At 51.7% G+C, this 119132-nt stretch overlaps 4 protein-coding genes across 13 annotated transcripts; 2 read left to right on the top strand and 2 right to left on the bottom strand.

Moving 5' to 3' along the window:
- The first annotated feature begins 3906 nt into the window (after positions 1–3906).
- On the top strand, positions 3907–15929 carry PLPBP (pyridoxal phosphate binding protein). 2 transcript variants are annotated; one of them, XM_082375066.1, is made up of 9 exons: positions 3907–4103; positions 4405–4554; positions 6085–6192; positions 6271–6306; positions 6892–6967; positions 10754–10888; positions 12551–12693; positions 13510–13608; positions 14472–15929. In XM_082375066.1, exons 1-9 carry the CDS (start codon positions 4005–4007, stop codon positions 14604–14606), a joined length of 981 nt encoding a protein of 326 aa, XP_082231192.1. In that variant the 5' UTR covers positions 3907–4004; the 3' UTR covers positions 14607–15929. The 2 variants fall into 2 exon arrangements, with proteins under 2 accessions (XP_082231192.1, XP_082231191.1); XM_082375065.1 differs by lacking the exon at positions 4405–4554 and having other exon boundaries at positions 3924–4103.
- Positions 15930–35894: 19965 nt separating this feature from the next.
- On the top strand, positions 35895–69939 carry ADGRA2 (adhesion G protein-coupled receptor A2). 5 transcript variants are annotated; one of them, XM_082374935.1, is made up of 19 exons: positions 35896–36587; positions 48821–48892; positions 58483–58554; positions 58824–58895; positions 59037–59108; positions 59420–59583; positions 59980–60193; positions 60820–60984; positions 61566–61764; positions 62217–62366; positions 62495–62656; positions 63380–63640; positions 63784–64000; positions 64621–64829; positions 65621–65748; positions 66026–66149; positions 66594–66739; positions 67384–67473; positions 67720–69939. In XM_082374935.1, exons 1-19 carry the CDS (start codon positions 36325–36327, stop codon positions 68987–68989), a joined length of 4050 nt encoding a protein of 1349 aa, XP_082231061.1. In that variant the 5' UTR covers positions 35896–36324; the 3' UTR covers positions 68990–69939. The 5 variants fall into 5 exon arrangements, with proteins under 5 accessions (XP_082231063.1, XP_082231061.1, XP_082231060.1 ...); XM_082374934.1 differs by having other exon boundaries at positions 61470–61764; positions 63380–63604; XM_082374933.1 differs by having other exon boundaries at positions 61470–61764.
- Positions 69940–70611: 672 nt separating this feature from the next.
- Positions 70612–75301, bottom strand: BRF2 (BRF2 general transcription factor IIIB subunit). Its single transcript, XM_082375022.1, has 4 exons — positions 75035–75301; positions 74259–74318; positions 72780–73101; positions 70612–71954 (listed from the first exon to the last, which is right to left on the bottom strand). Exons 1-4 carry the CDS (start codon positions 75186–75188, stop codon positions 71228–71230), a joined length of 1263 nt encoding a protein of 420 aa, XP_082231148.1. The 5' UTR covers positions 75189–75301; the 3' UTR covers positions 70612–71227.
- A 7177-nt stretch (positions 75302–82478) lies between these two features.
- RAB11FIP1 (RAB11 family interacting protein 1) lies at positions 82479–115760 on the bottom strand. Of its 5 annotated transcripts, none has more exons than XM_082374941.1 (7): positions 112837–115760; positions 97946–98391; positions 96277–97066; positions 93470–95263; positions 92591–92699; positions 85393–85641; positions 82479–84659 (listed from the first exon to the last, which is right to left on the bottom strand). In XM_082374941.1, exons 1-6 carry the CDS (start codon positions 113211–113213, stop codon positions 85423–85425), a joined length of 3735 nt encoding a protein of 1244 aa, XP_082231067.1. In that variant the 5' UTR covers positions 113214–115760; the 3' UTR covers positions 82479–84659; positions 85393–85422. The 5 variants fall into 5 exon arrangements, with proteins under 5 accessions (XP_082231067.1, XP_082231066.1, XP_082231065.1 ...); XM_082374940.1 differs by having other exon boundaries at positions 82479–84376; XM_082374939.1 differs by having other exon boundaries at positions 82479–85641.
- Positions 115761–119132: the final 3372 nt, after the last annotated feature.

Here is a 119132-nt window from a genome sequence, read left to right as displayed (position 1 = left end):
CAGTTTCTTCATCTATAAAATGGGTTGAGTGGATGAAATGAAAACGCATGTGAAGGGGTTAGCACAGTGCATAAGTGTTCAAAAATAACTTATTTTCAGTCATCTGGAAAAACAGGCTAGAAAACACAGGTAACTAAGTGGGAAATCAAACAGATGTGATAACATGGAATAAGATTACAGGTAGGATAGCACATAGAGGAAGAAGGGAACAACACTGCAATTCAGCAAACGCAGTATTGAGAATTCGTACTTCCAGCAATGCAGTAGATAGGTAGAAAATTAGCCAGTTTGGCCCTGTTGAAATGAATTGCCCAGTTCTGGGCTCCAATTTAAAAAAAAAAAAAAAAAGACTTGTAGAGGCTAGAAAGAAAACAAAATGTTAAAACCAAAAGAAAAAAAGTAGTTAAAAACTAAATCTCATGGGTTGACCCCAGAAAAGGCAGAAGGGGAGTTTAGCAACTTCACATTTATAAAACTTGCATCATTGTACAACACAGGGAATATAGCCAATATTTTAAAATAGCCATAAATGGAGCATAACCTTTAAAAACTGAATCACTATATTGTGCACCTGTAACGTATAATATTGTCCATCAACTATACTTCAATTTTTTTTAGAAAGTTGCAGGATTTCCCTGGTAGTCCAGTGGTTAAGACTCCACACTTCCACTGCAGGGGGCACGGGTTCGATCCCTGGTCAGGGAACTAAGATCCCGCCCGCCTCACGGCGCAGCCAAAAAAAAAAAAAGGTTGCATCATGGTCAGCTAGATATTCTAGCTCCTCAGAGACCAAAGAAGAGGAAATGGGCTCGCAGAATAGAGCATTTTGAAAGATTTTACTTTAAGACTGGCTAAAATTTGAAATAGGGAGAAGTGGTTATCTGCAAATAGAAAATAAATCCAGGGATTATCACAGATAACATTTTCTTCTCTGATGGTCTTGGGGAGATTCTGTGCTGTTTGGGATGGTTTAAATGTCATCCTCTCTATATGAAGGATCAAATGATCTCTAAAGGTCCTCCCCAGGTCTAGGGTTCTAGAATCTATATTGACATTTCAAAAGCCAAATGTGACAGCATGTTTGCTAAGGGATTGCTGTCATGGCTTCTCTACCTGAATTCATTTAAACCGGAACATGGGCATTATATTTCCATTTCTCTTCAGAGCCAAGTAACCAGGCAACAGTATTTTTTATTATTTTATCTTTTTTTTTTAATCCCCCTGAATCACAGTAAACTCAAAAGGAAACTTTTGTTTTGTTTTGTTTTTTTGGCCACACTGCGCAGCTTGTGGGATCTTAATTCCCTGACAGGGATGAAACCCAGGCCCTCAGCAGTGAAAGTGCAGAGTCCTAACCACTGGACCGCCAGGGGATTCCCTAAAGGAAATAATTTTAAAATCCATAAATATTTTTCTCATAATTCAGGGCCTTAGACTACAGAGGTGAATATTTTAAAAGTTTGATGGCATTTATGGTGAGTAAGTATACTAGATTTTTATTAAATTGTTTATGAAACCGGTTCCTCTGGGTATTTGGCTTTCTAATCTCTTTTTTTCTTTGTCCTTGCAAACTGTTGAAGCAATTTAAAGACAATTACTAGTGATGAGGTGATTTCAGACTTGCATTTTTCAAGGATTAAGTAGTATGGAAGGAAGAAAGGTTAAATTAGATGGTTGATGTCCCAGGAAGAGGAAGAAACTAAAAAAGAAAATAAGGAGGAAAAAGTGGAATAAAATTCATTCAAAAGCACAGCTAAGACGTTAAAAGAAAAAATTGGAAAATGGGAAATGATAATGAGACTGGGGTCCCCATGATCTTTTTGCCTTTATTTCCATTTTTATAAGGTCATAGAATGTTAGAGATGAATAGTATCTTAGAAGTGAATCCACAATAAATCCTGTCCTACTCATCTTGGTCTCCCCTGGTTCCTTTACAGAGAAAACATCTCAATAAATGTTGACTATTGGAGGGACTAGTGTTCATTGAACACTTGCTTTGGGGAGCATTCTGCTAAGGGTTTGTCACATGTTACCTTGATTGATCCTTACTGCAAGTCTGAAGGAGATATTGACTGACTCCATTTTATAAATGAAAAACTGAGAAGTTCAGTTACTTGTCCAAGATCACAGTTTAGTGATGAAACCAAGATTCAACTTGTGTCAGCCCTATGCCCACCACCACCCAATCTTGCCACCACTATCCTTATTAACCCGAAAGCTTAAATCACTCTTCTGATACTTTTTGGGGAGCCACTCTCACATACACCATTGGGGTGGGGAGGTTGACCTTGTAATTCAAAGAAATGACCTGACCTATTAAATGAAGGTACTTCTACTTATTGTCATAGCTATCACCTGGATTATACATCCCTTAGTTAAGTATTTATGGTTTTTAAAATGTTTTCTAAATAGCATATCCGTTTAAGTATGTCATGCTCACCCAATCCCTCCGCTATACAGCCCTTCACCATGACCCCCATCACTGTAATCCTTTTGTTCCTTCCACCACTGACTGCTGGCTGGCACCTTCCACCCTTGCACCTCTACCACAAGCATCTATTAGTATATTCACACCATGAAGGGCTAGTCTAAGTCAGTTTTTAATCTTTATCACTTTGGCAGGAGTAGAAATTATCAAGTCCAGAGACATTTTACTTGAACACAATTATTGCAACCCTAGTTTACAGATAACCCAGTTTTGTGTTCCTGGTAGATGGAAACTTCCCCAAAAGAAGTGCTTGATGACAAAGACCCTAGGTTCTGCTCAAAGTGATTTTCCCAGAGCAGACATGTGAAATTCTATCTCAGTTCCCAGGGTCTGGGAAGACGGTGAGAGAACAAAGTACGAACGTTGCCCTTTCTCTCCAGAAGGCTCGAAGTAAGCCCAGTCACCTCAAGACAACACGGAGAGCAAACTTTAGCCCTTTCTCCAACGTAATAGCATCTCATTCATGAAGCTGAATTAATGCTTGAGAGTCTTTTAACAGTACAGCAGTACAGCCAAGAATGTTTTCCGCAACAAAATCCATCTCTACTTGCCTCAGCACCTACCGTTTCACCATCCGACTATTAAACTTAGTATTTTACTGCGCTAATCTTTGTATCGTTTGGCTCCTCATCCTGTTTGTGATCTTCACATGGCCCAGAGCTGCACACATAGGAGACTCAAGAACTGGGCTGAATGTGTGCGGAGCCCAGGCTGGCCTGTCTAAAGCTGCCTGTGCTCTCCTCCCAGAAGGCGGCACCTGCCACCGGGGGGACTGCGGTGTGGACAGTCCGAGTTGAGGCTTGTCGTCCAAACTACACACCGGGTTTTGTAAATTAAGTATCAATACAGTAAGAATTCAAAGATCTCATTAAGTTTTTCTATTGGTTACATATTGAAACCTTACTCTGGATATATTGGGCTATATAAAATGTATTTTTTTTAATGTGCCTATTAGAAAACTTTAAATTACATATGTGTCTTACACTGGGCAGTACTGGGCTAAAGGAAGACCAGAGGAAAATAACGGTACATTTGAATCCTGCCACGTTCTTTGCTGTTTTCTTTTGTATCTCTTAACGGTTCCTCTCGAGAATCATCTGAGATAAAAGACATGTCTCCAGCCCCAGCAGCTTCTCCTGCTGATCCGCGAGCAAAGGACCCCGGGAAGAGGACCTCGGGAACAGGCCACGTCTTCTGCGTCCCTTCGGTTCCACGGGGGCGGCAGAGACGGCGGACGCGGAAGGCCCGCCCCGCGGCCCGGGAACGACGCCAGCAGCGCCTCCGCACCCAGGAGCCCCGCCGGGCTTCCGCGGCGACCTCCTCAAGATGGCGCCGCTGAGGGGTCGGGGCCGGGGCCGCCGGCCGCACCGTCCCCGTCCCGCCCCGTGCTGACGATTGGCTGAGACGACTCGGTGGTGAGCGGTGATTGGGCACACGGAGACGTGAGCTGGGCGGGACCGGAAGGGGTCTCAGCCCGGGGAGCTCGGGGTCCGGGCTCGACGTTAGTCCCTGGGGGATGTGGAGAGCTGTCAGCATGTCGGCGGAGATGGGGGTCGGCTTCGCCCTGAGGGCGGTGAACGAGCGCGTGCAGCAAGCGGTGACGCGGCGGCCGCGGGTGAGGAAGGGGACCGCGTGGTGACGGTGGGCGGCCGCTTTGAGGCGGGGTGGTGGGGGGGAACACCTGCGCGTGAATGGGTCGTCACAGTGACGCAGAGGGGTCTCCCGGAGGGGCGGGACCTGCCCGCCGCCTTGGCATAGGCGCGGGTTGCAGAGCCCCCAGAAGGCTAGCGAAGGGGTTCCTCAGCTTCCGTCAGGTTTTCTGGAGGTTGGCTTGGTCGGAGCAGAAGGGGTCGGTATCCCGGGAAAATGACCAGTCTCCAGGCAGCGCGATCGTTGTCCATCCCGCTTCGTGTTAGGGGTCAGCAGCCTTGGCGGATGGGAGAGGGGCCAGGCCTGAGCCCACAGGCTGCAGGAGAAGACGTCCACGACCAGAGCAGCCAAAGGAGGCCAGGTCTGCCGGAGGTCACGTGTGTGGCAGCGCCTCAGCTAGTAGATGCTCAGTAAATGTCAGTCCCCCCACCCCCCTCGCTGGCGCAGGGCAGGGTGGATTGGCGCGACTTGGGAGGGAGGCACCAGAGCTGCACTTGCGCGTTTGGGGCAGGAGGGAACTGACCTCCAATCCCAAGCAGTTTACGGGGAGATTTTTTTTTTTTTCGTTATCTATATTTCCTCTCTTGTTGGAAGTTCACTAAACCAAAGGTCAATATCTTCCCCCTCAGTGCAAGTTTAAGCTGAATGGTGTGGAGTGAGACAGGCTTGAATAGAGAGGTCAGAGTTTTCTCTGATCAAGCATTTATGGTGTTAGAGCTCAGAATGGTGGCCTGGAGACAGAAGACCTGTATTAGTGTAGCCTTTACTTGGCTGTTACTTAGACGTTACCTTGAACAAGTCACTTAACTAACTCCTCGGGCTGTCAGTTTCCTCATATGTACAGGCAATGGAAAGCTCTAAGCTCCCTTCCAGCATTAATTTTTTGTGATTCTCCAAGAAAAAGCTAGAGATTCCCCTAAGAAATAATCACACTAGGGGGTGCTCCCAGCATAACTCTCAGGCAGATGGGCTGCCTATTCCACTTTTTTCTCTAGAAACTGTCAATTCATCAACATAATCCTAGCAGTTATGACATGGTCTCATAAAAGGTTGGCAGTGCAGCCCCCAGAAGGAAGGGGAAACTCTTTGCTAATCAGTGTAACTTTTTAGGCCCTTTGAGAACTCTGTGATTCTGTAAAAATTCCAGAGGGTGATGGGGTACATGAAAACTGAGCCATATGGGGATAGGTGAATCTCTTCCCTGTGTGGATTTGGTTGCAGCAGAGTCCAGGGAAGCCGTGTTCTTTATGTAACGGCCATGACGGGGTCAGATAGGTCTAATCCTGAGTCCAGAGCCTTCTGTGCCCTTGCCTCAGTTCTGCCGCCGGTTCTTGATTAGATTGTACAATAAGTTACAGAGTTGCCCTAAGCAGGCAGCTTTTGAGAGTGCCTGTGGGCAATATGGATAATTACACCAGGACCCAGATGAGTTTCCAAAACTGTTGACCTCGGGGTTTCAGAAGCCACAAGTGGCCTCCCTTCTAGTCAGAGAGCAATGCCTTCTCTTGACAAAGTGATTCTTAAACCTCCAACCTTGGCATGCAAGAGGCTCATCCGGAGAGCTTGATTTAAAGGAGATTCTCAGACTCCAGACTGAGATTCAGATCCAGTGGGTCTGGACCAGGACCCAGGTGATGCTGATGCTTTCGGTCCAAGACCAGGCTTTACGGAAATCCTGCTCTTTCTTACCTGCCCAGCTCTCCTGAGAGAGAAAGGTCTCCTGCTAGGTGTTAAGGTAGCTAGCGTATTAGAGTCAGATGCCACGCGTACAAAAGACATTTGATCAGCATCATTTGATACTGATCTCCCTGCAGTATTGGAATAATGGATCCTACAGAATGCCAAGTTACAAGATCTCTGCCAGTCTCTTCTACAGGGTGTCCTACAGGGCTTATTGGGATAATATTCCCAACCATTGATTCATCTGGGTCTTTTCCTCTTGGCAGGAACTCCCAGCCATCCAGCCCCGGCTAGTAGCGGTCAGCAAAACCAAACCTGCAGACATGGTGATCGAGGCCTACAGTCACGGGCAGCGCACTTTCGGGGAGAACTATGTAAGAGCCCTTTTCCACACTGCCCTCGGAAGAGTCACGTATGCCAGGCTTCTGACTTGTTCTGTTTTTACCCTCTAGGTTCAGGAACTGCTTGAAAAAGCATCAAATCCTAAAGTAAGTGGAATCTGAATTCTTTAGTTTGTATCTCAATCTTGGCTGCTCAGTTGAAAATTAGACCCACTTCGGTGGTTGAGTTTTAGAGCAGGAGGTTGGGCTGGCGGTAGAAATGTCTGTGTTCACCCTGAGCCCTAAACATTTCTCATCTAGATTTTCTTTCTTTCTTAAGACCATAGTTTTCTCCTTTTTTAATTAATTAATTAATTTATTTATTTATGGTGGTGTTGGGTCTTCGTTTCTGCGCGAGGGCTTTCTCTACATAGTTTTCTCCTTTGTGGCTTTTTGAAAATGGTGATTTTTAGGAGCTTGCTGTGATCTTGGATCCTTTTGAGATTTGAAAGCTTTAATCAGTTCATTCTTAATGGGCAATATCTGAAAGAAGGAGAGAGTTGATAGGAACAAGGAAGAGAAACGGAACAGAAGCCTTCAGTTTTTCTCTAAGTATCCTTAGGAGCCTGACCAAAGATGACAGTAGTGGTTTATTGCATAAACGGGAAAGGTCAGAAGGCAGCGTGCAAGGTATGTGAGCAGGCAAGGCCTCCACACAGTCTAAGTCAAACATGGTCACTTCTTTCTCTTCAGATTCTGTCTTCGTGTCCTGAGATCAAATGGCACTTCATTGGCCATCTACAGAAACAAAATGTCAACAAATTGATGGGTAAGAGAAAACTCTAAATATGAAGACACAATTTTTTCATCATTGTATCACTTACAGTACCTTCTGTGGAACAGAGAAGATTTTAGAGTATTTCTGATTCACCATTTGTGCTTTGGAGTTTCTTTTGGGAAAGAAATCTTAGTTCTTTTTCAATTTTTTTTTTAATTGAAGTATAGTTGATTTACAGTGTTGTGCCCATCTCTGCTGTACAACAAAGTGACTCAGTTATACACATATATGCATTCTCTTTTTATATTCTTTTCCATTATGGTTTATTACAGGATATTGAATATAGTTCCCTGTGCTGTACAGTAGGACCTTGTTGTTTATCCATTCTACATGTAATAGTTTGCATCTACTAACCCCAGACTCCCAGTCCGTCCCTTTCCCTCCCCCCCTCCCCCTTGGCAACCACAAGTCTGTTCTCTATGTCTGTGAGTCTGTTTCTGTTTTGTAGATAGGTTCATTTGTGCCATATTTTAGATTCCACACATAAGTGATATCATATGATATTTGTCTTTCTCTTTCTGACTTACTCCACTTAGTATGATCATCTCTAGTTGCATCCATGTTGCCACAAATGGCATTAGGAAATCTTAGTTTTTTGTTTTTTTTTTTTAATTTTTATTTATTTATGGCTGTGTTGGGTCTTCATTTCTGTGCGAGGGCTTTCTCCAGTTGTGGCAAGCGGGGGCCACTCTTCATCGCGGTGCGCGGGCCTCTCACTATCACGGCCTCTCTTCCTGCAGAGCACAGGCTCCAGATGCGCAGGCTCAGTAATTGTGGCTCACGGGACCAGTTGCTCCGTGGCATGTGGGATCTTCCCAGACCAGGGCTCGAACCCGTGTCCCCTGCATTGGCAGGCAGATTCTCAACCACTGCGCCACCAGGGAAGCCCCTTAGTTCTTGATATAAGGGAAAACATCATGTAAGAAAAGAATGAACTCACAATTGACTGGATAATATATACTTGGAAACCTACCCTACCTCACATTAGGTATTTTTTGGTGGTCTTTGAAATAAATTACAAGGAATTGAAGCCCATAAAATTTTTCAGCTGGCAAAGGAGACACTTTCGTCCTTTTCCCTTTAAATAAAAGGCTACAGTAAATAAAATGCAATAATATACAATAATACAAGTACAACATACTATAAGTAAAGTATATAATAATAAAATACAATATACAGTAACATACAGTAAATAAAGTAAAATTAAGAATTAACTATAGAAAGACTTAACTGCGTGAAAATGACAGGTGGAGATCTTCCTGGATAACTGAATACTTACTTCTCTCAAGGTGTCAAAATTAAAGTAACCTGTATGTATTTATTTTTTAAAACAGCCTTATTGAAGTATAATTGACATACACAGCCTTATTGAAGTATAATTGACATACACATATTTAATTTGATAAGTTTTGACATATGTTTGCACTTATGAAACCATCACAACAATCATGGTCTTAAACATATTCAGAATGGCCATCATCAAAAAGTATACAAATAATAAATACTGAAGAGGGTGTGGAGAAAAGGGAACCCTCCTACACTGTTGATGGGAATGTAAATTGATACAGCCACTATGGAGAACAGGATGGAGGTTCCTTAAACTAAGAATAGAACTGACATATGATCCAGCAGTCCCACTCCTGTGCATATATCCAGAAAAGACGAACACCCTAATTCGAAAAGATACAAGCACCCCAGTATTCATAGCAGCACTGTTTACAACAGCCAAAACATGGAAGCAGCCTGAGTGTCCATCAGCAGATGAATGGATAAAGAAGATGTGGTACCTATATACAGTGGAATATTACTCAGCCATAAAAATGAATGAAATTCTGCCATTTGCAGCAACATAGATGGACCTAGAGATTATCATACTAAGTGAAGTAAGGCTGAGAAAGACAAATATATGCTATCACTCATATTTCGAATCTAAAAAAAAAAAAGGTACAAAATGAACTTGTTTACAAAACAGCATCAGACTCACAGACAGGAAACAAACTTATGGTTACCAAAGGGGAAAGGGGTGGGGGGAGGGATAAATCAGGAGTGTGGGATTAAGAGATACACACCACTATGTATAAAATAGATAAACAACATGATCCTACTGCATAGCACAGGGAACTATATTCAGTATCTTGTAATAACTTTTATGGGAAAAGAATCAGAATATATATAACTGAATCACTTTGCTCTATACCTGAAACTAACACAATATTGTAAATCAACTATACTTCAATTTAAAAAAAAGAATGCAAATAAAGTGATTAGCATATTACCTGGAGGAGTTCAATGTTTAATAAAAGTAAGCTGCTGATGTTGCTTCTGTCTTTTTTTTTTTTTTAAGAATTTCACTTTTTTAAATTAATTACTTAATTTATTTATTTATTTTGGCTGTGTTGGGTCTTCGTTTCTGTGCGAGGGCTTTCTCCAGTTGTGGCAAGCGGGGGCCACTCTTCATCGCGGTGCGCGGGCCTCTCACTATCGCGGCCTCTCTCGTTGCGGAGCACAGGCTCCAGACGCGCAGGCTCAGTAATTGTGGCTCACAGGCCTAGTTGCTCCGCGGCATGTGGGATCCTCCCAGACCAGGGCTCGAACCCGTGTCCCCTGCATTGGCAGGCAGATTCTCAACCACTGCGCCACCAGGGAAGTCCCTGTCTTGTTTTTTATCTGAGGCAAGACTAAATGCATCTTTGGGAAAGAAGTTGGTTTTGATGACAGCTAAGTGTCTCCCTTAGCTGTCAGTGGTCATTCTGATGTCCTTGTTGAATAAGAGCATCCCCATCCCAGGAAGTTTAAAGACATGGAGATATCAGGTCCGGGGAGCACTTTAGCTTTCACTGTTTAACCATTCCTTATTGTCACCTTGGCCTGTTTCTTTCAGTTTGAACTGAGATTTAATCAGATCAAGCCTGCCATTCAGAATCTCTACAATTATCAGCTTCTTTTTTTTTTTCACTGTTTATTGTTTTTTTAATTTTTATTTTTTTTATTGAAGTATAGTTGATTTTCTTTTTTTAAAATATTTATTTATTTATTTTTGGCTGCGTCGGGTCTTAGTTGCAGTGCGTGGGCTTCTCTCTAGTTGTGGCACGTGGGCTCTGTAGTTGCAGCACGTGGGCTCTCTAGTTGTGGCGCACGGGCTCAGTAGTTGCAGCGTGTGGGCTTAGTTGCCCCACGGCGTGTGGTATCTTAGTTTCCTAACCAGGGATCGAACTCGCGTCCCCTGCACTGGAAGGTGGATTCTTAACCACTGGACCACGAAGGAAGTCCCTAAGTATAGTTGATTTTCAATGTTGTGTTAGTTTCAGGTGTAAAGCAAAGTGATTCAGATAGATAGATAGATAGATAGATAGATTCTTTTTCAGATTCTTTTCCCATATAGGTTATTGCAAAATATTGAGTATAGTTCCCTGTGCTATACAGTAGGTCCTTGTTGGTTATCTGTTTTATATATAGTAGTGTGTATATGTTACTCCCACACTCCTAATTTATAAACTATTGGCTTCTTGAAGGTTATGGATGGATACGTGTGCTGCCTGATCGTAGCACGTCATCACCTCCCTTTCCTTATTCGTCTTTTCCGATTAGACAGCAATGGGCTGACATTCGAACTTAATATCTAGTAAACTGTCGCGTTAAGTCTTAGCAGAACTGAGACTTAACTGTCCTTTTCTTTTCCTGGGAAATTATTTTCCTGTGTACCAAGAAAAGCTTTGTGGTGTGTTGCTTGCTGCGGTCAGGTGAGTGAAGAATGACCTGGCCTCTTTCTCGTTACAGCTGTCCCCAATCTCTTCATGCTGGAAACAGTGGATTCTGTGAAGCTGGCAGACAAAGTGAACAGTGCGTGGCAGAAAAAAGGTTCTCCCGAAAGGTTAAAGGTTATGGTCCAGATTAACACCAGCGGAGAGGAGAGTAAGTGACCAGACCTGGACTGCAGACTTTTCTCCCCTTAGGATGGTTGGAGCTCAGGAAGAATGGCAGCCCTAAGCATCTGATACATAAGATTACAGAAAGAAATCACAGGCCTTTAAGGAATCTGTTGTATGTAGGGTCTCGGCACAGTGACATCCAAACTCGTCCACATGTAATTCTTTGATACATCATGGTTTGTTATTTCTTAACTTTTGAGGAGGTGGGCAAGGGGAATCGAGAAGGGCATTGTGACTTTGGTCCTGAAAATTCTCAGAGGTCACCATCCCTCCTGAAAGAGACTGCAGTTTTACATGTATAATACTTCTCAGGACCTAACAAAACTATTTAATGTTACATTAGGAGAAAATCGAAGAACTATCACTGTGAGTACCAGTCAGTGAATATGTTTATGGGGCTTGGGTTAACAATGTAAAATAGTAAACAGAGCCTGGGCTCTGAAATCAGACAGACCTGGGGTCTGAGCTCCACCACTTTGCAGCGTTGTAACCTTGAGTAACGTACCTAACCTCTCTGCACTTCACTGCCTTATCTGGCACTGCTAGCAGGGCAGTACTCCCAAGGGTGTTGTGAGGCTTGAATGTGGAAATGGAGGTAAAGCTGTTGCTATAGAGCCCTGAGCATCTTACCTGTTAGATGTTTGTTGAGAATAAGTGTTTACAGACCAGTCATCTGCCTCCAAAGCTTAGGCTGAAGGAACAAGCATGGGGCCTGGAGTCAGGCTACCTGGATCCACATCCCAGTTCCACACTTCCTGGTTGTGTGACCTTGGGAAAGGTACTTGGTCTCCCAGTGCCTCAGTCTCCCCCTCTTTAGAATGGAGAAAGTAAGAGTACTTACTTCATCCAGTTACTGCATTAAATGAAAAGCTCTAAGGACTTGGCACATGTGCCTGGCACAGAAGTGTTCAGTAAATTTTAACAATTATTGTTATATGTACATGCACCTAGATTCTTCATTACATTATCAATATAGGTAAATCTGAAATTGACTCCAGATCAAGTCTGTTACATCATTTCTCGATCAGTGGCTATCATTTGCCCTAATTAAAGATCGGTGGAGTGTTAGCATCTCCATTTGTTAAATTAGAGAAGGACAGTATCCACCCTTACAACTGTATAACAAATAATCATTTGCTGCAGATTCCTCCTCTGGTTGTTAATTAGCAAGTTCAGTTAAATTTTACAAGTTATAGTCAAAACTATGTAATATATACTTCATTTTTTTTTTTTTTTACAATTCTACTAATAAATTAATAAAACGGTAGAAATACCAGATTTGGAAAAATAATTCTCAGGTTAATCTGGCATTTTGGCGATGTGAATCTTCTTGGTGTCTCAAGAAAAGCAGTGTTCTTTCTTTTCCTCCTACTCTAGCTGTTCTCAGATGCTGAGATAGAATAAAGAGAATCCAGTTTAGAGCTCTTCCCTTGAGAAACTCAGAGCCAGGTCAGAAGGGGAGTAACACACACGGAGACCTCAATGTAAAGTCACTCTTTTGGTCTTGAGGGCAAGTTCTTCCAAGAAGTCCTCTTGTCTGAGAGCCACCTCCTCTGTCATAATGAAGGGATGAGACGGGGGCTCTCCTCTGGCTTCTTGGAACATCTTGGTATGTTCTACGTGTCTTCTGTTTCTTTTTGTGAAGGCAAACATGGCCTGCCGCCTGCAGAGATGGTGGCCATGGTGGAACACATAAACGCCAAGTGCCCCAGCCTGGAGTTCGTGGGGCTGATGACCATCGGGAGCTTGGGGCACGATCTTAGTCAAGGACCAAACCCAGATTTCCAGGTACTCGGGGCCCGGGACGGGGCGCTGCTCACGTGCTTGAGCAAGCATCCGGTGAGGTGCTGTTGCAGGGCTGGCTGCTGCCGTCAACTCCACAGACATCCCGGACGTTGCCTGTCGTGTTATATTATTACCCTCTTCTGGAACTCTCCTCATACGGGGCACAGAACAGGTCCCCAAACCTCCACAGACCCTTCTCGGCTCAGTTTGAACCTGCCTGACACAGTCTTTAGAGAAAATGAGCTCTGACTTCCTCCCCAACGACTGACGGCTTTCTTGAAAAGGAGGAGAATTTGCTAAAGAAAAAAAAAAAAAAACCCTTTCAGTAACTTCTGGCAATTTTTTTTAAAACATTTTTTTTCTATCTTTTTAAAAATATTTATTTTATTTATTTATTTTTGGCTGCGTTGGGCTTTCTCTAGTTGTGGCGAGCCGGGGCTACTGTTCGTTGCGGTGCGCGGGCTTCTCATTGCGGTGGCTTCTCTTATTGCGGAGCACGGGCTCTAGGTGCGCGGGCTTCAGTAGTTGTGGCTCGCGGGCTCTAGAGCGCAGGCTCAGTATCAGTAGTTGTGACGCACGGGCTTAGCTGCTCCGCGGCACGTGGGATCCTCCCGGACCAGGGCTCGAACCCGTGCCCCCTGCATTGGCAGGCGGATTCTTAACCACTGCGCCGCCAGGGAAGTCCACTTCCGGCAATGTTAACAGGCCTTGAAACCATGAGGAAGAAAGAATCTGTGTCAGAGATGGTGAGACTCGGCCGCTTTCGCGTGTCCTCGGAGAAGGCAGCGTAAGCGGATGTCACGCCCGTCTCTCTGGCAGGTGTTACTGGCCCTCCGGGAGGAGCTGCGCGGGAAGCTGAACATTCCCGCCGAGCAGGTGGAGCTGAGCATGGGCATGTCCGTGGACTTCCAGCACGCGGTGAGTGTCCTCCCCGGCGCCCGCGGGCGCCTCAAGTCCGGGTCCGAAGGGCCCCAGCAAGAATGTGTTTTTGCTACAGAAAATGCCTCATTGCAGCGTTAGGGCGCCCAGGAGTGCTGGTTCTCACCTACACTAACATCCCCAGCCCCTTCTGTTTTGAAATGAAGTGTACAGAAATTATAGCCCCACACATAATTTTTTAAATGAATTCCCTAAGTGGAATCTAAAGGAAAATAAGAAGAAATTAAACTACAACTTCTTAAAAAGGCATTTCACTGAGTTCAGGCTTGGGCGTGGTTACATGACAGTAAGTCATGACGAAGTAGTCGGACGCCTCATCGTGCGTGTAGAGTCACCATGATGGCAGCAGCTCTAAGTATGTTCTGACAGGTGTGCTGTATTAACAACTCACAGACGTGATCTTCTGGGGCAGTGAATAACTTGATAAAGTGTTCCGGAAATCACACTGTAAACTTCCCTCCAGGTATACAGTAGTAGCTCTTGTGGAAAACAGAATATACTAAAACAATGCAAAAATACTTGGTGTTTATAAGTAAAATGGAATTAGATCCTGTGCTCAGGAGGATCTAAGCCGCGCCACATAGCTTGCGACATCTTAGTCCCCTGAGCAGGGATCGAACCCGCGCCCCCTGCAGTGGACGTGCGGAGTCCTAACCGCTGCACCACCAGGGAAGTCCCCTCACTTATTTCTTAGACACCCGCTCCTGGTGAACCACTGCCCCACAGTCCCCTGCAGGTGCGTCATCGTTGTCCTTCTGAGAAGCCCCTCAAATGAGGCGCAGCTTCAGCGTCTGCTGCGTTTCGTTATTTTAAACTCAGCCCTCGGTACTCCTTTCCCACAGATTGAAGTGGGATCTACGAATGTCCGAATAGGAAGCACCATTTTTGGAGAGCGAGATTACTCCAAGAAAGCTGCCCCGGACAAGCCTGCAGCAGAGCTGAAGGCCCCGGCGGCGGAGGTGGCCCGGGCACATTGAGCAGCGGCCCAGCCCAAGGGCCGGGTCCAGGAAGACTAACTATGCACTACTCTGGGCTTTCGCTTCCACGTGCCCCACGTCACAGCACGACCACACCCTCCTCGGGACCTGGAGAGAGCATGCCGATGATTACGTGCGTCGATGGAAACCATCTGACTTAGTGTCTGACACAGGAAGCTCACTTCAGGCAGTGACTTTGGATTGGATTTGAGGAATCCAGACTTTTCTGCAGAACAGGTACCTGGGCACTAGCTGGGAGTTGAGTTCAGGCTTGAACATTGCCCAGGAGCACCAACCAACCCATGAATGCCTTTCCCAGGTTAAAACTTGGTGACTAATGCCTATAATCACCAAAGTCACAGGGATTCCCACTTGTCATCCACTTCAGTAGAAAGTTCCCCGTTACCAACTTCATACAAACCCCACTGACTAGTCATCTCTGCTGCTCTGGAGCAGCGTGGGTTCTGCCCCCAGTCTCCACCCACCCAGTAAACGTTGGTCTCCACTCTGCAATGGCAGTACAGGTAACTTCGGGACCTGCCTTGAGTTAGTCCTCCAGATCCACATTGTGGCTGATGAGAGCTGTGTCCTCGGCCACCGTGTGGTGCTGACCCTGAAAATTACAGGGCAACTAACGTAAGCGGTCCCTGGCCCTTTCTAACATCCTCCTCCAGAGACAGGACTTTGAGCTTTTGCCCTGGGCCCTACGGTGATGACCATCAAATGATACGATCTTTCCGCCACCATAGTCCCCGTTATGATTATTTATTATCTCATAGCTCCCCAGATATGAAAGATTCCCTCAAAGCCAGTTCAGGCTCACGGTTTCAACAAAGCCTGGCTTTGAGGTTCCTGTTCCTGGGAGCACTTTTTAGGCATATTTATAGCCTCCCCTCCCAACCATGTTTATAAGGCAGAATTTTGCAAGTCTTGACGTCAATAGAGTAGCTAGCTCTTCAAAACCCAGAAAGCACAATTCTCGGATAGTCACAACAGACAACTGTAGTCTGGGTCGTTGTTTGTTTTCTAGGTGGGTTTTTCTTACTTATTCAAGCCCCAGTCTTTTTTTTTTTTTTTTTTTTTTTTTTCCCTGGGTAACCAACTTTATTTATTTTTTTTTTTTCAAGCCCCAGTCTTTAATTTTATGAAACAACTTCCATTAAGCTCCTGCCGAAATGAAATTTTGTAAAACTTAAACCATTACGATTCCTGTACTGTTTCAATCAAAGCTATAGTGTGATATTTCAGTCTATTAAATAAAAATGTGAGTTTGAATTATGCCATCTATGCCAATTACAAAGCGATTAAAAGATTTATTTTCTACATCTGGTGTAGTGAGTGAGTATAACAGGAGGGGGGCATTGGACCCGATAGGAAGCCACTGTGCCCGTCACTGGCATCGTACAGCTTTGGAGAAGGGCTTCCCGTGGGTCACAGATAACAGCCAAAGCCAGACTGCGGATGAAAGAGGGATTCTGAACTTCTAAGAGCAAGAAAGTGAAATGTTGGCATTTCAGGAACTGCAAGAATAAAGAGGTTGCCTCTTTCTGTAAGAAACTCTTAAAACTGCCTCTAGGTGGCGACATTGGCTAACCTGAGGGGCAAGCTTTGGCGTGCCACTGTCCCCAGACTACTCTGGTAGAGGCTCTCACCCAAAGTCTCACCCCTTATTTTTTTTTCAAATTTGCCTGGGAGTGGGTACAGGGTAGGGGGCCCCGGAGCCCAGGAGTGTGCCCCACCCACTGCTCACAGCATCCGTCACCTCCTCCAGGCTTCCCTCCCGGTTCTCCAGTCGGACGCTGCCACCCGTCACCCCTTCTTTTAAGGCAGAAACAGAAGGCAGGGAGGACACGATTCTCCCAAGTGATATGGCCGACTCTTGCAGAGTCACAAGGTTCTTCCAGATACCGCATTTCTTTTCGAACTCAGCCGAGGGTCCTGAGGGTGACTGTGGAACCTTTGGGTGAGAAACGGGTCTGAGCAAGAGAGCCCTCTGGCTTGTGCCTGGAAATCAAGAACAACGAAGGAGGGGAGCCCGGAGAGACGGACTCAAACCCAGATCAGGAAAGGAAACCAAAGTATGTCTGTCCGGTGTGCCCACCACAGGCCGGGACCTTTTGCGGAGAGAAAACAGAGCAAAGTTGTGACTTTGTCTTTTGTTACACGGGCCGGGCATGAGTACTCACAGATTTGCATCAAAGCCGTGACAGTACCCACAGCAGGTTTCCTGAGTGACAACAGCACGCTGTCCTGGGTCGGACCCACCCAGGCAGCCTGTCTCTGTGACAATACTGTCAACCTCCTGGGCCCTGCTCTGCCGAGTGCCAGACGCTCAGAGGCTCCCAATAATCCATCAAGGCTCTGTCCTCTGGAAGTTCCTCACAGATTCATTGCATCTCTTAACAAAGCAACCTCTTAATAGTCAAACTGTACTCCTCTCTCCCCTTTTTTAATCATTCATGGCACATAAAGCACCATCCCCTACATCCGCTCGTTTTGCCCTCACGGCAGCTGGTAGGGTGATTTAGGCTGTTGGGCGGCATCCCTTCGCAGACGGCACGGAGGCCCAGAGAAGGTTCAGTGTGCTCCTTGCCTGAGGTCAGAGTGGGTTGGTGGCAGGACAAGAAATAAACTCAAGACCTTTGATTCCTGTTCCAGAGCTTGGTCACCACACCACACCACATTGGTCTCTTCTGTTGTCTCAGGCTTTAATAGTTAGTAAGCGGCACATTCTTAGATTTATAAGCTTCATTTAGTTTAGGGTTTTTTTGGGTTTGGGTTTTGGTTTTGGTTTTTTTTTTTTTGCTTTTTTTTCGGCAGTGCCACATAGCTTGCGGGATCTTAGTTCCCTGACCAGGGATCGAATCCGGGCCACCACTGGACCGCCAGGGAACTCCCTATAAGCTTCATTTAAGAGAACCTTCTTACCGTGATAGAAATGTATGTTTTCCAGCCTGCAGTCATTGTTGAGAACTGACACATCTTGATGCAGAACAAACTTTGAAACCACAAGTAGAGGGAATAAGAAGGAAGGAGAGAATTAAATGCAGCCTGAGTGGAATCAGCCTTACCCTTCTTTTACCCTATTTCCCCCCCAACAGATTCAAACTGTGCCACAGGCTGCAGGGCTCAGGGTGTGCCGGACTGTGTCCTCCTGCCCCCAGAGCTAGATGGGTGGTGAATTCTGTTCCCCAAGGCCGGGCCGGGCGGAAGGAGGTCAAATGGGACATTCTGAAAATCCAAGACATCCTAGTTCTTCAGACAAGAAATGGCCCTGGGCTTCCCACCAAAGCACTGGAGGAGGAAGGCCTCGCCCCCAGTCCCTGGAGGGCTTCTATGAGGATGGATGTGCAGTGGTGCAATTGAACTGATTTGCTCCGGGAACTGCGGCTGTCTTTACCATGAAATCAGTTGAATGCTATTACATCAGCCTCGTGACTAAGGGCGAAAGAATCCAGCCGTCCACGAGACGTTTTACTAATCTGCTCCCCCCTCAAGAAGCTTGTTTGAGGTAAAGAGAGGGTTCTTCTTTCCCACCCGCGTTGCTCCCACCACACCCAGCGGCACCCAACTTGCACCCAGTTAGTAGATACTCGGGCTGCATGTGGCTGAGCAGCTATTCACGAGGTAGAGTTCTCCTAGAAGCACTTCAAGGTCCCAGGGGACCTCAGAACTAACACTCTCTTTTTCTATCAACTGCAGCACAGTGAGCTGACATGGCACGCAGTGGGGACAGAGGTGAGGGGTGTTTTCGGCAACACTCTTGTATTTAAAATGAACACAAGCTCCGGCTCCTGATTTGAGACCACAAAGGAGCAAGAAGGCATCCTTGGAGTGCCGACAGCCTTCTCGAAGGTTCTTTCCGTGAGCTGGCTTCCTGCGCTCCTGCTGGTGCTCCCCTACCCCTGCGCCAGCAGAGGCACGCCGCTCCCCAGCTTCAGAGCTAAGCTTGACCCAGCTGCCAATCTCCAAAATAAAATCAATGTGTGACCTTATTCACCAGCTGTACCGAAGAAACTAACTCAAACTAGGGCCAACTTTGAAGCCAAAAAGGGAAGATGAGAAGTTGGGAGAGAGACAGAGAAAGGGGGGTGGCGGGGAGAGAAAACTTGGCTGGACATGAAAGGTGTCTTGTCTGTCTGTTCCCCATTAGGCGCAATTCTCTTGCAATCTGCAGCCTCGACATAATTCTCTTGACCAGAAACTCTCCGGAGAGATAGTGTCAGAAGGAAAAACAAACAGAATAGCATCTCTGACAGCAAAGTCACTTAAAAACCTATTTGGGGGTGGGCATAGGGGGAGAGATGTCAGCTCTTAGGAGAGGGCGCTCCTCACAGCAGGCCACATGCGGAGGACCACTCACCCTGGGACAGACGGGCAGGAGGGAGCGCCCAGGAGAGAGCTGGTGGGGAAGCAAAACCCCAAGTCCTCTGCCCTCCCAGCCCCTCTGATGCCACACGACCCACCTTGCGTGGATTTCTCAACTGTGCACTCAACACAAAACCCCACGGTGCTGGGCTTTGCACAGCCTGCGTTGCATTGAGGGGACTTCAGAAGGATTACCTTAGGAAAAAGTGGTCCCAATTTGTCCTAACTCCACTTCTTGTTTCTGACTGCCACTAGCAACCAAAGGCCGAGAACCCAGCTATTCCTATAAGCTGGCAGCCAGCTCCCCAGGCTGCAAGGCCTGTCCCCCCAACCCCCTTTGACCTGCCTTTGAGCAAAGCCTTCAACTGTTCAAAGCCCTACCCTTGCCTGCAGGAGCCTGGGGGTTAGGATTCTGGAGTTGGGGTGCAGAGCGGGAGAGGGCACAGTTCTGCACTCAAGTTTCTGGGGCAGGCATCCTGTTATAGGAGAGGGCTTTTTTTTTTTTTTTTTTTGTAAGGAAGAAAAACTAATCAGAAGAAAAAAATAAGAGCTTTCCCCTGCCTTTCGGACTTGTTTATTGCTGGGATATCTGATTTCAGCAGAGGAAGCCGGCACTGAAGCAAGGTTTTTATTGGCCGTGAGCAAGAGGCATTCAGGGTTTGCCTTTGATTTGGCTTCTCCTGAACTGGAGGTACAGAAGAGCCCTTGCTGCTTTGATGGAGCAGCTCCGTACTTCGGGGTCCCCCGAACTCCCTATTTCTGCAGTAGCAACAAAAATGCCCTTTGGAGGACGAGGGTGGAGCGAGGGCGGCCCAGAGTGGAAGGTGGCCTCGTGGACATTTGAGAAGAGAGAGCAAAATAGGGGACAAAGGTTTAAAAAGTTCTGAAACTGGCTCCAGGGCTGTGCTCTCTGCCCCCCTTCCCCCAAGTGGGGACCTGGAGGAGGGAAGGTCTGGTTTGGATGAAAGCTCAGTGTCTCTAGCTGACGGGGCTAGGCAGGCTGCTCGGAGGGCCAGGCCTGATGGTTTCAATGTGTGGGGAAGATACAGCCAGATCTGCAGAGGGGGCCCTGCCAACGGCACTCCTCAGCTGGGCTGGCAGGCTCTGGGGAGAGGCTGGCCAGCTGGGCCACAGGCCCTCGGGGCTGCTGTCGATCCCCCAGGGCTCTCCACTGACACCTTTGTGCCCAGACAGCAGCCGTTTGGTGTCTGGAGCTCCAGCCACATTGATCTACCCTCCGGCGCTGGCTTCCTGCCTCCTGCTGGCTTCCAAAGGGGACATCTCCTCCCTTGGAGAAAGAGGGGGTGTTCCTCCATTGGGGGGCCTCTGGGTGAGCCCAGCCAGCTCACTCTCTCCCTTTTTTCCTCCCTGCATCCTACATCTATCTTTCCCTCGGATCCCCCCGCCCACCTTTCCCCCACAAACCACTGGTGATGGCAAGGACCTCGAAACTGAGGACTCTTGAGCATCTTCGCTTTACTGCTTTAGCCATCCATGGGCAGGAGCTTGCTGCTGCGGGTGCCGGGACTTTGGGGCCCGCGCGGATGGTGGAGGGCAGCCCCTCTGGCGGGAAGAGGCTTCTGCCCGGGTATGGCCCGCTTCCCGTTCCAGATGTGCGACCAGAAGGTCCACAGGAGAGCCACGTTCTTCCCCTGCCCGGGCCTCACAGCATCTGTGTGTGCCTGTGTGACGGGTCGAGGGCCTGTCTCCATCACGGAGCACGCTGTCCGGCCGAGGTGGGCGCCGTCCCCGGCGTGCTCCGCTCACCTGTGAGGTCCAGGCCCGCTTTGGCAGCCACTGTGCCGTTTGGCGCCCTGAACTGAGGCCCAGAGCCTCCCTCTGGCGGGGTGGGGAAGCGGGAACAGGGCTCTCACTGTGTCCGCTGCAAGGAACCCGGGCATCAAAAGGATTTTATGCAGTAAGTTTGGGAACACACTCCCAGGGAGAGGAGCTGCGGGAAGATGGGCAGAGGAACCACGCTGGGGCCGCGGAGCTGTGGGCGCACACACATGCGCGTGCATGCAAGCACGCATACGCACGCACACATGCACACGCACGCATGCACACGCATGGCCACAAGGCTTGCTCCAAGACTGACACCCGTCTATCTGGGTCTGAATCCCAAATCTGGTCCTCGCCAGCCAAATTCCCGTGGGCCAAAGACTAACCCCCTTGGTGCCTTGGTTCCCTCATCTGTAAATAGGGCCTCATGGTGTCCTTGTGACCGAACCTGGCACATCGTAGGCGCTCAGGAAGCATCAGGGACCAGCACTGGACCCAGCCGGCTGGGCTTTGCAGTCTGTTGCAATCTCCACGGAGCATCGGGGCAGAGCGCTGATGGACGGAGCAGATAAGGACTGTCGGGAAAACTGCCGCCTTCCTTCAGAAATGAAACACGAGCCTCTGAGGCCGAGGAGGAAGGGGACCCTCCGAGAGGCAATCAAAGCTCGGAGTGCCCGGCAAGCTTCCCTCGTGGGTCTCTCACCAAGTCCTGCTGACATAAAGGGGCTGGATGGGAGCAGTGGAAGGGCCAGCTTCCCCTTCACAGGCTGGCCGAGCACGGACACCCAAGCCTCCCTTCCAGTCCCCCTAGCTCGAAAGGAAAGGCCCAGCTGGAGACTGGGGCACAAAAACAGCAAAATCAGTCCAGAGTGAAACCAAAACTAGACACCGGCTCACACACCCTGGGCATCGAGGCTCTAGCCACACACCCTGGCTCTCTGAGTGCAGCCCCTGGACAGGAGGCCCAGAGCGAGGGTCCCGCTACTGCATTTCTCCCCTCCACTCCCATGGGCCTTGCAGGGCCCCAAGGCAGCCTGACAGGTCTTAGGGAATAAAGCCCACCTCCCGCAAAGAAGCCTGACCTTGGCCTTCCAGAGAGAAAGAAAGAGAGATTGGATGTACTCTACAAAGAGGACAGGAGAGGAAAGGAGAAAGAAAAACACAGAGAGGGGGAAAGAAGCAGAGGGAGGTGACAAGACAAACGGCAAAGGGCCAGCTCCAGAACCCCCAGCCCCTGCCCCACCACGGGCCAGCCAGGCACCAAGAGGACAGCTGCCGCAGGGAACTGGGGTTCCACGCAAAGACTGACTTTTCCAGCAAACTGGAAATCCACTCTGCCAGGCTGTATGTGAGTAACGTTTCTCTGAGGCTCCCCTGTGACTGGAGGGGCTTCCCACGTGCTGCAAGCGGCGGGGAGTGACCCATGGGAAGGTGGCAGTAGTTTTGGGAGAGGGCAACAGTGGCCCAGAGCATCAGACGTGGGAATCTAAGGACAGCTCCTGAAAGCTGGATTTGCAAACCCACGGTCACGCAGGGATGCTCTCCCAGGTCCGAGGCCTCCTGCCCCAGCTGCTCTTACAAAGAGCAGAGAACTAAAAGCAGGACCGGGTAACAGCTGCCTCTGGCAGCAGGACTGGAAAGAGGCCCTTGCTTTCCATTATAAGCTCTTCCGTGCTATTTCATTTTTTCACCATATGCGTGTATCCCTTTGATAAAAATAATTTTTGTGAATAGTGGTGAGGGCTGGAAGCAGGCTCAGCTCTAGACAAATGCTTGAGGTTTGCCTTGACCTCAGGCTCCCTGCCTCACGCTTTGCAGAGGGAGAGGCTCCACCTGGCCTAGCACACCAGAGTGACCCCAAACACTCCAGGCTAGTCTGGGTCGTCCTCCACCTCTCCAGCCACCCAGAATAATGCCCGCGACCTCCTCCAGCAGCTTTTTGCTCCTCTTCTGTTTTCTTCAGTGCTGCTTCAGGCCTCCCTGGGGTGTGATGGGCACAGATGTGTGAACCTCGGTGCTGGGGCGGGGAGACCAGAGACTGACACCCATGCAACTCATCCAACACAGCGCACGGGGGCAGGTGCAGCAGGTGCAGTGAGTGAGAGGGTCGTCCGGAGAGCTGGGGCCCAGCCAGGCTGCTCCAGTGAGTGCCCCTGTTACAGCACAGAAAGGAAGAAGATCAGCGAGCCCCCCCGCCACACACACACACACACACACACACACACACACACACACACTCTTGGCCAGAGCTGCTTCTCCTCCCTCCAGGGCCTGAATACTCTGACCCCAGTGGGGCTCAGGGAGAGGGGTGCTGACCTGCAACTGGGCCCCATCCTCTTGGCTGCCTCTGGAAACAAAAGGCTATGGATGGAGCAGAGCAGAAGCAAGAATAACTACAATTCTGCAGCCTATGAAAGGAAAACCACATTCACAGAAAGATAGACAAAATGAAAAGGCAGAGGACTATGTACCAGATGAAGGAACAAGATAAAACCCCAGAAAAACAACTAAATGAAGTGGAGATAGGAAATCTTCCAGAAAAAGAATTCAGAATAATGATAATGAAGATGATCCAGGACCTCAGAAAAAGAATGGAGGCAAAGATCGAGAAGATGCAAGAAATGTTTAACAAACACCTAGAAGAATTAAAGAACAAACAAACAGATGAGCAATACAATAACTGAAATGAAAAATACACTAGAAGGAATCAATAGCAGAATAACTGAGGCAGAAGAACGGATAAGTGACCTGGAAGACAGAATGGTGGAATTCACTGCCGCAGAACAGAGTAAAGAAAAAAGAATGAAAAGAAATGAAGACAGCCTAAGAGACCTCTGGGACAACATTAAATGCAACAACATTTGCATTATAGGGGTCCCAGAAGGAGAAGAGAGAGAGAAAGGACCCAAGAAAATATTTGAAGAGATTATAATTGAAAACTTCCCTAACATGGGAAAGGAAATAGCCACCCAAGTCCAGGAATTGCAGAGTCCCAGGCATGATAAACCCAAGGAGATACACACCGAGACACATAGTAATCAAATTGACAACAATTAAAGACAAAGAAAAATTATGGAAAGCCACAAGGGAAAAACAACAAATAACATACAAGAGAACTCCCATAAGGTTAACAGCTGATTTCTCAGCAGAAACTCTACAAGCCAGAAGGGAGTGGCATGATATACTTAAAGTGATGAAAGGGAAGAACCTACAACCAAGATTACTCTACCCAACAAGGATCTCATTCAGATTTGATGGACAAATCAAAAGCTTTACAGACAAGCAAAAGCTAAGAGAATTCAGCACCACCAAACCAGCTCTACAACAAATGCTAAAGGAACTTCTCTAAGTGGGAAACACAAGAGAAGAAAAGGACCTACAAAAACAAACCCATAACAATTAAGAAAATGGTAATAGGAACACACATATTGATAATTACCTTAAACGTGAATGGATTAAATGCTCCAACCAAAAGACACAGGCTCGCTGAATGGATACAAAAACAAGACCCATATATATTCTGTCTACAAGAGACCCACTTCAGACCTAGGGACACATGCAGACTGAAAGTGAAGGGATGGAAAAAGATATCCCATGCAAATGGAAATCAAAAGAAAGCTGGACTAGCAATACTCATATCAGATAAAATAGATTTTAAAATAAAGAATGTTACAAGAGATAAGGAAGAACACTACATAATGATCAAGGGATCAATCCAAGAAGAAGATAAAACAATTATAAATATATATGCACCCAACATAGGAGCACCTGAGTACATAAGGCAACTGCTAACAGCTATAAAAAAGGAAATCCACAGTAACACAATAATAGTGGGGGACTTTAACACCTCACTTACACCAACGGACAGATCATCCAAACAGAAAATTAATAGGAAACACAAGCTTTAAATGACACAATAGACCAGATAGATTTAATTGATATTTATGGGATATTCCATCCAAAAACAACAAATTACACTTTCTTCTCAAGTGCACATGGAACATTCTCCAGGATAGATCACATCTTGGGTCGCAAATCAAGCCTCAGTAAATTTAAGAAAATTGAAATCATATCAAGCATCTTTTCCGACCATGACGCTATGAGATAAGATATCAATTACAGGGGCTTCCCTGATGCGCAGTGGTTGGGAGTCTGCCTGCCGATGCAGGGGACACGGGTTCGAGCCCTGGTCTGGGAGGATCCCACATACCGCGGAGTGACTGGGCCCGTGAGCCACAATTGCTGAGCCTGCGCGTCTGGAGCCTGTGCTCCGCAACAAGAGAGGCCACGACAGTGAGAGGCTCGTGCACCGCGATGAAGAGTGGCCCCCACTTGCCGCAACTAGAGAAAGCCCTCGCACAGAAATGAAAACCCAACACAGCCATAAATGAATAAATAAGTAAATAATTTTTCTAAAAAATCAATTACAGGGAAAAAAATGTAAAAAATACAAACACATGGAGGCTAGACAATACATTACTAAATAACCAAGAGATCACTGAAGAAATCAAAGAGGAAATCAAAAAATACCTAGAGACAAATGACAACAAAAACACGACGATCCAAAACCTATGGGATGCAGCAGAAGCAGTTCTAAGAGGGAAGTGTATATCAATACAAGCCTACCTCAAGAAACAAGAAAAATCTCAAGTAAACAATCTAACCTTACACCTAAAGGAACTAGAGAAAGAAGAAGAAACAAAACCCAAAGTTAGTAGAAGGAAAGAAATCATAAAGATCAGAGCAGAAATAAATGAAATAGAAACAAAGAAAACAATAGCATAGATCAATAAAACTAAAAGCTGCTTCTTTGAGAAGATAAACAAAATTGAGAAACCTTTAGCCAGACTCATCAAGAAAAAGAGGGAGAGGAATCAAATCAATAAAATTAGAAATGAAAAAGGAGAAGTTATAACAGACACCGCAAAAATACAAAGCATCCTAAGAGACTACTACAAGCAACTCTATGCCAATAAAATGGACAACCTGGAAGAAATGGACAAATTCTAAAAAAGGTATAACCTTCCAAGACTGAACCAGGAAGAAACAGAAAATATGAACAGACCAATCACAAGTAATGAAATTGAAACTGTAATTAAAAATCTTCCAACAAAGAAGAGTCCAGGACCAGATGGCTTCACAGGTGAATTCTATCAAACATTTAGAGAAGAGCTAACATCCATCCTTCTCAAACTCTTCCAAAAAATTGTGGAGGAAGGAACACTCCCAAACTCATTCTGTGAGGCCACCATCACCCTGATACCAAAACCAGACAAAGATACTACAAAAAAAGAAAATTACAGGCCAGTATCACTGATGAATATAGATGCAAAAATCCTCAACAAAATACTAGCAAACAGAATCCAACAACACAGTAAAAGGATCATACACCATGATCAAGTGGGATTTATCCCAGGGATGCAAGGATTCTTCAATATATGCAAATCAATCAGTGATACACCATATTAACAAACTGAAAAATAAAAATCATATGATCATCTCAATAGATGCAGAAAAAGCTTTTGACAAAATTCAACACCCATTTATGATAAAAAAACTCTATAGAAAGTGGGCATAGAGGGAACCTACCTCAATATAATAAAGGCCATGTACGACAAACCCACAGCAAACATCATTCTCAATGGTGAAAAACTGAAAGCATTTCCTCTAAGATCAGGAACAAGACAAGGGTGTCCACTCTCGCCACTCTTATTCAACATAGTTTTGGAAGTCCTAGCCACGGCAATCAGAAGAAAAAGAAATAAAAGGAATCCAAATTGGAAAAGAAGAAGTAAAACTGTCACTGTTTGCAGATGACATGATACTATACATAGAGAATCCTAAAGATGCCACCAGAAAACTACTAGAGCTAATCAATGAATTTGGTAAAGTTGCAGGATACAAAATTAATGCACAGAAATCTCTTGCATTCCTATACACTAACACCAAAAATCAGAAAGAGAAATTAAGGAAACAATCCCATTCACAGTTGCAACAAAAAGAATAAAATACCTAGGAATAAACTTACCTAGGGAGACAAAAGACCTGTACTCAGAAAACTATAAGACACTGATGAAAGAAATCAAAGATGACACAAACAGATGGAGAGATATACCATGTTCTTCGATTGGAAGAATCAGTATTGTGAAAATTACTATACTACCCAAAGCAATCTGCATTTTCAGTGCAATCCCTATCAAATTACCAGTGGCATCTTTTACAGAACTAGAACAAAAAATCTTAAAATTTGTATGGAGACACAAAAGACCCCGAATAGCCAAAGCAGTCTTGAGGGGAAAAAACGGAGCTGGAGGAATAAGACCCGCTAACTTCAGACTATACTACGAAGCTACATTAATCAAGACAATATGGTGGTGCTGGCACAAAAACAGAAATACAGATCAATGGAACAGGATAGAAACCCCAGAGATAAACCCACGCACCTATGGTCAACTAATCTATGACAAAGGAGGCAAGGATGTACAATGGAGAAAAGACAGCCTCTTCAATAAGTGGTGCTGGGAAAACTGGACAGCTACATGTAAAAGAATGAAATTAGAACACTCCCTAAATTGGGCAATTGGGATTGACATGTATACACTGATGTGTATAAAATTGATGACTAATAAGAACCTGCTGCATAAAAAAATTAATAAAATAAAATTTAAATAAAAAATTCCCTAATACCATACACAAAAATAAACTCAAAATGGATTAGAGATCTAAATGTAAGATTGGACACTATAAAACTCTTAGAGGAAAACATAGGAAGAACACTCTTCGACATAAATCACAGCAAGATCTTTTTTGATCCACCTCCTAGAGTAATGGAAATAAAAACAAAAATTAAAAAATGGGACCTAATGAAACTTAAAAGCTTTTGCAAAGCAAAGGAAACTACAAACAAGATGAAAAGACAACCCTCAGAATGGGAGAAAATATTTGCAAATGAATCAACAGACAAAAGATTAATCTCCAAAATATATAAACAGCTCATGCAGCTCAATATTAAAAAAACAAACAACCCAATCCAAAAATGGGCAGAAGACCTAAATAGACATTTCTCCAAAGAAGACATACAGATGGCCAAGAAGCACATGAAAAGCTGTTCAACATCACTAATTATTAGAGAAATACAAATCAAAACTACAATGAGGTATCACCTCACACCAGTTAGAATGGGCATCATCAGAAAATCTACAAACAACAAATGCTGGAGAGGGTGTGGAGAAAAGGGAACCCTCTTGCACTGTTGGTGGGAATGTAAATTGATACAGCCACTATGGAGAACAGTATGGAGGTTCCTTAAAAAACTAAAAATAGAATTACCATATGATCCAGCAATCCCACTACTGGGCATGTACCCTGAGAAAACCATAATTCAAATAGAGTCATGTACTACAATGTTCACTGAAGCTCTATTTACAATAGCCAGGACATGGAAGCAACCTAAGTGTCCATTGACAGATGAATGGATAAAGAAGATGTGGCACATATATAATGGAATATTAGTCAGCCATAAAAAGGAATGAAATTGGGGCATTTGTAGAGACATGGATGGATCTAGAGACTGTCATACAGAGTGAAGTAAGTCAGAAAGATAAAAAGAAATATCGTATATTAACGCATATATGTGGAACCTAGAAAAATGGTACAGATGAACCGGTTTGCAGGGCAGAAATAGAGACACCGATGTAGAGAACAAACATATGGACACCAAGGGGGGAAAGTGGAGAAGAGGTTGGTGGTGGTAGGATGAATTGGGAGATTGGGATTGACATGTATACACTGATATGTATATAATAGATAACTGGTAAGAACCTGCTGTATAAAAAAATAAATAAAATAAAATTCAAAGCAAAAAAAAATTGCTTAGAGATAATGGAGATAAATCTAAAATACAGTCAGCTAAAAGAGTTGAAAATAGATGCCTCTGTGAAAGCGGAAATGGGGGAAAAGGTAGTGGACTGCCTTCTGTTTTCATAGAAAACCTTATAATACTTGTTATTTCTTTAAACCATGCATATGTATAACTTCTGTTTTTAAAAGAATATAAGTTTCCTGATGGCAGGGACAAAAAAAAGAAAAAAAGAAAAAAGGATGGAGCAGCCCCTGGGTCACGGGGGGAGGTCCTAGAAGAACAGATCACAGACCCCAAGGAGCCCCGGAACCAGATGGGAAGCCAGGCCATGATGGGCACGGCCACCCCAGCCCACCAGAAAAGCCCCTCCCCCCGTGACCTGACGAGAGGCCTCCCGGGTCCTGATCCACCTGGGAGACCCGGAGCAAGAGAGATGCAACCGTCCTGAGCTCTGAGGAGCCACGCAGCTCACCGCGCGGCTTCAGGGGCTGGCCAGGGAGAGGCGGGGGCAGGAGGTGCGCCCCCACCCCTCCCACCCTCCCCCTACTCCCTCGAGTGACAGAGGTCTGTCCTATCCCGGCCTCCCTCCTGACCTGGCCAAGGCCTGATTATCCTCTGGGCAGCTTAGCCATTACCTCCTCAGAGGCCTGTCCTGATCGCCAGTGGAAACTAAGGGCCTTCCACCCCCATTATTCCCCCTAACGGCCCCCTTCCCTTCCCAGCACTCATCACGGTGTGTCATTATAGACTCATTTATGTCCTACTTTGTTCCATCCCGGCCTCTCCTGCTGGACTATCAACTCCATGACGCAGCAAGCTGGACCCCGAGCTCCGAGCACAGTGATGGGCCAAACTCTTGATTCTTTCCCCAGATCTGATCCTTCCTGAGTCTTCTCCAGCTTCGTAAGTGGGGATTCCATTCTCACAGCCTAAGCCAGACACCTAGGGGTCATTCTGGACAAATCTTTCTCACCCCACTCTCTGTGTCAGGGATCCCGCTGGACTCACTTTCCACCCACATCCAGGATCCAGCCTCCCCTCCACCTCCTTCACCACCTCCTCATCCACTGGACTGTCGCACTGGCCTCGGAGGTGGTCTCCCACTCCCCGTGCTCCTCCCGCCAGAATCATCCTCCGCCCAGGAGGCAGAGAGGAGATGTAGAAGTCCAATTCAGATCAGACCACTTCTCTTTTCAAACCCTCTAGGCTTCTCTTCTCATTCAGAATAAAATCCACATCCTTCCTGTGGTCTTCAATACCCAACATGATCTGGACACAAGGTCAAGGGTACTGTGAGGACACCGCCCTCTTTCTCTCCCTCTCCCTCCCTGTGCTGCAGGGAGCGCTCTCCCACGGTGCTGCCATTTGCCATGGCCTCGGCATGGAGTGCTCTGTCCCCCAAAATCCATGGACCTGTTCCCTCATTCCTTCAGAATTCTTCTCGAAGAGCCCTTGCTCAGAGAGGTCTTCCCCATCATTCTTTTGTTTTGTTTTTTATTGAAGTATAATTGATGTACAATATTATATAAGTTACAGGTGTACAATATAGTGATTCACAATTTTTAAAGATTATACTCCATTTATAGTTATTATAAAATAGTGGCTATATTCCCTATGTTGTACAATATATCCTTGTAGGTTATTTTACACATAATTGTACCTTTTACTCCCTTACCCCTATATTGTCCCTCCCCCCTTCCCTCTCCCCACTGGTAACCACTAGTTTGTTCTTTGTATCTGTGAGTCTGCGTCTTTTTTGTTATATTCACTAGTTTGTTTAATTTATTAGATTCCACATATAAGTGATATCACACAGTATTTGTCTTTCTCTGACTTATTTCACTTAGTGTACTACCCTCCAAGTCCATCTACGCTGTTGCAAATGGCAAAACTTTATTCTTTTTTATGGCTGAGTAGTATTCCATTGTGTGTGTGTGTGTGTGTACACAACAGCTTCTTTATCCATTCATCTGTTGATGGACATTTAGGTTGCTTCCATCCTCCCATCATTCTTTGTTCCCTTACCCTGTTTAATTTTGCTTCATTGGTCTTATCCCCACCCACTAGATTATACATATTTATTGATTTATTTACATATTATCTGGTTCCCTCTGCTATAACATTAGCTCTATGAGACCACAAACTTTACCTTCTGTGCACTGACTGCTGTATCTTCAGTGCCCGAAACAGTATTGGGCACATAGTAGATGCCCAATAAATGTTGTTTAAATAAGTAAGATCTCAGGAACACTTTGTTGAACAAGTTAATTAAATGTCTCTTCTATTTGTTGGGCACTAAAACTGGCTGGGAATCATAGAAATAAGGAAAATAATAGCCTCTTCTGGGATCTTCCATCCTAGTGGAAGACTCAAATGTGTAAACAGTGAACTATAACACAGGACAAAACTAAGCAGGTATCAATAACAAAAACAGCAGCAGGCCGTACTAACATTTACTGAGTACATGAATGTGTCAGGCTGGTGTGTTTTCTGACTCCAATCAACTCTCCAATTCTCCAACACCTACTGGGTGTCCTATAATTTAATTCGATTTTGACACCGACTGCTTGGCACAGACCACGCAAGCTAAGGGCTCTGTCCCACAAGACTGCCTCCACTTCAGATGCCATTTACGAGTCCTAGGTCACCCTCCTGGCTTTAAATCAGAGATTTCCATGACCCCCTCTTCAAGTTCGATAATTTGCTAGAACGGTTCACAGAACTCAGGAAAACACTTTACTCACATTTGCTGGTTCATTATAAAGGATACAACAAAGGAACAGCCAAATGGAAGTGATGCATAGGACAGGCTATGGGGAGGAGGGGCGTGGAGCGTCCGTGCTCATCCTGGGTGTGCCACCGCTCCAGCACCGTGACTGTTCAGCACCCCAGAAGCTCTCTGAATCTCAGTGTTCAAGAGTTTTTATAAAGTTTAATCTCCAGTTCCCCCATCCTGTTCCCAGAGGCCAGTGGGTGGGGCTGAGACTGCCAACCCTGGAATCATTAGGTCTTTCTGGTGACCAGCCCCCATCCTGAGGCTAAGAGTACCACCCTCGTGAGCAGAAACTCCGGTGTGTCCCAGAGAGGCTCCAGATGAAGAACAGAAGATACTCCTGTCATTCAGGTATTGCAAAGGGTTTTAGGAGCTGGGGGTCAGGAACAAAGACCAAATATATTTTTATAGTATACCACACAGGCACCGTTGACATATAACTGACATCATCATCACAGTCCTCTGAAGTAAATATTCTTTTTTTATCCCCATTTCACAGATGAGAAAACTGAGGCCTGGGTAAATTAAGTGAGTTGCCCAGAGTTACGTGATCCATAAAATGGAGAGCCCAGGATTTGAATCTTCAGAGTCTCATGCTCTTAGGCACGACACTCCTAGTGTAGGAGGTTATCCATCATCTGGGCGAATATGAGCAGATTTCACTTAAAGGGGAAGTCATATTTTCATGGAGACAGAGATTAAGATCCCCTCCTATGAGAGCGTCTAAAGTATACACAGGTACCCTGTATGGGGTGGAGTCTGATCTCTGAAGGGAAGCCCTTTCAGGCCCAAATATTTATCTCGGTAGCTTCCCACAATTCCTATTCATTCCTTCCGGTTGAGGCATGAGTATTTCTCTGTCATGAACGCCCAGTGTGACTGTTCCAACAGGACAGGCAGCTTAGCATAGTCCCCACAGGGAGGAGAGGACAGAGAGCTCAGAGGACCACCCAGGAGAGCCATGGGGGTGGGGGGAGGTGGGAGAAAGGGGTGGGGTTCACAGGTTCTGTGCCTCCGTGTCCTTCTAAAGTAAAAGAGCTCTGGAGGGCTGTCACGTTTGCATGATGGATCCAGTTATGGGCCATGAGCTCATCCACTGTTACCCTGGGTCTGTGTTAGGATCCTGCCTCTGGAAGATGAGAAGGCACAGAGGGAGCCGGGAAACCTGATAATTAAATGTGAACATCCCCGGGGTGGGGGGCACCCTGACAGCCAGGAGAAGAGACCAGGGCCTGGAGCTGGGCGGTGTCAGCTACTGCCGGCTCTGACTCTATATGTGTTTTTTTGTTTTTTGTTTTTAAATTTATTTATTTATTTATTTTTGGCTGTGTTGGGTCTTCATTGCTGCGTGTGGGCTTTCTCTAGCTGTGGCACGCGGGCTCCGTAGTTGTGGTGCACGGGCTTAGTTGCTCCGTGGCATGTGGGATCTTCCCAGACCAGGGCTCGAACCCGTGTCCCCTGCATTGGCAGGTGGATTCTTAACCACTGCGCCACCAGGGAAGTCCTCTATACGTGTTTATAGTCTCTCATAGTCTTTCGAGAGAGACTATTTTCTTCTAGCTGAGGAATGGAACTCCTTGGAAAGTTTTTGCCTTCCTTGACTCTGCTAGAAGAATTAGGGCTGGGGGTCCTGGTTCTACCACAAGCTATGGTTTGGGGGTGGACATCTGTAAAGGTTCAGCTCAGAGAGGGCCAGGGAATCAAAACGAGAAAACCTCAAGGGGAAGTGAGGGAATTTCTTCGGGTGATTATTGAGAGTCCCCTCCTCCCCTAGAAATTATAGAGCACGGCAGTTAAAACTAGACTCTGGAATCTGGAGTTCCTGGTTCAAATCCTGGTCCCATCACTTCTGAGCTGTGTATCCTTGGGCAAACTACTCTTAAGGTGCCCCTTCCCCTCTTGTCTGTTAAAACAGCCATCCTCACCCTGTTGTGAGGACAAAATGAGCCTATTCTTGTAAAACATAGTCACAAGTGCCCAGCAGGCAACAGGCGCTCAGTAGGTGCTAGCTGGCCTGATGTGCAGGCTGTCCTGTGCTAGCTCTGCTCTGCTCTGGGCTCAGAGGGAGGGGACACCGACCGTGGCCCCATTTTCCACTCTCAGCTGTCCCCAGTGGAGGGTCTGGTCAATCGTGGGGTAAGAGGCCGCGGCCACTCCTTGACAAAGGGGAATGGATCAGCTTTGAAGTTGGAGGCGAGACAGACGTTGGCAGCTAGCACCCAGCAAAGGCCAACTTCTTTAGAGACGGCATAACGGATGTGAGTCCCCCAGGCCCTTAAGGGGACAATTATGGTCTAGTAGAGTCAGGTCGGTTACACCTCTGTGCGAGATTGGACTAAAGCTTTTGGTAAGCCCCCCTCCCTTGCTTCAGGCAGGATTAATTCAGCCCATCCCTATATCGTGGTAACTTATCCATAATTCAAGGAAGAGTTTATCACACGCGATCAGGGCCAGGGTCAAGCTTCCTAACCAGATGTCGTTGTGAGGGTGGGAATTAAGCCTGAGTCATCTTTCTATTGCAAACAAACTTCAAAACGTGTAGCCACTCATTCATTCCACCCTGCACCTCTGAGAACAGATAACCAGGAAGGATTTTTATGCGAAAAGTTTTGAGTGGCTCAGAGAAAAGAGCATTTTAAAAGGAATCGGAGGAAAAGTTCCCAGCCCTGTCTCTTTATCTCTCAGCGATTTGGTTTCCTCATCCATGTTTGTAAAATGGGGAAGTAACCCCGGCTCCACTCACCTTCCTGGATGGGTATAGAGACCAAAAGTGATGACCAGCAGGACAGGACAGTGTTTTGTAAATGTCTCCACCACGCACCTCATTCCCACCTGTGGGGAAGCATCGCCTCATTAAATGTCATTTGGCCCTGATTCAGCCTCAGAGAGCCGGTGTTTCAGTGGAATTCCTTTCCATACTTAGTGTCTTCGTTTAGCAAAAAAGAAATGACGGGGAAGCTGTGTGACCCAGGCCAGAGGCCTCCTCTTCTCATGTCTTTGAGAACTTCCCTGGCATGTGAACAGGATCGTTGGGTGGCAGACCGGCCTGTGGGCCGCAGCTCTGTGAGGACCCTTCCTAGGAATGCAGGCCCAGCCCCTGTGCCCGCCCTGAGGAGGGCTGCTGCTGGGGGAGGCCGGTCCCCTTCTCCCTTCCTCCATTTGCAATCACTATTTATTTATCTTTGAAAGTTGAAGGAACCAGAGCCTGCAACTGGGAGAGACTTGTGGAGCCAGAAGAAGCCAGCGTCTGGGCTCAGCGTCTGCCGCCCACGCAAGGGAAAGAAGCCATTCCCAGTGAAGGGGGGTGGGGACCCGGCTGAAAGGCCACCGTGCTGGAAAAGGTGCCACACACACCAGCAGGGCCAAAGGCACAGAAAGAAGGTGGCAGTCACCGGAGGGACGACTTTGGTGGCCCATTGAAGGATGGGGAACAGGAGCCCTGCCCAGGGATCCCTCAACCCGGGCAGCCTGCGTCTCCACAGCAAAGGTGCTGTGGCATTAAGCGGCAGAAAAGGCCGCCTTCATGGGCAAACTGAGGAAGCAGACACACTGGGCCACACTTCACTGTTCCCTCTATCCCCAGCCCGGTTCCCAACTTGCATTGCAGCCCATCTAAGACCCAAGGCAGTTTTCATACCCATCCGAGTGCCCCCCGTCACTCACTCATTCTCAGGCCACAACTTGCAGGCAGGCAGGGCCTCATTTTGACCCCCGAGATTCGATACCCCAGGATGTTAGGGGCTGTGCCCTTTGTCAGCGCTGCGGAGAACGGGCCCTCCTGACTCAGCGCTGCTGTGCTCCTTCCACACCCAGCGGGAATGCCTGCTTTTCCCTCTGTGTTCCCCTCATTCCCACCTACCATCAAACACACACACACACACACACACACACACACACACACACACACACACGGATGTGGAAAAGGTAGGCAGCCAGATGTGGCAGGCCTGCCTCGGCCTTTGACCCCTCCTTGGCCGAATGACATGCAGCCCCCGCTGGGCGAGGTCACCCAGAGGGTCTGAGCCTCCTTAGCCTCCGCCTTGTCTCCTGCAGTGGCTGGAGCAGGGCTGTGAGAGCGAGCCCCGGCTTCCAGACTGGCCCATCAGGTCAGGGGGTCAAGGGAAGCCGAGTCTCAGCAGCCCCAGAGCGGCGAACGAAGTGCAATATAAAACATGGCCATCTCTGGCCAAGCCCTCGGGTCAGTGAAAGCCCCAGAAGCATCGGGGGTGCAGGCTGGACGGCACGAGTGAGGGAGGGTTTTGTGGAAAGTGATGGCGGTTGGCTTTGAGGTCTGAGGTGGGTTATGGAGAGGAAGATTCCTGGGTGGGGGGAGAGAGGCGCGAGGGAGAAGTCTAGGTTCAGGGCGGGTGCAGGGGACACGCGGGGCCTCCAGCCGGCTGGCCCGCTCTTGCTCCGAGGAGGGCAGCGGCCTGGCTGCGTATCGGGAGGCGCTAGGGCCTCGCGGACGGACGAGCTGGCGAGGGGAGGGCGCCCTCTCGGGAGGGCGGGCGGGGGCTGGCGGCGGCGGGAGCGGCGCCGAGCCGAGTTGCCTCCATCCATGGCACGGAGCGGCGGCGGCGGCAGGAGCCCGGCTCGATCCGCTAGGTCACAGCCCCGCGCAGAGCGAGCAGACGACGCGGAGCGGCCCGGCCTCAACCGGCCCGGGAGCACCGCGCAGACAGTCGGGCCGCGCCGCCGGGGGCCGCCCGCGCTGCGCTGACAGCCGCGCCCGCGTCCTCCCCGCCGGGGCGCTCGCCGGACATGCCCCCGGGGCGCGGCGGCGGGGACCCCGGGGCTTGCCTCCGCCCAGGGCCCCCCGCTCCGCCCTCGAGCGCCCCGGGCCCCCGCTGAGCACGCCTCTCGCACGCCCGGATCCCTCCGGCCGGCGCGCAGACGGGCCCCAGCGCTGTCGGTCCCCGCGGGGCGATGGGCTGATGGGCGCCGCGGGACGCAGGATGCGGTGGGCGCCCGCGCGCCTGCTGCTGCCGCTGCTGCAGTGGCTGCTGCTTTTGGCGCCCGAGATCCGCGGCGCGCCCGGCTGCCCGGTCCCTATCCGCAGCTGCAAGTGCTCAGGGGAGCGGCCCAAGGGGCTAAGCGGCGGCGCCCCCAGCCCGGCGCGCAGGAGGGTGGTGTGCGGCGGCGGGGACCTCCCGGAGCCTCCCGAGCCCGGCCTTCTGCCTAACAGCACCGTTACCCTGTAAGTATCCTGCTTGGCCGGCCCGGCTCGAGCCCCGACGGGGGGACGAAAGGAGACCAGACGGGAGGGGTGGGAAATGGGGGACAGAGTCGATGTGCCACTTCAGAGACTCTAGGACAGGCCTGAGTCCAGAAGCCGAAAAGGGAGGCTTGAAGAGAAGTAAGGGAAAGATTAGGGCTCCAGGGATGTGGAGGGCGGAAGGAGCATTGCGGGGCGGGGGCTCCCCAAAGTGAGGCACCGCGGGCGCCCACTCACCTGCACAGGTGACAGGGAATGCGCGCTGGCGGGACGCCCGCGCCCCTTGAGTTTCTAGCCAGGGCTGGTGTTGCGGACCTTCGGGGGGTGGGATGAGGGGAAGGCTCAGGGAAGACCGACGCCCGCGGCCCAGTAGATGGCTGTGGTCGTTACCACCGCGGACGCGTCCCTGGCCGCACTGGAGGAGTCTCCCGGCTTCATCCAGACGGCCTGGCTCCTCCAGTGGGGGGCGCCCCATCGGGGCCCGGAGCCTGCCAGCCCCGCTTGCAGCCCGTCTCTCTAGCGCTGGCGGGAGGGTGGGCTCGAAAAAGTCTGTCCTTGGGGTGCAGGCGCTTCTGGGGTGAATGAGACCCCGGCGTCCCGACTCCCACTAGGACCCCTCTCCCGCCGTGCGCATCCGTGAATTGAGCTCTGCTCTGGATCCTGCATCCCTCCCTCTTCCTCCCCTCCTCGGATATAAAGACAAGTGAACTTTGGCTGTTTCTCGATTGACTTCGCGAACAGAGTGCAGAGAAAGAAACCTGGCCGAGGGGAAGGAGGGTGCCTCCCAGCCTCCTTCCGTCATACCCTTTCCCTCCTCAAGCCCGGGCCTTATTAAGCCCTCACTTTGCTGGTAACCAGCGCGGCCCGTTGCGCCCGCAACCCGACCCCAAGCCTCCTCGATGGGGGTCCGAAGTCCCCGTAACTGCAGGAGAATTAGCGACCCCTCCCCACCGCAGAGATTTCCTGCGCAGACCACGTGCTTGGAGCTCCACGCACGCCGAGGACCGGAGGGTCGGGCCCTGGCGGCGGCCCCTTCCTTTCCCGTCCTGGATCCAGCCTCCAAGCCGCTTCCCCTTCCCTGTCCTCCTGACCCCAGCGGCGACCGTTTCCCCACGGCCCCTTGCCCAGAGTTGGAGCTGGCTCACAGTCTATCCGATTGTGTCCAGAACAATACAGTAACGCCTCTGGTTGGGTGAGTTCAGAGGCTGCCCGCTTCCTGACAGGACACGACTGGTCAGCCTCTGACGTTGTCCGCCTGGCCTGCATTTTCCCCAGCTGGGGTGGGTGTGTGCATGTGTGCATTAGGGGGGTGGAAGCCGTGTCTCTGCTCTCTCCCACGTCCCAGCAGCTCAGGGATACAGCCATGGCCTGGGAAGGCAGCTGTGGCAGCTGATTCAGGTCCCTCTGAGTGTCCACTGGGGTTGAAGTGTCCAGACAGGCCTGGGCATTCCCCAGCCCACTCAGTTCTGGAGGAGAAAAATGCTTGCTGTGTGGAATGGTTGGGCTGATGTCTGTGTGAGTCCCCGCTGGGCCACGATAATTCAGTTCCGAGAGGATCGTGTGTGCCCTGGATCCTGCAGCAGCCGTGCTCACACGCATGTGTTGGGATTAGGGAATCCTAACATACTGACGGCAGAAAGAAGGGGGGAAACATTAAGAGGTGGTTTTGCAGTACATTTTAGAATGATTTGGTAACTAATGCTTTCCAGCCACGGCTAATTCCCATCGACGCCACTCCAGGGAGAGAGCGGGGCCAACTCTTGGCGAGAATATATCAGAACAGGGTGGCAGCCAGCAGGACTGCTAGCTCACCGTCCCATCCCAAACCAGCCCCGGAGGAAGGGCCCTTCTTTTTTCCCAGGCCACTGACCTACCTGGCTTAAGATACCTTCCAAAAGAACAGCCCCCCCCCCGCCCCCGCAGCCTGGCTGGATATCTCCGCAGGAACAACAGACAGGGCAGGTCAGGCCGGAGCAACCCCTGAGAGCCCGCTGGCCCATCAGCCGGGGGTGTGACTAAAAGCTGCCACAGACATATGCCTTAGGCTCTCCCCACAGGCTCCACCTAATCCCGATCCTGACTGCAACCCCTCCCCCAAGCTGCCTTCTGAAGGAAAAAGAGCGCACGTTCTTCTTCAGCAGAAGCTTGGCAGGGCTTCTCTTCTGGGGGCTCAGTCCCCCAAGAAAACCCACCCCTACCCAGCAAGCATCTCGAGGGAAGAAGGAAAAGACGGGCTGGGAAGGGGCTTTTGCCGCTCCAGCCTGGCAGCAAAGAGAGGCTATGAGCACAAAAACCTTCACACTCTCCCAAACTCCTCCTCCTTACTCATTTATTATTCTTTTTTTCCAAATTTCCCCTTTCCCCTTTCTGCCCATCACCTGGTGCAAACAACAGGACTTGGGCCAATAGTCTTTGCATTATTGCTGTCCCCTCCCTCCGCCTCCCCTGTTTTCCTCCAGAATGGGCCACCATCTCCCAGTCCCCTCCACACACCGCCCTGCCCATGTGGGTCCTGGGGGAGTTGGGGGAGAGTCTGGCCTCTGCTTTGGGAAGCCCAGCTGACTGTTCAGGCAGAGGAAGAGCTAGATAAGGTGCCTGTCTGCAGAGAGCCTCCGTCTCTGCTCAGAAAGCCTCCAAGCCGTTGAGGGCAATCCTGTCGACAGCCCTGTGCACCTCACGGAAAACCCTTCCACCTCCACTCTGTTATCTCGGCTTCTGCCCTCTGGTTTTGTAGACTGCAGGCCCCCTCTCCCCACACTTGGCTTTTTTTTTTTTTTTTTTTTTCTTCCTCTAATGGATTTTCGTTCGTGGTTTTCCAGGAAAGCTGAACTCTTGGCTTCCTTCCTGATCTGCCTGCCCCACCCCAGCCCCCATTCTCGAGGCCCAGTGCACAGGGCACGTCCTGTCCAGAGCAGGAGCCTTTATGGGCCTTCCCTGAGGGGCAGGGTCTCATGGGCGGCGGGGTGGAAGTGGCTTATCACAGGGAGAACCCGGGTGGAGGAGGGAGACGCAGACCACTGTCAACCCCCCGCCCGCCCTGCGCAGCAGCTGATGGGCCTGCCCTCTGGTTCTGGGCTCTGGGAGTTTGAGTGAGGGGGATACTAAGGAATTCCAGGAAAGGGCTGATGATGGATAACTCTAGAAGGAAACCTCCTACGAGGACCTCCCAGGACATCTAAGCAGGCCCTCGGAGGATACCAGGCAGTGTCATAAATTCCTGGGCCCCTGGGCCGAAAGGGGCCTTAGGGACCAGCAGGTCGGGCCCCTAAATCAGCGTCTGACAGCTGAGCAAACTGAGGCCAGATGGGGAGAGGGCCACGTCTCGCCAAGAGCCACACAGCTTAGCTGACGCCAGCGTCAGGATTAGCTGCTTGGGTTCGTTTAGTTTTCCTCTCAGGTGAGAGACTCGCTGTTCACCTAGCTGGACTTGGGACCCAATGGACACAAAGCCTGCTTTAAAAAACCCGGTTCCTTCCCAGCAGGACCCAGGCCCTTTTGACCTGGGAACATTCCAAAGCTGGGTGAGGAGAGGGGCGGGCATGGGACGGTCCCTCGGTCCAGATTCTCCCAGGGCCCGCAAGCCCCCATCCCCTCAGCCTCCCATCTGGGGGAGTTGCCCGCCACGTAGGCTGCCCCCATAGGGGAGAAGGGGCAGTTCCCACCCAGATGTGCCTAGCGGAGGCCGGGGCCCTTTGCTGGGAGTTTGGTGGTCTTTGGGAGCCCCGGGGGAGGGGAGGGCCCTTCCCAGCCCCACCCCCACCCCGTGCTTGGCCCAGCAGTTCTTGAGCACAGACATCCCTCTGGACCTCCAGCTCTGGACTGGGCCCACCTCTCAGTGTCCCTCATCCCAGCCCCCGGGATCCGCTTAGTGGGAGTTTGGGGCAAAGTGTGCCAACCGCCTGCACAGAGTGCGAGCGGAGGGAGATGGTGGCTGGAGGGGCGGGCCGCGCGGCCTCCCCACCCCCTTCCCTTCCACCCTCTTTCCCCCATATGGTTCTCATAAGGTCTGGGCTCAGAGACAGCAGCCAGAGGAAGTGGCAGTGTACAGAGAGCTTTTGTGCCGGCGGAGGGGGAGGGGGAGGGAGCGAGGAGAAAGAAGGAAAGGAGGGAAGAGGCTGGAGACTCCAACACACTCTCCCTTACCCTCCCGATGGTGCCGGGGGAGGGGTGGAGGGGGGGGGTCTCAGCTGCAGCGCCCCCATGTGAGCTCCCGGACCCCCGCTGGTCTGAAGGGAGGGACTCAGAAGGAATCTCCCCGGCTACCTTCTGGAGGAGCTGGAGGCCACCAGCCCAGGCTCCAGGACTCATCAGCCCCTTCCTGGAGGTGTTAGGAGCCCTGCCCTGAGGGCTGCCCCTTGTGCAGGACGTCGGGGCCCAGGGTCCCAGCTCAGGGGAGCGCCAGGCGGAGAGCAGAGCCATCCGTGCTTCACTGGCTGAGTCCTTCTTGCACCAGAGAGGCTGGACCTATAATTCCGGCCCCCAGTGGGACCAGGACCCAGAATGGGTTATTTGGCCTGAATTTTTCAGAACCCATGCAAGAACCCAGCCACTCCTGACCCCTAAGGAAGTCCCTTCCTGCCGCCTACTGTAGATCACCCCTCTGGGTTAGGGTTGGGAGGGATGCAATCCCTAGTCCTGGTGAGTCTGCGAATCTCCCCCAAAGGCAAGGGCAGACCGGTGTAATTTGAACCTCACCGTAAATTGACCCTTAAATTTGGGGTCATGTTTTTAAAGGGAGCGAGTGTTCCTAAGTTTATGCCACATGGGAGTCATTGGGATAAGAACTCTTTCCTGAAGGAGAAAGAGTTCCAGCCACCTCTGAGTTGATCTCTGTCCTTCCTTTCAGTGAGCTCTCCTCACCAAAGCCCAGAGAGGGGAGGTGAGTTCCCCCATGCCACGCAGCGTGGACCAGGACCCCTCACTCCCCCATCACCCTGAGGTAGAGCCTTCGCCCCCATGGGACCAGACAGAGAAGAGGGGAGGGGAGAGGAGGGAAATGGCCCTGGGCTGAGGAACCAGAAGGAAAATCCGGTTAACTGCTAGGAAGGGGCTGTTCAGAGGGGCTGTTTATTTTCATTCCCCCAGCCCAGCCGCTCCGTTCTATTTAGAGCTCAGACACTGACAGGACAAAGCTGCCTCCTCCCCTTCCTCCCTCCTCCGGGGGCCCCCATCCTTCCCAAACTCCAGAACATTCCTTTGCTTTTAGAACTGGGTGATGGGGGTGGGAGAGCAGAGACACTGTGGAGTGTAGCTAACGCGGGCAGCCCTCCCAGGACCCAGCTTTCCCAGCCCTGGGAGTGGGGAGAGGCGGGCTGGGGGAGCCGGGCTGGGGGAGCAAAGGGTGTGTAAAATGGATGGGACCAGGTGAGGGGCAGGGGACCAATCTGTCACGGAGGAGCAGGGAACCGGCTGCAGAGAGCGGCCCAGGAGGGAGTTCCAGCCTGAACTTGAGGGGCCAGACATCTCCCAGCTGGAAAGCGAAGGGGAGGTCGAAGCCCCCTCCTCCCTCTCCTCTCCCGGCCCCCCCTCCCCCAGGGCGCTTTGCCTGCTGGGAACTGTGTGTTGGAGCAGAAACTCTAGACTTCAGGAGACTCGGCATCCAGGATGGGAAAAGCCATCAAACGTACGGAGTGGGAATCTTCGGTCCAGATCCTTCTTTTACTGAGAAGAAAACCCCCAGAGAGGGGCTGACTTGCTCAAGGTCACACAGCTCCTAGCCAGACCCTAGGGCTCCTGCTCCGGGTCATCCCGGTCCCACACTGACCAATCAGAGCCGTCCTCCCTGGGGACAGGGCAGGGACATAACCAATCCGCTTCCCCCACGTGGATAGTGAGCCGGGGAAAGGGTTGCCACCCGCAACGATACACGTGTACTTAGGGGACCACTAAGTACAAAATCACTTCACAGAGGATTTGGTGGGAAGTGGAGGCAGGAAAAAATGCCTCCCGACTTGGGAAAATCGGGGTTCCTGGACCAACCCCACCTTCCCTGGGGCTCTGCCCCTCCAGACAGCCACCCACCGATTCCGCCAGTGCCTGTTGTGAGGTGAGAGAGCTGGCCTTTGCCCTCAGGGGCCTTGCAGTCTCACCCTGGAGACTGAATACAGGCTCACAAAGCAGGACAAGAGCAGGACCTCCAAGCTCCCAAGGGAAACCTCTGGGCTGGAAGGATTAAAGGACTAATTTATACTTAGGAATAAAAGACTGATGACAGATCCTTTCAGGTTTATTTGTATGTTTAAAGAAACCTACTTTCTTCACCTAAAAGCTTGGCTCCCCAGTGGTGAGATGTTAGGCTGTGGGTGCAGGAAGTGCTTAAGGTGGATTGGGAGTAATTTCCCAGCTTCCTCAAGCCCCGGGGACACACGCACGCAAATAGTCCACCCGCTGTGACACATCTCCCTTCACCTTCCACGAGTGGGAGATGGTAAACACCAGGTCTCATTTGTGTTTGTAGTACTGATGTGTTCCACAAGGCCGAGCACACAGTAGGTGTTCACGTAGGATTGAAGACCAAATGAATGGATGCCCAGGATGAACGATTAAAGCAGAATCAATTCCAGTGCTGGGGGCCGCCAAGTCCCCATCAAGGCACACCGACCGCCCACCATGAACACCAGTAGGTTAGTCCTTCCCATCCCCGCCCCAATTTCTTGGTTTCTGCCTAGTGACCACCAGGATGCCGTGACCTTGCAGAGAGGGTAGAGAAAAGGACCGAAGGAAGGCCCATGTGTAGGAGCCGTTGCAAAATAGTTTCCCCTCTTGACCTTGACCTCAGACCCTGCCTGGACAGCCCGGCTTCAAGGCTGAGGTCAGAGGCTATCTCAGGACATGGCTCTCTAAAGTCTGGGGAAAAGATGTCCCACCTGGGTGCCTTCCTAACCAGAGGGAGGCTGATGGACAGGCTTCCAGCCAAGGGAAGGATGGCAGGAGGTGTGGGAGTGCTGTGTGTCCTCTCCAGCATTTATGTCCCCTGCAATCAGGCTCGGTAGACATGAAGGCAACCTTTAGCCTGAGGTGTGTGTCAAAGCAGGGCCTGTGGACCAGAGGTAGTCTCCTGTTTGGAGGTCCCACTGTCATATCAGTCAGGCTAAACTGCATCTACAACCTTTATGAAGCAGAACAGTTATTGCTAATTGGCATAACATGACATTTGGTAGTTCTATAGCTAAGTCTTAATTTATGTTTGTAGCATTTATATTTCAGTCGTGATTTTTTTTTTTTTTTTTTTTTAGGTTTCAGATGCCCTTGTGGGCCCTGGAAATGCTCCAAGGCCCTGGGTACTGTGCCTGTGGGCGGGGCTGGGAGTACAGTTTCACCTTGATGGTGCAGCTGGTAATGGGCCTGAGGCCCTTCTGGTGTTAGCAAGCAAACCACCCTCCTCCCCTCACTGATGGTCTCCCGAAGACACTGCCGAGGTGCCAGCAGCAGGTGTTGGGGATGGGCCCCGCACAGCCCAGAGGGCCTTGGCAATGGCCTAAATTCCAGGCTCAGAATTCCTGGAGAGCACGGGGCCACAGTGTCCAGGCCTGTGGTCCTTGCATCTCTGTGCTGGGGTGGGGTGGTGGGCCGGTGAGGGGGCTGACATGTATGACTTTTCCTGCACATGTGAGAACCCTTTTGTTCAGGCAGGTGCTGGCCCCGTGCCCAATGGGGCGGTGCCCATGTGACCCCAATAGGGTCATCTTTGATGTCGGACTGGGATCTGGCGAGCTTTTGCGGCTGCCCAGAGGCCACAGGGCCTCTGCAGACGCCAGCCACTCGCTCCCGTGGCCTCCAGCCTCATTAGTGGTAACTCTGCTTGCTGCTCTTCCCTAAAATAGGACCCGAGCCGGGAGAGAGTTCTGGAATGGACTCAGTGTGCCCCCTCTCCTTGGCCAGATTTCAGATGCTGGGGTAGAGAACAGGGGCCCCCAGGGACTGGCCCCCCTTCCTGTGAAAATGTGATGTTGGGTGGTAGACGCGGGAGAGAGGGAGGGAGGGAGAGAGAAGCCGAGGATGCTGGGTTGGGCGGGCCTGGGGTCTGAGGGGTGGGAGGCATGGTTGGGAAGCAAACCCACCTGGCAGGCGCCCTGTGCTGGTGCTGGGGGGAGGCCGGTGGGGCTGAGGCTGTCTGGGTGGGGTTGGGAGGCGATTAGGAGGGGGTAGAGACTGGCGTTGTGTCTGCGCCTCTGGACGGAAGCATGGGGCCGCCCTGCCTGTTTTCCTCCCATGAGAGTCTAGCGTGGCGGGAACATTTTTCTTCCTATTGGATGGGGCTGTGTGTGTGTGTGTGTGTGTGTGTGTGTGTGTGTGTTTCATCTACCCCATTAGCAGCCCTGTAACTGCCAGCTTCCTACCTGCCCCAAGCACTCTCCCAAATCTCTGCCCTCACCTCCAGAGGACTGAACCTACCAGCATCATTGAGGCCATTCTCCCTGTAATCTGGGCCTGAAGTAAAATTTCCTCAGCCCGATCTAGGTTGTTAAGACCAAAAGATCTAGTTCTGGGTATCTGGGGACTAAACCATACCGATACCTGCTGAAGTCTGTCCAAGAACTGGAGAGGTGGCAAGAAGGGGCCCACTGGAGGAGAAGGAGGCAGCGCTGTTTGCCTGGTGCCCCCGCTTTAGTGAGTGGCTTAGAGGGTGGGCGATCAGGAACGTGTTCTCGCAGTGAGAAAAAAATCTCATTTCAAGACTCTCCAGGATGGAGTTTACACTGGGCTGGCCGAGCCTGCAGCATGGGCCGCAGCCGACCCCAACGCCACCCCGCTGTACCCTCTCCTCCCCAGCCCAACAGAGGCTGCCTCAGAGAACGCGGGCCTTGGGGTGGCAGCCAGGAGATGAGCTGCCCTGGACCAGAGGCTTGTCCTCACCTGCCTTGGGGGCTGTTCCCCATGCTTTGCTCTGTTCCCAGGCCACACACACACACACACCCAACCCCGGCCGCCTGAGTATCTTCCCAGCAGCCCAGACTTCCTCCTGGGGAGGTGCTGGCTACAAGGAGACTAAATCAGGGATAAGACTTAAAGCCACCGGCCCCATGTGGCCCTGAGTACTTGCGATGTGGCTGGTCTGGGTTAAGTAAATTGTGCTGGAAGAGGAGAATCCACACCAGATTCCAAGACTTAGTACCAAAAAAGGGAAAATATCTCATTAATAATTTTTGTTATTTATATAATTTATAATATATGTATATTTATAATATATAATAATATATTTATTATGTGTTGAAATGATAACATTTTGTGTGCATTGGGGTAAATAAAGTATATTATTAAGATTAATTTAATTTTTAACTTTTAAACAATGTGGCTGCTAGAACATTCTAAATTACGTATGCAGCTGGCATTGTACTTCTGTTGGCCAGTTCTGGGTTAAATTTGGGGTATGTGAAAGGTGTTCAAGGGTTAAAGGACAAAGAGTCTGGAGAATGTGGGGTACCTATCCCCCCAACACTACCACTAGACTTGTCTGGATAGGGTTCTCCAATTAGGATCCCGGGTTTTAATATCAGGGATTTGGGAGTTGGAGAATTTGTTTAATTTTCTGTTTTCAATTCAATGATCTTTGAACAAAATATTTTTTGCCCATAATTTTTTTTAAAATTTCTATTTATTTTATTTATTTATTTTTGGCTGCGTTGGGTCTTCGTTGCTGTGCACGGGCTTTCTCTAGCTGTGGTGAACGGGAGCTACTCTTCGTTGCAGTGCACGGGCTTCTCATTGCGGTGGCTTCTCTTGTTGCTGAGCATGGGCTCTAGGCACGCGGGCTTCACTAGTTGTGGCACACGGGCTCAGTAGTTGTGGCACACGGGCTTAGTTGCTCCGCGGCATGTGGGATCTTCCCAGACCAGGGCTCAAACCCATGTCCCCTGTATTGGCAGGCGGATTCTTAAGCACTGCGCCACTAGGGAAGCCCCTTTGCCTACAATTTTGAGATAATTTTTTACTAGAAGGTATTTTCATAGTGTAAGATTTTCATTTCTAAAGTCAGTGTTTCTCAAACTGGGATCCTCAGACATATTTGCAGGAAATAAGATACTTTTCCCCTCCCTTTAACAGGTCCATACTCCACTCAAGTTTGGGAATGTTCTCAGGCTTCCCCCTTCGTGCACGGGGCTGTGATAACCTGGCTCTCCCTGTTCCTCTAACCTTCCACACCCCCTACCTCTCCCCTGTGCCCCCCCATCAGCATCCCCATCCTTCTCCCTCCCCAAGACCCAGGGAGGGGCAGTCCCTGGGAGAGACCCTTGGGGTTTGGGGAGGCTGAAACAGATGCCCTTTCTCACCCCCCTTGCTGACATTTCAGGACCCCTCCCGACATTACTAAGGATACTGAGGGGTCCTCTTGCCTTCTCCAACATTTAATGCAACCTCTGAACCTCAGGCTCTGAGGATGTATGGGGAAATGAGCAGCAGATGAGGTGGGACGGGCTTCGATTTAAAACTCACACCATCAAGAGCCTGTCCCCACCCAGGGGGCCACCGCAGCCCCACCAGGGCCTGAATGACACCATTCGAGGCCCTAAGAACTGACAAGATAATTTATAATTGGCCACCACAGGTAACGTGAAATAAAACTATCCTAACCCATAAAATGAGAATAAAGGGGTTTGAGAAAGTTCTAATTATTCATACGATGACTACTGTGATGTGCTTTTTGAAATATCAAGACAGTGTGTGTGTGTGTGCGCGCGCGTGTGTGTGCGCGCGTGTGTGTGTGTGCGTGTGTGCGTGTGTGTGCGCGCGCGTGTGTGTGTGCGTGCGTGCGCGTGCGTGTGTGTGCGTGTGTGCGTGCGTGTGCGTGTGCGTGTGTGTGCGCGCGTGTGTGCGTGTGTGTGCGTGTGTGTGCGTGTGTGTGCGCGCGTGTGTGCGTGTGTGTGTGTGTGTGCGTGTGTGTGCAGCACTTTGGAAACCCAGCACTCCCTCGAAACCCTCCACACAGTCACCCTTGAGACCCTGCTGGGAAACGTCACCATTGGAAGGACAGTGGGGGGGGGACCCGAAGGGGAGGAGGGGCCTCTCTGGAGAGGGGAGAAGGGAGGAAGGAGATGAAATGCCACGTCTTCCCACTGACCCACAAAGCCCCTTTCCACCCTTGCCTCTGTCCCGGCCATGGTCTGTTTTCCATGTGCCCTTGAGCGTGGTGTAGCATGGACGTCTGGGGTCCTCTCACTGCCAGTCTGGTTTGTGCACCCACCCACTTCCATTAAGCTTTGGGGCAGAGCTCTGACAGCCCCTCCCGGGCCCTGCCCCCGCCCCCTGCCCCCGCCCCCTGCCCCCGCCCCCTGCCCTCTCGCTTACTGTCCAGCCCAGAGGCTGCTCACTGGAGGGGAGGCCCAAGGTCTGCACCTCTGGCCTTCCCAGGTCTGTTCTCCACCATTCAGAGCAAAGATGGGAAAACTTTTGCCTCAGCGCAGGGCAGGCAAGAGCTGGAGCTGAGAGGCTCATTAAAGCTTTTTAATAAGCAATTAACTCAAGGGATGAGCCCTCTGGCTGGTCTGGAACTCTCTCCTCCCAGCGGGGAGCCTGATAGAGAAAGGCTGAGTGGGTGGGCAGAGTGGGTTCAGTCAGGAGCTCGGGGCCCCTTTCTGCTTCCACAAATACAAACGAATAAATAAACAAGACTCCGAGTGGGCAGAGGCAGAGGCTGAGGCCTGGGCTCCCCCGGGGCCGAGGACTCCATCAGCTTCCGGTCAAGGCTATAGACAGGCTTGGGGACGCATGGGCACTCCGTCCCTCTGAGTTGGGGGCCTTTGAGGGGAGGGAGGGGACCCCTTCTGGTGAGGTCCTCAGCTCCCAGAGTGATGGAGACCCCGCGGAAGGGCAGGTCCTCCCACCTGCCTGACTTCCTCTTCTACCTGCCAGACCATTCTCCCCAGCACTGCCCTCAGATTACTGGGCCAATGGCTTGAGCAAGACAGAGCTGTGGAGGGCAGAAAGGGGCTGCCGTGGGCTCGGCCCTGTGGTTCCAAGGTCAAAACGGGTCATCGCAACTTCACACCTGCTCAGCTCACCTGCGCACAGAGCCTAAGTCAGACCCAGGCTGTGGGGAGACCCAGGGCAGGCGACACGTGTGACCTGGCATTCAGTGGGCTGACCACGAGCCGTTCGCTGGCTCCTCCCCGTGGTCTCCCGGAGCCCAGGGTGGGGCTGCTCCTTGCCCAGCTTCAGGGGGCGCCGCTTACACAGAAGGCAACACTCTCCCGTCTGTGTTCTCCCCGTCCCTCCAGGCTCTTGAGCAACAACAAGATCACCGGGCTCCGGAACGGCTCCTTCCTGGGACTGCCCCTGCTGGAGAAATTGTAAGTGCTCGGGCAGGGTGGGGTGGAGGTCACGGGCAAGAGGTCGGGCCAGGGAGGGTGAGGAATCCTGGCTGCTGAGGGTCCCGGGACCTGCTGGCTGAGCAGGGCCCACAGTCGGACTCAACCACCAAGTGGAGGGCAGAGGAGCTGGTCCGGGAGGGAGAGACCAGTTCCCTCACCAGCCACAGCACAGAGAAGCGGGGACACGGCGCTGGTCCAGGCAGGGATGGGGCGTGGGAAGCTCATTAACACTCTTTAATGAGCAATTAGCTACGAGGGCTGAGCCCCTTAACTGTCCAGAAGCCGCCTCCCCGTCCCAGCTGGGGGCCCAGCATAAAGGGCAGAGGGAGAATTTAGTGTGACTGAGGCCTCTTTCCTCCTTCCCTAAACACAGTCGACAAACAAAGCTCCAAGGGGCCAGAGCCCTGGGCTGAGGGTGGGGACAGCGGATCACATCCACTTCTCCCCCCCCTTCCTCCCCACGGCCCTGGATTACAGCTGCGTCAGCAACGGCATCCTTGGCTGCCCTGTGGACCGACGGCAAGGGCCCTGCTAGCCCGAGAGAAGCTCCTTCCCAGAACTGGGGACCTGCCTCGGTCACGGGCAAGTCCGTGCCAAAGGAGGGGGTTGAGTCAACCCCTCTCTCGATTCCCCGTTCAGTTGGCAACTCCCGATCCACAGCCTGTACAACAGCTTTGGGTCCTATCTCCTCCACGGGACCCCTGGGCCTGCTGTCCCTCCAGGAGCTGGATCCTTGCCACCTCCCCCACGTCCAGGCCCCTGTCTCCTGGCTCTGCTCCCACCTGCTGGGCGTTCCCAAGGCCTCCAACAGGGTCCTGCCCCCTCTAGTACCATTTTGCCTGAAAGGCTTGGATCAGAGCGATGGGGGATATGAACGAATAAGGCAGACGCCTGCTCTCAAACAGCCAAAGAGATCACAGTCTAGTGAGACCACAGACCTTGCCATATATATAGGAATGAAGTAGGTGGGAGTTGCTGTAAAGTCCAAAGGAGGGATCAGCGAAGGCTAGAAAGTTCAAGGGTAATAGAGATGCAGTATCGACATGATGGAGTATAGATCTTTAACCAGGACAACAATCTTACGAGGTTGTCTCTATTACACCCACTTCACAAGGGAAGGGCAAGGCTCTCCCCCAAGCCGTCTGTGGGGAAAGCTTGGTGGCCTGGCTGGGTTGGGGGCGGGTGGAAAGGGACACAGCCACGTTTGGCGTGGAAAGGTGGAGCACGTTCTGTGGGATCAGGGCATGTGGGGGGTGGGAGGGCTCCCGGGATGTTAGCCACGGTGCGCGCACACAGCCGTGACCAGGTCCTGCTGACTCTGCTCCGAAAGGGAGGAAGGGCTGCCCCCGAGCTGCTATTTAGAAGACTCGTTAGGTACCAACATTCTCCTCCACGAGCAGCTAAGCATTCAGGAGCTGTGATTCCTACGCTCAGCCCAGGCTTGGTCTTAGAGGGCTGAATGGCCAGAAAGCAGATGTTCCCTCCTGGGATCTTTTGGAGAAAAACTAACCGCAGCTGCCCGCAGTCCTTTGGCCCGGCCAAACCAGGGCCAGTCACCGCCCAGCGTCCGTCTCTGTTCTCCTTAGCACAAGCGAGAGCTGCCCAGAGCCTCCTGAGGCCTCTGGGACATCTTCCCATCTTTACCCTCTCGCCTCATCCGCCAAAAATCCGCTGGGTCTGCCCCCTTGTTGGGTCTGCTGGGTGGTCCTTCAATCTCATGAGGGTAGATTTTCTGGTGAAGATGAGACGATGGCCTTCTCCTTCCCCCCACCACCCCCACGCAAGCCTACCCAACTGGACCCCTCCCCACGGCACCGGGACCCAGATCACCACCCTGCAGGTGCACTCAAACCACGGGAGGCAAGCAGAGCAAAGTGGGAGAGGAGATGGGAATAATGACCTATGCTGAGGGAGGAGAAAGGGCACTAGAGTGAGAATTCTAGGTCCTGAGTTGGAGCCCCTGCCCTGTTAGGAATCATCTAGTCATATACTCTCGAGATGTTTCTTGAGCCCTCTCCGTGTGCCAGGCTGCGAGCTGGGCATCCGGAGTGAACGCGGTAGGCCTGGTGCCTGCCCTGGGGAACTTACCTGCTGCTGACGGGACCCAGAACGCAGCAAAGATATGTATAATAGGTCAGGAGACCATAAACACTGCAGAGGAAAACAAAGCAGCAGGGGAAGGGGGGCAGAAAGCACTGGAATGGGGGCCGCTATTTTATGTAATGAGGTTAAGGCCTCGCTGGAGGTGATGGAGCCCTAGCCCTAGGGCGGGAGGGAGCTGGCGGGCAGGTAGTTGTCTAGGGGCAGAGGCAGTAGCAGCGGGGGAGGCCCTGGGGTCCAGCCTGTCTGGTGAGCTTGAGGTGCAGAAGAAGGGCAGCGTGACTGGGGAGTGGTGGGGGGTAGGGTCAAAGGGATGCCTCACTTTGGGGCCTCAGTTTCCTCATCTGTTAAAAGTGGGGGGGGGGGTCCCTGGCGGTCCAGTGGTTAGGACTCCACACTTCCCTTGCAGGGGGCACGGGTTCGACACCTGGCCGGGGAACTAAGACCAAAAAAAAAAAAAAAAAAGTGGGGGGACAGGGCAGTTTGTAAAGTGCACTCTGGATTTAAAACTCTATGATCCTTGGGTGTGTGTGATACCCACAGAGCTGCAGGAGAAGGAAAAGATCAAAAAGCCCAGTGACACGGCCGGGCTTTCAGAGGAGGGGACGCTTCTGGGCAGAGGGGTGCTGGGTTCAGCATCCTGGCCTCACTTCCCTGGGATGGAGAGGCAGTGCAGGGGCTGGAGGAGCCCAGGGTCTCCAGCCTGGCTGGTCACCACTGTATCAGTCAGGCTTCTCCAGAGAGACAGAACCAATAGGAGATGTATGTGTCTGTGTCCTTATATAAATATACAAAGAAATTCTTTCTTTCTTTCTTCTTCTTCTTATTTTTTTTGGCCTCATCACGCGGCTTGCGGGATCTTAGTTCCCTGACCAGGGATCAAACCCGGGCCATGGCAGTGAAAGTGCCGAATCCTAACCACTGGACCACCAGGGAATTCCAAGAAATTATTTCTTTATAACGAAATTTACTTTAAGGAAATGCCTCATGTGATTGTGGGGACTGGCAAATCCAAAATCTGTAGGACCAGCCAGCAGGCTGGAGAGTCAGGCAGGAACTGATGCTGCAGTCTTAAGGCAGAACTTCTCTGGGAAACCTCGGGTTTTGCTCTCCGGGCCTTCAACTGATTGGGTGAGGCCCACCCATGTTAGCAGAGGTCGTCTCCTTTATTTAAAGTCAACTGACTGTAGACGGTAACCACATCTACAAAATACCTCCGCAGCAGCACCTAGATTAGTGATTGATTAAGTCACCGAGGGCTGTAGTCTGACACATAAAACTAACCATCACAGTCACTACCCACTACCCGAGAGGTAGGGAGAGGTCCTGGGCCCCGGTCCTGAAGATGCTAATTCATCAGGTCAGCAGGGGCCTGGGAATTGTTTACAAGGTATGCGGGCAATTCTCATGCTCATTGGGGTTGGGAACCAGTGGACCAGATGACCCCTGCACTGTGGGCCTATTCATCGCAAACGAGACACCGTGGCTTGGCGTGCAGTTGGTGCCAGGAAACACTGATCTCTCTGTCCTCTTGGACTCAGCCGTCCAGGCTGGGGCGGCTGAGCCCGTGGCAGCTTCACATCCCACAGTCCATGCAGCAAGTCCCATGGGAGTTAGCGGCCTGTCTGATAACTGAGTAGATGTGGGCTGCTCCAGAAAGTGCCAGCATTGCCCGCCCTGCTGAGCGCCCCTCTGGCCTCTGCAAACAGGTGGGATGTAAGTGGGGGAGGGGATCCCCTGTTGTGCAGTGCAGGGCCCCGAGGCCGGGAAGGGGACACAGAGAGGGCCCTGAGAGGGAATGTGCCTGAGATGATCCCACAGGAGGACCCGTGCTCCAGAGAACTGGGGGATGAGGTGGGATGGGGGAGACACACCTTTATCAGCCAGGCAGGCTGAACTGGAGAATCTGAAACAGTCCAGCAGAGTTCAAGGCCAGCCCAGGATTGTGCAGAAGGGCCCAGAGGTGTGTGAGGCCCTGTCTCTGAGCCCTCCTTTGTGTCCCGCCTCCCTCAGCGTGGACTAGCCAGAGGAAAGGCTTTTGGAGTGAAGGGGCAGGCGATGAAAGGGCACAGGACTTCACCCTGGAGTGAAAAGAGACTGGGATTGAATTCCACCTCCATTTACCTTCTGGGTGCCTGTTCAGGCTCTCACCTGGAACAAGGGGCAAGGCACGGCTCCCTGACAGGTGGTCACGGAGGTAGATGAGTTCACCCAGGAACAGAGCAGGGGACACCTCGGCCTCTCAGTAAATGGCCGTCCCCTTCTCCTCGGAAGAGTTCCAAGTGGCAAGATGTCACACCAGCCGCCCCAGACCGCTTAGATTCGTCCAGAGCCCCCAGCCCCTGGCAGGCGGTCGTGTAGATGAAGTCTACGGGCGGAAAGGACTCGCTAGGATCATTCCTCGGGTCCCTCGCATCTCTGCCCGGAACCTCCCCGCGCATTCAGCAGAGGGCCGGCCACCTGAAGACTTTCCTGGCCTCCAGGGTGAGCCAGCCACAGTGAGAAGCCCCCAGAGCGTGGACCGAGCCGGCCACAGGGCAGACAGCCCCCAGGAGAGGTCAAGGGAGCCCGGGACCGGGCGTGCAGGCCTGCGTGTGGATCTGTGTGGACACACGCCCCCGGAGGCCTGTGCACCCCGGAGGAGAGGGCCCGGGGCGGGCGCCTGGGCAGCCCCAGGATGATTTGTCGTTGCCTAATGAGATTAATGAGCCCCGGGGGCTGGTATGCCGCGGTGCTGGGGGCACTCATTAGACGCAGATGCTCACGGGAACGATGGTGGGGGGGGCCTGGGGGCGGGGGCGGTGCGTGCGGCTCACCCGCCAGGTGGTTTCCATTAATCTGGGGGCGGGGCCGAGGGTACGGCGGCCGGGTTCTAGCCCTCCCCCCCCCGCCCCCCGCCCCCCGGCGCTGGAGAGGAATGCTGCGCCGCCGCAGAGGGCGCGGGAAGGGAGGCCGGTGGGTCCGGGGACAGCCCTCCTGCTCGCTCTGGTAGGCCCAATGCCTGGCACCGGGTATGTGCTCCGTAAATACCTACTGGATGAGATCAGAGACAAGAGGGGCCCGGGGCGTGGCGCTGTGAGGGAGCCTAGGACCGCCTGGGGTTTCCTCCTGGTCCCCACAGTCTCTCCGTTTCCCCTCCCCCCAGGCAACCCCTGGACCTGCGGCGGGGGCTTCTGCCCACTCCTCAGCCAGCCCCACCCCCCCACTTTCTAAGGAACCCTGAAAGTCCTGGAGGGCCCAGGGGAGCTGCTGTGCGGCCTCCAAACCTATAATTCGGTTTTCAAACCCACAAGCAGGGAGGTCTGTGGGGGCCAGAGGGAGCCAACTTCGTGCCGCCCCGCCCTGTGCAAGCGTGGGTACACACTCACACACACACACACACACAAGCTCACACACACACACGCTGTCATACACACTCACACACTCACGCTTAACAGCTTTAGTGAGACATAATTTACATACCGTAAAGTTCACCCGTTTAAAACGTAGGATCCGATGGTTTTGAGTATATTTACAGTTGTGCAATCATCTTCATAATCTAATTTTAGAACATTTTCATCCTCCCCCAAAGAAATCTTGAATCATTAGCAATCACTCCCCGTTCCTCCCCCCCGTATTTCCCACCCCTAAGCAAACCACTCATCTACTTTCTGTCTCTATAGACTTGCCTATTCTGGACATTTCATATAAATAGGAAGCACACAGTATGTAATCTTTTGTAACTGGATTCTTTCAGCAAGCATAGTGTTTTCAAGGCTCATCCATATTATAGCATGTGTCGGCACGTGTTTCTTTTTTATGGCCAAATAATATTCCATTGTATGAAGATACCATATTTTGTTTACTCATTCATTAGTTGATGGACATTTGGGGTGTTTCCACTTTGGGGCTTATGAATAATGCTGCTATGAATATTCCTATATGTGTTCTTGTGTGCATGTATGTTCACTTCTCTTGGATTTGTACCAAGGAGTGGAATTGCTGGGTCATATGGTAACTTTAACTGCCAAGCTGTTTTCCAAAGTGGCTGCACTATTTTACACTCCCATCTATAATATATAAGGATTCCAATCTCTGTTTTTTAAATCATAGCCATCTTGGTGGACGTGAAGTGGTCTCTCATTGTGGGTTTGATTTGCATTTCCCTAATGGTGTTGAGCACCTCTTCATGCATTAATTGGTCATTTGTGTATCCTCTTTGAAGAAACGTCTATTCAAATCCCTTGCCCATTTTTTTCAGCTGGGCTATTTGTCTTTTTATTATTGAGTTGTAAGAGTTCTTTATGTATTCTGGATAGAAGTCCCTTATCAGGTATCAGATTTGCAAATATTTTCTCTCATCCCAGGGGTTGTCTTTCAACTTTCTTGGTGGTATCCTTTCAAGAGCAAAAGTTTAACATTTTCAAGTCTAACATATCAATCTGCTCTTTTTTTTTTTTTTGGCTGCGTTGGGTCTTCGTTGCTGCACCCGGGCTTTTTCTAGTTTTCGTGAGCAGGGGCTACTCTTTGTTGTGGTGCGCGGGCTTCTCATTGCGGTGATTTATCTTGTTGTGGAGCACGGGCTCTAGGCGCGCGGGCTTCAGTAGTTGCGGCACGCGGGCTCAGTAGTTGTGGTTTGCGGGCTTAGTTGCTCTGCTACATGTGGGATCTTCCCGGACCAGGGATCGAACCCGTGTCCCCTGCATTGGCAGGCAGATTCTTAACCACTGCGCCACCAGGGAAGTCCTCAATCTGCTCTTTTATTGCTTGTGCTTACACACTCAGTCTTACACATTCAGCTTCCTGAGCTGCTTTTTCCCCAGGAAGGACATAGGGCAAGATTTTCTCCCAGGGATCCCCCGCCCCCCAACTTCTGCCATAGGGTGTCCTTCCCCTCCATGTGGACATAGGTACAGGGAGAGGGGTCTATCTTGATCCAGGAGCCTGGTCTGGATTAGGCAAGGGGGTGTAGGGAGGGAGGCTCCACCCATAAGCTGCATTTTCTCCAGGTTCCAAGACCAGAGGTCTGTGGAAGCAGACAGAGGGCAGGAGATTCCACATCACAGAAGCATCTGTGCGTCCTTGCGACCTCACCTAAGGAATGAAGGAATCCAATGGGAAAGTCCAGAGCAGGGGTTTGTAACCTGGGTTCCACGAGCCCCTGAAATCAGATGCACAATATTGGGGGTAGTGCATTCTTCTAGGGCAGGACTCCGTAGCCCTCATCAGATACTCAAAAGGATATGCTAAGCAAGAAAGGTGCAGAACCACCAACCTATAGGGGCCTCCTCGCGGGTCCACAAAAATATCCAAGTTCTATGGTAGCATTTCCTCCTACCACTAGGGAGGGTACAGCCCCAGAGCTGCGTCCCCCACCTTAGGGACCAGGAGGCCTCAGCTGCCCAGGGGCCAGCCCCCATCGGGCTACCAGCTCAGCCAGGAGCCGCCCCTGGCCTGTGCCCCTCCGGAGAGGACCCAAGACTGGTTGGTCCAGGCCAGCAGGCCATCTCTGAGGGCACTCCTTCTGAGGGCTGCCTTGGTCACCCCGGAAGCCGCTCTGCGGGCGTGAGACAAGAGGTGAGGACCGCCGACACTTGCTGGAAGCTCCCCTTTCAGAAGGCCCTGGCTGGCCCGGGCTGCAGGAAACCCGGGGCAGGAAGGGGCTGGGCCCGAGCGGGCTGCCTCGCTCCCATCTGTAGAGCATCAGTGGGGCAGCCGGGCGGGGGTTCTCGAGGGGGGCCAGGGAGGAAATGAGAATAAACATAGTGAGCGGAGAGGGAAGGGGCGGGGGGCTGCAGCCTGGGCCCCTTGGCAGCCCATGAAGGGAAGTGACACAATGAGGAATGTGTCTCCCTCTGCTCGTCCCCCGCACGGGTGGGAGGCGGAGCCCTGAGAACGGCCAGAGCCCAAGAGGGGCCGGGGGCACCGGCTGCAGCAGCATCGGAGGATGGGGCTGTGCGGGCGGGGGACCGGCAGGAAGGGCAACCCTGGGCAGGCGCTCTCCCGCCACCTCCAGCCTCCACTCTGCAGGAGCCTTCTAGGGGCTGCGTTCTCGCACATTCCCTGCCTGCACGCTGGGGATGGAAGTCGTCCCTCTAGGAAGCGGCCCTTCCGGGGGCTTCCTCTTCTTTCTCAGTGGGGTGCAGGGTTATGCAGCCCAAGTCCTTGGTATGAGAGGGTGCTGAGGTGTGAAGACCCCCGGCCAGGGGCAGGGCTGGGCAGGGGATTTGTTTCATTTCTCTCTGTCTCTCTGTCTGTGTCTCTCTGTCTCTCTCTCTCTGTCTCTGTCTCTCTCTTTGTCTCTCTGTCTCTGTCTCTCTGTCTCTCTCTGGGTGTTTTTGTCCCCAGCTGGGACTGTCTGTGTGAAAACAGACCCCCTGCTGGAATGGCACCTCCCCATCCTGGACACCCATTTCCTCTCCCCACAGCAGGGAGCTGGCTCAGTTAACCCCCTCCTGCCCATAATCCGGAGTTGCCCCTGAGACTTTGGCCTGCAGAGCCAAGAGGGCGGGTCTGGGCCGGGGGGGTGGCAGGGCCTTGGAAAGCAGGCTGACCCCACCGGCCAACCTAAGTTGGTTATTCCAGGAACCCCCCACCCTTGCCCTCTGCCTCATGATCTCCTGGGAGCTTGGGTGGGCCCGAGAGGATGTTGGAAGGTAGGGAGCTAGCCAGGAGGCTGCAGCCCTCCCCGCCCCCCGGTGGGCAGTGAGGCCTCCTGGTAAGGTCTTTGTGGGCCGCGAGCCTGTTCTGGTTTGGCTCGGGAAAGACCCAGGTAGGCCTTGGGTAGGTGGGCAAGTGTTGGGTCAGCCTGGCGCCTCTCCCCATGGCTGTGCCCCACAGAGGACAGGGTGCTGGGACACGCCAGGGAGCCGGCCATCGCCTTGGGCCTCAGTGGTCCCAGAGGGCTGCCGGGTCTGGTGGGGGGCTGGGGCCATGTGGGCACCGGCTGGTCCCCAGTGGGCCGGGACTGTCCCTTTGGCCCGCCCCTGCTGCCCCTGGGAGGATGTGACAAAGGGGAGGGAGGGTGGCACTCTGATCTGACCTGACCGTGTGGTGGAGTTTGAGCCACCAGAGCCTGGGACAGAAGCTACTCTGAAAACTTCCCGGCAGTTCGTCCCTCCTGGTGGGTGACCCTTGGCCCTGTGGCGCCTGGGGGCCAACTGCCATCTTCTGTCCAGTCTGTGACCTGCTGGAGCCCAGCCCGAGGTGGCACTTCCCCTGCCACCCTCTCTCTCATCCGAGGCCCTTCCCCCGGATCTCTCTCGGTGTCTGCATTCTCCCTGATGATTGTCTGACCAGGGAGCTAGGGAGGCGGAGCGGGACCCATCTGAGAGGCCAGGTCCTTCATCCGGCCTCCCAGCCGCGCTGAGGCGAGCAGGAACTTAGAGGGAAACAGAGACCCCAGCAGTGGCGGTGGCGAGGCCGCCCGCCCCGGGGAGCCCACGGTCCCGGAGCGGGCGAGGTGTGAGGCCCCCGCTTGCTTCCCACAGGGACCTGAGGAACAACGTCATCAGTACAGTGCAGGCGGGCGCCTTCCTGGGTCTGGGGGAGCTGAAGCGCCTGTGAGTGGCCTGGCCTGACCCCACGCCCCAGCCCCCCTCATCCCTGGAGGTGGTCCCATGGATCCCAGAGCTGCCGCCCTCCCACTCAGCCTCCCTCACTGCCTCTCCTCCCCGCACGCCACAGGCTGGGGGCAGACACTTCATGCCCCAACACCATCTCCTCTTTCTCCGCTCCCCCCCCAAGCCCCGCCCACACGCGTGTGTCCCTCACAAGCGGATCCGTGTGCTACCACGTGGCCGACTTGCTGAGGTTGTGTGTGTCTCTCCAGAGATCTCTCCAACAACCGGATTGGCTGTCTCACCTCTGAGACCTTCCAAGGCCTCCCCAGGCTTCTCCGGCTGTGAGTGAGGGGCGGGGAGGCGGGGAGGGGGGCAGAGGGAAGGCTCCCCAAAGCCTCACGGGTCCCCGCATTCTCGTCACTCACCACCCACCTCCTGTGGCCCAGGGAGAGCCTAAGATCCCCTCTCCCTGTTCCCTGCAGAAACATATCTGGAAACATCTTCTCCAGCCTGCCACCGGGGGTCTTTGATGAGCTGCCAGCCCTTAAGGTTGTGTGAGTATCCTTCCCCAGCCCGAGCAGTCAGGCCCCTGCTTCCTTCCTCTGCCCAGGAGGGAGACGCATGAGCACCGTGCCCACGTGGCCAGCCTTCTGAGGAGGTGGGACAGACGATGGCTGGAGCTCCACCATACGCGCCTCCCCGTGCTTGCCGTGGCGGCCGTGGTGGCAGCAGGGCACACGTGCACAATTTTGCCCTCCCCGGCCCTCTCCAGCCTCAGTCTCTCCCTGGGGCTCCATCCCCACCCCACCCCGGGAGCCCACGCTCCCTCTGCTCTACCCTGTGGCCCCTCCACACCCCCCTGCAGGGACTTGGGCACCGAGTTCCTGACGTGTGACTGCCGCCTGCGCTGGCTGCTGTCCTGGGCCCGGAATCGCTCCGTGCAGCTGTCGGAGCGCACGCTCTGTGCCTACCCCAGCGCCCTGCACTCCCAGGCCCTGGGCGGCCTCCAGGAGGCCCAGCTGCGCTGCGGTGAGCAAACCCGCACCCTCAGGCTCCCTCCTGAGGGGCCCCTGCTGGCTCAAGGCTCCCTGTGCGGTGGGTTTGGTCTCCAGGGCGTCCTCTCCCTCAAATCCCACCGGGGGCCGGTCCTCCATCTGCTTTTCTAAACTTCCTTTGGGGCCGCTGCTTTGTTTATGTTTTCATCTGGTCCCACCTCTTGGGGTGACAAGCGTGCAGTGGAAAGAAGCATCTTTATTCGTTCAAAACCCGCCTGCTCCTCTCCTGTGCTCTTATCTCTGGAGGCTCTCCAGCCCCCATTCTCCTTCCGAGCTGGGGCGGGCTCCAGACCAGACAGAGGGGCCTGGCTCTGCCCCCACTGGACCCTCACCCATTGCTCAGCCTCACGGCCAGTGTCGCCTCCCACAGAGGGGGCCCTGGAGCTGCACACGCACCACCTCATCCCATCCCTCCGCCAAGTGGTCTTCCAGGGCGACCGGCTGCCCTTCCAGTGCTCGGCCAGCTACCTGGGCAATGACACCCACGTCCGCTGGTACCACAACCGGGCCCCTGTGGAGGGCGACGAGCAGGCGGGCATCCTCCTGGGCGACAGCCTCATCCACGACTGCACCTTCATCACCAGGTACAGGCCCTGCGGCCCCTTCTGGGCCCACGGCGTGGGCGGGGGTGGTGGCCACAGTACCCTCACGCACCCCGCAAAGGACATGGCCTGATCCTGGGAATACGTGCAGATCCAGGACTAAGTCAGAAATGGTCTGGATGAGGGACACAGATTGAATGCCTGATAGAAAAAAACCGATTATATCTGACATTTCTTCAGTGCCTTTACAATGATATAGCGGCTCTCACCTGTTGTTATTGGACTTGACCTCTCCAATAGATTTGCAAGAGAGGTAATATTGTCTCTGTGATAAAGATGGGGAAATTGGCGTTCCGGGGGTTAGGACTCAGCGCTTTCACTACCAGGGCCCGGGTTCGCCCTGGTCGAGGAACTAAGATTCTGCAAGCCACGTGGCACAGCCTAAAAAAAAAAAAAAAAAGGGATGGGGAAACGGAAGCTCAGAAAAACACTAACGGAAGGCCAATCAGAGTTAAAGAAGTATGTACGTGTATCCCTGGCTCAGTTAAAGAAATGAGCCTGAAGCTGATGCCCTGCGTGCCCCAGGGCGGCCCCCCGGGTGCTTGGGGAGGGTGGCGTGGCCGCCGGGAGCGCCTCCAGCCAGCCCTCGCCCGTCCGCCCGCCCACAGTGAGCTGACCCTGTCTCACATCGGCGTGTGGGCCTCGGGCGAATGGGAGTGCTCCGTGTCCACGGTCCAGGGAAACGCCAGCAAGAAGGTGGAGATCGTGGTGCTGGAGACCTCGGCCTCCTACTGCCCCGCTGAGCGAGTCGCCAACAACCGCGGGGACTTCAGGTTCGAGACCCAGGCCCCGGCCCACACCCCGCTCCTGCCCCTGGGACCACCGGTGACCAGTCCCCCACCCACTCCAAGCTGGAGAAAACACTGCCTTTTGTCATTCAGCTCCAGGTCCCGCTGGTGTATTTATAGAGACCGTATCCTTTCATATAAAATCACCCTCCAAATGTGCTGTGCAGAACAAAAAGGTTGTTTTTTTCTTCCTTACATGCATAGTTGACAAAGCTCTCCCACTACGGATGCCACACTTTCATATCCCAGTGCCCTCTCACTTAGGCAGGGAAGGAGTTATTCTCCCCATCGTACAGCTGAGAAGACTAAGGCCCAGAAAGCATAAGTGACTTGAACTCAGGACTTCAAGTCCAGCCTCGCAGCACCAGTGACAGCACTGTCCCAACAAACAGCTTTAGAAAGAAGGTGGAGCTTGGGAAGCCCTTGAAGTCCAGTCCAAACAAACACCCTCTTCTGGACCCTTCCTGCAGCTCCCAAGGAGTCTGGCCTCACAGTTCTCAGGGCAGGGGAGGGACCCTTGCCCTGAGGAGCCCAGGTCATCGGCAACCTCCCGCCTGTGCCCCCAGGTGGCCTCGAACCCTGGCTGGCATCACAGCCTATCAGTCCTGCCTGCAGTACCCCTTCACCTCGGTGCCCCTGAGCGGGGGTGCCCCTGGCACCCGAGCCTCCCGCCGGTGTGACCGAGCTGGCCGCTGGGAGCCGGGGGACTACTCCCACTGTCTGTACACCAACGACATCACCCGGGTGCTCTACACCTTCGTGCTGGTGAGGCCGGGAGAGGGGAGGGGCGCGGGAAAGGGGGAGGGGAGAAGCCTGCCTCCTTGGGATGCATGGTGAGGGGCCACGGGCACCGTGTCTCATGCTCTTCTCCTCTAGCTTTCCCTCTCCCAGGGGATTCAGAACCCCAGGGCCACACTCGGGACATGTGGGCCACCCCAAGGTCCCCAATACAGCAAGGGCAGCCTTAAGCAGAAAGCAGGGACAGCGTGAGGTCGTCCCGTTGTCCTCAAGCAGTGGCATAACCCGTGGGCGGCCCTGAGTTGGGAAGGGCTCACTCCTGACCTTCGCCTCCTGTCTGGATCAGACCCAGCTGTGGGCTAGACCCTGCTCCCTAGGCCCCATTGCTCTGAGCAGCAGCACAGGGGAGGGGGCCCCCGGGCTGTTTTGGGGGAGAAGGAGCCAGATTAGACGGTGCCCTTTCCTCCCCACACCCCCAGATGCCCATCAATGCCTCCAACGCGCTGACCCTGGCCCACCAGCTTCGAGTATACACGGCCGAGGCTGCCAGCTTCTCCGACATGATGGACGTTGTCTACGTGGCTCAGATGATCCAGAAGTTTCTGGGTTACGTCGACCAGATCAAAGAGGTGAGATTCGATCGGGCCCCTGGGGCCCCTGGAAATCACCTGCCCCCCACCTGCTCAAGCCGGTCTCGCCCCAGCCTCTGGGTCCCCAGCCCCCCTCCTGCCCTCAGTGACCCCGCCCCCGCCTCCAGCTGGTGGAGGTGATGGTGGATATGGCCAGCAACCTGATGCTGGTGGACGAGCACCTGCTGTGGCTGGCCCAGCGCGAGGACAAGGCCTGCAGCGGCATCGTGGGCGCCCTGGAGCGCATTGGGGGGGCCGCCCTGAGCGCCCACGCCCAGCACATCTCTGTGGTACGGTGGGCCAGCTGGGAGGGTGCCCTGCCCAGGGAGGGACAGGGAGGGACCTCAGAGGTGACGGGGGCCGGCCCTTGTCATCCAGGAGCAAGTCCTCCAGGTGTGCACCAGCCGTGCGCCCGGTTAGCGAGAACACCGAGCGTGACTAGGGTTCCGTTCGTGTGGCATCAGATTCCAACTTGTGGGGAGCAGGGCAGAGGAGAGGGAGGCCAGCGACATGGGAGGAGTTACACAGGGCTTCGTGCGGGGAACCGAGCTGAAGGGCTGGCCCGAGGGAAGCACGTGGGGGGGTGAAGGAGGAAAAGGACCAGCAGGAAGGCTTGAGAGCCAGGCAGCGGCACCTGGGAGGGAGCGAGGGTAACGGAGACTTCCGTTCCCTGAAGAGGGGGCGCTTCCAGTGGGGGGTGGCGAACCAGTTAGCAAGCCGCGCACAGCATCTCCTCTGCTGGCTGCTGGGGGAGATACGAGGGGGGCGAGGACCCTGCTGCCCGGCGTAGTTGGGGCAGCAGGACTGGGGCGTGTCAACAGCTGAGCCGGCTCCGAGACGGGGTGTGAGTGAGTGGGAGGAGGGGCCGAAGAGCAGGGGTTTGGGAGACTCCCCGGCAGATGGAAGGCTGCCAGGCCCTGAGTGACGAGCAAGGATGGCGGGTCGGCCTGAGCAGGTCTGCGGTCTCGAGCAGGAGAAGGCCAGGAGAGGGCTGACAAGGTCCCTGTCCCTAGAACTCGAGGAACGTGGCCTTGGAGGCCTACCTCATCAAGCCGCACAGCTACGTGGGCCTGACCTGCACGGCCTTCCAGAGGAGGGAGGCTGGTGCGCCGGGCACCCGGCCCTTGGGTGCCAGCCAGAACCCCTCCCCTGAGCCGGAGCCCCTGGCCGACCAGCAGCTCCGCTTCCGCTGTACCACGGGGAGGCCCAATGTTTCTCTGTCGTCCTTCCACATCAAGGTGGGCGCCGGGGGAGGGAGGACGCTGAGAGGGCAGGTACGAGGTGCAGGCGCCTGGTCAGGTGGATGGTGTGAGGGGACGCAGGACTCAGGGGGAGAGGGGACGGAGGAGGAGGGGCGGGAGGACAGCGGAGCTCCAGGGACCCCGGGTGTCTCTGAGGAACTCCTGTTTCCCCCCAGAACAGCGTGGCCCTGGCCTCCATCCAGCTGCCGCCCAGTCTGTTCTCGTCCCTCCCGGCTGCCCTGGCCCCCCCGGTTCCCCCAGACTGCACCTTGCAGCTGCTCGTCTTCCGAAACGGCCGTCTCTTCCGCAGCCACGGCAACACCTCCCGCCCTGGAGCCGCTGGGCTTGGCAAGAGGCGCGGCGTGGCCACCCCTGTCATCTCTGCGGGAACCAGTAAGGGCCTGCGCGCGCACATGCGCGCGCACACACACACACACACACACACACACACACACACACCCCTGCCCTACCGCGCCGCCCGGGAGCCCTCCCCCACGCCCCCGGCGCCCTGGTGGAGGTGGCCGGGGGCAGTGGCCCTGCACCATTTCCAAGGGCGGTGCAGGGCAGGGGTGTCCCGTGAAGGAACGGACTGGTGGAGAAAAGGCTCAAGAGACCCTGGGTTTCACATCCCAGATTCGGCAGATTTCCAAAGGGCTATAATCACAAACCCTCCACCCACCTGGGCCTCCTTCCGTCCCCCTTCGTCACCTGGTGCCAGCTTCCCCCTCAGGGTGCCCTCCTGAATCCCCCCTTCACGCGGGCTCCCCCTCCCTCAGCGTCGCCTTCCACCTTCTCGTCCCCGACCCCAGAGTCCTCCCTTCCTGGGCACGTCGCCACGACTCATTTGGCACTTAGGTGGGCCACCACCTCCGGGTGCCTTCATTTTGATTCGTCCTTGTGTCTCCCCAGTTAGGCTGAGGCCCTGGGGGGCAGGCCCGCACTCGGCATCTAACTCTGTTCCCCACGCCCAGCGCACGCCCCGGCTGAGCCTGAGTGGACCCCCTCCCCTGTAGGTGGCTGCAGCGTGGGAAACCTGACTGAGCCGGTGGCCGTCTCGCTGCGGCACTGGGCTGAGGGGGCCGAGCCCGTGGCCGCTTGGTGGAGCCAGGAGGGGCCGGGGGGGCCCGGGGGCTGGAGCTCTGAGGGCTGCCAGCTGCGCTCCAGCCAGCCCAACGTCAGCGCCCTGCAGTGCCAGCACCTGGGCAACGTGGCCGTGCTCATGGTGAGGGTAGCGGGCACGGGGGTGGAGGGCAGGGGAAGCAGAATGGGTGCCGGGGGGGGGGGGGACCAGGGGCACTCTGAGCGCCTGGGGCCACAGAAATCCTGAAAAAACAGAGGCCTTATCGGGCCTCGTGACGGTCAGGACTCGCAGGGAAATAAATGGCCCTCTGGTCTCCCCCATAGCTCTTCATCTTTCAGAAGACAGGCAGGTCCTCAGGCCCTCTATCAGGTCATCCCCATAATAGCAAACCCCAAAGCAAAAAAAAAAAAAAAAAAAAAGACAGAGAGGTCCTGCCTCTACTCCCATATCGAGAGAGATGGATCAGAGACCGCCCAGCCTGGTCTCCACATCCTGCACTCTCTGACACCCAGATTGTTAAAGTGAAAAAAAATCTGGGAACATTTCTCCTTCCTGGTCACCCTCCCCGCTCACCCCTGTGCAGCCCCTGTGCCCGCACCACACTTCACAGCCCGCTTTTCCAGATCCTGAGCAGGCATGCGGCTGTATGATAGACAGAACCTGCCCCTCTTCCCTCCTCTCTGATTTTTGGGCTGGGAACCTGAAAAGTTCCCAGAAAGGCAGATCATTAACGCCACCTAGACCAACTTTCTAAGAGAGGATGTCGTGGTGCCTACATCTTTGCTACCCAGATGGACCAAGGCCCAAAGCTGGGGCCCAAAGCTGACTGGGCTTGGGAAGAGGAAAACTGGCCCGGAGGACAGGCCAGGACTCCACAGGGCAGCCTCTCAACTCCCGGCTTCCCCTTACTCACTTCTCTCTGCTCTTTCCAGGAGCTGAGCGCCTTCCCCAGGGAGGTGGAGGGCTCAGGGGCAGGCCTGCACCCTGTCGTGTACCCCTGCACAGCCCTGCTGCTGCTCTGCCTCTTCTCCACCATCATCACCTACATCCTCCACCACAGGTGAGAGCTCCTGCGGGAAGGGAGGGCATGCTGGGTGTCACTAAGTACTGGCAAGGCGACAGTGGGTGTTCCTTTCCCAGGCTCTTGCCTAGCCTTTCCTTCGAAGGTTCTGCAGTTGGAAAATGCGTTTGGGGGTTAAGGTGTCCATCCCATTCATGCCCACGCGTGCACACAGATATCTGCCTTCTCCTCTTTGACTCTCCTGGTGGCCTTGAGACCCCCATAGGCCTGACCTTGGGTTGGGTGGCCCATTTGTTAAAGACTGTTTCCGTGGCAGCTCCATCCACGTGTCCCGGAAGGGCTGGCACATGCTGCTGAACCTGTGCTTCCACGTGGCCATGACCTCCGCCGTCTTTGCGGGAGGCATCACGCTGACCAACTACCAGGTGGTCTGCCAGGCAGTAAGCAGGAGAAGGGCTGGGGTGGGGGGTCTCCAAGATCGGGGACGGCAGCCTAGGGTACAGGAGGGGGGCACGCGGGAGGAAGGGGGCTCATGGCAGTGGGCTCCCGCTCCGCTGTTCCGTGTCCAGCCTCGTGGGCGAGGTGGGCATGAGACTAGGGGAGGGAAGAAGCAGAGCAACTAGGAGACAGGACAGAGTGGAGAGTGGGGTCCTGCGACGGAAGAGAGGTCGGGGACGAGCCAGGCAGCAACGACAGGGTCATGGAGAGTCCCTGGCATGGGGGAGAACCCTGGGCTGGAAGCAGAGAGGGTACTGGCAGGGATGGAACCCTGGGGAGGTTCTGGGTGGAGCTGGAGGCTGGGCACAAGGGAGGCACGGGAGAACACTGCGGGGCTGAGGCTCTGGGACGGCCAGTCCCCCAGCCTCAGTGCCTTGACCCCACAGGTGGGCATCACCCTGCACTACTCTTCACTGTCCACACTGCTCTGGATGGGGGTGAAGGCCCGTGTCCTCCACAAGGAGCTTACCTGGAGGGCACCACCTCCACAAGAAGGGGACGCTGCCCTGCCCGCCCCCCGACCCATGCTCCGGTATGTGCCTCCAGCTGTCAGCTCTGCAGTGGGGAAGGGCTCAGGTGTGGGGGGAGGACACCAAAAGCTGTTCTCCCAGGGTGGATGCTCTCCCAGGGGCCCAAGGTCCTGGGAGATCACACTCCCAAGACAGAAGAGGTGGGGAGTTCCCTGGGGGTCCAGTGGTTAGGACTCAGCGCTTCCACTGCAGGGGGCCCGGGGTTCAATCCCTGGTCAGGGAACTAAGATCCCTCAGCCAAAATTTTAAAAAAAGGCAGAAGAGGCAGGGCCCTGGGTGGCACTAGGTTGCCCAATGCCATGGAGGGGGTGCATCCTTGAGGTTTTCAGGCATGACAAGGCCAGGAAGGGAGCGACTTCAAAGGGCATTGGGCAGGGATCCTGGGAACCCAAGTGGCACCCCTGGCTTCTGCACTGTTCAGGGTGACAGAAAGCAATTCTGGCCACTGTCCCTTAGAACAGTCTTGGCCAAATCCCTTAAGGACCTACTGACCGGCCCTGGAGGGGCATTGCATCCCTGGCTAAAAAACTCTGACATAATTTCTAGGGGAAAGAGGATAGGACAGAGACCCCAAGGTGAGGGTTCTGAGCACCTGGCCCCCTCCTTGTTCCCCAACTCTCTGACCCCCAAACCCATTCCTCTCCAGGTTCTATCTAATCGCGGGAGGGATCCCACTCATTATCTGTGGCATCACAGCCGCTGTCAACATCCACAACTACCGGGACCACAGCCCCTAGTGAGTGCGAGGCCCGCCTGCCCCAAACCTCCCCGCCCTGCCCGGGATGCCTCCTGCTCCGCCGCGGCGGCGCCGCCCACCCGCGCAGCCCGTCACCCAGCCCAGCCTGTCACCCAGCCCGTCACCCAGCCCCAAGCCCTGCTTGCTGACTGAGCTGCTTCCGCCTCTCCACTCACCATAGCCTCCCTTCCCGCCCACCCAGCCTCCGCGCCCCACCTCACGCGCGCCGCCTGTGTCTCCCCTCAGCTGCTGGCTAGTGTGGCGCCCAAGCCTAGGAGCCTTCTACATCCCGGTGGCTTTGATTCTGCTCATCACGTGGATCTATTTCCTGTGCGCGGGGCTGCGCTTACGGGGTCCTCTGGCACAGAGCCCAAAGGGGGGCACCAGCAGGGTCTCCCTGGAGCCAGGGGAGGAGCTGAGGGGTTCCACCAGGCTCAGGAGCAGCGGCCCCCTCCTGAGTGACTCGGGTTCCCTTCTGGCCGCTGGGAGCACAGGGGTGGTGACGCCCGGGCCCCCGGAGGAGGGTGACGGTCTCTATTCTCCAGGAGTCCAGCTGGGGGCGCTGGTGACCACGCATTTCCTCTACCTGGCCATGTGGGCCTGCGGGGCTCTGAGCGTGTCCCAGCGCTGGCTGCCCCGGGTGGTGTGCAGCTGCCTGTACGGGGTGGCGGCCTCCGCCCTGGGCCTCTTCGTCTTCACCCATCACTGTGCCAGGCGCAGGGACGTCAGGGCCTCCTGGCGCGCGTGCCGTCCCCCCGCCTCGGCCTCCCGAGCCTCCCCGCGGGCCGCGCCCACCGCCCCCGAGGACGGGTCCCCGGCGTTCGGAGAGGGGCCCGCGTCCCTCAAGTCGTCCCCGAGCGGCAGCAGCGGCCCCGCCCCGCCCCCGGGCCCCTGCAAGCTCACCAACCTGCAGCTGGCGCAGAGCCAAGCGTGCGAGGCGGGGGCGGCGGCCCGCGGGGAGGGGGAGCCCGAGACGCCGGGCCCCCGGGGGAGCCTTGGCCCGCGCCACCCGAACAACTCGCACCACGGCCGCCGGGGCCACAAGAGCCGGGCCAAGGGGCATCGCGCGGGGGAGGCCTGCGGCAGGAACCGGCTCCGGGGGCCGCGCGGGGGCGCGGCCGGGGCGGCCGAGTTGCCGTCGGGCGAGAGCGGCAGCCCGCACAACAGCCCGTCCGACAGCTACCCGGGCAGCAGCCGCAACAGCCCGGGCGCCGGCCCCCGGCTCGAGGGCGAGAGCACGCTCACGCCGTCGGAGGGCAGCGACACGAGCGCCGCGCCGCTCCCCGAGGCCGGCCGGCCGGGCCAGCGCCGCAGCGCCGGCCGCGACCACCTCAAGGGCGGCGTGGGCGGCGCGCTGGAGAAGGAGAGCCAGCGCCGCTCGTACCCGCTCAACGCGGCCAGCCTGAACGGCGCCCCCAAGGGCGGCAAGTACGACGACGTCACCTTGAGCGGCGCCGAGGCGGCCGGCGGCGGCTGCATGAAGACGGGGCTCTGGAAGAGCGAGACCACCGTCTAGGCGGGGGGCGGGCGCCGCTTCAGGACGCGCGGGCCGCGCGCGCAGGAGACCCCGCTTCCCGGGGGCCCTCAGAGACGTCGATCGGTACGTCCCCAGGATTGAGGTAGAGGTGGCTCGCTGTGCCCGGGCCCGCCAGCTTTAGTCCCGGAGGCTGGGGAAAGGACAGGCACAGGCCCGCCACCGCCAAGAGGGCCATCCGTCTGGGGTAGCGACAGACAATCCCCGAACCGCAGGCAGGATACGTTTCCGTCCCAGCGCAGGCTGGTTTCGGCAGCCCCTGCCGTCCAGGCTGGGGGGAAGGTCCTGTGGGGCTGCGGAGTGAGCAAGAGCGGCAGGGACAGCACAGCTCAGGCGGGCTTCTCCTAAGGTACCCCCCGCACCTCCCGCCCCGCTCACGGGCGGCCGTCAGCCTTACCGGGAACACACGGGGGATGGGGGCCTGAGTAAGGTGTTCTCTCCTCGCTGCCCTCCTCGGAATCAGTCACCCACCTGAGCCCAGATCCTAGGGCCTCTCCCCCACCCAGTTCTGGCTAACTAGGGGGCCAGCCTAGCAGATGAGCCAGGTGACCAGGACCGATGGGAGGAAACAAGGTGCTGCTTTTCGGATCAACTATGCAAAAGGAGAAGGTGGGGCAGTGTGAAAGGCAGCTGCAGGGATCACCCAGCCCTCTGGAAGGGGGGCAGGTGGAAAGGTGCACCATCAGGGCTGGAGGCCATTCCCACAGGACTGGGACACACACCACACGGCAGGGCTCAGAGGTGGCACTTCAGGACAAAGCCCAGGCCCTACACCTAAGAAGCTGCCTGCCAGATGCCTGGAGGTGATGTGAGGGAAGCAGGGAGAGTTAGTGCTTAGATCTGGAGCTGAAGCTAGTCCTGCCTTAAACCTAATCCTATTAAAAAAAAACACAAAAAAACGCTCTGAAGAGGGGCGCCACCGCCAGGCTGCAGGTGGTGCTGGAGAAGCACTTACTGTCCAATCACAGGCCCATATCCCCAGTCTCAGCCCTCCACCCCGAAGGACTGACAAAGAGCACTCCCTGCCTACATGAGGCCATAGAGGAGAGCCTTTCCAATGATTTGATCTCCAGCTCCATATTAGGGAGAAACCTCCAAAACATCAAACCAGCTTCCTGCCTCCGGGAAGCCCAAGCCAAGTCCCCGGGGCAGTGGGCGGGGCCCCCTGCAGCTCACCTGGGGCCTGCACGTTCACTGCTTTTAAACACCAGCACGCATATTTCTCCCAACCTTAAAAGCAACCACCAGCCTTTGGTTACAGGATGCAATGCAAGTGGAGGGAACCCTGGGCCTCATGAAAAGCCCCAGGGAAACCTGGCCATATCATATCATATCATATCACCCCAGCCTGATCACCAAGGCAAGAGAAGACAGAGGGGAAGGGAGAAAACCCACACGCCTTGGGATGCGTCCTGTTATTTATGCTTGCTGCACAGACAATATTAGACAGAAAAAAAAAAGGCAAAAAAAAAAAAAGCTTCGTATTATTCTTCCACGTATGCTGGCTGCTGTTTACATACCCCGCCAATGCCTTAGCACTGGAGAGCTTTTTGCAATACGCTGGGGAAAGGGGAGGGAGGGGATGAAAAGTGCCAAAGAAAACATGTTTTTAAAAGCTCGGGTTTTATACAATAGAATGTTTTCTAGCAGATGCCTCTTGTTTTAATATATTAAAATTTTGCAAAGCCCTTTGAGCTATGAGCTTACTCCACCCCCGGTCCTTTTGTTAGGAGGGAGAGGATCTCTGACACTGTACACATGAATCCACTCAGGCCTGTGAATGGACGCAGGGCCGAGGGCTGCCCAGTTCCATCCTCTGAGGGCTGATACCATCGGGAATGCGCACTGCTCCACACCAGCAGGGAGGCCCCGCCAGCCCTACAGCTGCGGTGTATGCAATCTGAACCCTGAACCGAGAGCAGGAGAGCGCCTGGCACTTTCCCAACAGTCCAAGAGAAAGCCAGCCCACAGGAGTATGTGTGACCACTGTCTGGGACCGAGGGATGGGACTCTCCAACTCAGGCGTCCCATGTTCCTTCTGACTTCGACTCTGGGACCTGGGGTCCAATAACTGCAGAGCCCCTCTTGGGTCCCTTAAATGAGAACGGAGATACCTAAGGACTTGTATACACTGATTTCTCTGGCTACATCAGGCCTGTTAGCAAGCCGCTGTCAGATGGGGTTAAGCGCCCGCCCCACCCCCCCGACCCCGGCTGTGCATCAGGGAGGGTTAGGAACACTCGTGGCAGCCTGTCTGGCGGCCTGAGCTCTCTGGAAGTCCCTAACTTCCTGAGGGGTACGCAAATACTGCTCGATCTCACTATCAGAAATGTTCTCATCTCCAGTGACCGTGGAGACAGGGGGTGTGGGACAGCTCCGCTTTGGGGGCTTCAACATGCAGGGTGGAAGGAGGAGGGCGGGGCTCGCTGGCCGCTTCCCTGCAGGCAAATCTAAGGAGCCATGGCCCCGGTCCTCTCTCCCCCACCCCGGCCCCTGCAGCTCCTCCTCCCCGGCGTCCAGCGCGCCTGGCTCTGCTGTTCCGTCTCGAAAGGCCTTGCGGACCAACATGTGGCGGTGCTGGAGAAGGTCGCCGATGTGCGCGACCACAGACCGCTTGTCAAGCTTCAGGACCTGCAACCAGGCCAGCTGCTCGGCCAGCCGCAGCAGCACAGCCAGCAGCTCCTGCAGGCGGGAGGAAGCGGGGTAGGGCAGGTCCACGTTCGCCAATTTACAAAACCGGGCAAGGGAACACGTCAGCCGATCTGAAGGCCGAAGCGACTGCCAAGCCAGGAAAGTGGCAGCGGTGATGACAGGCAAGGGATGCCGCCCGGTCACCAGCCACGTCTCATCCGCCAGCTCCACCAACTGCAGCGTTCGCGACAGCATCTTCTCCTTGTCTTCCACGTACTTGGCTGGCACGGACGGGGAGGCTTCAAACAGTTTGAAGCTGAAATAACCAAAATGAGGGTCTGGTCTCAATACCTCTGGGGGACCGCTCTTTCAAAGCGCGGAAGATGGGCAAGCTATGCTATCCTCCCGGGAACACTCAAGCTTGCTGGGCAGCAAGTTTATCCAGGTACCGAGAGAAGACAGTGTGAGTCTCCTGCTGAAGAGGTAAAGGGCAGGAGAATGCAGAAGGGAGCTAACATTTCTTGACAATCCCCCTCCCCCCACCCCATCAGCCATCATTCTGAGGGCTTCACAAATGTTCTCCTTTAATCTACTCCACAGCCTGTCACGTGCATTCAGAGTCAAAACACTTGCCCATAGTCATCCAGCTTGGAGGTAACCAAGCTTCACACCCAAGATTGTTTCACACCGATAGTCTTTGCTTTCTACCATATTTGTCAGAAAAAAAGAACACAGCTACTTATTTAAAAAAAAAAAAAAAAAAACTGGCTTCTAACTCCAGCTCTGTCATTCACTAATATCCTTTCAGCTCTAATCACACATGATCCTGTCGAGGCAGGGCTGTTGCATCTAGCCAAGTAGGCCACACACAACATGAGAGGTGGAACCCAGGAGCCCCGTGCCAAGGCTAACACCTTCCTTCCTACATCATTAGGTTGCTGTAAGGGCAAAGGGATTTGAAAATTATAACATTCCAGAAATGTAAAACAGGATTAACCTGATTACTGCTAGGCACAGGAGAGGGAGAAGACTTTTTTCTCCCACCCTTGTAGAATGGGCTTTGGTCAAAAACAGACAGCCAGAGGTAAAAGGATTCAGGTCTAAACCCATCCCATCCCCGTGTCTCCCACTAGGCAGGTACCTGCTACAGTAGGTCTTCACCAGGTCCACCAAGCACAGAGATGGCACATCCAGCCCCAGGAGCTTCACCATCTGCATGTAGGTGCCTGAAAACATATCCAAATCTGCATACAGCAGGGTGCAGATGGTTCCCATGGTCAGGGGCCAGTTACGCTGCCGGCAGGTGATTAAGACACAGCACCCGACCAACACCTCCTTCTTCTGCAGCCTGGCAGCACGGATGCCAGAGTGCTGGTATGCCTGTTGGTAGTAGGCAACTGCCGTGTCCTCAAATGTTGGTGGCAGTTGCAGAACTCGACAGAGGTCTCTCACTCGGCGGAGACCTAAGAAACCCACAGCAGGAGTTAGAGGGGTCTCAACAACACCTTAAAAGGATCATACACCATGATCACGTGGGATTTATCCCAGGGATGCAAAGATTTTTCAATATCTGCAAATCAATCAGTGTGATACACCACATCAACAAATTGAAGAATAAAAACCGTATGATCATCTCAATAGATGCAGAAAAAGCTTTTGATAAAATTCAACATCCATTTATGAGAAAAACTCTCCAGAAAGTGGGCAGAGAACATACCTCAACATAATAAAGGCCATATATGACAAACCCACAGCTAACATCATACTCAATGGTGAAAAGCTGAAAGCATTTCCTCTAAGATCAGGAACAAGACAAGAAAGTCCACTCTCGCCATTTTTATTCAACATAGTTTTGGAAGTCCCAGACATAGCAATCAGAGAAGAAAAAGAAATAAAAGGAATCTAAATTGGAAAGGAAGAAGTAAAACTGTCACTGTTGGCAGATGACACGATACTGTACATAGAGGGTCAAAGAAGCCACCATGCAGCTCCTAGCAATTTCTGTTCAACTTGCCTCAGATACCAGAAGCACAAATAATGGACCTTTCTACAATGACAAGAGTGACACTTGGTGAGGTCATTCGAAAGGCACAAAGACATTTGTGGAAGGAAGTCACACTTCAGTGTCCCATCTTCTGGAGGCTGGTTTGATTTGTGGCCAAGCCAAAGTTTGATCTGGGTTCCTTGAGTCTACCTCAGACATACCCCCCAAGCAAACCTAAACCTTCCACCTAATTGCTACCTGTCTTAGAACCATCCTCATTCTTTATTTCTAATTACCATTCTCTTCTTCTCTACCTTACCCAGTAATGCTGAAAACAGGAAAGACAAGCAGATGGGCTAGACGGGGTCCCCAACCCCCGGACCAACCACTACCAGTCCTCGGCCTGTTAGGAACTGAGTGCCACAGCAGGAGGTGAGCGGCAGGCGAGCCAGCAAAGCTCCATCTGCCGCTCCCCATCGCTCTCATTACTACCTAAACCATCCCCCCCACCCAGTCCGTGGAAAAACTGTCTTCCACGAAACCGGTCCCTGGTGCCAAAAAGGTTGGGGACCACTGGGCTAGACCATCAGGAGAAATTTCTTTAAAGCCACTGTGTCATAAAAGGTTGATACTCACCTCGTTGCTGGCTGCGACTAACTTGTTCGTTTTCCCCTGTGCTTCGGGAATATGTTACTTCTGTAAGATAATGAACAACAAATAGCTTGTTTAGCCTCTATTCACCAAATCCCTTCCCTCCCACCACACAAAACTGGGGAGCAGAATCCCAATCATCATGCACCCACTCCTTGTCTCACAGAAGGTGCCCATCTTTGCAAGATAAAGGTCCACCTGGTTTTCCATGACCACAAGCAATACCAAATACACAGAGACTAAAGAGGACTAGGACTGCCCTAAAGCAGCTCCAAGTGTTCCAAATTTCCAGCCGTCCCTCCTGTACATCCAGTTCAGGCAATTCTCCTGCCTGCACAGATTTTGAGGGCTGCATTGCTCAGGGACTTGGAAAGCAAAGTAAAGAAAAAAAAAAAGATTGCTTTTGCCAATTAGTGCTCAAAACTACTTCGGGATAATAGTATTTTCTGTATTCGTAATGAATTGATCTATCAATACAATTCTTCAACCATGCCCAGACTAGGTAAACTGAGTGGAACTTTGTTTCTGTTTCATTTATTCAACATTTGTTAATACCTACTACATATACCAGATATGGTGCTAGAAAAACACAGATAAGTGGCAGTCCCTGACCTTCTGCAGCTCGCTCGTCCACTTTAGGCTGTTTTCTCTCATATTTAAGTGTGCACGTGACAGGGAGAGGGCAGGAGATAAGAATCTGACGTCAATCCCTCCGCAGCCCCAGGCTGTATCCACGGCCCCAGAAAAGCCCGCAGAGGTACCTCGGAGGTTGCCCTCGTCAGTGTAGGTGGTAGTAAGGACTCCCTCGGTGACCACACAGCCGCAGTCGGAGCACACCAGCTGGTTCTGCGAATAGTGCGAGTCTTCCACGAGCTCAGTGGAGCCGCAATCGGGACACCGGCCTCCGCCCGGCATCTCACAACCCGTCCAGAGCCGAGGAAGCTTTCCGATACCCGCCCCTAACGTCGACAACAGCAACTGTGCGGAAGCAGGAAGTAGGAGCGGAGCCTTGTAAGGTCTGCACCGTTCTCTTCCGGCCAGCGTGACGGCTGTACTATAGGTATTTCCTCCGCGGCTGCGCGCCACTTCCGGTCCGTTCCTATTTGGACTCGGGTAGAAACGTGATCTAGGAGAGAAGGTTCCTGTTCTGGACTGTGTCTTCGGCTTCCCCGCAATCTGTAGTTACTTTGAGGTGGGCCAGACTGGGGGTTTGCATTTGAGTGAGCGTTCTACCTGCATGGACACGGATAACAGACAAGAAATTGTTGCCATCCGCAAACAACTCTTTTTTCTAAAGCGCTAGGGGAATCGCAGATTCTCCATTTCTCTTTGGTGATGGATGTTGATTTGGGCCGTAGTACAAAATCTGTGTCTAAAAGGGAGAGTAGTGTATCAAGAGAGCAGGAAATCGTGCTCTTTCCAGAGTGGCTTCCCCTCAAGCAAGTTGTTTCCTCTCTTTGCAGTCTATTTTCCTCCACTGTAGAATGAAGGAGTTGAATTAAAATCCAGAGTGGCAACCTCGGATGCTTTCAGAGGCTAGGCAAGGAATGTCTAAGGGAGTTGGAGAGAAAGAATATGGGGTGGTGAGGCCCTTGGCAATCTGAAGGGTTCAAGCAGATTTGGATGTTTTTAAACGTGAGCTTTAAGATGCTCCAAGATTCTAGCTCCAAAGTTCCTAGCATGGGATAGTATAGATCAAAGACTCTTGAGCAAAAGAGTGCCTCTAGCAAGCTTACACATGAGAGATTTTGTATGTCATGTTTGAATATAAATTAAACATGACCAAAGAAAGTGTGCTTTCTCATAAGTAAATCCTAATTGCACTCATCAAGAATACAGGTTTTTGGGAATTCCCTAGTGGTTCAGTGGTTAGGACTCCATGCTTTCACTGCCGAGGGCCCGCGTTCAGTCCCTGGTCGGGGAGGTAAGATTCCGCAAGCTGCATGATGTGGCAAAACAAAACAAAACAAAACCAAAGGTTTTAACACTTGAAAGTTTTAGAATCAGTTGTGTCTGAAAAATAAGAAAATTGAGTTAAATGACAAAGAACCAAAGGCCAGTTCCTTCTGACTCCAAGACAACAGATGGAAGTCATCATAGCCAGTACTGAAAGTAGGTGGGGAATTTCTGCTTCTCAGTCTGGTGGTGGAGAATTTCAGGCAGGTCCGGCATTAGCAGATCTTGGGAGCTGTTGTGGGCTCAATTTCAACCATGCACTGGGACTTGGGGGTGAACGGTGAGCACTTCCCACTGAAAACAGAAAATGATTGGACAGCTCCTACACAGACTGAATTGAGGAAAAAGGGTGTCTTGCCAGCCCCTTAACAGATAGGGATTCTCCCTTGAGGATTAAGACACAGGTCACAGCTGTCTTCTTTAGAAGACCAATAAAGTATGCATCCTAGAGCTGAAAAGTTTTCAACAGAAAAACGGTACTTATTAGTATGAAGAGATGAGGTGACATAATGACCATGTACCCAGTGAGTCCTCAAACAGAGGATGTGAGCCTCAAAAAAAAGGGTTCTGATCAGGCAGAGCTATAGGTTCTTTTGAAAGAGCTACAACCAGTGGTCAGGTACAGAGGACTCTATGCCTTAAGAGACTGTGAGTTCTCTGGACCACAGTGCAGAACAAGAGCATCTCTGACCAAAATAAGATTGCCTCTTGTCTGTAATCCACGCAGCAGCCTTCTCTGCTTCAAATGCCACTTTCCTCTAATATAAATTGGGAGAGAGGTGCTGTACCTTTCAAGAATTGTCCGTTCAGCCCCTCTGGCTCACAAGTCCCTCCCCTCTGCTCAGGGCTACCCCAAAGCCTCCCCTCCCTTCCTACTGCACAACAGAACTTCTGGCACCCTGGACCTCAGTGAACTGTCAGGATTCCAGGTATTAGCTGACCAGTGAACACAGAGCAGCTAGACTTCCAGTTTTTCATTTTCCACATCAGCATCACATGAGATGGTTAATGGGCTATACTGAAGGGTTGAAGAACTGAATGCGATTATAATATAAATGAAAACATATCAGTGAGATGGGAACTTTCATAAGATTCCCCTCACACGTCAAGAGGGAAGCATTAAAAACCAATCAAACCAAACAAAAACACCTTCAAAAGGTGTCAGCGCCTTCTTTCCCACACTCTCCTCGAGTCTCTCTCCTCAATAGCCACATCTAAGGGTCCCATCCGGTCCCCCAGAGACTGCTTTCTCAGAGCAAGAGAACCGCTCTCCTAGAGAAATCCCATGCGCTACCACAGGGCTTGGTCCCACTGGAGGGATCCACCCCCTCTCCCAACCAAGGGATGCAATAATCTCTAACAGTCCATTCCCTGAGGTGTGAATTACTCACTTTAGCCCCATGCCATGCGAGGGCTTGAGTGAGCTTTGGTGCCCCAAGTTCCCTCTTTCCTAGACTTCCCCACTACTGTGAGGTATGACAGGATTTATTTCTGGTTGTCCAGCAGATCAATACTGGGGACACACTTGTGTGCCCATGTGTGCACACACAGCTCTCAGAGACATCTGTTAGTTTCAGACAGTGCAGTCGACATCCTTACTGGGGATGGGAAACAGGTCCCTAAAAGCAACATAACTGGCACTGGGAGTAGGTGTTTTTTGTTTTTAATTAATTTATTTTTTGGCTGCGTTGGGTCTTCGTTGCTGCGCGCGGGCTTTCTCTAGTTGCGGCGAGCAGGGGCTACTCTTCGTTGCGGTGCGTGGGCTTTTCACTGCGGTGGCTTCTCTTGTTGCGGAGCATGGGCTCTAGGCGTGCAGGCTTCAGTAGTTGTGGCTCACAGGCTCAGTAGTTGTGGCTCGTGGGCTCTAGAGCACAGGCTCAGTAGTTGTGGCGCATGGGCTTAGTTGCTCCGCGGCATGTGGGATCTTCCCGGACCAGGGCTCGAACCCGTGTCCCCTGCGTTGTCAGGTGGATTCTTAACCACTGCACCACCAGGGAAGCCCAGGAGTAGGTTTCTTTTTTTTTTTTTTTAACTTTTTATTTTATATTGGAGTATAGGTGATTAACAGTGTTGTGTTAGTTTCAGGCGTACAGCAAAGTGATTCAGTTATACATACACATGTGTCTCTTTGGGAGTAGTTCTTTACATTACCATACAGAACAGCATCAGACTCCTCTCATCCCCAGTTTTGTGCAGATCTTGAACTGAACTGCAGTTTTTTAAAGTGGAATTTTACTACAGTCATCTACCTATGACAGAAGCCCCAAAATTCTGCTTTCCTCAACACTACTCACAGTAAAGTGGAAGAGCAGCTTTATGATTCTCCTACCAGCAACTCTAGGGGTGGAGGGGTAATTCTCTTCCAGCCACAAGTATGTGATAGTGTAAGAGAGCCTCGCCCTCAGACACAGACAGGCTAGGAGGTGGTCAGGACCCAGGCCAGAAGATGGCGCGCTCCACTAAGACATGCAAGTCTGGGGTTCACGTTCTCAGGAAGAAATCTGTTTATTTAGGAAATTTATTTGCCTTCCTCTGGGAAATCAGGACAGATACATCAGCCTCCGTGCCTTTCCTGCTGCTACATACTCTACCGAGAGTTACCATCATTCAGTGATAGTGATGATCTGTTTTTTTTTTTTTAAGGGATATTTATTTATTTATTTTTGGCTGCATTGGGTCTTCGTTGCTGCACGTGGGCTTTCCCTAGTTGTGGTGAGAGGGGGGCTACTCTTCGTTGCGGTGCGCAGGCTTCTCACTGCAGTGGCTTCTCTTGTTGCAGCGCACGGGCTCTAGGCACGTGGGCTTCACTAGTTGTGGCACGTGGGCTCACTAGTTGTGGTTCGCGGGCTCTAGAGCGCAGGCTCAGTAGTTGTGGCACACGGGCTTAGTTGCTCCGTGACATGTGGGATCTTCCCAGACCAGGGCTCGAACCCGTGTCTCCTGCATTGGCAGGCAGATTCTTAACCACTGCACCACCAGGGAAGCCCATGATGATCTGTTTAACAGATGTTCCTCCAACCTCTCTCCCCTACTCCTCCCTGAGCCTGTGAAGCTGGAGCCATGCTTCTTGTCTGTAAGGCTGGAGCCCACATGGTATCTGGCACGTAGGCTTTTGGAATGCTGAGTGCCCAGGATGGGCTGGATTAGAGCAGAAAGCTACTGGGGAGGGGCGGCCATTGGAAAGGATGCCTCAGACATGGTCCAGATGTGAAATACTGACCTTAAGGCCAGAGTTCTTTCTAGAGAAGAGGCCAGAGAGGAGGGCACTGGTGGCCTGAAGGAAGCCCCCGGCCAGTCGTCCCTTGGTGACATGTGCATATGTGTTAGGGATCTACCTGTCTTTGTTACAAGTCTCCCTGGGAATGACCTGGCTTTCTCACCCCTGTGTCCTGGCAGTGCCTGCTACACTCCGGAAAGGCTGTCCAGCTCTGGTGGACACCTGTCCTGGGTGGGCCGATCAGAAGCAACACATAGACGGGATTCCTCAGAGACAGGATCATTTCTAATCTGGAGCGAGTAACCAGTGGGAGTTGGGCTGCTCTCAGGGCCTCTCCCTGGGCTCCTTCCAGCTCAGATGACTCTAACCCAGTTTCACTCTGAGCCCAGAGGACCCCCTCGCCTCGTCACAGTGAGTCTTGGAGACTTTCTGACCGTGTCCCCATCACCTCAGCTCTTCAGTAGACAATGATTCTTCTCTGACACCCAAGGGTGACACAGGCTCGGTACAGGGCACGGCCAGGACTTCCTAAATCCTTGTGCCAAGTCCCTGCCCTCACTCATATTCACTTTCCCCTTTCCTGTTGTTTATTGTGTGACCCCAATACACTTTCCCTCCCCTGGGCTGAGCCCCGCTGTGTTCGGTTTCCTGATCTCCCAGGAACAAAGGCACCTGGTAACTCTGAGAAGGAGGTCACAGGCCTAGAGCACGAGCACAGTCGCCTCAGAGGGAACTTCCCTCCTCGGAGCCGTGGCTCGTCGGGCCTTGTCTTGAGGCCCTCCATTTTCCCTGCCCATCCTCCAGGATTTCAAGTCACTCAGAATATTATCTCCTCCACCCCCAAGGCTAGAGGAGAGTGGGGCCTCCTAGTCTGGGGGCCTAGACTGGGGGTCAGCAAACTTTTTCTGTGAAGGGCCAGAGAGCAAATATTTAGGTTTGGTGGACGTGAAGGTCTTTGTTTTAAGCACTCAAGTCTGCTGTTGCAACGTGGAAACAGCTGTAGACAATTACCTAAATAAGCACTGCTGTATTCCAATAAAATTGCGTAGACACTGAAATTTGAATTTCATGTAATTTCCATGTGTCACGAAATATTATTTTGATTCTTTAATTGTTAAAATGTAAAAATCTCCAGTGTTCAGTGAGGTGTTGTTGACTGTGGTCATCATTCCGGCCACTTGTTCATCCCACATTAAAAAAAAAAAAGGAAAAATCATTGTGTTTTTTTTTTGTTTTGGCAGTACCCCACACAGCTTGTGGGAGGCTTGTGAGGTCTTAGTTCCCTGACCAGGGATTGATCCCGGTGCCGCAGCAGTGAAAGCGCAGAGTCCTAACTCCTGGACCGCCAGGGAACTCCCGGGAAAAATTCCTTGGCTTGAGGGTTACATGAACAAAAGCAAAGCCATAGTTTGTTGACGCTTGTTCTAGAACCCCAGGTCGGACAGGTGAGGAGTTCAAATCCTTTCTTTACCTGCTGTGGGACCCCAGGCAAACTTAAGTTTTGATGCCTCTGAAAGTCTCCATTTCCTCATCTGCATAATGGAGATATTATCTACCTTGAGAATTGGAAATAGTACTCAGCAGCGCTTAGTGAATAAGCAGGAACTCAATAAACAGGACTTCCTTTTGCGACCAAGTTTCAGCCTGAAGTGAGCAGTTGATATGCAAGAATGAAGCAGCTTTCTCTCAGCTCTGAGGGCTTAGTGTCACCAGGGTGACTATTTCCAGGGCTTGGGATACAGGTGTGTAAAAGAGTCAAACGTCGAAAGGCTAAGTAAGGACATCCTCCCTCAGGAGATTCTGTGGCTTTGGGATCCGCTGGTCCCACAGAGTTCAGCTAAGCCAGCTTTGAACTTGAATGGGAAGTGATCGCACCCGCCTTCCCAGGAGGGGAAGCCTGCAGAAGCCAAAAGATGACACCCCCAAAGAGAAGCCCAGGGCACAGGCTCCATCGGCTTCAAGATGGGGTTCAAGGGCTAGGGGAGCGTGTGCTGCCAGCGCTTTGGCCACAGTCATGGTGGTAACTGTACCCTGTAAATGACATTTTCCACGGGGAGGTGGGCAGGGTGCCCCCTCCAAAAGCAAGGGAAATGAATCTTGGGGGAGAGTTGGGGGTCATTCGTGTAAACATTCCTTCCTTAGAGACTCTCCTTGGAGGGCTTTTTGTTTGTTTGAAGCAAATCTGGGAGGCTGTTGTTTCAAGAGAAGCTGCTTTTGTATCACTGTATGCGGTGGCCCCACTGTCCACATCTGGCTGGGTAACCAGGCCCCTCACCCAAACCAGGGAGGCCTTCAGGTAGCTCCCCCCAGCCCACCCAGGGGCTTCATGGGTGCTGCCTGCCTCTGTGCCTCTACAGTGTGACTTTCATCTCTAAGAAAGAGCATCTCCTCCCTTTTGAGAGGTTGGGACCCTTGGTTGAGGCAGGCAGACCTCTCACCTCATCAGGAAAGGGTGGGAGATTGGTAGAATGAGCTCAGGAGGAGAGTCCTTTACAGCCAGAATTCCCTCTACTCAGAAATGAATGAACTCAGTTGATGGAACCAGGAACCTAGATCTGGTACTGATCTGGGCATTCCTGAACCCAGTGTGAATTCAACTCATGCTCCAAAAGTCAAGATGTCACTCTCTGGGGAATCAGTGGGGCAGGGGTGAGGAGGTAGGGGGTGGCATGGGGGAGGGAATCAAGAAAGTGGCCTTGTTCATGTGATTAGCTGAAGGCGACCACTGCCAAGGAAAAGGTGGCAGCCTGTAGCACTAGGGACAGGAAATTCAAATGATGTTCATCTGGTAAACACCATAGTCCCTTCCAGGCCAAAATATGGGGTATGTCATAGGGAAGGGTCAGAGATGTCCCTACCTCCAAAGGAGAAAGGGCATTGGGGCCCCTGGGCACCAGACAGTGTGGCAGCAGCAGGAATCCAGGCAAGAGACCCTCATGGGGTGAGAAACGCCGGTCACGCCCCCAAGAAAGGTTTTCCAAGAAGACAGAAGAAATTCTTACTGCACCCGTACGACACCACAGACACAAATCTTTGAAAGGTAGTGCCATTTTATTTAGTGTTGTAGGAAATTTTAGGTTACTTCTTAAAAACAAAAGCAAAGAAATTCAAAATTCCCAAAGTAACAAAGCAGGAAATAAGAATTCTATAATCCAAAGATGCTGGGTGAACTTTCAGTCAGAGGGAGGAAGAGGTCAAGTTAGCAGCTCACATGATAGATACTGAGAAACCACAGGGTTGAGGTTGGTGTGGAGGTTAAGCTTAACTGGAGGTTAAGCTCTCCGCCCACCTAAGGCAACAGATCCTTCAGCCTTGAGGGACCATTAGTTAGCAGTTCTAAAAAAGAAGGGGCACAGGGAGGGAAGATCGTGCCTAATTTAACATCAGGTTGCCTTTGGCCTTCAATCCGGCAGGTGGCTGAGTGTCGTGGACCCTCCTCCCTCTGTGCCCTTCCGAGCCCCCACTGTTAGCAGAGCTGGAAACCACACACGTATCCCACTCACCATGCACGCACCCTCCACTCAGGGTCAACGCTGTTTGTGTGGCAAAGGACAGACTTTCCTGCTCCTCCATTCTGTTACCCGGGGAGGCTGACACACAGGAAATAAAAGGGTTGGGCAGGACATCTGTCAAAGGCCAAGGACTGAGATGATATGGAACACCCAGGCAAAGGGTTGACATTTTTTTCCAGACGCTGACCTCCAACTGAAGTTCACTGCAAGGTGTTTGGTATGTCATCGGATGCTTCCCTGAAGTACTGACTGGTCTTCTAGGGGGTCAGCCAGGCAAGGCCAAGAAAGAGCTGCTCCTGCTTCCGCAGAGCACGGCCTCCTCCTAGGGCCCATCAGTTTGGTGAGCGTTTTCAGCAGCTAGAGGCTAATTCAGGCTCTCCTGGTATAGACGGCTGGGTGTAAGCCCTCAGACCCACGCCGGCTGCAGGAGCTCCAGCCCTCCAGTCCACCTGCCCCTGTGAACAGCTCAGAGCAGGCTCCAGCTCTCCTAGCTGAGCTCTCCCTCATAGTAGAGTCCTCAAGGACAGGTGTTAAACAGTGACCTTGAGAGGTGCAGGAATGCTACCTGGGGATTTTTTTTCCCAGCAGTGGTAGAAACCAGACACCCTTGAAGTAGATTGTCCTTCATTCTCCAGAGTTCTCGAGTGGCATACAGAGCAGAGGAATTTGCTCCTCCACCCGGACGTTCCTTCAAACAGAGACTGGGTCCCATCCCCGAGGTCCTAGCAGCAGATCTTTCCACAACAACCAGCTCTCGGGAAGAATGCGGGTCTCCACAGCAGCTCTTCCGAGGAGAAACCACTCAGCGCTCCCGCCACCCAGTGCACGCGGGTTATCACCGTCAAAGTACATTGACATCAAGTAAAAAACATTGCAGAACAAATATATACACGTGCATCTGCAGAGTTCAAGCGAATATCCAGTTCTCTTTATAGGGATGTACATAAATCTCATAGCACTACAAAAATACAAGTCATCTGAGAAGTTTACAGTGGTCCCCAGTACTGTAGGAGGGTATTAAATAAAAGAGCTATCGATAATTAAAAGCAAATTAGCTAAATCAAGTTACAGTATCATCCTTCAGATTAAAGTGCTCTGATATTAACTAACGCGGCAGCAAACGTGATCCTGAAAAGGGATTCCACTGCCAATCATCTTGCCTCAACTTCAATATAACAAGAATGAACATAGAAGAGAGTTCCATTTAATAACCGCTCTCATCTCAACCCCTGCCCACCCACTTGGCCTGTGACATTCTTCCCCCAGGAGAGATGATGGGATTTGATGAGATTCTGTCACAACTGGGAGAATAAAATGAGTAATACGGAAAACATTCCAATTCCAATATTAGGTTACTAACAACGAAATTACCTGAAGACTCTGAACTGGTGCTATTAGTTGAGAAGGGGGCAAGTGTCCTAGTTTAAAAAAAAAAAAAAAGTATGTTAATCTAGTTTAAAAAATACAGCCATCTAAAAATAGGTATCATCTTGCTCTTTGCAATTTTATAACAAGGGGCGGGGGAGGGAAATGCCGAGAAGAGCTGCCAAGGGAGCCAGGGGGCCGAGCGACGGCACATGGGGGAGGGCCAGTGGATGCCACTGCAGTTGCTCCGTACCTGGTGGGACTGTTTTAGCAAGTGCTTGGGTCACCCGATCCCTAATCAAGGCACTGACTCGGTCACTCCAGCCAGCAGGGACCCTGCGATCACAAGAGGAGGGATTTTGACCAACTGCCCCAGTGCAAAGTGATTCTAGTTCCCCTGGTCTACTTTCCGTACCTCCACAGACAGCCCCTCTTGGTTGATAAAGAGCACACTTGAAGGCTACAGAGTAGTGGAGGCTGATGTCTGCAAAAGGCAGCTTGTTCCAAATCTCAGAGGCACACTCGGAGGCGCACCCTAAGCTCCTCTGCTCCAGTCGAAAACAAAAGACCAAGTCCGAGGAGCTGGGTAGGTTTACATTGTATCAAAACTTAGCATCTGCAGCCAAAACGCCACAGCTGAGCTACTCAAAAGCCAAGAAAGTATGTGCAGCACCACACCAATTGCCTGGTCCTTGTCATCTCACCCTAAGCTTTAATGACTAGGGGAGACGTACTTTAAAATCTCAATATTAAAGAAAGAAAACCCCAATGTTAAAAATACATTATTACCCCCAGCGCCATCTGAACCTCTCGGCCAGGATCAGATCTAATGACCACGTCTCAGGTCAGGCATAAAATATTTACAACTTGGTTAAAGGCACAGTGGCATTTGAAAATAAAACCCTGGGAATGTCCAATAAAAGATTCATTGTAATAATTAACCTGGCTTCTGTGGGTGGGATTGACTCTTGCCAGATAAGGCGCGAGGGAGATAGCGATTTGGAGCCCGGACCCTGGCTCTCAGGCACACCGAGTCCTCGGCCTTGGGAGCAGGCGGAAACAAACTCACACGAAAGTCTCAGTGCCGGAGGCAAGCGATTCACATCTTTCCTGCTTTTCTGCCGACCTGAGAGGGAACCCGGAGGATGCTGGGGGTCTCTTCCATGACCCTGACCAGGAGGTTGTCGATGTAGTCTTCCAGCTGGCGCACCTGACACTCCTTCTTGCTTATCGCTTCCTTCTGTTTGAGGACCAGCTGGATTAGCTCGTCGTGGGTCAGCTGTGCATAAGCAAACTCGGGTTCCGAGGGCTTGTATTTCTTTGGAGAGGGGAGGCGGGGGGAGAAAAGTGATAAAGTCAGTCAAGGAGTCAAACATCTTAAAGAAGTACAAAAGAGGTAGCTTTTAGTGACTGAGTCTGTGATCTGAGTCTCCTGGGAATTCGTCTTTGATTTGGGTGGAAAACTGATGACGGATGAACTTTTCTGTGAAAGGGCCAAAGAGTTAGTATTTCAGGCTGTGCAGGCCACAGGTGGCCTTGGCTGCATGTTTGTCTTTGTGGTTTGGTTTGGTTTTTTGTTTTATGACCTATTAAAAATGTACAAACCGTACCCAGCTCACAGGCTGCAGACCCCCGGACTAGACTCTGGGCTTGGGGTTTAGTGATGTAATGACTGGTGGCCTGTGAACCCTGGAGCTGGCACAACCAGATATCCAAGTGGAGCTGAGCGCCAAGCTAACGTGACCTGTGAAGAAACCCTAGTGGCAGACGGTGCAGGAGGCGACACTGTCCTCCCAAGACAACACGTGGCCGTTCATCCCAGAAGGCCTGCTACTGCCTCGGCTGTGCTCAGGAGATCTGGTGATTAGGAGGGTGCACTGGGAGACCCCACTGTAAGTCATTCCCCAAAACTATACAGAGTCAAAGCCAAGGGCCACCATCACAGCCATCGATGGCGCCCCCTCTGGGCACAGTGGCAGCCCTGTCCTGACCAGAGCGGGAGCCCCGCGGAGTTACATTTACAATCTGGGATGACTCATGGCTGACTGCAAACTGCCCAGGCCCCAGCCACGAGGAAACGCAAGATAAGGATTACATAAAGTAACACGCTGTACCAAGTCTCCGGTGAGACGGGAAAAAACCCCAAAGCTAACTTTTCCTGAATTCTGTGGCTCAGATTCATAAGTTTAAAGAGAAGAGGTCATGGGGCAACCTCAAGACAGTTTTGCCGGCGGAACTCTGAGGTAATCACGGTTTCACCGAGGAAGGCTCAGAACCACCTGCTTCAAGAAGCAGCTACGTCAAGAGCAGGGTCAACCCTGACACGACACAAGAGAAGGCCCTGTTCAGTGCAGTGACGCAAGCTGCCTGCACACCGGCCAGAATCCCGAAAGAAATCCCGTCCGTCTTGTCCTGGCTACAAAGAACAGCACGATGATGGCAACACTGGCTTAGAAACGTGCCTGACGCTGTCAAATAGGGTGTGTCTGTTCACATATCCTATCAAGGAAAAAAGTAGTCTTTGTAAACAACAGCCAAGAATACATCCTCCAGGGGTGTTAGATTATACCCCTGTCACAGAAGGATTATATTCATTCAAAAATATTGATTACATAAGATGCTCTGCAAGAGAGTTTGGAGATAGAAAGAAGCAGCAGCTGACACCTGGAGGGAAGGGCAGGCAGGTGCTCCTCGAGAGGAGGGGCCAGGTCCCCACAGTGTCTGACACACCTGGGGCTTCACCTGAGTGTCGGGGTCCAGAGAGATATGACATGCTCCAGCTGCCGAACAAACAAGAGACCATTGCTACATGGGTGATCAGGACAAGCTTCAAAGATGGAGTAACCTCTGAACCAGACCCTGGAGATGAATTAAAATTAATTCCCCCCCCCCAAATAACAGGATTTTGGTTTGAATTATAAAAGGAATATTTATGTATCATAGAAAATCTCAAATCCAGAAGAGGGAAAAAATTATTACCCATAGCTCCAACACCTAACACTGGGGTCTCTTTCTTTCTTATTCTTCCTGTTTTTTTGTTTTGTTTTGTTTTGTGGGTTTTTGTTGTTGTTGCTTTTTATTTGGTTTGGTTTATTTGTTTTTGTTTATTTGTTTGTTTGTCGCACTGCACGGCTTGTGGGATCTTAGTTCCCTGACCAGGGATTGAACCCGGGGCCCCGGCAATGAAACTGTCAAGTCCTAACCACTGGACCGCCAGGGAATTCCCTTCCTGGGTTTTCTTTATGATATGTTTTACAACTTTAGCATCATACAATATCCCGTTTTATAGCTTTTGAAAATCATTATTTTGTGAGCATTTTCCCATCATTAAACTTTAGAAAAATTGCTTTTTAAATGGATTTTCTTTGTTTGTTTAATTTTATTTCTTTATTTCTTTGTTTTATCTTTGGCTGTGTTGGGTCTTCATTGCTGCGCGCGGGCTTTCTCTAGTTGCGGCGAGCGGGGGCTACTTTTTGTTGCGGTGCACGGGCTTCTCATTGTGGTGGCTTCTCTTGTTGTGGAGCACGGGCTCTAGGCACGCAGGCTCAGTAGTTGTGGCTCGCGGGCCCTAGAGCGCAGGCTCAGTAATTGTGGCGCAGGGGCTTAGTTGCTCTGTGGAGCAATCTTCCCGGACCAGGGCTCGAACCCGTGTCCCCTGCATTGGCAGGCGGATTCTTAACCACTGCGCCACCAGGGAAGTCCTAAGTGGATGTTTTAAATTTCATTATATTTTAACCATCTCTCTGTTGCTGGATATTGAGGTTGGTTTCAATTTTCACAGTTATATAATAACATTTATTTAAATGCGTGACCATAAATCTTTGGTCACATCCCTAAATGTTTCCTTAAGACAAATGCATAGAACTGAAGAGGCGTGCGCAGTTAAGGTACTTCCTACAAACTGTCAAACAGCTCTTCGATTTGGATTCTGTAACCTAAAGAGGAAACTATGCAGGACTTTGAAACCATTAGAAGTTCCTATTCATGTGATGACTAAAAAAATTAAAAAGCAATCCAGCAATTACAGAAAGTGAGTAATGACCATGGAGAGGAAGAGGTGCAAAGAAAATACCCATTAATTCAAGAAACAATAGTGCCCAGTGTCACACATTTCCTTCCAGGATTTTTACATTGGATTTTTCCCGCATAGCTGTACCAATAATGACGTACATTCAGATTTGTATCCAACTGTTCCCATACAATATGACAGATGATTTTTGGATCTAGTTGCCTGTATTATTTTTAAATGGAAGTGTGGAAGCCACCTGAATAAATAATACATTCTTAGTTTTAATCATCTATAAAAGATGGCGGCCCTAAAACAATAACAACAACAAAAGCCATTGTAGTAATGATTCAGCTGGCTTTTCGTAGCAATTTCTTTTCCTAGCCTCTCTCTCACTTTGCAACATTCCAAAGCGTAGTTATTTTTATAAGCACTGTTTATGCCTTAGTACAAAGCGTCTATTCTGCGGTCGGCCAATAGCCGGCTCCAGGAACCTTTCCATGTTTACTCAAAGTAGTTACCAGGTATGGTCCAGGACCAACAGCTTTGTTGCATCCAGGCAGGGGGGCAGCAGCGGAACTTACAAATCATGAGTAGAATAAGCAGCCATTGCCTTTGTTTTAAGGCAAGTTACTCTCAGTCAGGGCCGGGAGATAAGCCCCTGATTAAATGAGCTTTGAAAAGTAAACATTAAACAAATGGGACCTAATGAAACTTAAAAGCTTTTGCACACCAAAGGAAACCATAAACAAGACCAAAAGACAACCCTCAGAATGGGAGAAAATATTTGCCAATGAAGCAACTGACAAAGGATTAATCTCCAAAATTTACAAGCAGCGCATGCAGCTCAATATCAAAAAAACAAACAACCCAATCCAAAAATGGGCAGAAGACCTAAATAGACATTTCTCCAAAGCAGATATACAGATTGCCAACAAACACATGAAAGAATGCTCAACATCATTAATCATTAGAGAAATGCAAATTAAAACTACAATGAGATATCATCTCACACCGGTCAGAATGGCCATCATCAAAAAATCTAGAAACAATAAATGCTGGAGAGGGTGTGGAGAAAAGGGAACACTCTTGCACTGTTGGTGGGAATGTAAATTGATAGAGCCACTATGGAGAACAGTATGGAGGTTCTTTAGAAAACTAAAATAGAACTACCATATGACCCAGCAATCCCACTACTGGGCATATAACCCTGAGAAAACCATAATTCAAAGAGAGTCATGTACCAAAATGTTCATTGCAGCTCTATTTACAACAGCCAGGGCATGTAAGCAACCTAAGTGTCCATCAACAGATGAATGGATAAAGAAGATGTGGCACATACATACAATGGAGTATTACTCAGCCATAAGAAGAAACGAAATTGAGTTATTTGTAGTGAGATGGGTGGACCTAGAGTCTGTCATACGGAGTGAAGTAAGTCAGAAAGAAAAACAAATACCATATGCTAACACATATATATGGAATCTAAGAAAAAAAAAGGTCATGAAGAACCTAGGGGCAAGACGGGAATAAAAACACAGACCTACTAGAGAATGGACTTGAGGATATGGGGAGGGGGTGGGGTGAGATGTGACAGGGTGAGAGAGTGTCATGGACATATATACACTACCAAATGTAAAATAGCTAGTGGGAAGCAACCGCATAGCACAGGGAGATCAGCTCGGTGCTTTGTGACCACCTAGAGGGGTGGGATAGGGAGGGTGGGAGAGAGGGAGACGCAAGAGGGAAGAGATATGGGAACATATGTATATGTATAACTGATTCATTTTGTTATAAAGCAGAAACTAACACACCATTATAAAGCAATTATACTCCAATAAAGATGTTAAAAAAAAAAAAAAAAAGAGTAAACAGAATGGGAACCAAGGGTCTTGCTCACTTCCCGAAAGCTAGGTGTTTGCTTCTCTTCAGAGCCAAGCTGCATGCCACAGTAAACGGAAGAGGGGACAGGGCGAGGGGGGTGCTAAATGACTCTAGTTTTCGTGATGGTCCCTTCCATGCTGTTCTTTTGCCCAGTTTCCCGGTAAATATCATTAACTCCAAGAGGACAAGTGCTGCCCCTTCTACACAACCACAGAAGCCAGACAGGCTAGGCTGGCGAAGTTAGGGTCCACCTTTAGGCTTTGGGCTAAAGCACCGTAGGTACACAGTTCTGGCTACAGCTGATCATTTTGAGAATGATGCTTAACAGTGATGCCCCGTCAGCGTGGACAACAGGGAAGAGAAGGCAAGACGGCCGGAAGATGCTAACTTGTTTTCAGCAGCAGGTCGTTATTACTACTCAGTCTCTCGACCCCAAAATCTCCAGCTTTGAGTGTACCTTCAGCGCAGCCCCTGGAGGCAAAGGGGCAACAGAGCCGTAGGTATCAGCCACCGCCTGGCACTTGCAAAACGCTTGCAGGAGTGAAGGAGACGTGAGCAAAAGTTTTATTTTAAAAACACAAAAACTATTTGACGTCCTGGAGTCCCTGGGACCGTAAAATCTATGACTGAATGTAACTTCTAGACGCTTGCAGTAAAATAGAAACAAAGTTTATGTCTCCCAACTGCGATCCCCAGGGGTGGGTTAGGAAATTCCTGTCCACGTGTCTGAAACATAACACATCTGAATCCCTCTGATTTTAGAATCAGAAAGGGCAGGATGAGGATACTCTCCAGCAGAGATCATCTGGGGGGATTGGTTTTGGTTTTAAGGGGAGGAGTTGGGTTTTTTTAGTGTTAGCCACTCAAGTTTTTTAAAGAGCAGAGATCTTCTCATCCAGCAATAGTCGTCCTGGGAATTTAGCTTACGGAAATCACCTGCAAGAAGGGACAAGTTCTATGCGAGAAATTATTGATGACAGTGTTATTCATATTGAAAAAACAGAAAACAAGCTAAATATCCACTAACCGGAGAGTGAGTAAGTAAAGACTGACATAACCGTTTCAAAGAATAATTAAGTAGCAACATGCAAAAGTGTTTACGATATGATACTAAGTGAAAAAGAGGATTTCAGAGTGTTTCCACGCAGGTGATGGAGCTGGAGAACGATCATTTTGCTACCACCACGTTCGTCAGTGGAAACTGAGGCCTGCAGAAGGCTGATAAGGGGCAGGAGGCTTACACGGTCTGAAACGAACTCCCCACACATTTCTCACTAACTGTAAAGGGGAAAACTAGCAACTTTGCACTGGCGAGCCTAGTGGACACCACTTAACCTAAGTCATCAGACTTAACACCCCACTAACAGCACAGGCTGGTGTCACGGGCTCTTTACACAACGCACTGGAAAGGGCACGTTATCTCTCTAGTTAATTCCTGCCGAGAATGCCCAGCCTCGACCAAACCGCAGGGAGACATCAGACAAATCCAAACTGAGGAAGGTTCTACCAAACGACTGACTGAAACTCTGAAAAAGGTCCAGGTCTTGAAAGACAAAAGAGGCCAAGGAACTATGCCAGAATAAGGGAGACTCCCGAGACGAGGCACTGAGTGACCCTGGACCGGAGAACAGACAGACAAGAAAGGGCACTACTGGGAAAACTGGTGAAGGTGAAATACGGACCGCAGATGAGAAAGTAGCGAGGCATCCATGTTCAATTTCTTCATTTTGATAAACGCCTTCATTGTTAGGAATTACGCACTTAAGTATTTAGGGGTAAAAGGAGCATGACGTGTGCAGCTTACTCTCAAATAATTCAGGAAAAAATATATACGTAGCTACAAAGAGAGAACGGAGTAGGAGAGGGTGAGGGTGATAAAGCAAATCTGGTGAAATGTCAACGGTTGGTGAATTGGAATGAAAGTATACAGGAGCTCTTTGTGCTATTCTTGCAACTTTTTTAAAGTTTGAAATTACTTCAGAATAAAGTTACAAAAAAGTCTATCTGCGCAATGATGACAACTGCGAGAATTTTATATTCTTGCCAAAAGATAAGAAAGGACACGTGGGAAAAATGAGAATATCTGATTTGCATGGGCTGGAGGGTGGGTGACATTTTCTTCTCATTAAAAAGAGTACTGGTGTCAATCATGTTGCTTGACACACAACAAAATTCAACGACAGCCCAAGAACTATGAGGGGAAAAGTAAGTATCCCATGGAAAGTGTAGGGGCTTCCAAAGATCATCCAAAGACCGAGACGTGTGGTTAAGTCACCCCTGGCGTTACTTGCTGCCCAGGGAGATGTATGTCATGGTGACTCTGACAGCGGGTTTTCTAGATCCCTAACTAACCTGCCTCCTTCTGGAGAAGACATACCTTCATCATGGCTTCGTTGACCAAGTTCTCACCGATGACAGTGGCAGTTCCCGAGCTGGAGAGAGCGACCTTGGTGGCTGCCGCGTTCATCGGCTTCACGGGATGAAGTCTAAAGAGAAGGCGGAAAGGACACTTAGCTGTTTCCTTAGACGCTTACGTCACGGCAGAACCGGCAGAACTAGGGACTGCCTCTCTCAGACGTGGCCGCCAATGAGAGGTGACGGGGGAGTGGGGGGGACATGCGTGCTCACACCTGCAGTCCCACACGTGCCAACGTGTGGAAAAGGAAAGGAAAGCGGTCAGCGCGAGGAAGCCACGCGCAAGCCAACAAGGCACCACTTCCGGCCACGTGTCCTGACCTTCTCACAGGACCCTTGGCCTCGTTATCAACGTCAGGAGAACATTAAAGACGGTCTCCTATTCTCAGAGGCAGCTGCAGCCTAGGACTCCACTGTGGGAGTCCCCGCAGAGCCCTCTGTGCCCCAAGAGGGAGGAAAGAGCTCAGAACAAACAAGCCAGCTTCCCATTGGGCACTGCTTAAAGTAAGCTGTCCGCACTGCTGGGTTCTACTGCTGCATCTCAGCTGGTCTCCGAGACTAGGAAATAAGATATGGCTCCCGGTGTTTCTCTGCAAGGACAGCTCCAAATCAGACCGTGCAGAACAATTCTGAATCTATCTCTCAGGACTGCTGCTACTCTGTTCTTGCTACAAACGCAGGGGTGCCTGCGCTGCTCCTGGCCCAGGACACAGCCCTTCCGGCAACACAGGCGGACGCACCGTCAGAACAGCTGTGCGGTGAGCAAGCCCTGGCGTCTGGAGACAAGAAGCAGAGGGGGCACGGCTTACATGCACGAGGACAGTCGTCCCCCGGCTCTCACCTGTGCTTGGCCGACCCGCTTCCAGCGCTTGGCTGAGCCGAGACTGGCTGTGTGTCTGAGGGTGAGACCCAGGCCTGAAGAAGCGGCTTCCTCTTGCCAGAATTTTCCACTTCACCCGCGGAGCCCTCGACTGCTGCTTTTTTTTGAGATTCTGCTGTACTGGTGTGGTGGGTGTCAGAGCGTGCAGAGGTGGGAAAAGAGCGTGTGGCAGGAAAGGGCTCAGAAAAGGGGGGAGTGGACACAAGGGAATCCAGGGCTGCGGCTGGAGGCTGACCCGGCCTCCCATCTCCCACTGGTTTTGCCTCCCCGCTGTCACCGGGGCCCGGAGACTGTGGTTCCTGAACCGCCGAGGCTGTGGTCTGCTCTGCAGAAGCGGGGGTGGGTGCTCTGGGCGCTCCCGGCCTGGGGTCGCGCAGGCCCCCTGCTGACCCGCCGACCTCCCCGCTGGGCGCCCTCTCCCGCTCAGCACGGGCGGGCCACGTGCTCGGGGAAGAAGCCCCTCCTCCCAGAGCTGCCACCGGGGCCACCCCTCTGTCATCTTCAAGCTGATCTCCTCTCTCATCTTCCGAAGCAACTTCGGGGATGGAAGGCAGGGTCAAGTCCAGATGGGCCAGGGCTGGGGGCTTTGCCTCGCAGGCGGACTGAAGGCCGTGCAGGGGGTCAGACAGCAGACCCTCGTGGTCACTGGCTTTGCTCTGGTTCCGCGCCATCGGGGCATCGTCTCCCTGACTGCCGAGAAGGGGACCGTCTCTCCCCGAGCTGGCCGCATGCGCGGGGCCCCCCGAGCAGCTCCCCTTGGAGGACGGGCGGGGAGGGCGAGCCGCCGGGGCAGCGGGCCGGGGTCCAGCCACAGCCGCCCCCTCCTGGGAGTCTCCCGTGTCCCACGCATTTCCGGGGGCGGCCCCTTGCGGCGTCAGCTCCTGGGGGTCACCTCTGTCCCCGCGGACCAGCACAGGGGCCTTCTCCCCCGCCCCTTCTGTAGAGAGCTGCTCGGAAAACAACACCTGCTCCTGGATTTCCTTTCTGCCCTCACAGGCATCCGGACCCATCTCTTCGTGGCTCTGCATCGCAGAGTCAAGTGGAGGCACCGACTCGCCCACGGGAACGGGGGGCACCGCTTCCTTAACTGCAGGACTCATCCCGCCACCCCCACCTGCATCCCCCACGGGAGACCGAGATTGACCCGCAGAGCCTGAGGCTCCCTGCCCCGGGGGCTTCCCGGCAGGGCTGTCCATCCCGCCTCTTCCGAGCGCAGTGGCGGGTGTTACTTCTCGGGCCTCGACAGATGAAGGGATGGCGCCTTGTTGTTTTCTGGGGGGAGACCCCAGAAGCTCTTCTTCTCGCCCCACCTCAGGCTGCGTCCGGAGAGACTGTCCGGGGTCATCAGCGCCGGTCTTCCCCACTGGAGAGTCTTCCGTCCCTTTCCCCACTGGAACGGGTGTCTGCTTGGAAAGCGAGCCCACAGCACAAGGAACAGTGCTTGGAACTTGTGTCAGACTCTCCTGTTCTAGCTCTGGTTCAAGGAGCGAAGGCGGTTCTTTAGGACTGGCCTCACCCACGTCTGCGGAAGGCCAGTGTTCAATGGAAGTGGATGTGGAAATGGGGGCTGCTTCAGGAGAGGGGAAAGAGAAGGAGCCAGAAGGAGACTCAGAGGACTGTGTCTCTGAATCATGCCCCAGTTTAGAAGGGACGGGTGTCTGACCAGAACTGGAAGGGAGAGCAGAGAAAACGACAGGAGAGCGAGTGGAAGGGGGGAGCCTGGGTGCGGGCTGAGCCTCTGGAGACACTTCCAGTCTGCAAAAAGGACACAATAAAATCTGCAGGTCAGTTGCAGATGCAGCATGAGAGGCAAAAGACATGTAAAAATACAGTCTTTCCAAAGGCGAGAACTCTTTTTTATATTGGGGGCAGTACCTTGAGAAGTTAAAGAAGGAACACCAATACTTAATCCACAAAAGGCACAATTTTATCACCAAGTACATCTGCCACAGAAAGGACTGTTGCAATAGAAACAGAAAGATCCAGGTAGAGCAACAGCCTGCAGTCTCTTTTGGTGATAAAGAAAAAGCACCTAAAAAGTGCAAAGCCATAAAAGGTGCACCACAAAGCAAGAGGCAGATTTTGAAGAGGAATACTGTGTGTGTGTGTGTCTGTGAAATCAAAGTAGGCAGAATCTCAAAAAAAAGTCTCTCCCACCCCCAGCCCACAGGAATATCGAGACTGTGTATGTGAGTCATGCTGAGAAGCAGAACACCCGGCTCATGAGACAACGCGCAGAGGAAACACTCAGAGGACCCTCCCAGGCACACTTGACAGTGGACCAAGGGTCTCTTGTGCCAGTAAACCCACACCAAAGTGCAAGGAGGAGAGATTACACCTGCCTCAAAGGGAACTCACGGGAAGAACCTACTAAACCCCGGTCTGCAGGTACCACCACCGAAACCCGGTATTGCTCCCAGACCACGACATTCGGAATCTGATACAACACCAGGGCATTCCACTGTGCTCTGCTTATCTCACTGAGATGGACAGACCAGTTCTAGGTACTTTCGCCAGAAGCAAAAATGTGTGCAGAGAAAACGCTTGCGGCAAAGATGCCTGCAGGGAAAATGTCGGGCAAGGGGCAGACCACGCCTGCGGGCAGTGGCCCCGGGCTGGGGCACATCACTGCGGTCTCTGCAGGTGGGCCAGGCCAGTGGTAGGGACTGGCCAAAATCAATTTCTACAAGGACCACCACGGACCAACAAGCAAGGTCTGCTCTAACGTAGGCCTGGCTGCTGGGCCCCGGGGAAGGGTCGAGACTCACCGGGGTTTCACGGCTCTGGTCTGGGGAGCCCTGGGTGAGGGAACAGGTGGTGCTGGTGCAGCCTTGGGCTCTGGGTCAGCTTCTTGTTCTGGGATCTGCACGTCTTCAAAGGGGTTCGGGGCTCTGCCCCGTCCGGAGAAAATGGCCGCAGTCTCTTTGTCCGATCTCTTCACACGGTCGTCGAGAGGCCCCGCCTGGTCCTCCCTGGCTTTGACCACCACAGGTGTGCCTTCCCTCTCCTTCCCGGGGGTGGCCGGCGGGCTTTCACCTTCCCTGCCCTTGGCCGTGTCCTTCTTCCCGGTCACCAGGGAGAGCAGAGAGGACTTCTTGTTCTCTTGTTTCTTGCTCTCTTTGGTTTCCTTTGCAGCCTCCAAGGTCACCAAAACCGTGTTCTCCCGAAGGTCCCCCCCGCTGACCCGTGGCTGGTAGGATGGCAGGGACATGGACTTGAGAGAGTCCTTTGTGGAAGACTCGGAAGGCACTGCACCTCCTTCCCCAGGCTCCTTCAAAGGTCGAGAGGCCAGGTTTTCTGTAGATGAGAACAAATGCTTCTTCCTGAGGCCCTGGGGGGACGGCGTGGAGGACGGGGAGCTGTCCTTGGTCTCGCTCTTGGCTTCGGGCTGCTCCACATAGACATGGTTCCCGTTGATACAAACATTCGAGCGGGAAAGGATGTCATTCTTAGACCGAAGGCCTCCCAGGAAGGAGAGTCCTTCCTTCTTGGGGAGGTTGAAGTTGATCTGGTTCAGTTGCTTAGGATCCACACTTGCCGTTCCCTTGTGAGACAAGGCTGTGGGAGAAGAACCGAGAACCAAGGGAGTGAGAAGCTACGGGAACGGTTCGCAACGCAGCAGGGCGGGGGGGCGGGGCTTTTGTCCTCACGCATCTGAGTGCATTTTTGGTTGTCACAGCTGGGTGGGGTGTGCTACCGGCATCCAGCAGGTGGAGGCCAGGATGCTGCTAAAGATCTTACAGAGTACAGGGAGGCTCCCACAACAAACAATTATCCTCCCAAACTGTCAGTGGTGCTGAGGTTGAGAAACCGTGCATGGAAGCAAGGAAAAGGGCAGCGCTCTTGGTAGAGGTGCAGAATATGGCCAATAATAGGGATCTGGTCACTGAGACTGAATTTCAAAATACCGAGTTAATTCAGAGTTAATGGAACTGGATTCCTCAGCTTTCATTAGGAATGTATTCCATGAGAGCTCAGTATAAGTACCCAACGAATTAATGAAATATCAGAATTAGTGTAAGGTTCCATGGTTTTATCCTTAATTAAAAAAAGAAGCTCTGCATGCATTCATTCCGTGAGCCCCAAAAGCTTGTACTAACGTACGTCAGTTATAGAGCCAGACGTTACGGAAAAGGGATTCGCACGTTCCTAGAAACCAGAGGGCTTAGAAATAGAGAAGGCTTCCTAACCAAGGTTACCTATCATCATCACCACCACTACCGTGACCATCATGAGCAGCTCCAGCGCCAGCACCACCAGTAAAAGCACCATCACCACCACCCCCGCCATCCCCTCCACCAGCATCACCATCACTGTAATAACTGAGGAGCTGAATTGAATCTTTCTCCTAAGATTTGTTCGTTTCTTCTCTCCCAAAGCAAAGTAGGCTCAGTCGAGGGAGAAGGGCCGAGTAAGAAGGAGGAGAAGGAAACTCACCGTCCGAGGCAGAGGAGGACTTGTCCTCGTCATTTTCCTCATCCTCCCACTGGGACTGAAAGTCTCCAGGACGAAGCAGCACTTTGTCTGACTTTGCAGTCGGCAGGACAGACATGGACTGGGAAAGTGATGTTCTCTGCAGATTGGACCTGGAAAACAAGGTCTTGAGCTTTGACTTCTTCTTCTTGTCTTTCGAAGGAGACTCCTCATCGCTGTCAGCCGAGGGCGTCACGCTGGGGATGATGGCGGACACGGTATCCGATGCGCTGTCCTTATTCTTCCCCTTGATCTTGTCCTTCAGTTTCCCAAATGGATTCCGGGACTTGTCTTTCATGGAAAGGTCAAACATGCTAGCGGTCATGTTGTTTCTCATAAACTGGATGTCAACCTCAATTTCTCCTCGTTCTTTATTCTTCTTCCCCGGTTTGGATTTCAAGGTATACCACCTACGAGGAGAAAGGCTGAGAGGTTACCTTGGAATGGAAGCGCCTAAAACGATGTTCACAGTGCCCGTTACCTGCCCTCTCCTCTCTGCTATCACCAGCCTCGATACAAACCCTGTGTTCTCTTCTTTGGGGGGAGTGAGGGGTGCAGCGGGGGAGGGCAGAACTTGAAGTTTTATTTCTGAGAAGACACCCTCTAGGCAAAGATAGGATCTGATTCTGTACTTAGGGTAAGGTCACCTAAGATCTTGATTCGGTAAAGAGCTATTTCTAAGAATAAAATAAACATTCCATCAAATCACTTCCTGTGACTGGTTTTTTCCTTCAGCGGGGTAAAAATGCAAAGATCATATACAAACAGTTACATAGGTAGAGTGCAAATTTGCAAGAGAAATCTCAGAGAAAAGCAAGGGTTTGTAGAATAGTCCCTGGCAGGGAGTAATGGAAACTGTAAGACAGAGTAAAAGAGATTTGTTAAAGAAGGAAAAAAAAAGAGTGAAATAAACCAGTCACAAAGTGACAAATATTGTATGATTCCACTGACGTGAGGCTGCTAGAGGAGCCAAGTTCAGAGACAGAAAGGAGAATGGTGGCCGCCAGGGGCTGGGTGGGGCGGGGTGACCTGGGAGTGTCAGTTGGGAAAATAAAAGTTTTGGAGTTGGGCAGTGGTGATGGTTGCATAAAAATGTGAAAGTACTTAATGCCACAGAACTGTGCGCTTCAAAATGGTTAAAATGGTCACCTTTGTTATAAGTATTTTACCACAATGAGAAAGAACGAGAAACTGAGAGGAGGCATTCATCCCCAGCTTAATAATCAGAAAAAGGAATATTTCAAGCATGATTCAAGAATTTCACTTGGTCATTTGCAAACTACTTCACGATATGGCAAATGATATTATATCAGCCCGACTCCATTGAAAGACGAACTGCAGAGAAAGGAAACCTCCCCTCGGCATTTTCCATCGGGTGAACCGCAAGAATGTGAGCCCGGTGAGTGGCGCAAGCTCTGCAGAACAAACAACTCCAAATACAGGGCTGACCCACAGCTGCCCCCGGGGTCACCCTCACATGCCGAGAACCACACTCTGATGTTCTTTTCGGTGACCTATTTAAGAGCTGAGGGCTGTGGACTTTAAGGAAATGATGGTTTTGCCCAAATAAACACAATTTCCTCTTTCACCTTCAGCCTGTCCTGCCCCCAGGGCAGATCGCGCCCCCCACTACCTTAGCGCATTCTACACTTAAAGGGGCAGAGGGAAGCAGAAACACACTTAGAAACGTCCTCCTCTGAGTCTCACGAGAATGACATGAAGTGGACAGCATACCCACTTTACAGGTAAGGAAACTGAGGCTCACAAGTTAGGTAACTGGTACAAGGCCTTGCAACTGCTAAAAGGCACAGTCAGGACTCTGAACCAGCTCTACAATTTCCCCAAAGCTTTCTCTTACACCAAGATTCCGGGTTGGCACTCCCTCTGAACTCATCTTTGCTGGGTCGTCTTTAACAACACATAGAAAAGAGGGCTGAAATTTAAATTCTTTTTGAGGAAGGCTTAAGCTTCCAATTTAAATGTCCTGAGATGAAAGAAGAGAAGGGGGAAAGCCCCCATAGCTGCCATCAGCCATAAATCATAGGGCTGCACATAAAGTTCAGATACAACGTCATCGAGAAGGACTTACACTGGATTTACAAAATACAGCCAAGATCTGGGAAAATGACATGAGCTACGATTTTGGACCTTTAGGAGAAATCTTTTATGATTTTTAAAACTACAGTCCACAGCTGGAGGAGCAGGGAGACGCAAGGTCTTTACAGACAGCCTCACCCTGCCAGCCAGCCGAGTGTCTTCCCAGCACATTTTCCACAGCAGGCTGGCAACAGTTTGCATATTTGTCATTTAGATGTTGAGAGGATTATTTGTATCTTTCTCTTCTGACAGTCATGTGCTAAATGGTAGCCTTGGTGATGAGGGGTGGTTAGCTTTTGTAAATACCAAGGGTAGGCACCTGAAAAGGGGAAGTTGCTGAGAGCTGAGTGTGGAGGCTCAGATGACCACACCAGCCACAAGCAGAGAGCCTCACCTCTCCACCCAGGGCCTTCTCCCAGCTCTTCCACCTCTCTATTCACCCTCCCAGGGGATGCAAAGGCTCCCGACCTTCAAAGAATACCACTTGCCAGCTCCCTGAACGGGGCCGCCTTCCCCAAAGTATCAGCGCCGAAGAAGTCTGTTTATTTTGAGCGAAGCTGCAACCAACTCTAGGATCCTCCCTGAGGGCCTATTATCACCTGATGCCCAGGTTCAGACCCTGGGCAGTAGAGTGGGATTTATTTTGGAAACTTCTAACACCACTAGGAGGTATGAACAGGCACTTCAACTGTTCCTGTCATTTATTTTCACACGCAAACCTAAAACCAAAGACCAGGTAGCCAAGAACAGCCACAGGGCTATTTAAGGATGTGAAAAGCAGACTGAATTGTAGGCAGGTTAAGTAACCACTGTGAGTCTGCTGGATTTATTAAAGCTGGAAAGGAAGACAGGCATTCTTCTAGCAATATTATCCTGATCATTAAATTCACACAGCTTAAGCAAGGGATCTTTTGTTTGTTTGTTTGTTTTAATAAATTTATTCATTTATTTATTTTTGGATGTGCTGGGTCTTCGCTTCTGTGCGAGGGCCCTCTCCAGCCGCGGTGAGCGGGGGCCACTCTTCACCGCGGCGCGGGCCTCTCACCGCCGCGGCCCCTCCCGTCGCGGAGCACAGGCTACAGACGCTCAGACTCAGCAGCTGCGGCCCACGGGCCCAGCCTCTCCGCAGCACGTGGGATCCTCCCGGACCGGGGCACGAACCCGTGTCCCCCGCAGCGGCAGGCGGACTCCCAACCACTGCGCCACCAGGGAAGCCCCAAGCAAGGGATCTTTGACACAAGTATAACTTGATAGTTCATGAAAGCAACGATCCATGAATGTCTCACCCTAAGAAATTCCAAAGCAGGACATATTTGTGGGTTCCAACATTTAAGCATTGCTTCAATTTATCAGTGTTTCTGTCCGTTTGATTTTCGGTGCATTTAATTCCAGCACCTCACGGAAGTAGTTCGTATATAATCAGGTCCCAGCACGGCCACACAGCATGTGACGGCAGAGTGGCTGTGTCCCAGAACCACCATTCATGAAGGCCCAGAAAGCCTGACTTATCTCAGAAATCAGGGCTGGGTTTTCCCAGTACAAAGGGCAGAGTACAGAGAGAAAGCCATAATCCCAGTGTAGAAAGTTTATTTTTAGGCCCATATTCTAAAAAATCCTGCAACCTATCCAAAAAAAGAAAAATAAAAGGATCCCTTCTATAAGCAAATAGTCATTTTTACTTATAATTAAAACTTAGTTCTTCCAAAATTAAAAGGATCTCTGAATACACAGAAAGTGACGAGAAATGTATGTAAACTGTATTTTAAAGTAATAACACGCATAGGATAACAATTCAAATCATACAAAGCGGTACAGAATGAAAACTTTAATCTCCATGCCCCTCAGTCAAGTGAGGATCTTGGGAATAAACATACAAGCAAAAATGCATATTATCCAAACAGGCTGCCCTACTGTTTGGGAGTTTTTTGGTTTGGGGTTTTCTTGGTCAAACACAAGACAAGGCAACAGCTAAAAATACAGAAAAATTCATTTAAGTCTTCTACACTTTCAGAAAGATGCCTTATTAAGAGCAGCAAGGGAAAGAATGAATAAAAGTAAAAAAGCATGAACTGGGTACAGGAAGGAAAATATACAGGATGCAGGACACAGGGTCTGCTTCCCGAGTCGCCCGGCTGGGGAACTAGTGTCTGGACCCGCATTGTCAAATCTCCTGGGCTTTTTATTTATTTCTTTTTAATACATTTATTTATTTTATTTATTTATTTCTGGCTGCGTTGGGTCTTCGTTGCTGTGCACGGGCTTTCTCTAGTTGCGGCGAGCGGGGGCTACTCTTCGTTGCGGTGCACGGGCTTCTCATTGCGGTGGCTTCTCTTGTTGCGGAGCACGGGCTCTAGGTGCGCGGGCTTCAGTAGTTGCGACACGTGGGCTCAGTAATTGTGGGCTCAGTAATTCAGGCTCAGTAATTGAGCCCAGTAATTGTGGGCTCAGTAATTAAGCACAGGCTTAATTGCTCCGTGGCATGTGAGATTTTCTCGGACCAGGGCTCAAACCTGTGTCCCCTGTATCAGCAGGCAGATTCTTAACCACTGTGCCACCAGGGAAGTCCTCCTGGGCTTTTTAAACACTCATTTTGAGAACAGCTAAAACCACCCAACCATGCCCAATTCTCAGGGCTGGTTTGCCTCAGAACGTAGGTTTCTCAATACAAGGAAAGCTGGTCCCAGGGGGCGCGGGGGCAGTGTGGTTCCTGCTCTTGGGAAATGAAAGGTCCCACAGTGCATCCCTGCAGACGTGCGGGATTACACTTGTAAAGGACTGACTGGTACGCCTCAAAGATAACCTGTCTGCAGCTGAAGCAAACATGTTTTTCCTTTAAAACATTCCAGAGGGGTAGATACAGACAGAAAAAATGATGGCTTAAAAGATTCAAGACACAGAGAAACGATGGCTTCAAAGATTCGGTTCGGTTCATGTTTTTGCACGGCAGGCACTGGAAACACAAAACGAAGAGGCCAGATTCTTCGCTGAAAAGCTTACCCACCAGTAGGGAGCTGGCTCACCAAACATCAGAAAGCGTTTATTACACTGAAACAACTGCTGCCTTTTCTTTCTGACTATGAAGTGTGAGAAAATAATTAGACATGAAAAGAAATTCCCGCTAAATTATACAATTTCATCACAAACAAGGACTCTCACACACAAAGAAGGTTCTCAGCTAATTGAAATCCCAAGGGGTTATAAGAACCACCTACTTAGGGACTCGGCAAAATGAATTAATACTGCACCCTCCCGTTAGACACAGGAGGCTCCAGGAAGGGCAAGGCAAAGGAAGACCACCAGCTCCACAAGTCACTTCATTTTAATGGGTTAGTATTCATTTCAAGGTGTCCTTGTCTATGGGTCTGATGTGGACTCCAGGGTCAATGGTGGACCGCCTACTTCCCTTCCTGCGCAAAAACTCAACCGTGAGTTATAGCATGAATCATCCCCCATGGTAACTAAACTTCATGACACAGGGGAGTATGGCCTCAAGTGAGGAAAGAAGCAGGAAGAACAGAATAGCACCTGAGTCTAATGTTTGAGATGGAGGACGCACTTGATCTTTCTTAGACGGAGAAATTTTAAAAAGCAGTTTATTCACCGTCTTCCCCAGGGAATAAAAATAATAAAAATCACGTGAGGGTAGCAGAGGAGGACATCTAAAAGGGGTTCTGAAAAAGGACTGATTCCACATGGGTAAAATGTCCAGACTTTTCTCTTGGTAGCTTAGAGGCAATGCACAGCAAAGAGGGACAGAGATGATTATGACCGATAAAAGGTTTGTGGTGTGTACCCTACAGAAGCTAAGTGGTTTGACAGGTTTTGTCATTGACCAAGGTAGCTAGTCCTAACTTCCTAACTGTGAATACAGAATCACCGACCAGCCAGCCTTGCCTCCCAAAGTGGACCTTCCCCTCTGCCCATCATCAACTTCTTGGTGGTAAATCATGAGGGTTGCAAATGGCTCCTTTTTTACCCTAATCCCTAAAACAGACATTCTGGCAGCACTGAAAAGCTATCTGTAGTCACCAAATTCAATCCTAAAAAGCCAGTAAATGACATGGTAAAGGAGAGATCACAGAAAAAGCAGGTTGAAAACGCTTTTGATCTTCCTATACTATTTGCTCTACAGAAATTCCCTTAGAAAGTAATTAAAACAGGTTATAGAAAAATTTTTTTAATATTTTTTAAAAATTGACTTTCCCTCGTGCTAATTCAAACATTCCCTTTTGATGTATTTTCTTGAAGTCTTTTTCCCGCATAGTTCAATGATTACTAGCTGAGAGGTTTCAGACAAGTTACTTAACTTGTCTGTGGAACAGGGTTAAAAGCACCTACCTCATAAGGATGTAATGACGATTAAATGGCTTAATATATGTAAAGAGCTTAGAACAGTGCCTGGCACTTACACTCAGTAAGCGTTCGCTATGATTATGACTTGGTAGTAACCAGAGTACACGTGCAATTCTATTTGTAGCGTGTTTTTAAATATAATTGTCTTACAATCTCCATACCCACCATTTTTAACGGTTGTATGATGTTCTGTGAAGTGCATTTATACCATCGTTCACCCACGGTTCTCAAATGGGAATTTAAGATATCAACAGTTCTGACTGACCGTATTCCTAAGGATCCAATCTTAAGCCATCAAACACAAATAACAATGATTTGCATTTGAAGGGAGTGGGAAAAGACTCAATTATAAAATTAGTTTGTGGGACTTCCCTGGTGGCACAGTGGTTAAGAATCCGCCTGCCAATGCAGGAGACACGGGTTCGAGCCCTGGTCCGGGAAGATCCCACATGCCACGGAGCAACTAAGCCCGTGCGCCACAACTACTGAGCCTGCACTCTAGCGCCCGTGAGCCACAACTACTGAGCCCTCACGGCTAGAGCCCGTAATCTGCAACAAGAGAAGCCACCGCAATGAGAGGCCCACGCACCACATCGAAGAGTAGCCCCCGCTCACCACAACTAGAGAAAAAGCCCGCACGCAGCAATGGAGACCCAACACAGCCAAAAATAAATAAATAAATTATAAAAAAAAATTGTGGGCTTCCCTGGTGGCGCAGTGGGTGGGAATCTACCTGCCAGTGCAGGGGACACGGGTTCGATCCCTGGCCGGGGAAGATTCCCACATGCCGCAGAGCAACTGGGCCCGTGCGCCACAACTACTGAGCCTGCGCGTCTGGAGCCCGTGCTCTGCAACAAGAGAAGCCACGACAGTGAGAAGCCTGCGCACCACTCGCTGCAACTAGAGAAAGCCTGCGCACAGAACGAGGACCCAACACAGCCAAAAATAAAAACAAATAAATAAATTAATTAAAAAAAAATTGTATGATACAATTTCCAAAATTAAAAAGTATATACCATTTTTTAAAATACCACGATCGGTGTATAATTTCTATAACTTATCGTGAGATTTAATGATCCTCAGAACTCTGCAGGATTTCTAAGTAGGTGGGAGAGACAAGAAACAGAGGCCCCCAAACTATTTCCGACATATGCCAGGATGGCATAACTGACTGCAGATCAAGACATATTTTCTAAGTTGAAAGCAATACCAAACTCCTTGTAGGTAAAGACGAAAGGAAAAACCAAGCACCAGTATTTTAAGATTCTCTAAGAATTAGAAAAATTAACACGTTTATAAGCATGTAAGTCTACCACTCCTGCCATCATCTAGTTACCAAGTTTTTACTTGACCATATCTCAAAAAGCCACAAATGTTAATATTCTAACATCAGATCAGGTATCTCGCCTCTTGCCCAAAAGTAAATGCCACTGATGTAGTCTACGTGATCTGCCAAAGAACAGTCTCCGTGGGGTCCTCTGTCACTCATGCAAAGAGACGTTAAGGATGGGGAAAGAAAATGTGATGGTTTGGTTCACCACCTCTCGGCCAGGACAAAAGAAAACAACTTCAGCATGACAGACATCAAAGAACATTCAGTCCACTCTACCCCACAGGCAGACTCACACTCCTTTCTGTGGGAGCTCCCGGCAGGGAAGCAGAGCATCTGATTTATCTGGTAATCAGGTAAGTCCCAAGGAGGAGGAGAAAACCCCATACCAAGAGCATTTCAAAATCCTGTTCTCATGACAAATGATCAGTAAAAACGAAAAGTTCCATTAGCGTAAAAGGAAACCCCACAGGACTGGTGCTGTAGGCGGTGACACTCTTGAAGAAATAGCTCGGGGCCCGCCTGCCGCTGGTGCCCCTCACACAGGACAGCTGTTCTTCAGGATCACAAGAGGCCTTTTCAGACCAGGCTTTCTGGAAGCCTTGGTTGTTCTCCCTCGGTTAGCCATGTCCTTTTTAATAAACAAGAATTTTAAAAGTGAAGTGTGCAGCGGTCACACCTCTAGAAAAGGGTTTTTCTGGGATTTCCTATAAATGCCTTCCCTCTGCTCCACTCAGAGGCCAGCACTCAGGAAAAGACACTTAATTACAGCTGCCTTTTTTCTCCCCACGGGCACATTCCTCAATGTGTCCCTCAGGGACACCCTGGAGACGAAAGCCCTTGATTTTTCTCTAACAGATCATCCCCAGACCTGTCCCAGCAGGAAAGGAATTTCTCGTCTCATTAGTGGCTAAAAGCGGCTCCTTTACCAAAGGCACCGTAAGCCCCAAGCTGCAGGTGACCTGCTTCTCCAGTGTTGAGCAGGGGTGCTGACGAGCAAGCCAGACCGCACACTGGGAAACGGAGAGAAGCGGGGCTTTGACCTCATACCGAGGCCACCCCTAGTCTTTAATCCACTGGGCTAAATGTAAGATTAAACACTTCTCCACGTCCACACGGGCAAATGACCGCCTGCCCTGTGTCTACAGGGACCGCACTCAGAGACATCTGCGCACCTAGGCTGGGTCACACAGCAAACAATGAGATGGAAGTGGTCCCTGGCCAAGGGGAAAGCGGGGGAACTGGCCTGGTCTCCTGCTGAGCCAGCTGTGGCATGAGATCTGACCCAGGACCCCTTAAGGGGAGCACAGCCCGCTCACCAAGTTTTTTCCACACAGTGGATGTTGGCTTTCTTCAAAGGCCGATACAAGTGTCTGGGTGTTAATTTTGTTGGAATTCAAAGGCCCTGAGGGGGACTTCCCTGGCGGTCCTGTGGTTAAGAGTGCGTGCTTCCAATGCAGGGGGGTGTGGGTTCGATCCCTGCTCAAGGAACTAAGATCCCGCAAAGCGCGGCCAAAAATAAAAAAAAAAACCCAAAGGCCCTGAGGCTTAGAGATCTGCACCAGGCCCAGAACCAAAGGCCACCCAGGGCATGGCTCTGAGATGGAGAGAAAGTCTTAAATGCCCTTCTATTGTTCCCACGTTTGGGCAAGGGCATCTTAATCCTCTGGAGCTAGGCCAGAGTGAGCGTCCCTCCAAAAGTATAGGGTGAGAAGCACAGTGTTCTCGGACGTATGGCAATTAAAATTGGAGCGGCCAAATGGATACCTAAGATTATCGTCCAGGGGGAGGAAGAGTGATGTCAGCAAATGCATGTTGGAGTTGATGACAGTTTAATAAGCACATGTATTGTTCTTAATGTAATCATAACATTTTTTAGTTAATAACTACAATTAAAATGACAGAGATACTATTTATAAAAGCCTTCCTCTGATGGTAGTTGTGGAAATACAACAGAAGTCTTTGTAATCGAAAGGAAGTTAAGCAAAACAAGGCTCTTTTGTGCGCTCACCTTCCCTGATGTGAGAAACCTTTAAATGGTTGACTGACTTGCCTCCAGAGGCGTAGTTTTCATTTACAGGTTTATTTTCCCTCGTGTTATTTATTATTTTTCCTTTTCTTAGTCCTGTAGTCCTCGCAGCAGTGACTCTACCAGCATGTTGGGGCAACCAGTGAGGTCACATCGGTTAAGTCATTACAAAACAAAGGCTTGGCCTGTGTTGAAGCTGTAAACACTTGAAGACACACATATACACACCCTGGTTTCAGTGGTGTTTCCTGCTCATTCACTCAGCGCACAGGTATCACTGCCGGTGTTGTCTTTGTAATGGTGACCTCACTCTTGTGTCACGGTGACTGCCAGGGAAAGAATCAGCCACCATTTCCTGGTTCATTTTCAACAGCAAGTTCTCCTTATTTTGTTTGTTCGTTCTTATCACTTCCTCTCACTCACCCCCACCCATACCCAATCCATCACCAGTCAGGCCAACTGAACCTCCGGAATACTTCTGAAATCCACCTACCTCTGTCCGTGACCATGCCTGTCACCCGAGTCCAAGCACCATAACTGGTTGCCTAGATTCCTGCCAGAGCCTCCCACTTCACCCGTCTGATTCCAGGCTAGGCCTGCTCCAAATCTGCTCTCCACCCAACAGCCACAGTGATCTTTCACGAACTGCATCACATCACCCCTCGGCTTTCAACACTCAGTGGCTTCCACTGCTCTTCAACGAAGCGCTGCCTTCCTCTTCAGCCTCAATGGAGGCAACCTCTCCAGCTTCCCAGGCGTGCCTGCCTCAGGGCCTTTGCACAGGTTGCTTCCCCTTCCTGTGCTTTTCCCTGGGAAAATTCCTCTTTATCCTTCAGGTCTCTGCCTCAGAGAGGCTACCTGCAATCTCCTGCTCTTTTCTCTTATGACACCCTGTTCTCTTCCTCCACCGCACTCATCCCAATACAGGATTGTTCATTTATGTGTTCATTTGTTTACTGGCTATCTCCCCCACAAGGCTCTCAGCTTTCTGAAAGCGGGGATCATGTGTGTTATGTTCATCACTGTTTACACTGTATACCAAGTGCCTTGCGCATAGTAGGCATCAAAAAATAATTACTAAAAGTACGGATGAACGTTAAAAACAAGGGGAAAAAAGGCAGTTAGAACTTTCCCCATGCTAACTGTCTTCTAAATGAAATCATCATCAAATCGTATCACGAAAAACAGGAGGGAACATCTTTCACATCCATGGAACTGTGACTTTGAGCCACCCTCCCCCTTCTTAGTCACTCCGTTCCCCTGCTGTGAACAGGTTGGGGTTATTTATCCCAGAACCTGCAGATCCCCGCCCTGGACACGAGCTATCAGGTTCCTACGCTGGGTGGGAGGGTTTCCAGTAACGCCCAATGTCATCTTTAGGGGGAATCCCAAGGAAAGAAAAACTTAAGCAGTAACAGCATTGCTCGAATTTTCCAGTCTGTTACAAAAAGCCGAAACGTGCTTAGGAAACCCAGAGGTATAAGCGCAAACACCGCCGGCTCAGATTTGTGAATTCGAGACCTCTGTGCTCATCTGTCACTTCTACGCCTCCACCTCTCCCAGAAAAACAACTGTCTAGCCCTCCTTAATCACCTGAATTTCCTTTGACAGCCTGTCACTCTTTCTTACTATACTTACAGTTCTTCAAAATGTCTAACCTTTATCAGTATCCAGATCTTTTCACATGCAACCAAATTTTCTCTTGAATCTTCAAGAAATATGAGAAAATGACCCTCCATCAGTCTTCATATCTGGAAGGCTATCACAGTATCAAGTTTCATCTTATTTAGTTACACAATGGCCTTCCAGGCACCAGCCTGAATATTTATTTTAATCTGTCTTTAAGAGATTATTTCCCCCATTTTTATTGCTCTTAGTGTCCTAAAAAGATGTTTTGTTTTGTTTTGTTTTCAATCTAGGACCCCAAACTACATGAGACCGGACAGCAGAGAAATCCACATGCTGGTCACCTGATTCTGCCTCCTCTCAGATTCACGTCAGTTTTATGATCACGGGACTTAACTGATTCCCATTTAACCGGGGCCCAGCTGAGATCCCAGATAAGTACACACGAGTCGGCCCTCTGTATCCACAGGTTCCACATGTCGGATTCAACCAACCTCAGATCAAAAATATTCGAAAAAAAATTCCAGAAAGTTCCAAAAAGCAAAACTTGGATTCATGCATTAGCAACTATTTATATAGCATTTACATTGTATTTACAACTATTTACATAGCATTTACATCGTATTAGGTATTATAACTAATCTAGAGATTATTTAAAGTATACAGGAGGGTATGCAGAGGTTATATGCAAATATTAAGCCATTTTATATAAGGGACTTCAGCATTCGCAGATTTTGGTATCCCGGGTGGGGTGGAGGTCCTGGAACCAATCACCCTCGGATATGAGGGACAGTTGTATAAGTGCAAAATCAATTCATTTCCATTTTTTCTTAACTAAAGGGGCCACTCTGCCCTGTTAAAAGGATCCTATCTATATGTCAGCCTCTGTTTAGTGCTTTAAAGATACAGATCATCACACTAAATTTGAGGTCTGCAAAATGTGAGTCATTACAAAAAGCATATTCTCTTGACTCCAAATATATGATACACGGGGGCTTATTAAGAGAACAAATGAAAATACCAGCACAGTTAGCTCTTAATGCCTTGAGTTTTAGCTTCTGGACCCATGGGGGGGAAAAATCATACTCTAGAGGAGCAACTGTTCTCTGTAGAGATGAACACACATGCACACATTAACACACACACACAAAACTACAGACCAAGATTTCAGCTTTTGGTTTGGTTTTGGTTTTAATGTCTAAGGTGGAGTCAAACCATTAATAGCTAGTTCAAATGATCTTCCTAGCCCAACCAGTTTCTTTCTGTTGAATTCCCACCTCTCAGCGTATATCTCATGCTCCAAATCACAGCTACCTTGGGCACCCAAGTGATGTACCAGGACATCAGACAGGCTTAGTTTAACTGGGTTTCCCCAGCACCTTGGAAAGTCCCAGGAAGTGACAGGTGGAAAGCTTGCAATTTCACCTACTGCTAGCAGAGCAAAGAAGGCTTCCTTTGCAGTTATTAAAAATCCATCAACTAAGCACCATTTTCCTATAAGCTGATATTCTGACTAAGTGGTCACAAGCTCATATGATAGAGACAGGAGTAATCATCTAAGTTTAGAATTACATCAGAGAGGATGAGAAAAATGGAGATGCGGAGACTGTACCCTTCCTGCAATAGGGAACTTGAGGAGGTTTTCATTCCTCCCAAAGCAGTAACAGAATCTTTTGAATCTATACACGGGGCTCCATTAATCCAGCAAGCTGGAAACATCTTATAAACATCAATTAAGTCTGGCCACAAGCTCCATTTATACATAGGGAAACTTGGATATTTAGAGACCGAGCAGCCTGAAGCCCAGAAATGAGTCAGAGCGAGAGTGGGCACCAGAGCCAGGAATCTGGAATCCCCATCTCTGGCAGGGAGATTCTATCTATCTTTCACGGGAATAAAACGTTCACAGAAGAAACAGATGGCAGAGACAAACGATAATATCCACACATCTTGGGATGGGACAAGACAAAGGATGGCCAGTGGTGCCTAGTTGAAGCTGGAAAGGAAGCCAACCCAAGGCCCCAAATGTCATTTAATCAAACGGAAAATTAGCATTGCTTCAGCCCCAGCTCAGCAAAGACGCTGCTGCTCACCTTATGGCTTGTAAGTTGATGCCACAAAGATACCCCATCCATCCTCACCTCAAGGCTCTCTCTTTTTATCTCATTTGAGTTCAGAAATGCCTGTTCATCTTTGGCCAGATAAGGGAAGCGGGTATTACATTTGCAAGCACCCTACAGAAAGGGGAGTCTGGTAACTTCAAATCCTCTGGCTCTTCCTGTCTCCTTCACAAGGGGAGGTTGAAATACCATTTATATCTAAAACACACAACATGAATCAGAGTGCTTCGTAAGCCACAGGACTGAGGTGATAACATGACTGCTTTGAATATTTAAGGTCCAGCAAAGTAACCAATTAAGCTAAGCGAGGCTAGTTGTCGGTACACTAGATGAGCATAATCAAATGTTCCGTTCCAAACACCTGCGAAAGAGAACAAATAAATCGGTAACACTTTGGAGTGCACAGGGTTTCGCCCTGCTTTCCCTGCAGGACTGTGATACCCTAAAAGAGAAGTCTTGGGGGCGGGGGTGGGGCGGTGGCTACAGGTGAGCAGCCATCCCCTCCCCCCTACCCAGTAGGACCAGAGAGAACTTGACGAACTCCAGACAGAAACGATGCTTACTTTTCAGTTCAGCTCGGCCAAGGGCAGGCCCTGGCTCCAGCCATCAATGGGAAATCCTTACTCCTTTGGGGCCCGGGGCAAACACAGTTAGTACTTTTCGGTCTGAAAGCGAAGACCAAACTGTTCTAGCATTCTTGAGGGAGGGGCGGAGAGGAGGGCGGGGCAAATTCTCTAGACCAACCCCTTAGGCGGCTGTGAGGTGGGGTTGGGGGATAGCCCTCCCCAGGCAGCCCGCATTCCCCGTTCCCCAGTCCGCCCCGCGCTGTAACGCCCCAGCTCGGCCCCTGGGCGAGCCTCTAGGGCCCTAGTGTCAGCGGCTTTCACTGCTCCAGTGGGTCCTCCCTGTGCCCTGGCCCAGCCATTCTCAGCTCAGTGTCCAGTACAATGAAATACCCAGGAGGCTTTCCACGGAGGCTAATGCGTACATCAAATATACACGCTACTCAACTAAAGAAGAGTAATTCGTCAGCCCACAGGTAGTTTCAATTCATCAAAAATTCATTAAGTGATTACTAAGTTCCAGACGCCGAGCGCCGTCCTGCAGATTCAAAAACGCTCCAGGTACCCGAAGCCACACACTTGGGAGAGCCCAAGAAGGTGAAGCTAGGTGAGAATACTAGTACTGGCCGAGGGGATCCCTCTAGAAAGGCCTCGCTCCGTTCGTCCCCTTGGTGGGGACACACTCAAAAGGCTCTCGGCGCCCAAATCACGCGTCCTCGCCCCCGGCCCTTACTCACTGGGTCTTCCTGTGGCCCTGGTCCCGGTGCAGCTCCCGGAGGTCCACCTCGGCGCGGCCCAGGAACTTGTCGAGGCCGAGCAGCGCGCGGTGCAGCACGGTGAGCTGCAGGGTGGCGGCGGCGGCGGACGCTGCCTCGGCCGACAGCAACGGCGGCAGCTCGAAGGTGGCCTCCTCCCGCCACACGGGCGCGCCCAGGCTGCGCTCCGACACGGAGGTGGCGTACTTCTCCTTGCCCACCTGAATCACCGCGTACGCGTCGCTCGTGCCCCCGGGGCCCTTGGCCCGCAGGCCCCGCGCCTGGAGCACCGTCACCTGCACGTGCGTTGGGGACCACACGGCCCCCGGGCCCCTGCCCGCCGAGGCCGCCAGGGACATGGTGGCTGCGCTGCGGTCCAACCGAAACTGAGAAGATCGCCGCGACCCGCGGCCCCTACGTCCCGCCCCGCCGCGCCGGCCTCTTTAAGGTTTCCGGCCACGCCCCCTCTGTGCCACGCCCCCTCCCGGCCACGCCCCGCCACCCGCCCCACCTGCGGGTGCCGGGCCCGCCTCCGCCGCGCAGGCCGGGCGGGGCTCCAGGGCGCCGAGGGCTGGGCGGGCGCGGCGCGGGTGGGGGCGGGGCTTGAAGAAGTCGGGTCTGAGAGGTGGTAGGTGAGGGAGGGCAGGGGTCTCCGACGGCCAAAGGTCTCCCGGCCCAACCGGAAGTGGCCAGAGCAGCTACTGGGGAGCCAGACCTCATTTCCAGTCTGGCCTTGCCAACCGGCAGGTGTGTGGCCTTGCACAGATTACTTAATATCTTTGGGTCTCATTTTCTTTATCTGTAAAATGAGATAACAATCACCTCATAGAATTGCTATAAAAAAATAATGTTACCTGGCACAGGGTGAGTTCCCAATAAACGGTAGCTACGAGGGTGATTATGAATGCGTTCCCAAATTCGTTGCTCTTCCTACTTTGGCCGCTGGGGGCGTTGCTATGGAGGAAAGTGGGTTCGGGGAAAGTGCCAGGTGAGGGAAGAAAGAGAAGGATCTTTCGAGGGCCCGAAAAGGGGAAGGGAAAGGCAGGGAGCGCCTGAGGCGGCGTGAAAGTGTTCTGTTTTGCCCCGCCCTCACCAAATAAGGTGAGGCCAAGAGGCGAAGTCAGGGAAGGGGACGAAAGGAGGAACTGAAAATGGGATTGCCCAACGGGGCCCTTCCCCGCAGTTCCCCTTTTCTCCCTGGCTGGACTCTCTGCAGTCTCTCCTCGCTCTCCATCTCTGAGCTCCCAGTCAGGCACTTCCTCGTTCCCAGTTTCCATTAGAGTGGCTGATTCTCTTCATTCCCAATATGCTACTTCAAAGACTCAAATATCTATTGATCATCAGATTGCAAAGGTCACTTTGAAGGTTTTTAGGTTTTAGAGTTAAGGAAAGGCCCAGAGAAGCAGAGACGTGATTCGTTCAAGATCCTGCAACAGAGCCAGGACTAGAACCCAGGTGTCCTGACTCCCATCCAGTGTTTCTGCTGCATCCTTTGCTTCTTCCAGATCCTCAGAACCCCAATCTTGGATGGCTCAAGGCATTCCTATCTGGACCCCACCCTGATTCACTCTCCTCTTTCTCCTGAACAAACTGTAGCCCAGATAATCTTCCCACCTCAGGCATGTACTCATTTGGCTGGCCCATGGCGGCCCCGCCCACCTCTCTGCCAACCCACGTTCTATCCACTGCAAGGCTTCACTCAGATTTCTCCAGGGTTTGGCTTCTGATAGCCCTCTACAGGGCAGGACCGGGTGGTGACTTGTCTCCTCCAGAGCCCCCAGAAGAAACCTGGGCACCCAGTGGGTACTCAGGAAGTGCTATGGAACTGAAGAGTTGGCAGGTTATCCCAGCCAACCATGAGTACATAGTGTTTCCTTTTACCACATAAGAAATTACAAGACAGACATTATGCCTCAGGTTTGCAACTGAGGGTGGCTGCAGTGTGGGAAAGGCCTATTTACTAGGCCTTGAAATGTTTAACGGTGATCGGAAGGGGAAAGGAAAGGAGGTACCAGACCTGTAAGCGGCAGGAAAACCTAGCAGAACTCTGTTGTTTTGGTGCCATTTCCCTGCTTGATGATCTGTTAACCTCATTCAACCTTATGGCTCCATTCACTACTGTAAAGGTATATTGAGAACTGACCTGGTGCCCAGCGTGTGCTAGGTGCTACAGACCGAGGGCACAAAACCCTTTGAATGAGACCCAGTCCCAAGGCATGCCCTGACAAATGCTGTAAAGGGAGTCCTGTACCAATAAAATGCTTTGGGTGTTTTGAGGATAGAGCAATTTCTCTAAGCTGGTGGATTTTTAAAAAAATTTTTTTTTTAATTGAAGTATAGTTGTTTTACAATGTTAATTTCTGCTGTACAGCAAAGTGGCTCAGTTATACATATATATACATTCTTTTTTTATATTATTTTCCATTGTGGTTTACCATAAGATATTGAATATAGTTCCCTGTGCTACACAGTAGGACCTTGTTGTTTATCCATTCTCTATAAAATAGCTAACATCTTAAGCAGGTGGATTTTTATGAAGGACATGGCATTGAGCTGGGCCCTAAAGGATATGCCAGATTTGAAAGGCAGAGAAGGAGGCGTGGAAGAAGAGCCTTTCAGGAGAGAACAGAACAGCTAAAGCAGAAGTGTGGAGGTCAGAGTACCCCAGTGGGGCTAGACCGTGGGATACTTCAGGAGGGCGTTGGGGGTAGGTGGTGGAGATAAGACAGCCCAGGTAGGCTGGGCCAGATCACACAGACCATGGACACCAGGCCATGGTGTGTATACAGAGTTCTGGACCAGGTGAGCCCGCCTCCAGAGGACTTTGAGCAGTGGTGTGATCAGGTCTTAAGGCAGGTATGAGCAGAAGCAGCCCAGCAGCCAATAGCACGGTAGGTCACAGCCAGAGACCCGCCTTCATGTTCACCTGGAGACTGTCTGCCTCGGGCCCCATTCCGCCCCACCCCTGACCCATCCTTGGTGACTATTCTAAGCTGATACTACAATAAATAAGGCTGTACCATACTCCCCTCTTGGTTACACTGCTCCACTGCCTCCCAGCCGGACAGAGTCAGAGATTTGCCATCCAAACTGATCCTAGGAGTAAAGTTTTTCATCTCCAGCCTCACCTCCTCTCCCCCCCACACACACGGTTCCCCGGGGGAGACAGAGCCAGGAATGAAACCCAGAAGCACAGCCCCACAGGCTGAGTATGACACGGAGCCTCCCCGCCACTCATGGAAAGGCTATGAGGACAGGGAGGGGTGTGGGAGGGGAGGAGAAAATAGGGTCACCTGGTGACCTCACGTGTTTGGGTCCCTGTGAGACACAGATGGGCTCCGTGGTTGAAGCGGAAGCGAGAGGTTGGGGGAGGACAGGGCAGCCTCGCCACCTCAGAGGAATCCCGCTCCCCATCCTTCTCTCCAGACACTGGACACGGGCAGGGGTTACCTCAGAGGAGTGGGGCTCACCGGAGGCGGGAATGGGAAACTGGTCGGTGGAGAGATGCCAGGAGGTCCAGCACAGGGCGTGCTTGGGAGCCGGCTGATCGCCCACCACACGCGTCGGGGTGGCTTTCTCCCCTCCCCAGCTGGAGCGCGCTGTCCCTCAAGGCCTACCTACGGACCGCCCAGAGTCCAGGAGGCTGTCTTCTTCCAGCTTTGTAGACAGACCCTCAGGCCACGTGGGGCCGGGTGGGGGGGGGGGATGGGTGGAGCAGGCCCAACGACACGACGCGGGCAAGGCTGGCGCTGGGCCCGCTGACCCCTGGCTGGCTCCCTGAATTCCAGGAGTGTTTGTAAACACCTCTCATGGCCAGGGTGCGGAGGGATGACGGCTCTCCCCTCTTACCCCGCCCCGCCTCGGGCTCTGACTGGGAGAGGAAGGCGTTTCAGCAGACAAGGCGCCTGGCAGGTTCGACCGGAAGGGTCAGCCACCTGTCCTGCTCCCAAAGCAGCAGGGCGGAGAGCGCCTGGGCTCCGGCTCTCGCCGGGCGGCGCTGGGCCTCGCGGTGGGGTCTGTAGCACAGATCCGCTCTTAGGCTCGTCTGGGAAGGTTTCCCCTCTAAGACATGGGGCAGAGCCAGGCTAGACGGGAGACAGGGCCTGTGGAGGGGCGGCGTCACTGCCCCGCCAGCGGCCGGCCTCCCTACGGCCCCTCGACATCCCCCAGCTGCAGGCACACGACCTCAGAGGTCATCCTGGCAACCCTGGAGGGGCCCACGTGCTCCCCCGAGGGAGGAAGAGAAAGGGCCTGATAGGGCTGCCTGTCAGCGTGTTTGCCTTCGCCTCAGTCCCTGGGGGGTAGCGACAACCTTCCACACACATGACTCATTCACCGGGGCTCTGCCTAAACAGCCCTCTGGCTGCTCCGGGTCCAGCTGCCTCTGCCTCCTCCTGCCCACTCGGTTGACCGAGATTCCCTCCAAGGAGCAAGGGCTTCCTGCTTCTTCGTGGACTCAGTGAGCCCAGCACCAGGCTCTTTCCTGTGCCCCAGGGGCCGTGGCAGTGAGGAGGCTGAAACCATGGCCCAGCGGACAGAGGAGGGTCTCAACAAGCAGATGAATCAGCCATCTCCCTGCAATCTTGGTGACAGTACTACTTTGTTTAATGAAGCTTGCCTCACGGATTACGCAAACGTATTGCCTTTGCAACTTGTCAGGTCCCTTCGGAGAAGGCCCCTGAATCCCACAGCTGAAAAGCTCTAGGGAATGTGCAGCCCTCACCTTCCCACTTTCTGCACGAAGCTTTCCCTCCCGCCGCTCCCATTCAGAACTGCTGCCTTTTCCTAGCTATTTTTTTTTTTCAGGGGAGGGAGACACGGAGGGGGCAGTGACCAGGTCGTATGCAGGATCTTAGTTCCTCCACCAGGGATCGAGCCCGTGCCCCCTGTAGTGGAAGCGCGGAGCCTTAACCACTGGACCACCGGGGAATTCCCCCTAGCTTATTTCTTGTACTTGGAGTCAGCACTGGTTTTACTCACTTGCCAGCAGCTCGAAGGCAGGAAAAATGTGGTCCTCACCTTTGCCTTAACCATCTCCCAATTCCTTGCCAATGGAAGGCAGCTCAAGTTAAGTAGAAGAGACATAAAGGACTCTTGAACCTTCAGCATTAGTCCATTTAATCCCTGCTACTGCCACCTCCAACACTGTCCTGTATAACTGTCTTTTTAAAATATAAGGTTTAGGACTTCCCTGGTGGTGCAGTGGTTAAGAATCCGCCTGCCAATGCAGGAGATACGGGTTCGAGCCCTGGTCCGGGAAGATCCCACATGCCGCAGAGCAACTGAGCCCACGCACCACAACTACTGAGCCTGCTGCACTCTAGAGCCTGCGAGCCACAACTACTGAGCCCATGCGCCACAACTACTGAAGCCTGTGTGCCTAGAGCCCGTGCTCTGCAACAAGAGAAGCCACCGCAATGAGATGCCCGCGCACCACAACGAAGAGTATCCCCCGCTCGCCACAACTAGAGAAAAGCCTGTGCGCAGCAATGAAGACCCAACGCAGCCAAAAATTAATTAATTAATTAATTAATTAAATTATAAGGTTTACACTTTCTGAGTATAAAAAAATACATGTTCATCATAGGAGCCATTTTCCACCTTTCCAGAATCAACTTCACGGCACGTAGGGGCAAAGTAGAAGTTTTGAGTGTTTACTCCTCTTTGAATTCTCTCATTGGAAGCTGCCCCTCAGGATCTTGTTCTCTTCCTGGCATCTCTCCGAGAAGCCATGAGTCTCCACTTTCTCAACTGCCCCGCCCCCCCGGAACACTGCGGACCCCACCACAGCAGAGCCGGCCAAGAGGAGGATGTAAACAACCCCATCAACCCTTCACTCCTCTTCCCTTTTGATGCCACAACACATGGCACAGGGCTGATGGCTACGTGGACTTTTGACACCCTAAGGAATCGTGATGTAGACCTGGAAGCTTCAAGCCAACCCCAGCGCTTGATGCTTTGCAAGGTCCAAGGGGGAGCACCAGAATAAAGCCCTTCCACTGCAGGGAGAATGGGTTTGATCCCTGGTTGGGGAACTAAGATCCCACATGCCAAGCGTCACGGCCAAAAAAAAAAAAAAAAAAAGGAAGAAAAGTGTTTATATAACATAGGAACAGATTTTTTAAAACAAACTTTATTATAGCATTACAGCATGGCTATAATCAAGGAAAGGAAAATGTACTGTAAACATTATATGCAGAAAAGTGCACAAAAGTTTCCAGCCTGGTGAACTTTCACCATCCAGATCAAGAAATAGAACAGGATTGGCACCTGCGGAA

This window comes from Balaenoptera borealis, assembly GCF_965194805.1.
Source record: "Balaenoptera borealis genome assembly, chromosome: 21".
Taxonomy (NCBI): domain Eukaryota; kingdom Metazoa; phylum Chordata; class Mammalia; order Artiodactyla; family Balaenopteridae; genus Balaenoptera; species Balaenoptera borealis.
This window is presented reverse-complemented; position numbering and strand designations above follow the sequence as displayed.

What these genes read in the sequence shown, in the direction of transcription:
- PLPBP (XM_082375066.1), top strand. Translation starts at nt 4,005, where the DNA reads ATGTGGAGAGCTGTCAGCATGTCGGCGGAGATGGGGGTCGGCTTCGCC. An exon ending in AAATGTCAACAAATTGATGG is followed by an intron (nt 6,968 to 10,753) that starts GTAAGAGAAAAC and finishes TTCTCGTTACAG; the next exon opens with CTGTCCCCAATCTCTTCATG. An exon ending in GACCAAACCCAGATTTCCAG is followed by an intron (nt 12,694 to 13,509) that starts GTACTCGGGGCC and finishes TCTCTCTGGCAG; the next exon opens with GTGTTACTGGCCCTCCGGGA.
- ADGRA2 (XM_082374933.1), top strand. Translation starts at nt 36,325, where the DNA reads ATGGGCGCCGCGGGACGCAGGATGCGGTGGGCGCCCGCGCGCCTGCTG. An exon ending in GACTGCACCTTCATCACCAG is followed by an intron (nt 60,194 to 60,819) that starts GTACAGGCCCTG and finishes GCCCGCCCACAG; the next exon opens with TGAGCTGACCCTGTCTCACA. An exon ending in ACCAGGTGGTCTGCCAGGCA is followed by an intron (nt 66,150 to 66,593) that starts GTAAGCAGGAGA and finishes TTGACCCCACAG; the next exon opens with GTGGGCATCACCCTGCACTA.
- BRF2 (XM_082375022.1), bottom strand. Translation starts at nt 75,188, where the DNA reads ATGCCGGGCGGAGGCCGGTGTCCCGATTGCGGCTCCACTGAGCTCGTG. An exon ending in TAGTCGCAGCCAGCAACGAG is followed by an intron (nt 73,102 to 74,258) that starts GTGAGTATCAAC and finishes TGGGTTTCTTAG; the next exon opens with GTCTCCGCCGAGTGAGAGAC. An exon ending in GTGAAGACCTACTGTAGCAG is followed by an intron (nt 71,955 to 72,779) that starts GTACCTGCCTAG and finishes TGGTTATTTCAG; the next exon opens with CTTCAAACTGTTTGAAGCCT.
- RAB11FIP1 (XM_082374939.1), bottom strand. Translation starts at nt 113,213, where the DNA reads ATGTCCCTGGCGGCCTCGGCGGGCAGGGGCCCGGGGGCCGTGTGGTCC. An exon ending in GTCCTCCTCTGCCTCGGACG is followed by an intron (nt 97,067 to 97,945) that starts GTGAGTTTCCTT and finishes CTTCTCCCACAG; the next exon opens with CCTTGTCTCACAAGGGAACG. An exon ending in ACCAGAGCCGTGAAACCCCG is followed by an intron (nt 95,264 to 96,276) that starts GTGAGTCTCGAC and finishes TCCTTTTTGCAG; the next exon opens with ACTGGAAGTGTCTCCAGAGG.